This window comes from Lampetra fluviatilis, chromosome 5 (assembly GCF_964198595.1).
Source record: "Lampetra fluviatilis chromosome 5, kcLamFluv1.1, whole genome shotgun sequence".
Lineage (NCBI taxonomy): Eukaryota > Metazoa > Chordata > Hyperoartia > Petromyzontiformes > Petromyzontidae > Lampetra > Lampetra fluviatilis.
Window position 1 is genome coordinate 497,428 of NC_136279.1, and position 143,887 is coordinate 641,314.

General features: G+C 50.4%; 1 protein-coding gene and 3 non-coding genes across 11 annotated transcripts; 1 reads left to right on the forward strand and 3 right to left on the reverse strand.

The window, feature by feature from the left end:
• The first annotated feature begins 11,859 nt into the window (after window positions 1-11,859).
• LOC144932358 (protein phosphatase EYA1-like) lies at window positions 11,860-113,744 on the forward strand. Of its 8 annotated transcripts, XM_078856312.1 has the most exons (17): window positions 11,860-12,232; window positions 34,140-34,257; window positions 46,831-46,958; window positions 59,321-59,387; window positions 62,543-62,685; window positions 65,038-65,190; window positions 70,834-70,919; window positions 72,256-72,436; window positions 72,955-73,091; window positions 73,426-73,509; window positions 82,540-82,629; window positions 97,373-97,431; window positions 97,738-97,901; window positions 99,522-99,636; window positions 100,946-101,067; window positions 102,217-102,317; window positions 109,079-111,957. In XM_078856312.1, exons 3-17 carry the CDS (start codon window positions 46,835-46,837, stop codon window positions 109,157-109,159), a joined length of 1,707 nt encoding a protein of 568 aa, XP_078712438.1. In that variant the 5' UTR covers window positions 11,860-12,232; window positions 34,140-34,257; window positions 46,831-46,834; the 3' UTR covers window positions 109,160-111,957. The 8 variants fall into 8 exon arrangements, with proteins under 8 accessions (XP_078712438.1, XP_078712437.1, XP_078712443.1 ...); XM_078856311.1 differs by lacking the exons at window positions 11,860-12,232; window positions 34,140-34,257; window positions 102,217-102,317 and adding exons at window positions 34,381-34,543; window positions 102,412-102,512 and having other exon boundaries at window positions 109,079-113,744; XM_078856317.1 differs by lacking the exons at window positions 11,860-12,232; window positions 34,140-34,257; window positions 102,217-102,317 and adding exons at window positions 34,381-34,543; window positions 102,412-102,512 and having other exon boundaries at window positions 65,038-65,178; window positions 109,079-113,744.
• A 1,064-nt stretch (window positions 113,745-114,808) lies between these two features.
• TRNAV-AAC (transfer RNA valine (anticodon AAC)) lies at window positions 114,809-114,881 on the reverse strand. The gene has a single exon. It is a non-coding gene; the product is annotated as a tRNA-Val (tRNA).
• A 145-nt stretch (window positions 114,882-115,026) lies between these two features.
• On the reverse strand, window positions 115,027-115,099 carry TRNAV-UAC (transfer RNA valine (anticodon UAC)). The gene has a single exon. It is a non-coding gene; the product is annotated as a tRNA-Val (tRNA).
• Window positions 115,100-115,244: 145 nt separating this feature from the next.
• On the reverse strand, window positions 115,245-115,317 carry TRNAV-CAC (transfer RNA valine (anticodon CAC)). The gene has a single exon. It is a non-coding gene; the product is annotated as a tRNA-Val (tRNA).
• Between the last annotated feature and the right edge of the window lie 28,570 nt (window positions 115,318-143,887).

The window sequence follows — 143,887 nt, forward strand, 5'->3', positions numbered from 1 at the left end:
AGTGTTAGGGTAAGGGTTAGAGGGAGAGTTTTAAATAGGGTCAGTGATAGGGTCAATATTATGGGTAGTGTTGGTTTTAGGCATAGTATTATGGCTAAGTTAAGTGCTAGCATTCGTGTGTTTGGGTTTGGGTTATTGTTTAAGTCCGTGTTAGTGTAAGGGTTAGTGTTCAGATTGAGTTAAGAGTTGAGGTGAGGATTAGTCTTAGGGTAGTAATGAGGCTCAGAATTAGCGTTGTGAATGTATATGGTGATCATGTACTGTATGTTGAACTTCTTTTGCACCGTACGTAGCCAACGTGCTAATGATTTGCATGTAATAATTATTTAGACCGCATTGTAGTCTGCAAGTGCCATTGACTATAATGATTATGACACACACATGCGCTTTGCAAAGGAGCCCATTTACACAAGTTCGTCACACGCTCGCATACTCACTCACACCCTCACTCACTCACATACTCACTCACACACTCACTCACTAACACACACCTCACTCACTCACACACCCTCTCACACACACACTCACTCACACCCTCACACCCTCACTCACTCACACACTCACTCACACACTCACTCACTCACACACAACTCACTCACTCACACACTCAGACACCCTCTCACACTCACACACTCACTCACACCCTCACTCACTCACTCACACACTCACACCCTCACTCACTCACACACTCACACACACACTCACTCACTCACACACACACACCTCATTCACTCACACCTCACACACTCACACCATCACTCACTCACACACTCACTCACTCACACACACCTCACTCACTCACACACTCATACACCCTCTCACACTCACACACACACACACTCATTCACACCCTCACTCACTCACACACTCACACCCTCACTCACTCACACACTCACTCACACACAACTCACTCACTCACACACACACACCTCATTCACTCACACCTCACACACTCACACCATCACTCACTCACACACTCACTCACTCACACACACCTCACTCACTCACACACTCATACACCCTCTCACACTCACACACACACACACTCATTCACACCCTCACTCACTCACACACTCACACCCTCACTCACTCACACACTCACACACACTCACTCACACACTCACTCACTCACACACAACTCACTCACTCACACACTCTCACACTCACTCACACACTCACACACACACACACTCACTCACACACTCACTCACTCACTCACACACACACTCACTCACACCCTCACTAACTCACTCACACACTCACTCACACACTCACTCACACACTCACTCACTCACACACACCTCGCTCACACACTCACTCACTCACACACAACTCACTCACTTACACACTCTCACACTCACTCACACACTCACACACACACTCACTCACACACTCACTCACTCACACACACACTCACTCACACCCTCACTCACTCACACACTCACTCACACACTCACTCACACACACCTCACTCACTCACACACTCACACACACCCTCACTCACTCGCTGACACACACCTCACTCACACCTCACTCACTCACACACACACCTCACTCACACACTCACACACTCTCACACTCACACACTCACTCACACCTCACTCACACCCTCACTCACTCACTCACACACTCACACACACTCACTCACACACTCACTCACACACTCACTCACACACTCACTCACACTCACTCACACACCCTCACTCACACTCACTCACCCACACGGTGTCCGCAGACGCTGCCGACACGCCACTGGGCGCGTGCAGTGACGGGAGGATGGGTAGGAAGCGGACGACTTTCAAGAGCACATTTGTGCGGAGCAAATCTCTGTAATCCAATCGACTTGGCAGAGATAAACCTGCGACTGGAGCATCAAGATGTTAAGCCGGGCCGATTATTTAATGTAAGCGGAGTTCAGGGGGTGACTATGAACCTGATCTCACAAACGGAAAGCCATACAAGATTTTGTTACACACTTCACTTGCCCGGCATTTCATTAGCACGCTTTTTGTTGTCCACACAGCGCTGAATGCATCACTATCACATTGTCAATTGCCCAGACATTTAGCAAACAGTGCGTGTGTGCATCCTGCTGAGTGGCAGCGTGGTCAGAGCATTGGACTCACGGTTGCAAGATTGTGATTTAAAAAACTGGATGGAGATCGACTCAACCCAGCATCCCCCTGGCGTTAACAACACGAGTACCACTTTGTGAGATATCCACGGTGTTTGGCCGATAGATAAACCAGCTCCTGTAATCGGAATGTGCAATTGAATTCCTGGCTCCGGGCTGCCAATATCAATTAACATTGATCCAATGCCTATTTTGACTTGATTGAAAACTAATTTGAATTACCATTTTATTGAATGTCCACATATAAAGCCCAGTTCGCTATTTTGTATTCAAAGTGGTTTCCCGCTCCAATGAGCACCGACGCAGCGCTTATCTACTGTTTTACAGCCCTGAGTCAGTGATGGAAATTCCTCATTCCTATGACAGGGCCGAGTCTACCCTTATAGCTATTTTGTATTATACGCAGCGATATACGAATTCGTACGTGTATTTAATTCTACACATGTGCAAGTGAGGAAGCACTAATGAAATAACCTCGGTATTGCATTCACGTGAGTAAACAAACACCGCATGTGCACAGCCTCTACTCGTGGACGCGATGCGCACGCTCGGCGTGCACACGACGCGAAACGTCGGCTGGACACGGGGAGTATAACGTGTGAGTTTGTGAGTGTAACGTATATTGTAATGTGTGAATGTGTGAGTGTAACGTGTGAATGTAACGTGAAGAGTGTGTGAGTGTAACGTTGAGTGTGTGAGTGTGTGTGTAACGTGGAGTGTATGAGTGTAACGTGTATTGTAACGTAACGTGTGTGAGTGTAACGTGTGAGTGTGTGAGTGTAACGTGTGAATGTAACGTGTATTGTAACGTGGAGTGTGTGAGTGTAACGTGTATTGTAACGTGTGAGTGTGTGAGTGTAACGTGTATTGTAACGTGGAGTGTGCGAGTGTAACGTATGAGTGTGCGAGTGTAACGTGTGAGTGTGTGAGTGTAACGTGTGAGTGTAACGTGTGAGTGTGTGAGTGTGTCAGTGTAACGTGTATTGTAACGTGTGAGTGTATGAGTGTAACGTGGAGTGTGTGAGTGTAACGTGTGAGTGTATGAGTGTAACGTGGAGTGTGTGAGTGTAACGTGTGAGTGTGTGAGTGTAACGTGTATTGTAACGTGTGAGTGTGTGAGTGTAACGTGTGAGTGTGTGAGTGTAACGGCACTTTGTCTTGCACATCGTTGCACCCTCCGCGGTTGCCGGGACGCGAGGAGGAGGAGGCTCACGTCGCTGCGTAAGTGAAGTGCGTGAAACCGCGCGGGAGAACTGCGGGGAGGGGCAGGGGGGAGGGGCAGGGGGGGTGGGGCAGGGGGGGAGGGGCAGGGGGGGAGGGGCAGGGGGGGAGGGGCAGGGGGGGGGCTGCAGACGAAGCGTCTGGGGAGAGAGAGATGGGAGAGAGTGTCTCTGCTGACAGCTCAAGCATCGGTGATGGATGACACATCAGCATGCGCGAGTTTTTCAACCTCTCCTTAGACTTGCACGCACGCACATTGTGTCAACACTGGCGCGCGCGACGGCCTGCCAGAGCAGAGAGGAGGCGAGTTGACCTCGATAATAATAATATTTTGTTTTTCGCGTCGGGGTCGCTCCCTGTCCATAGCCGCCTCTCGCGAGTAAACGGCGCTGACGAGTCTGACGACCCACGCTGATCCCGTATTCGTCATCTGGTTCTGGAGGCACGGTTCTCAATCACCCGCTCGCTCGCTCGCAGGCTGACTGGCAGCCCGTCTTCATGCACTAATCGTGTCTGACCGTCACGCGCCTCGGTTTTAGTCGTTCTATTTCTAATGGACATTAGCGGCTGCCGACGTGCGCTTGTGCGGAAGCGTTGAAGCAAAAGACGACGCGTCAAGTGCGTGCGTGAAGCACCGCACCTGAAGTCGTGAGCCGCGTCTTCAGGCTCCGGCGGGTGTGGGCCAGTGCTCGTGATTGCTGGCAGCCCGCAGCTTACGGGAATTCCACAGTCCAATGTGGAAATTCCACATTCCCATTGTGCGAGACAATATCTCTGCAGGACGCTTGGCTTCTCACAGAGTGGTACTCATTTGATCAACTCCAGGCAGATGATGGGCTGAGTCGACCCCCAAGTAGGATTTGAACTCCCAAAATTATCATTGTGATGCCCTTGTTAATCAATCGGTGCTCGCAGATTTGTTCAGGAGGACTGAACATTCATAGGACAGAATCAACCCCTGCTTACACAGATGCCATTTCCAGAAATTTTCAGCGGAATAATGAATAGCCCTGTCAGTAGAGAATAACAGATATTTGCTCATGGACAATTACCATAGCAAAGTGCCTTTCTAAAAACACGTGAACCCATTGGCCCATTTCACTATTAAAGTACGGTGGAGAGCAGTGGCACAGCGGTTAGCGCATGGCACCACATTGACGGCGACCGGGCTATGATCCCTGGCCATGGGCAGTGTGGCCAGGTGAAAGGTATCTGAACCCGTCTTGGGCATCTAACTCGGTATGTGAACACAACGCGCGGTGCTGCCCACATTGCTGTGTGCCATGCTGCACATGTGCTCGCTCACAGCATCCGCACCTGAGCAGAGTGTCTTTAAGTGCGTGCGTGCGTGCATGCGTGTGTGACCAGGGCTGTGTGAATGTACAATCGTCTGTTTCCAGATGCTATAAATAAAGTGGTGGAAGGACAGGTGTGTTTGCGAACAAGACACACTTACAGTGTGTTACTCCGCGCTTCGTACTTGGGAACGAGCAGTGTTATGACAGCACCAGCACATTACAAACAGGATTTACCCGTATACTCCGACATACTCCTACTTGAAAGAACTGCATGTTTACCCTCAAGACCACCATATATTTCCGGCCCTTCCGTTTTTTTTCAAATAAAGTAGCATTCCCCGCAGGTATAGAGAGCGGCACACGACAGATTCCCAATGCACGCCTGGCCTTTTACAGAGCAGAACGATGAGGGGAGCTGAGAGGCCAGGGAGAGGTCACGGACAATGTCATTTTCTGGGCCGTCAAGAAGCTTGAATGACAGCCTGGGCCTTCGATTGGACAAATCCTCTGCAGCCAGAGGCTGGCTTGACCTCATCCACGCAGTCCGTCCACACGTTGCGCAAGAGCATCCGATACTTGCTCGCAGCCCTGCTTGCCCTGGCAGAAGTATCGGGTTTAACACCTCCGTACACCGCCGTCGCCATCCCCTGCAACACAAGAAACGCCCACCTCCTGGGAGACCAGGCCTCTTTGATTCCTGCGTTGGGAATCCCGCTCGGCTTGCCCATTGGTCGATGCTGTGCCGCCAAGCAGCGATGCGGTGCGATGGGGCTCTCCGTGAAGTGACCGGGGGGCACGGTCACCTCGTGTTGGCAGGCACGCACGCGTCTAGCGCACTCGCCGTGCTTGCGGGCCCTTGAGCCGGAGTGTTGGAGAGCTCCCGAGAAATCGAGTGGGCTACACTCGCACATTACAGCAGCGCCAGGTGACCATGTCATCTCCCAACTTCCAAACAAACACATTTGACTGATTAGCAGGCACCTGTGTAAGAGTTTATCAAGCACTGTGTAAGGGCCAGAGAAGATGCCCGTTTTACTTTCTGAAACAACCATGAAAGTATAACCTACTTGTTCATCTGTAAGATTTGATTTTGGATTTATGGCAGTAGCGCATGTGCAAAGTCACGTGGTTATTTGCCTGCATGGTACTCATATTTCGTTCATAAATTAGATGAGAGCCAGCTATGACGGTGCTGAGCCAGTGGTGGCCAGCGTGCCCAGCTCTTCTGTTGCCACGGTGAGGTGGCCTGGCCTGTTCACGGGCAGGTTGAGAGCTTCTTGAGCCATCTGGACAGGTCGTCGCACTGTGGTCAAAAGGCTCGACTCACACAGAGTTGCAAGTTTAAATCCCAGTTGTGAATTGCCTCAGGCCATCTCCTGCATGGGGTCAATAAACTGTGTCGCTGAAAAAACCACATAGCCCACAGTCACGTGGTTCATACGCAATGACTTAGAGGACCGAACCCTGGAAAGACTTCCAATTAAAATGTGTGGTAATAGTTATCTGAATCCTAATTATTACATTTTTTGTAAATGTCTTTCTTTCACGAGCAACCCTTGCAGCATTTAGTAACGTACCTGTTGTAGGGTTTATACGAGTCTCAGCATGTGCTTAGAATCAAATACGTTGACCCCTGAAAATTTGTCTGAGAAAAAAATATAACGACGCCCTCAACAAACCGACGTAAAACTGTTACAACAATACGGTGTTAATTTGGGGCGACCAATTCAGGAAACCAGTTTTGCGTTAAAGCTGACGATGTGTGCGTGAGAAGAGTGCTCGCGGTTTCGTCTCGGAGAGGAGAAGTGAGTCGGGCTCGTAAACGGAGAAACCCTTCCGTGGCGACGTTGGCAGCGCGCGGCACGTGATGCTAACGCGATGAATTATTATCCACATGCGCAGTTTAGTGCTTTGGCTCAACACGTGCATTGTTTTTTCGAACACAAACGAGCCATTTTTTTTCTGACGGCCAAAGGTTTTGAAAGAATGACTCTGCCTGGGGTCAGTGGACGCAATCCCCCGGCGTCTCAACCCGGTGGGCGGGCGGGCGGTTGTTTGCCTTCAGACACGTTCAGTGCGAACGACGGGGCCCAACATTGACACAACGACGACGGTGGTGCCGATAATGGTGGGCGATGATGGTGATAATGAGCTTCCTTGGGTGAAGAATTTAATGGGGCACAGCCACATTTTTTAAAAGCCCCTCCTCCCCCATCGCACACGGGCCCCACGCTGCCACTGAGCGCGCTGGAGTGGCCGTGTTTGTGTTGTTTTATGCTGCCGTGGGTGGCGGCTGTGGGAGCGTAAGTGGGGTAGTTTTGTGTCCTTATCCCTGAGAGCTTTGGCGTTAGCCGCTGCCAAACACTTCCTCCCGCTAATGACCGTTCCCCAGCCTGCAGATAACATAATGATGGACACTCCCACCCACAGGCAATTAAGATAAGCATCAGCTTCTGACGATGGCTTCCCAGCAGCTTAAACGACACATCTCTCCAACTTATCCACCGCTCTGCATGCAGAACTCCGCCAGCGCCATGTCTCTCAACCCTCTCAACCTTTTCGTGTCCAGGCCATCTACTGCTGCTGTTGCTGCTGCTCCTGCGAAACTGAATTTTTTTTACTCAGAAGGAACTGGTCAACAATCTCAATGTACAATACTTTTGAAAGCACGTAGTTTAAAGATTACTTTTGTATTATTGAGTCGACTTTCATAATCTTCCGCTATTTTATCTCTTAGTGTAGGAAATGTTCATTCTGCTTTCTTATGGCCCATGTCGAGTGACCATGAGAGATTCGGCTGTAAGCGATTGAGCCATTCTTTCACTCTCTCTCTGCGAGTTGGTGCACCCACAGACCAACTTCGCATGTTTACTCAAGTCAGTGCATACTTGAGAGATTAATGTTAATTTTGTATTTCCTTTTGTTTTTGGACATTATTTACTAATGATACGCTCTGTTTGGTCAGAGAGGACCTTTACATATGACCAGGTAAGAGCCCCTTTTAAAGGGAGATTTGGGTTTAAATAAGAACAGTGAAACAGAAATAATTGTTAATAACAAATACAGAAAGCATAATTTTAAATAATTTCTAACATAACTACATTTTAATATTAATTACATTTTTACTTCTGAAAGTTACATTCGTAATTAATTGAAATCAAGACTGTATATATAGGGTGCTCATGAGCACGGCGCTGGGCACCATTGTTGCTGCCCAGCGGGGCGAGGGCCACTGGGCACCTCCCGCTCGCTGCCGGGGGGGGCTGCTGCTGCTGCCGGGGGGCTGCTGCTGCTGCTGCTGCCCTCTCGCTGCCGGGGGGCTGCTGCTGCTGCTGCTGCTGCCCTCTCGCTGCCGGGGGGCTGCTGCTGCTGCTGCTGCCCGTTCGCTCTGCGACGCCGCACCGCGCGCACGGCCGCTCGGGCGAGCGTCGAGTTTCAGGCGCGTCGCCTCCCAGCCGCCCATTAAAGCGCCGGCCGCGGTGGCGAGCATATGGTGTCCCTGGAACATTTTGAAAAACGGGTCCGTGACAGAGGAGATGCTGTGCTCGGCTCGCTGCGGGGCTGTCACGGGGTGGGGGGGGGGGGGCTCTGTGCTTTATTCGGGCCGACGCAAAGTGCAGAGCGGCGCAAGCCAAATTCCGGCCTGGCTCGCGAACGGATTCCCCTTCTCCCCACCTGAGAGAGGCCTCCGTGAAAGCCGCCTTTGTGGCGCTGCATTGTTCAAGGTGTAACCCGAGAGAGGCCGGCCGCTCCCCCTTCGCGTTTCCCTCGGCCGAGACGGGCCCTGCGCAGCACGTGTAGACGTGTAAACGTCACCATGGAGACATTTCGTGAAGGGACAGAAAAAAAGAGGCGGTCGCAGAGAGAAAAAAAACAGCAGCGGTGGGAAGTAAATTGCTGCGGCTGCCGGTCTCCTTACCTGGATGCACATAAGCTGCCCCTTTGTTCCCATTTGTTTTTAAACCTGGGCCCTCCTACATCGGACGCCGAATTGCACCCGCGGCAAAATGGTAAACTCTCGTCATGTCACTCACTCTCTCACGGTGGTGGTGGTGGTGTTGGTGTTTAGCCTCCTCCACAAGTGGACACGAACACCGCACTGGCAGAGAAGAGGAAACGATGATTCTGCCTCGCTGTCACAAAGCGTCACGTTAAACGATAGCGTAGATCGTTACGTTATTTAAGCTCTTAAACGAATGCCACATATTATAATGATCATTATTATGATTGATATGTCTTGGTCACTGTGTTAAACAAAAAGTATTCGATGTGACCAAAAATGCGAAATTATATGATTTAGAATGACCACATAGGCACAGCTGTTAATGTTGCTCATGATGTGACGTCTGTTTGAAAACCTGATGGCTACCGACGTGAGCGATGAGTAAAGCGGGTTTGTCTCGATCGGTGGCTTCTGACCCGTGGCCACTGGTGGTTGGCAGGGCCGTGGGAAGTCGTCCAAATAACTCTCGCAACTTCGATTTGTTTCCGCACCAGGTTTTGACTGCGTGCTACTCCGCAAACAATGTTGACGGTGACAGTGGCGCACGGCTCCAGCGAGGCCTCTCCGCTCAAGCTGCCGCGATCCGTCACGACGTGGCGTGCGTCTACGATGCCGTGCTGGGTGCTCACTCGGACACACGCCGGCTCGAGACAAGGTCCGCAAACAGAAGACGCCGGCACTTAAAATGGTCGAAGAGTGCTTTTTCACTTTTCGGACACAGCTGAATATTTCAAAGTCACGGCGGGAATTTTGGCCAACTTTTTGTTTTATCAGAAGAAGAGAAACAACGTCCGTAAGCAATGCGCACACAGGCAAGAGCCGTCAACCCACGGAACGTCTCGCTCCCAGTTCGTTTCGCTCGGCTGGTGAGAAGCGCCTCAAAGTCGGCACTCTCTCTCCCTTCTCTCTCTCCCTCTCGTTCTTTCTCAAAAAGCCACGTTTCGGAGGATTGAGTTACCCTTTTGCTTTAGCCAGTAAGAATTTTTTTAATGCCTAAAACTCCCCTCCCCCTTTGTTGTGGGTCCTCTCTAGAGTTGCTTTGCTGTTCCTTCTTGTTTGTTTTTTTAAAACTCCTTTAAAAAAAAACCTCTCTCAACATGACTGGTTTACAAAAATGCTGATTTTGTTTAAAGAGAGCACTTCAAAGCTCCGGCTTCTGGTGGCCCCGGCGAGGCCGCTCGCTGCGACGCCCGGGCGCAGAAATCCGCGTTGCTCCGTACAACAAGCCGCTCCGTACAACAAGCCGCTCCGTACAAGCCGCCGTGCCGATTTTGTCGTTGCCTCGCTCCGTCGCTTAATAAACGACACGCGCTTAAATCGGATTGTGGAAGAGCAACATTTCATTATTTTCTGCTGACACGACGACAGAGGAAAGGTGCCGAGAGTCACGGCTTCCAGGAGGAGACGCGGGGCCCCACGTATGCTGAGCCATGTGACCACGAAGCACCGGAGGGGAGAGACGTGGCCTGGGGCAGATCCCTTCACCTGTGTGCCGCTCCTCCACCTTCTGTTGGGGGCCCTGCTGGGGACCTGATGGCCTTCCATTCCACAGAAAATCACGGACTCGTCCACACGAGTTGCTCACAGCTGAAACTCTCAGGGTAACCGGCCCCTGTAAGAGGAAAATGGCTCGCCACCGTAAACGAAGATAATTACCACCCAATGGTTGTGTGAGCAAAGAAACATGTTGGCTTGTTAAAGCCACTTTTGTGAAGATTAAGTGTGGGTCACAGTGTAAGAGGGGAGTGGTGGCGTAAAAGTGTTTAGTGCTGTGCACTATGAACCTGGAAACTTGAGTTTAATTCCTGGCCATGGCTAACATTAGTGGTGAGTAACATCTCAATTCAGTCCTCAGTCTTCCCTTCACCAACCCACACTAACCGGTGTGGTGAAGGAAGGTCAAACAACCCCAAGGACTGTAAGTAGGCCCTCACTCAGCAGTGGCTGTACATTACAGTTCGTGCGTACACACATGCATACGCACATCCACTTATGAAACCACTACAAGCATTCACAAGCTTTCATTTGTGCTGAAGAAGGACTGACCCCCACCATAGGAGGGTGGAATTTACATCACTTGTTCAGGGCCACAAACAGAGGTGGGTACCATGGTGCCACGGTGGCGAGATGTTATATCCATCGCCTGGTGTGCAGGAGGTTGTGGGTTCGATCCCGACCCTGACGCCTGCTGTATATTTGGAGTTTGCATGTTCTCCACGTGGTCGCGTAGATTTTTATCCGGGTCCTCTGGTTTTTCCCTCCACATTTAGAAACGCGCGTTTAGAGTATTTGGCTGCAATACATTTCCACGTGATGATAAGCCACTTCGTTGAGCTATCAATTGTGGCAAAGCCGCTTCTGAAAGAGAGCTATGTAGCTCAGTCGGCCTTACCTGGTAAAATACTTTTTTAATTTCCTTAATATTTCAGTCCAGAATGGAGCCACTGTTGTTATATGAGTGTTAAATAAAATATTTGCCACTGATTATTTTTATATTTGTCTCACTAACATCTGAACATACTATATATCCATGTATTTGGTACATTGTTAGCGATTTGAAGATACTACTGATGGGAATTAAATTGAGGTCCATGGCATATTGTGATGACAACAACAGGAGCCCAAATTCACCATCAGCCCTCAATAGGTTCCAGCATCCTCGCCAATGTCGGGCGTAATGTGGAACATTCTCATCGTTGTTGACAAAACATACAATCTCTTGCAATAAAAAACATATGCTTTATCTGAAAACACAGTTACATTCATAGTTTAACATGTTTTGGGGAAGTAAAAATCCATCAAAGGTAATCCTTAATATAAAGAAGTGCGCAATGCCAACCGCGATTGTCATTTGCAGCATCTGCGGAGAGAGATTATGTTCAGGAACCAGAGGCGCATTTCTATTGTCGCGAGTCCACGGGGCTGTGAGTGAGTGGGGTTTAATGCCCACTCCGTGGCAGCCTCTCTTGTTTTTCCACACAAGTGCAATTTTGCCACCTCGGTGTTTGTCAATGAGGCAATGAGGAGTGCGCCGTCGGTAGCTCCTCCAAGGGTCCTCTTGATAAGCACTGAGTGGCTCCAAGTGCCGCCGCTGCCGCTGCCGTGGACGCTTACGCAGCCACTCGTGACTACGATTGCTCCGGGAGGCTGCTGCTGTTGCATCGCCAGGAGGAATCTTAGAGACGGCGGGGGGGGGAGGGCTGCCCTGTCTTGCAATGCATATTCATGCGCAAACGCCATGTAAGGAAGCCAGTGGGAGGCCCTTCGCCGAGCGATGCCAGGGTCGTCCGCCACACCCTCCTCTCGCCCTCCCGGCCGGCACTTCCAGTGTGGAAAGAATGGCATGAGGCTTGAAGTTCGTGAGAGACGCGTTGTCGCTGCAGAGCATCCGAATACCGCATCTGGCGTGCGCGCGGGCCGACCTGAAATCCGCGGCAGGCTACTCGTGGTGTCGCCGTCTTTGGTGAAGGGTGAAAACCAACGAGTAGGAATACGTGGTGCATCTCGGTGATTTCTGCCACCCGCGGTGAAAAAAGAAGTGGCAAGAAATACCTGCAGTGCGGTGCCGTCGCCCACGTAAGTGAGAGCCCCCTCGGCCGCCTCTGCTTGACGGCTTCGCGTTCTGTCCCTTTGTAGGTGTATGCTCGCTGCCTTGCTGGTGGTGCTGGTGCCAGTCTGGTCATTGGCCAAACTAAATTATTTACGTTCGTGCGCGCGGTCTTGTAACGAATAGCCCACTGGCTTCTGGCCACACGCAGATGAAATTTCATATGGCTAAAAAAAAATGTTCAGAAAACGAGGGCCCCTCTGGTTTGTCTAGAAAGCTCCAGTGTCTGTTGACGCACGAGGCGGCGCTCCGTCTCGCTGGACACCGCTGCAATGGACTGTCTGAGCGTCACTTTGATGGCTCTCGCAGGATCGTCAACGGCCTCGTTTGATATTCTAATGGTTAAAATAGAATGCAAAACACAAGCATCCCAGTCAAAGATGAAAGGCATTATGTATTCGTTGTTACGTCTCTTTTTTTTCATGTTACAACCTGAAATAGAGCTATTTAGCGAACCAGTTTAATACCTTTAATACCGTAGGGTTGTTTTCATTTGTCTAATGCATTTGCGTGCACAATCGATCATTACATAATCTCGTTATGTCTTCACTACATTCAAATGTATATGTTTAATTTAAATGTGTTGCTTACATTTGGATACACATTTTATTTGGAAATGAAAGTGAGGTTTTTCCGTTGTGTTTATTTTAATTTTGGGAATTTCTTTGGCTCCTGCTGTAATCAATCATTTCGTGGCTGTCAATGTTCAGGCCTTTTTGACCTTGCCAAAGGTGCTTGCAACAAACACAGAGAGATGCGAGTTTCCCCTTCAGTGCAGATAATGCAAGACGCGTAGTCACGAGAATTATCAAGGAGTTGAGTCTGCACTATCATTAAACCATTGGATGTTTTCGTTGCTTTTGCTGTAGACAAATTGAAAGACTAAAAAAAGATTTATGTTCCTATAATAATCATGTTTGTTATATTGGTGTTTTAATTCTACGAGTGTAGTTAATATTAGGATTCGTATACAAAAATACAGAGAATATATATATTTTAAATAAGATTTTAAGAAATATAAATGTTTCAATTGAGATTGAAATATTTTCAAGTTCATAAATGTATAGAGGAAAGTGCATTTTGCACGATTACATTTGACATCTCAAAACCAACTTCGTACAAAACCTTCCATACCGATGCAGTTTAGTTTAATTGTGGGGAGACATGGGAATGATTGTACAGTACATCGAATGTTTATTTCTTTTAAATGCCTTTCACTATTTTATACACTGCATTTTATAGGTGTGTGAAATGTTTTTTAATAGTCTTATTTACAATATTATTTTAAAAATATAATTATCTTAGAAAGAAAATTATTATACATCCACACCAACGAGAGAGCGTAGAGAGTATTTCCATCAACTTTTTGGTTCTTTCGGTAAAGTCACATAGAAATAAATTAAATAATAATAGAACACGACGTTTCGATTGCAACACAAGCAACCATCATCAGATACAAATGAATGAGAAAACAAACGTAGTAAACTTTTAAATATAATGCAATACAACACAGAGAGTCGGCCAACACAACAGTCAACACCCCACCTGGTTGATTACGTTCTACCAAAGATTGCTAAATTTGAGAGAGAGACAAAACATAGACACGGAGACACACAGACAGACACACAAGCAGAGAGCGACTCACACATAGACAAACAGAGAGAGACACACATAGGCACACAACTTAGAGATTATTCGTGTTATATATTACAGCAATTAATTTTGTGGAACATTTAAATTTTGCTAAAATAATTAACATTTGTATTCATGTTTCTTTGAAAGGCAATAATCACTCAAATTCTCACCCAATTATTTGCTTGCTCAAACATGTTATTGCATTGAATCTGCAACAGACGCCGTGGTTGTTAACGGAAGAAGCATTGCTTTGGTCTGGCTCTCCTCTGCTCTGCCGCATGCCGCAGCACTTTAGTCAATATTACACCGGAAGAAATTGCCATTCTCTGTGGAGTAACAGAGCATTCATCGACAAATGTAGTTTTGATTATTTACTCCCCGTTTAGTATTTAATACACTCTTTCAGCATCAATCTTTAGCGACTCCAGGGTGCATCTTCGGCATTTCTCTCGCGTTACGTGCTTCCCCCATTGATTGATTTGCGGTAATTATCCACACACCTATTTGCGTGCGTATTTGAGCGCCGACTTATCGGCGTCTTTATTTAGTTGCAATTCGCTTGGGCTCTTTACTCCTCGGCCGCACGCAGTGAATTGGAGCCGGGCCTGCTGGTTTGCCGAGGACATTAGGGGCACGACGGTTGACAGCGGTGTGGCATTGTTGTGGGAGACCTCGGCTAAGTTGGTCCCAGCGGAAGGGAACGCGACTTGTTTATCCATGGCCCCCGAGGCTGCTGAGCGGCGTTAGCGGATTAGGCAGATCGGAAAAGCCAACAGCGGCCAGCGCGGTGGTGGTGGTGGCGGCTAATCGCGTTCCACGTGCACCATCGCCGGGGCTGCCGCAGCGCCGTGCCCCCACGGGCGCAGCGGCGCTCCTCGCGAGACGCGCCGCGTGCATCGCGCGGCTCGGGGCTGCGCGTCGCGCTCCGCTGCGATTCTAGAGCCTCGCGTGTCGCACGAGAGCCAAGTCGGTGGTAGTAGGCGGTGGTCGTAACGCGCACCACTCACACACCGCTCGGACATGGGGGAGTGGGTCGTGCACAGTTTTTTTTTATCAATTTGAGTGTCACACGGTGTGGCAGGAAAATTAATAGTTTACTGATAATGGGGTTGGTTTATTTTTAGCACAAGACATGAAGCAATTACATAAATTAATGCAACTTTGGGTCATACGTTTTGGGGGCTTAAATACATAAAATGTGCGTTGTGTATGTTTCTACTTACAAGCGGTGACGGCACAGTGGTTAACCCTGCAGGCCGAGTTCAATCCCCGGCCATGGCGAACATCGCTGGCGCGTGTTATCGGTGTGGCGTGACACCTCTGGACCGGTCTGCCCCCACTTCCCCTCAACCACTCACACTGACCAGCGTGGTGAAGTATGGTCATAAGTTATCATGGCCGACAGTGGGTTACCTTCATCCAACGGCTGAAAATTCTTATCGCGTCCCAAGATATACGTGACTATAAGTGTGTCAAATTTCAGCTTCCTAGCCCATCTGTACCATTATTCGAGTGTGCATCAGTCTCTCATTAATCATGTTATATCCACTTCTGACTGAAGCCTTCCCCTTGCCATGATCATCCCTCACGGTCCCTCACACTCATCTACACCTGCACGTGGCTAATCTCATCGCTGTTCTCTCTGCGGTGGCCATCCTCTCAGGCACGTGTCTAGTTTGTTGTCCTTCCCCTGCACATTCGATTAGCACGGTTTGCTACGTGCGGTACGAAAGAAGTTCAACATACACACATATAATGAATTCCTCCTTTGTCATTCCATAACCAGCCTTGTCCTTCAGCCATGATGTCTTTGAGCGATGTCTTGCCCAAAGCCCACTGACTTTATCTTGACAGTCAATCTGGTGTCCATGTGAATCCTGATGGTTTACAATCAGCCACAATCGCTCATTATTGCCTATGGACATCAGCTGCAATGTATGTAACGAGATCAACGCTGGTGTGAAGCAACAGACTCGCTGACTGAAGGCTTTTCGCTAAATCTGTCATCTCCTCATTGAATTTTAGGTAAAATGCAACGACTTTTGTGTCCCTCTGTCTGCACACAACAACAAAAACTGCTGCTGCTGCTGCTGGAGCGGTGTGGGGCTGCTTGCACGCAGCGACGCGGGCTGCTGCCGGGTCGGCAGTGCTGCGTCATTCACTCACGAGGATTGTTTACACTTCGCATTGGCTGCACGGCATCGTTATCAGCAGCTATGGTTCAATATTCAAGCAAACGTTGGAGCGGGTTCAACATCCAGCGTCTCATCAGCATAGTCAGCCTTGCTTGGACTCGTGTTGGACTGCCCAATGTTAGTAGGCAAAGACCCTTTCTGTCAAGACTGAATCTGAGTTCTGTTCACTTTACTCTGGCGCCTTGTGCCTCTCTCTCAAACAAAAGCCGTGGCGTGCAGCTGGACTACTATTCACTCAGCCAAGTGAATGCACACAGCGATCAAGTGGAAACCAACGAAATTTGCAGCCTTGAGAAGTGCAGTTGTGCCCTGTCAATTGAAGCAAGGTGCAGGTAGCTGTGGATAGGGATTCGAATTCAGGCGTAATTCTTATCACCTGCCCACCTTTGTTTGCAAGCCTATCGTGCAAATGTAAACACAACACTTCAGGCTCCCAACCATCCACTCATTCCCACAGAAACGTCCCCCCACCTATCCCTCCCATCTCCCAACAAGAGGCAGTCAAAGTGGTTCGAGATTAAGATAAAGTATTTCACCTAAGCACAGCACCATTCGCTGGTTTTAAACCTCGCTATCATTGTTAGCTAGTGAATTATCACATTACATTAACAATGATCACATCTCTCTACTATTAAGAAGGGTCGTTGCTCAAAACGTAACTTATTATATATCGTTCCCTTTTTTGGGCAGTGTTATTGAGCAAAGTGTCGTGTTTTGTTATTCAACATTAGGAGACTTAAAAAAAAACCTCGATATCGCGTTGGTGATGCTTTCTGTCACCCTGTTTTCTAAGCGCACATCATCTTCTGCTTGCCTGCATCTGCCTATCCACCTCCTGAAGAAGGCCAGCCAGCCTCAACACCACGTTTTTATTTTCGGCATGAGAAAAAATATTGTTATTATGACTATTTATGAGGTATTATTTACGTCATATTTTATCATGATTATTGTATACTGAAGAGTATTTGAAACTAGGCATGATGACGAGGAAAACAAGATAAACCGATATATGCAGTATTAATGTACCCTTTTCATATAATACATACACAATGTTGCTCGAGTGTTTCCGTCTGTACAATTACGTGACATTTAAATCTGAATAATTTTTGATAACGTGCAATAATTAAACAATACTACTGCAGTGAGTTTAATACATTGTGCCATTCCCAGTAATGAGTGCGGATTGATTGGCGGCATTGTTTGAGCGAAGAGCCTCTACATTTCACATCCAGTGTCCACTCCAACGACGCGTGGTCTAACACACAGCAGCAGCATGGAGCAGCAGCAGCAGCAGCAGCAGCAGGAGCAGCAGCAGCAGCAGCAGAGCCATGCGCATTCTAGGATATAGGATGTGTCTGCCTGGGAGAGAGCAAGACCCTGATGTCTCAGCTGCCTGGGCTTCTTCAAACATTTGGCAAGCTAATCTTGAAGAAGGCCATTTGGCAAGGGATATAGAAATCTAACCCTACTTTCGTTGAGAGTAAAAACTCTCTTGTTCGTTTTAATTATTGTGATATTGCTTGTATTCGAACACTGAAGTAGCATCTCCATACTTGAGCTTACTCAGGTAATTGCTATTAAAGTAGTGGGTTTTTTCTTTCAAGAATTTATATTTTTCCGTGGACTTTGGCGAGTATTGTGAATAATGCTTCACTGCTGTCAACATAAGCCTCCGTAAAAGGGATTTTTTTTTTGTGGAAGCTAGCCTAGTTATTCACTTCTTTAAATGATTAAGCAAATGTTTTATGTTTCTCTTACATGATTATTTTTGTATTACACGTCACAATATTTGTTTAGTTATTTTCTCTGCCTGCCTATTAATCACATATGACCTTTACTTATAAATAGGTGAGATGACATGAAGACTAAACTCTCTTTTTCAATTGAGGCCTGGGTTAAGATTGCAGCGTATTTGATCAAACACAAAGCACCCAAACAATAATGCAACACAGCAGTGCGAAGAATGAAAACAATCATCATTTTTAAAGGTCAAATATAAAAATGTACAGATAAGTTAAACGTCTGAATATCTGTCTGTCTAAATGTGTGTGCGTATTTACTTACGCATGCAGCATATGTGCAGATCAACAGCCGGAACGTTATTCGGGGAATTATCTGTGCCCGGCACATCCATCTTGCCTTATTTTGTCCTCAAGACACTTTATAAATATATTTTTTTAATATATAAAAACTGTTCATAGGGTTACAGGAATACAGGGGTACAATAATATAGGTATTATGGACAGGCGTTACTTTTCGCCTCCTGGTAGTGCCTTGTGCTGTCAACCCCGACTCTAAGCCAGTCCAAGCAGCGGTCCGGAGAATATCGAGTGAGAGATGAATCCCTGTGTCGATGTCCGCGCACGTGTGCATGTACGTTCACCCATGCTGCACGGCAGCCAACATTGCTTCCTTCTCGGAACAAAAGTCTTCTCTGTGAAGCGACTACAGCGCAGGCTGCAGCTAGCGTACCGCTGTAAGGGAGCCTCGGATGGCTTGGCCGTGGGGAGTTTGATGTGGACACAACGCCGAGGCAGACGCGACGTCTGTGTTGTGCGTCGGCTAGCAAGCACAAAGTGAACATATGCGTCTTCCGTTTCGGTGCTGTACGTGAGATTTGTAAGCGGATGTTCGAAATTAGATTTCCTCTCATATGTTGTCCATTACAGTCCGGGCAGCTCTTGTACACGTGCGATGTAGTGCTGCTGAGAGAATATTCACAGCGCATCATAGACCACCTCATTAAATATATCAAATATACTTTCACATGCCACTGCCGAAGGACCTTAATATATGTCGTGAATATAGAATGTTACGTGTTAATTAAATGTAGTTAGATATTTAATGTATTATGTGCAAACTATTGTTGTATGTTTGTGTTCGACAATTGCCATATATTTTATTTACGTTGTATTTACATTGGTTGATTTAGTCATGATGAACCCTTTATTTAGATGTCCTCGTTTCTCTATGCATGTCATATTTGTGCGACATTTCAGCTTTCAAGCCCATCTGTGACATCATTAGAATTCACATCTGTCACCCAATTAATCATCACCACCATCAACCATGGTCTATCCACGGTTAGATGAAGGCCTCCTCACTATGTATATGCATCTGTTTGTATGAATGTACATCTGTGTGTAAAATAATAATATTTAAAACAACATCAGTACACTACTTTTAACACTGAACAATCTGATTGTGATGGACTGCTATGACTGATGATGGTTTTGTTTCATTACAACAGCAATAAGCACAAACATTATGATTAACAAACCCTAGTGCTGACTGTGGTCGACACTGACGCATTCTTCCTTGTTCCAATGTGAACGCGCCCATCTACGTGGGTTGGTGTGCGCGTTGATTCTCGCGTTGGAAACCAGCGATAGGCCATCACGTCGCGTCTCACATTCTGACTCCAGGCTACGATCAGTCACTGACAGATGACTCAATCTGCGGCCCAGTGGCTTAATGAAAATAATTTTGTGTCTCTTTAAAATTATGACCTTGGAGCCGTGTTTTCTCACTGCTGTTGGGACTTGAGAGGGAAATTCTACGTTGCGTATTTTGTTTTACCCTGAATTGTCCACAAAGAGTTGATAGTAGGAACTCACAGCAGCATGGGGTGTAAAATATCCGTATGCCTAAATAAGTCATGCGTAATAAATAGTATACTTACAACTGTACCGTAATCTAAAAGCAATATTTATTTTATATGGGTTCCCAAAACATGGTACAAAAATAGATTTGTACTCACTCATGCCTCCATCATAGTTAAGCCTTTGCCCTCTGTTGGCTTTGCACGAGTCGAAATTGTGAAAATGACCCACACATCGCGTGCAAGAGTAATATTTGTCCTAACATAACGAGTCAACGAGTGTTGGCCAGATCAGCTGGAACCCCTTCCGAATGAGAGAGGATGTTTTTAGTGGGCTCTGACCTGGCTAAATACAACATGTGATTTGACGAGTTTCTTCGTAGATTGTTTGAGTGACAACTCGGCATAAGATCTGTTTGGGAGTCACCCCGGGAACAACATCCCACAATGCACAGCATGCACAGCGATCTCAGTCTGTGGGTTTCAATGGGGACGGACTCCTCAGGCTTTACGAAGACGGACGGAGCGAGCGTTCTAAATGTGAGGGTACAGAGTCAATACTGGCACGGGTGTTGTTGTTGTTGTTGCTTGCTTTGTTTTCTTGTTTTCCTTCAATGAAGCCATGTTATTATTTACTTATTTACACATTCATTTTGGGGGGAAATTCTTTAAGAGGCAATAGACAAACATTGGCTTTAGGGCGCTGAATAGAAGGTGAGAGAGATTTGTATTATTGCACAGAGAGGGCCTTTCGATTGGCCCATTGTGCATGTGGTTAATAGGAAACAAAGGCCCTAATAGCTGCTCAATGTCCTGACGATGGACAAGGAAGTGCCTTTATTGCTGCCAGTGCTTAATTGATTCAAGCTGTCTTAGGAAAGAGATTTGCGCGAGATACCGGCCAGCGACAGGGAGAGAGGCTGAGAGACGTCGAGAGGAGAGCGGAGCGCAGAAAGAAAGATGGAGAGAGACGGGGGCGCTGATCCTTTTGTTTGCATTTCCACTGCTGAGAAGAGCCTCGAGTGTTGTTGTTTTTTTGCTGGCACGCCGGGTTCCTCCCAGCCCCCCCCCATCTCTCTCTCGATCCCGACAACTGCACCTCTGCAAAGCTGAGGGCTCTGGGAATGAGGCATCGAGTTGCGTGCAGCTGCGTGGATGATCGTTGGCGAAGGGAGCGCCTGCAAGAGCGGCCAAGGAGTTTCTCCGCCGTCCTTTATAGCCCCCCGATCCGCGTCTAAACGACGCCGTCTGTGCCACGCTCAGCCGCAGTGGAGCCGTTAAAAGGGACACAACGAGGGATCGCCTTCCCCGCGGAGAGCTTTCACATCGGATACAACTTTAAAAAATGTGCACGTACCGCGTGGTTTACCACTGTGGGGGAGACAGAAAAACGCAAGCTATTAAATGTGTTGACAGATATTACGAATGGCCAACTGCTCCAATGAGTTATACACATATATAAAAATATAAAAAACTCAGCTTCATTAAAACGTTTGAACAAAGTCATACTTAAATAAAACTCAGTTTTATTTAAGTGTATATGGTATACGTAAAATTATGTGCATTGACTTTCAGTCTAATAAAACACACAAAATATGCGTGATAAATATATGTACTTTAAAACAATTATTCGCATTGCTTGCTGCGCAATATTTCTTCGAAACGGAATATGTGAAGAACACCGCTGGGGGCTGAACGCAAGCGTGTCCATCCTCCTTCTGAGTCCGCCGCTAAAGACGCGAAACTTCATCACGAGGCCAGACTCGGCGCGGATGATCGCGACTCCAGCAACAGCGGACATCGCGCACGAAGCGCCCGCGGCAGCGTGCAACAAATGACCGATGTTTTCACAAACGCTTTGGCTTACCCGATAGAATAAGGAGAGAAAAGACAAAAGCCCTTTCTGGGCACATTGGGTTCTAATGTGTTTGTTTGGGAAACCCAAACATTTGCACCCTGCAGAGAGAGAGAGAGGGAGCGGGCACAGGGAAGGAGGTGAAGCAGGGTGAGAGAGGGAGGGTGGGAGGGAGTGGTGGGTGGGTGGATGGGGGTGGGAGGGAGTGGTGGGTGGGTGGGAGGGAGTGGTGGGTGGGTGGGTGAGGTTGCGAGGCAGCCGAAACATACCGATTGCTTCCTAATTCATCCCGCGTGTCCAGATGCCCCACGCTCTCACGACAGAATCAGATTGTGAAGGCCATAGACGGTCGGGGGTTAATTTTTGCATCCTGCGAGTCTCCGCTCACCCACACCGCGTCGGCCTGCCTCTGCCACGACACAGTCCCGGCAACTCGTGCCGTGCCGCGGGGAGTGGCGGCATCAACCACGCGTCCTCTCCTCTCTCGCTCTCGTCGTGGATGGACGGCTGGAGAGGAATCCCAAGCCAAACGACACCAAATGTCCAAGGTTGCTGTTATAAATCAAGAACAAATGACTTCATGTTCAGCATGAATGAATGTGTACGAACTATGCACAAAGCAGTAATGCCGCATGAGTCAGAGTAGCAGTCTAATGGCTATATCGTAGATATGTTGTATTGTGTGACTGTCACATAGACGTGTTGTTTAAAACGCACTCAACAATAGATCAAGCGTCTTGGATTCTTGTTCTCAAAATAGTTTTACAATCTTTCAAATACAGTCTATCTCTACAGCTGTGGATCTGTGAGAATACACAACAACAACAACATTTCCCGTGAATACTGCTTCATAATGAAAGAGGGGAGCGGTCACATGGTGGGTTGCGTGCTACGCTCTGAATCCGGCAACCTGAGTTTGATTCCCGACACGGTCTCGTTTTGAAAAGCACGCACGGCCACCGCGATGTCCGAGTACAAGCGACGGAATGAAGCCACTCAAAAGTTACCGGGAGCCCAAGGGGCATCACTGAGTCACCTTAAAGAGGTTCAAAAATTAAAACCGAGAGCGTGCGATACCGCGTTAGCCATGGTGCACAAGCAAACATCAGTACAATTAAACACAATAGTCAAGAATACCACCCAAGCAAAAAATGCGTGTAAAGCTGACGTTTCAGGTAGTGGTCCTTCTCCTTTACAGCAGAGAGACAGTCTGTCGGCTATTGAGGATAAGAAGAAGACGGTGGGCCAATGCTCGAAACGTCGCCTATCACATCGCTTTCCTCACAGGGCAGTGTCTTTACAAATGTGTCGAGTTTATAGTACAGAGGCTGATCTCCCTTTGGAGAGAGTCCCGTTGAGTATGGTGGTGATGGTGGTGGTGAAGCTCCCTGTGCCACTGTGAGGAGTGATTCTGGTGAGTGTGGTGGTGGTGAAGCTGCCTGTGCCACTGTGAGGAGTGATTCTGGTGAGTGTGGTGGTGGTGGTGGTGAAGCTGCCTGTGCCACTGTGAGGAGTGATTCTGGTGAGTGTGGTGGTGGTGGTGGTGGTGAAGCTGCCTGTGCCACTGTGAGGAGTGATTCTGGTGAGTGTGGTGGTGGTGGTGGTGAAGCTCCCTGTGCCACTGTGAGGAGTGATTCTGGTGAGTGTGGTGGTGGTGATGAAGCTGCCTGTACAACTGAAACGAAGCCTTGCTGTTAACCCTCTCGCACGAGAGGTCTGAGTAGTAAATAAGAGCCATTCCTCAAAATGTCACCTATTATATATGTTTATATTTAAGGCAATGTTATTGTCGAATGTGTTGAGTTGTTGTTGTTGTTATTCATGCTTAGACATTTTCATTCCGAGGCCGCTCTTCGTCCTCACAGAGCCCATTAGGCCTATTGCACCTTGACGTGCAAATGAGTGTGAGAGATACTCAGGGTAGAGATACTCAGGGGAGAGATACTCAAGCCATCACGAGGCTTCCGATGTCACGAACACGCAGCTCTGACAATTTTCCAAAGGCTCCGCAGCGAACTAAATGAACCAAGCTGAAGAGGCTTCGTTAAAAAATCATGTGGACCCAATGTCAACATTTCCATACCCGGAGAACGAGTAATGTATCCCGAGTGTCGTTTAGATCGCACGTGCTTTCAAGACAATTGTGTTTCTGGTATCTCCCGTGTTATGCGACGTCAACAGTGGTTGTATTGGGGATACATTGACCCCGTCATAGGAATGTGGATTTTTCTGTTTTAGTTCCGGCCCGCAAATGGAGATGAGAGTCACCCACCACTCGCTTGAGAATGCAGACACCGTGGGATTTTACTTTGTTGACGTTACAAAATGAAAATACATTTTGCCATATAACCTCATGCAAATTACAAAAACAATGCAAGTGCTTAACACATTAGCCTTCAGAACCCTTATTGACATCAACTAAGGGCACGACGACTTTCAGAATAATAATCATAATCATAAGGGGAAGATTAACGAGAGCTTCAAGAAAACTCCATTGTGTGAATGTAGCTTGGGTGCACTTAACTGTTTCAGCATTGCGCAGAAATTATAAATGACATTAACTGTGCAATGACCCAGCGACGGCAGTAGGTACACTCATGGCACCGGTGAACAATTCTTGTTTTCTCATTTCACGTAATGATCGCTTGGCTGCCACTCGCTGCATTCCGGGCCGTTGAGCATTTTACAGATTATTACATCGTGCAGAATCGCGAGGCGACTTGGCGGTGAGCTGTACAAGCTGACGGTGCCAAGGCCACTGGGCTGAAAGAACTGGAGGTGGGGTTTTTTTTGTGTGTTTGGTTAAAATAAGTCTTGAACAAGTCAGCTGCTCTGGTGTCGGATGACTGGTGAAGGGACTGTAATTAAGATCGGTCGTGATAATCTTGGGAATGCGAGATGTGTGAAAAGTTCTTCATGCTGTGCTCACACAGGATGGGGAGGGGGTGTGGGGAGGGAGCGTTGGAGATTGGAGGGGGGGGGGGGCCCTCTGCGTGTAAACTTGAATTTCCCCTCTCTTTGGGAATCATCGTGATTGATGTCTTTGATAGATTTGAATTTTCTTGCAGCTAGAATTCGCAAAAGGGTACGAGTCTATGACGATTTAAGTAAAAAAGTAAGGAGTTATTGATTTAAAATTTTAGTTGGAGGTCAACTCAGCCCATCATTGTTGTATGAATGATAAAATAAGCGCCACCTTTGTGAGCTGACACGATGACTATTGTCACTGTGTATAGATATTATTGTAGCAAATTAAAATTGACAGTAGATGTAGATACGCAAGTAATAATACTCATTAATTGATATCTCTTTGTAAATATATTGGCGGGTGGTGGTGGTGCACGCTTGTAATCCAGAACGCGGAGGCAAAGCTTGGTGGATCGCACAAATGTTGCTAACTCCCTGACTCACCACGAAAAGGTGGTCGAGCAAAATGTGGACTAATATATCACATCGCTCTTGTGTGGAATACAGCGTTGCTCTCTCACATGCGTCGGATTTTTCCGTGTGCTCCGATTTCCTTCCACGTGCATGAAGACTTATTAACTATCGGAAAACATCTCAATATATAGAAGAGCTCAGAGCGTGGCCAAATGTTGGCGTTGGATAACTGCCTGGCTGCTGCCCTCAATCTTGCCTATGGTTCTTCAGCGTTTGTGAGATGCTATTTGCATGAACCACAGCGCGATATATCAAGCAATGTTATTCTTGGTGCCGGGTGAAGTCCCCCCTCCACCACGGCGTGTTGGTCAAGGGAGTGATTCTCGCGTACATGAGCACGTTGGTCCGTGCGAGTTGGTAAAGAGAGTGGGGTGCCAGATCAGTTCAGACACCACTCTCTTCTGACGTTAACCATGGTGCAGGCCATTTGGGTTCATGGTACAGTCTGCTAACCACTGTGTTATCCAGCCAGCCCAGGGGCTTTTGTGACTCCGTATATCACAACTGTGTGTGTGTGTGCACGCGCTAGTGGCTGGACAGCGGTATGCTGGGAAGCCCTTTCTTCTTAAGTAATTTAAACAGTGTCAGAATTTTGACGCTGGTAGCCACTTGCTAACATGTGTACAGATTGAATGTAATAAGCCATTGGCTGTAAATCAGATATTATAGAGTATGTGAAAACACATGTAAGAGTCGGCCATCATGCAATGATAAATTAATACTGTCTTTGCTCAGCTCTAGACAGCTAACTTTAAACTGTATAATAATCATATCAAAACTGAAGTTGTAGAGGGCTGCTTACAAATGATAAACACTTCAATACGGTTACGATCTAAAGAAAACAATGCTATTGAGATGTATGATGTAATGTTACATTGCAGAACTCAGAGATGGTGGCGATTTGGGGAGGGTTTCATCCAGCAGTGGATTGGTCAAGGCTGATGATGATGATTTACTTTAATGCTGATGTCAGAATATGTTAATTTCTCCGTGTGTATTTTGTCTGTGCTGTGCCAATATTAAAAAAGGGAAATGAAATCTACGTAACCTTGTAATGAATACATTGATTACATTACATAAATAAAATGTAAACAATTCAGTGAGTCCTAAATATGTTCACGAAAACATTTTTGTTAGTACACTAAATCTATCTCTTACAACAATTTTTATTTTTGAGAATGCTCAGAAAATATGGAAATGCGAAATAAGTTGTACTTATTGAAATGCAAAGTTACAGCAAAAAAACTGGTTCCGAAATATTTCAATGCCTTGTAATTGTATGCAAGGTAGATCACATTTCGCGTCGACTGCGTGTGCACATACTGTATAGACCCAAGGTGGCTGCCTCGGCAGCCAGATCCAGTCCGACTTGCGCACGTAACTTCCCTTGTTGGGAGGAAAGGCAAGACGTGCTAGCACACACAGGGACAGGTTACGAGTAATTGTTTCAGCAGCATGAAACAATTCCAAAAATTAATGTAATCACCAAATCGCCCTCTGCGGGTTTCACCATTAAAAAAATATCCTTTATACGACTGAGCTACTGTGAATTGATGTCATAGCCTAATTTCCACATTTGGAAAGGGCCTGTAACTAAATTGGGGGAAATAATAATAATGTAATAATGAATCTCCCTTACAAAATAGGTAATGGATCTGGGCGGGCTCGCTGCAGGTGAAGTAGAGGACGTTGGCTCATTGATCGTCTGACTCAGTGGCTCCTGGCGGGGCTCGCCTCAGAGGCCGCCGCCCGCTCGCCCGCCCGCTGCGCGCGTCTCGTGCCGCGTCTCGTGCCACGTCTCGTGCCGCGGTTGGGCCGGCGACGGCAGCCCGTCTGGGCTCCGTGAGCTTCTCTCTCCGTCTGCTGTGGATTCCCCTTCCTGGCCTGCCTCCTGGTTTTGTCTCCTAGCCAATCTTCTGTCCAGTCTCCTGACTCATCTTTAATCACACATTTTAGCCTAACTCCTGGAACATCTTCTGACTAGTATTCTGCTTTCTCATCTGTTCCCACTCCTGGCCCTTCTTCTGATTAATCTGAGTCTCATGACCAATCGCTTGATCCATCTCCTGGTCTCTCTCCTGACTTACCTTCTCACCTGTCTCCTGACCCATTTAATGACCAATCTCTTCATGCATCTTCATGCATATTCTGGACAATCTCCTGGATCATCTCTGGTTGTAGTAATGGACCATCTGTGCATCGATCATTCCCTCCTCTTGAAACAAAATAAATTGACTTGAGGCGCACACACTCTCTCCACTTGTCCCTTTGATAAACTGGTTTGGCTAAATATTATTTTGTTCAAATTTCGTAGAGATCTGAGTGGTATTATTTTATTCGATATAATATCAAATAATTTCCATTTGTATTTTTAGGAAAATAATTTATCCTTTATTTAGCATTATTTTGTTTGGCGTCAATTTTAAAACTACTCGGTGGGATGTATAAAATGGATTCGTTTTTATTATTTTAGAACTTCTCTATATATGTTGTATACATGTTTTTATATTTTGTGTCAATGGGTACGGCAAGTGAATTGTTATTTTTGCTCCAATAAAATATAAATTTGCTTAGCGTGCAATTTCGATACAGTATTTGGCGATTTTTGCTCGCGTGACAACAGTTGCCACACAACACTAATTCAATTTAGCGCCAGCACTGCCATCTGTAACATTTCACAAACAAAGAATATAGCTCACGGTCCCTTTGATTCCGAGCATCCTTTGTAGTTTTAATCAGAACGGTAATGTATAGCCACTTGTACAAATCAGTTCAGGTTACAATAGACATCATCAAATATTAAAGAGGCCAATTTCTGTGCGTGGCCCCAGGCCGTAACCTGCAGCAGGTTGCACGCCGGCCCCGCCGCTCTTTCACCGTGCCCCACACTCGGCCGGCCATCTATCAGCCCAGCCCAAGCCAACATGGCCCTGCTGCCTCCTCTTTCTTTCTCGCGCTTTCTCTCTTTCTTTCTTTCTTCCATTTCGTTGCTCCCTGGCTGTGAAATAGGGTGCTCATTGAGCTAGTACGGAGCTGTCGCTTTGATGTGCCTGGGAAAACAGATGACCGGCGTGCGTAGCGTCACCCGCACAGCGCTCGGGGCTCCGCGTGCGTACGCTTTGTTTCTATCTTTCTCTCTCCCCGTGTCGTCGTCTTCTATGCAGAAGAACGTGTGCTTGTGTCGGCGCATGTCTTTGTGCGCGTGAGCGTGTGTGTGTGCGTGCGTGTGACAGTTCCTGGTAGCCACGGGCATTGGGGTACCGTGGTAAAGTCCTCTGCCAGTCACTCACCCTTCACCTAAACAATGCGATGCCTTTTTTTAAAATAGACCATTGTGTGCGCATGTTTCATTATATGGTTTAATGTACGCTATGTGTTGTAACATAACCAGAATTATGACATATTTCGAAATTCTATTCGGTGTTTAGGTATTCTTGGGTTTGTGCAGCGCCTCAACAGAAATACAACCCTTTTCCACAGACAGATTCACATCGAATTTGAAAGTTCTTTTGGAAATTTATTTGATGTGTATCATCATTTACATTGACAGAAAATTTTTACTTTCACTGTAAAATATCTATGCGTTATAATTTGACAGCTATCACTCAGCTCCAAATGAAACTTTAGGTTATTTCTCAAAATATTTAGAAATGTTAAAAACCATTGCCAAGGATGGACCAGCTACAATGATATTACTCGTAGAAACTAACGATACATATCACGGACGTGAAGATACATCCACACCAGGGCAATACCATATAAACTAAAGAGGATATTTGCTAGTATAAATGTCGAAAGGGACAATTATCTCAGATTTGATGAGGGCATGCCCGTGATAACAACCGATGGAAATGAACTACAGAAAGTGATTGAAGAATTGAAAAAGTCTGTAAAGTTGGACTCAAGGTAAATATCAGCAAAACAAAAGTCAAACATAACCAGTTAATAAAACAAATGAGGAAACTTGTTGGAGAGACACAACTGGGAAAACACATCAGGGTATGTGTACCAAATGAAATTACTGAAGGCGGACCATGATGTTGTGTTTTGAGACCTGTCAAGAATGGCGATGACTTGGGGAGGCTTTCATCCAGCAGTGGACAGAGCAGGGCTAATGTTGATGGTCAGTCGTTGAAAACACTGGTAGACAGTTCTCAGCGAGCTTCAATTGATCACAACTCGCATTATGGAATAAATGTTAGAAACTCAAGGGCATGGTTAATAGTCTTCTGCTGTTGCTTCCCATTAATCCCATTCACGACTCAAGTCATTTTAGCATCATGGTAGTGTAATGGCAGTGACACAGAACCGCAGCTTTTGTGAAGGTATATGTTTCGTACAGTTATATAATTTACATATTTCGTAGGTATATGAATATTCTTGCAGATGAGCATTGCAGCCAAAAGCATGATTTAAGGTAACATGCAAGTTGAAATCAACTTTCCTCAATCTCACTACATCGCAATTATCGGTTCATCGTCCACTTTACATTAATTCTGCTCCTGCTACAGCGAGCCTGAGCCTTGTTGCCTGATGCTGATCTGGCACAAACTCAGAATCTATTTAACAGCTGTGGAAAATGGGAAGAGGTGTAGCATTTCACAAAAATGTATACTTTAATTTTTATTCTGCATTGTGAAATGTAACGCAAGCATCTCCTGACCACAGGGTACCTTTACTTGAATGCAGATGCTGGTTGGGGTGCGAGTCGCTGTCGGGTTCCGCCAATCATTCACGCAGGTGTCAAGGTGGTCCCTCAGTGGCGCCGACATCGTCCTATTACAGCGCCAACCTTCCGACATTTTATTTCTTTTGCTGTCTTTCGCGTTGACAACACGGAAACGCAAAATGGCAGAAACTGAGAATGGGCCCGATGCATGGCTTTGTGCAAACTGCTATAACAATCTTTCTTTGGTTGTGGGTAAAATGACTAATTTCTTTGGAAAAATTCTTTCTTTACAAAGTTTGCAGATACCACTTTTATTTGAAGATATTTATTTCTGTTAACTTGTGATTGGGGTGGACTTTACTCAGAGTAGTGAATGCCATAGGACTGCGAGAAAGGTTGTGAAAGTTTCCATGGTGATATTTTTGATATATGTGCTGTGAATGTGACGTTGGCACTTGCTTTCTATAGTTTCCTGTTACAAGGCAGCAGGGTTTCTGAAGAAGGTGGTGGAATTGTTTTGCTTTATATTTCCATAGATGGTATTCTGCGTACTTCACATCGCATCTTATGAACACATACTTGAACGCATTTCCATTGTTGGTGAAATTTTCTGTCTACTCTTTGGTTCTTTCGGTAAAGTCACGTAGAAAATAAAATAATAATCGAATACGTTTCGGTTGCAACAAAAGCAGCCAGGGATTTGCTTAAAGATGGTTAGTCTCACCTCCCAGGTAAACGCAGAGGCTACAGAAGGCCTTGATTGACATTCAGCACTGGATTCATGCATTTTGCAGATCTTTGAACACTTTTACGTAAGCTCGAGTTGTAGACGCAATATATAAGCAGTGGCTGGAGGCCCCAAAGCTGGTTCTAGTTACCGCAGGGAGATACTAGGTTGCAGAGACCACCCTTGGAAGGAGGAATGGTGGAGTTTAACTCACTACTATCAGCATCTTACATGGAACGTTCCGAATGTTTAATCTCGCACCCGGCGGATTCATTTCAGCCGGGTCGGTCTGGGCCCGGAAAATATTTCCACACCCGGCACACCACATCCATGATGCCTGTGGTTGCTAATCCTGTGTCACCTACTCCAGTCTACCAATGATGTGGGAAATATTCAGTGGCTTAGAGTTAAACACTGCAGGTGGTCAGGCTCACCGTCAATGTATTTTAACACAGAATTAATGCGGTACTAATGAAAATACATTGCACCAGTATCATTAGTTTGATATGCAATTACGTCATATTTTGGGCAGAACATATTATGACTGTATATATTAAACTGTGCTGTCAAATCAGATTGTGTAAATGTGTAAAATGGAATGTTTGTACTCATCACTTGTCATATCTCATTTGTATAGATTTGTTTTACCATTCTGCCACTATGGGAGGGCCCAGGACCACTGTGATATTTATATCAAAGGTCAAATTGAAGTGTCTCCCCACTTGACTAAATGTGGAATTGTGGTAATTTTTATTGGTGACTCTGGGCCAATTGTGAATATTCCACACCCTCAACCAGTATATATACAAATACTGTTTCTTGGAATTTCTCTCACTTGATACAGCTATCGTGCTGTGACGGTTCCACCTGAAGACGGAAGCGTGTGTTGCCTCCGAAACGTCGTGATTTTTATTTTATTTTTATTTTACTTTTATTAATTTAAAATTTTTACCTACGTGACTTTACCGAAAACACCTAAGAATATATAATGGTGGGGGCCAGTACATCCATATCACAATCACTGTGCGCTCTTCCTTCAAATGTATATTTATGTAATTTTCCATATCACTGGGGCAGTGCCGCGGCCCAGTAGTGGCGCGCTCGCTGCTTGTTGCGTGTGAGGCTCGTGGTGCCGCGGTGTGTAACAGCGGTTAGCACACCACGTGCCGCCGGCTTCACAGTGGACACTGAAGGTTCCGTGACGTAATTCGCAGGAGTAGACCGTTCTGATAACGTTGTCTAGGCAAAATGGACGTCTTAATTCAAATCCAGATATGATCAAGAGAGCTAAGTGCTATTTGAAGGCGTAGAAACCGATAGGACGAGGTCTTCGAGTGTGCCAACTAAATTTTGACAACATAGTACACCACTGTAGTCTGCGCTCTCCTTCAATGGAGGAATAGCAAAACTGCACGAATCGTCTCCTGAGTAGCAGACCTTGATATTGGTGGTTAGCTCCTGAACATATTGCCATACACAAGAATAGAAGGAAAGGAATAGTCCAAATTTAACAAATTTGAACAATTACTTGCAAATGACCCAACAGAAATATACAGAACAACCGTCGCCCTTGTTTGCGAAAACTTGGCAGGACCCTCCAGAAAGAGTATTGAGACTCACTGAGGCTTTCCTGGGTAAACAATAGTAATAATAATAATACCACGCTGAGTCAAACCCAAACCGGTCTTGAACTCCGGGACCTTCTGCTGGTGAGTCAAACACTCACGCACAGCACTGCCCCAGCAGATATTCTGTGGCGTTAACCCTGCCGCTGTGATGATAGCGCTGCTGCACCTGCCCTGTACCACCACGGCGCTAAGAATACCAATAACCCGGGGCAGTGCTCTGGCAAGCAGCAGCTGGGTGCTTCTGAAGCCGTTTGATCCATTTATTGTGCTCTGTGATCTACCCTCGAATAAACTATAACCGATAAAAAAAAAGAGAGAACACACAACACAGCCTTAGCATGTCATAGCAAAACCAGCCTGAGTAATTGTTACAGCAGTGCTTGAAGTCGGTGGGTGTTTCTCAATTCAGGTCCCTCTGTAAGGCTTTCCGCGATTACCAACTATCAGGTGCATGCAGCGTGTAGACGCTAAGTTTGCATATGAACAGCAAGAGTTTCTCATGGTAGGGTAGAGTTGTTGAAATCGATTTTATTTTCGCATTGTGTTCAACCACATAAAAAACGGGGAAAAACAGAATTACCGGTTTGCCACACATATAGAAAGGCTGCGCAATAAACATATATTGTGTAACAATACTGTCACCATCCTAGAATCTCCCCAGATCCGGAGGAACACTGCAAGCGAGCAGAGTGCAACAACGTGGACGTCCATCATAAACATCTCAGTCGAGACCCAAATAATGATCAACCGCATCAGAACATCAACAGGCCGAGGCCCACATCTCCTTCATAGATGCAAAGTCACAGGAGTGTCGTTGTGGCCATGCAACCCAAACTATGGAACGGAGTAAATCGACCACCGTGGTCTGTACTCCTTCAATGGAGGAGGAACAGCAAACCTCCACCAACTCTCTCCTGAAGCCCTCTCGTGGCGAGCAGACATCTCCATTGGTATTTAGCTCCTGAGCGTATTGTCATACAAATAATACAATTCGTAAAACTCACTGGAAACGGTTACCGGTTAATGACTTTCGCGATGTCTATCGATTTTGAAACAGTTAGGGGCCGTCCATAAAGGACGTCACGCACCTAGGGGGGGGGGTCAGACATTTGTGACGATGTGTGACGAGGGGGGGGGGTGAGAAATGTGTTGTCACATAAAAATGCGCAACTTTAAATAAATATAGACAACACGTTTTACTTCATTAAATATACTTTTTAATAAATGTTTTCTCCTACAACATCAGAGTGCAGCGCCACATTAAATACGCACTACAATGACAATAGTTTAAAGCGATATGAAGCATGTTTTATTTTCAAAATGGAAATATGGTTTTGGGGGGGGGGCAGAGCTTTGTGACGTCATATTTGAGTGGGGGTATGTCTTTTTGTGACGCCGTGTGACGAGGGGGGGTCAAAAATCGTCCAAAATCGCGTGACGTCATTTATGGACGTCCCCTTACCGGTTTAGCGGATACCGATAAAAGAAGACGCCCGATTGTGGCGAGGGGACCATAAAAGCCTGGAGTGGAGGAACCGCGTTCTCTCACCGACTGCCCCTCCAGGTGCCTACGGAAGAGCGACTTCAGACAGCTTACAGAGTGCACCAGCCCCCCCCCCCTCTCACACGCGTGTGGATAAGAGAGTGGACACTGCCGGGGGGGACAGCTATCAAGAGTTGTGAAGAGCCACCACGAACCGAACAACATTCCTATCTTAGAGACAAAGTATCTCGAACTAACACGAAGGCTTTCACGACCAATATCATCATAATAAGGGTGTTTGGGTTAGATTGCGTAACCCCAACACCTTTATTATGGATGGACTCTAAACTGTCCGGCTAGTGGGCTGGAGGAGACGTCCTCACTATGATGGCCGGAGGTCGAGACTCGCTGCGGAGTGGCAGCCAAAGGCGGGAAAGCGTCCTCGAGAACGCCCTCCACGGAGGTCTCGGCATGATATCAGAGCCCGTGTGTAAATGCAAGATCGTTATGCTGCAGGACTGTCATAAATAGCGACCGCTTGTTATAAGGCCTTCATCAAGCAGTGGGCAGATCATCGCCTCGTGGTGGTGATGACGAGCCATTCACCTGCGCGCTGCTGGCGGTGCTTGTGTTGATTGACAGCTTCAAGGCCACGCCTCCTCCTCGCCTGCTCGGCCCGCCCGCCCGCACTGCCCCCGCCCCCACCCCATCCACCCCGCCCCCTCGGCTCAGATGCGACCAATGGGAGACGAGGCCTGAGGTGAGTCACGCCCCCTTCTCCCCGAGTTCCCCCCCCACTCCGCCCCCCCCTCCCCCGCGTGCCGCGCGCGCGCTCTGCTGGGGGTCGCGTGGCGCTCGCCACTCGCTCAGAGCGCGAGCCGCTGCTGCTGCTGCTGCCTCTACCGCTGCCGTTACTGCTGCTGCGGCTACCGCTGCTGCTGCTGCCTCTACCGCTGTCGCTGCCGCTGCTGCTGCTGCTCCACGTGCGGCGCGGTGGGACTCACGGCGGCGGAGGCGCGCGCGCGGTCACAGCTGATCATGGTAAAGTAAGTAACTGTACCGCTCCGCGTGCGGCGCTCCACGTGGGAACCGCGTGCGGTTGACACTCGAGCCCCCTCGCTTCATCATTCGAGGCTCGCCTCTGCCACACGCAGCCGCCGCTAGATTGTTTGAGACGTCGCGTTGGCAATGGCGAGTTAAGAAAGCTACGTTGCGGCTTGGACAGGGTCATCATCGCTCCATGGCTAGACGCGGTTGATGATGGTCGGTGGTCGAGACGAGCAACAGGAGAGAACGCGCACGAGAGGATGTCCGTCGCAGCGACGGAGCGATTGAATGAGATGTTGTGCAGGATACTGCACAGAAGAGACTCACGCATTAGTTGAGAATCGCGCGCGTGTTGGTTTGGTATTGTGGTAGGGTCCGTCTTCATCCTCAGCGGTAGCAGCAGCGGGTCAGATTGGGAGAGTGAGCCCCCGCCCATAGGAATGTGGAATTGACACCGCTGCGCTCAGCGCTGATATAACGGACGTGAGCGCCGCACTTCTGCGCGTGCGAGCAGCGAGTGGCTGGCTGGGGTGGGGGCTGTGCTGCTGCTGATCCGTGCGCGCGCGGTGTTGTCAGCGCGATCAACGCGTGTTCCCTAGATGTGCAAGCCTTTTTAGCCATACTTCACCATGCTGGTCAATGCGGGTTGGTGAATGGGGTGCCCAAAACTGGTTCAGATGTCACCCGCTGCTGATGTTAGCCGTGGCCTGGAACCGAACTCAGATTAACGGGTGAATCGTGTAATGCGTTAACCACTGCGCCACCGCTCCTCCCAATGTATCACTGTCACGGTATGTTTGGAACAATGACGTACAGATGCAGTGTTGACTCATACTGCTAAGTACCAATACTGCATAGTAGACGTCGTATGCCTACCCCTGCAATCTAAAATTAGTAAATTAAAGTGATTTGACACACTTCACCTCGAATTGTTTTGGATGGTGATGTGTCATGAGACATTTCGCTGTTTGAGTCGTGAAGTTTTGAGTGATTTAGTTTTGCACGGGCAGTGTGTGTGCATTATAATTGTTTATTGATTTATTTTCTCAGTTACTCCATGTATCACTGTACTTGTGTTTTTTTTCGAACATACTCTCAACACAAAGATGTAAGTGTGGCGATTGCGTTGTTGAGCAAAGATGTAAATACAGACCATGCTCAGCACATCACAGCGCAGTACTGTCTCTAGCGAGCACACAGAATGCCCAACGCTCACAATCATCTTGATCCTACAATTGCCCAACTCCGATCCGTTTTATTTTCGTGTCATTTACTTGTGGCAAACGTTGCAATTTTCTTCATCAAGTTCTGCAATCATGCCGTGCAATAAATTGCTCTATATAATGACTGCCATCAGCAAAGATTAGGTGGTTAATACACGTCTTTGTTTATGCTATTTCTGCTGTCCAATATTCATAAATACACATTTTCCCTTTGGATTGAGAATAACTTTGGCCAGAGCGATTTCCTTGGGTTAACTCACTTTGTCAATACAATCTCAGTGCAGTTTTCCCATCCTTAGAAAGGTTTTTATGTAGGCCTTGGCATTGCAGAGTTTTGGATGACTTAATGAGTTACCACTGAGTGAAATGCATTATTCTACCACCTCCGTGTATACTCTCCATCAGATAAGAGTATGAAACAAATGGATGTGAAATACCAGACGTATATTACCTGTTGCATGACTATGTACTACACATACCTGTAAACTTGTAAACTGTTCTGTGTTAACTTGACGTTATGAACAGCATTGTGTCAACTTGACGTGAACACAATGCTGTTCATATACACAATATTTTGGAAATACAACAAAATTGTATACTCAGATGTGTACTTCAAAATGTAATTTTCATAGGTTTCATATAGTGCTTTTATCACAGGCTATACTATTGCTATGAATGTAATATTAAAATAGCTAAATCACTCCGTTTGGAATTCTGGTTAGATGACGTGTACCCCAGATACGCTACTCGCGGCTGGGCAGCATAGATACAGAATTGTGAATGTGAGTGTTGTTGTGGAGATCGCATTCGCCCTCTTCTTCAAAACCATCTCTCGGCAGATGCACGTTATGCTCCTGAGACCACGGTTTAGCATCGTCATTAACACATCCATCTACCGCAGTGACCACTCACCCTCCCCTCGTATCGGCTTCCCCTCTTTTGCAAGATCGTGGCGAAGTGCAGTCGCATTTATTAATAGCAACTTGCAAAGCTGGTTTTAAAACTTTTTCCAATTGCTTGTTGCTTTCCCACATGCACCGTGAGTAATGTTACAGGAAGTGTTTCTATGGCAGTAGGTGCGTGAGTTCATGACAAAGTTATGTCCTGAGAGCACAACGCAATTGCTGATGTGAGGTTTACAGAGTTGGGTGACTTTATAATCTCGCATAACCCGCACAATGGACTGATTTTAATCGCGCCTTTATATAATTGGTTTCTTAATTTTTAAAATAACGATTAAACCCCGGAGACTTACCGCCCAGTGGCATGGTGGTACAATGCATGGCTTGCTTTACCAAGCACTTCCGAAAGTACAGTCGTGTAAAATTGCAGTCGGGGTGATTGTTTATTCTGATGAGCGTCATCAGTCCAAAGTTTTTGGAAACTCATCACCGATTGGCTACGATCGGTGGTGAGGAATACATCCGCACAGGAGCAGTGGGCAGAATTTTTTTAGATTTATTTTTTAAAAGGCAAGTCCACCCTTGTTTATACGGTAAAGCATCATCATGGTCATATTGGGCCAAGTCATGCCATGTGAGGAAATTCAGTGAATGTTTTGAAGGTATCGTGGCAATTGAAACAGAGCGATGAGTGTATGTGGCTGCCCTGTGTGTGTGTGGAGACAGGTATATGATGTGTGTGTGTGTGGAGACAGGTATATGATGTGTGTGTGTGTGTGGAGACAGGTATATGATGTGTGTGTGTGTGGAGACAGGTATATGATGTGTGTGTGTGTGTGTGGAGACAGGTATATGATGTGTGTGTGTGTGGAGACAGGTATATGATGTGTGTGTGTGTGGAGACAGGTATATGATGTGTGTGTGTGTGGAGACAGGTATATGATGTGTGTGTGTGTGTGGAGACAGGTATATGATGTGTGTGTGTGTGTGGAGACAGGTATATGATGTGCATTTCAGCAGTCATACGCGGGTGACTTCGACACAGGATTTCACTTCACCTGGCCTTTTAATCCACGGCCCTACAGCCCACATAAAGGGAAGACTTATAATTAATCATCATATGTTTTCTTTTTATCCGTACCCATTTCCGTGAGTTAGACCACGAAGTAATGAAGTAAATGAGCACATCAATGAGTTACACTTCACTTGCACTGAGGATTTAGGTATAGCTCAGGTTTTGGGAGTCACCCAAATATATCTGAAAATACAGATAATTTCCCAAAGTGACTCAGAGGCATAACTGTTCCTCAGAACCGGAGTGTATTGTTAATGCAAGATAACTAACACGACGTGAAGAGACGTCCCTCTGATGAAGTTGAGTCTTAACCACTGTACAGTGTGTTGAAGTATGCCCAAATAACCAACAGGACCCGCACGCAATGGGGAGACCCTCACCCAGCGGTACTTTGACACAAGGGCTGTGCGTGTACAGGCGAGGGAGGGCATTGCTACAATGCAGGCACTATGGTGGTGGTGGTGGTGATGATGTGGTGGATGATTACAAGATGGGTCGGTGCCCGCCACTCACCTGGGGAGAGAGAGCACCTGGCTCACACTTGGGAAGTTGCAAGTTCAACACCCTGCGTTGGATGTGAGGGGTAGTCAACCTCGTCGATCGTTTCTCTAGGGGTCGATTATTTTTGTACCACTTTGTGAGAAGTCAAGGGTGGCCGTCCTATAAATAGACCTGGGCCCCACCCTGAGAATGTGGAATTTCCACCATCATATTAATGCCACCAACGGAGATGAATGCCGTATAATTTCCCATTTTATTAGGCAGACACTCCTTTTAAGTGACGGTGAGCAGTTACCTACAGTTTGTATTATTCAGTCCACCGAGGAAGCACTTGGAAAGTTTCTCCGATTACTTGTCTTTTATCAGTATTAACATTGCTTACTTAACGTAGTCCACTCTGTGAGTACGTGTTTACAAATGCATATTTCCTCTTACAGTATGACAATTCGTCATTTATCTTACACGATATTGAGCGTGAATGTCACGTAACGATGTGGAAGAGAGGGGCCGTGTGCACAGTGCTCTTAGTGTGGTGCGGATTAACAATTACCACCCCACCGCGGTGAGCGTGTTTGTAGAATGCATCAGCCCTCTCTTTCCTGCTTTCTTATTATAGTCATGATTACACAATGGGCAAAGACACCATTGTCTTTTGACCAAATAGAAAACCAGATAGTGTACAATATTTTGTGTGTGTGTGTACATGTCTTAGTCATCTGTTTCAGACACGGTAGAAACAGAACAGTTTTGTACGGAGTTAACTGCAAATGAGTTCATGTTAAATTCACGCAAACCACTTGAAAAAAATATGTCAATGTTCAGATTAGCTCGAGTGATGCTGAGAAATATTCCGTCGTAAGTCTTGCAGTAACAACCTCGTTCCTTCATGATAAGCGTGATATAAATAATTTAAATTATACGGTGCGTTTTTGATCTGTTCAAACATGCAGCAGCAGGAGCAGTTACTGAAAGGATAATGCTTGCAAATTAAATTTGATTCATGTTGTGGGAAAAAAAGGATGTCATTCCAGTACTTCGCACACGTTTAAAGAGACCTGATGAGGCTTGGAATGAAGTGATTAACCCAAATTTTGAACTGCGAGTTTTACGGTTCAGTGCAGCCGTAGAAGGCGGCTCTGTTCGAACCTCTCCTCTCTGCCGCTGAAGCAGCCGCGATAAATCTGCACGGCAGCCGCGAGCGTGCGGGCCGTGGACGCGGTGGCACGCCGGGGGCGCCACCGTCGCTCGTTGCAGAGGTTCGCGGTTCGAATCCAAGAAGCCGCCCTGGTTATTACTGCGGTCTGTGTATATAAACCCTAAAAATACTACGCGCCGTCTGCAACGCGGTGGACGTAAAAAGATCCCGTGACATCGTTGGCAAGAGTAGACCATTGTGTGCCGGTGTTGCGGTCCGAATTTGCAATTTTTGAAAAATATTAACCGGTAAATTTCTGAGTCATCGCTCACTACAAATAGTTGTAGACCCTCCTGAACAAGACTCATGGGACTCGGTGAGGCATTCCTGGGCAAACAATCGGAACAATAACAATAATAATAACAACGTTCCTTACGTTGAGCATCGCAACCTCGATAACCGCACATTCTCTGCTGGCGACTCTGGCACGCACCGCAGCGCTTAAAATATGTGTACCAGCTTCTTCTTGGCGCTCATTAAGCGAGACCCTGTCACGTTGGGGCACGCGTTTTGCGCTGGATCTTATTGCGGTTTTCTTGCCAGCCTTACCCCGCTCGTCACGGCACAGGGCACACGGGGGGGGGGGGGGGGGTGCTCAGAGGCATGGCGCGGTGGTGGTGGTGGTGGATGGCGGTAGCTGGATAATGTTGAAAGCAGAGGGATATGTGCACAGCTGGGAGATGGAGGCTGGCTTGGGATGGTGCGCCGTGGGGAGATGGAAAGAAGCTCGAGGCAAACGACGTCATTCGTAGAGCCCCCCCCCCCCCCAGAGCGAGCGATGTGCGCAGAGGGGCGAGGTGAGTCGGAGCACGACCGTTACCCGAGTCGGCGGCGCTTCTCCACGACAAGCGCTAACAAAACCAGTGGGACCGCGTGGGTCAGGAGAACACGCGCGCGCGTGTGCGCGCGCGTGTGAACGCGTGATTGTGTGCATGTGTGTTAAATTGTGTGCAGTTCCTGTGAGCCGTAGCGTTGTGGGGGTGGAGGGTGAGGCAGGTATTCGTTGTGTCGCGCTTGTCGGCAGGAAGGCAGAGTGTGCCTGTGTGTCTGTGTGTGTGTCTGTGTGTGTGTGTCTCTGTGTGTGTGTGTCTGTGTGTGTGTGTGTGTCTGTGTGTGTGTGTGTCTGTGTGTGTCTGTGTGTGTGTGTGTGTTTGTCTGTGTGTATGTGTGTCTGTGTGTGTCTGTGGGTGTGTGGGTGTCTGTGTGTGTGTGTCTGTGTGTGTGTCTGTGTGTGTCTGTGTGTGTGTGTGTGTCTGTGTGTGTGTGGGTGTCTGTGTGTGTGTCTGTGTTTGTGTCTGTGTGTGTGTCACAGCACTGACCCCGATGCCCCTACAGTGGCGAGCCGTGTGACTTGAGGGGCTCTGTGAGCCCCCCCCACCTCCATCCCTCCCTCTCTCCCCCGCCACCTCCCCCCTCCCTCCACCACGCCACCCCCACACGCGCGCCGCACCAGCGCCGAGATGTGCAGCTGTCGTTTCGTGCAGAAGCTTCAGCGCCCGTGCCGTTCTCGATTGGAGCTGCGCTTTTTTTATTTCCTCGTCCGCGAGTTCGCCGTCGGCTGCGAACATGTTTAGTGGTAAGTCCCCGTTACGTCGCCAAGGGTCCGAATGCTCTCGTGTCCACGTCGGGGGGGGGGGGGGGGGCATCTGCCGTGGGGTTCTGCGGTTGCTGATGAGAGTGTCTTGCCGAAGGCTGCAACCACGGTTGTGTGTCACTTGTGCGGACTTTGTTTCGGGCGATGATTTGTTGCGTCTGGGGGGAAAAGACTTTGTCACGTCCATGTCTGCGATCCTCAGGTGACGGCGCATACACTGGTAATGTGATCGTCCGGAACTTCACGGAATTAGAGAACAGTTTGGTTAAGTTTAAGCGGCCGGCGAGGTAGCCCCATGTCTGGTAAAGTCATCAGCGCCGGCTAATAATACATCACGACGGCATGGCAAGGCTTGTCGTGAGACGTGCTTGTGTTTGCACGTGTTAATCTGTGGGGGCGTGTGTGTGTGTGTGCGGAGAGGGCTGAAGCGTGTCTTAAGGTTGTGGTTTTTCCGACGTGTTTTATTGTTTTATTAACTGCCAGGAACATTTTGATTTGTCGTTCACATTAAAACACCTTCCACGTTGAATAAGAGCCGATTGCGCTGTGTTTGCTGTGTGATCAGAGCTTGCGAGGAAGGCGACAATGCGAGTTCGCTCGCTTAATTTTGGGTAGCGAGTCTTAGTAAAGGTACGATGGGGTGTATTTTTAACATCCTTTCCTTAATTATATTACAGGAGCCCAGAATGCAAAATGAGTTAGGCAGAAGAACCATATGTTCCAGATGTCTAATTCCATTCTCTGAAATTGTGATTTAATTTAAGAACAATAATCCATGGTGACCTAGAGAATGTACAGTTGTGATCAGTGTCTTTGGGGGGGTTTTGGCAGTAAATGGCCCTTCTAAATAAGCGGTTGTTGTGTGTCCTCCAGGCCCTCTGCTTTCTTCCCACTTGCAAAATGTACGGTAATAGCAATGACAGTCTTTGCGTTATACCCAGGACACCCTTGCAAATGACATTTTCATCTCAAGGAAATATCCAGGTAAACTATATCAAGACGTCAGTGAACTTAAAATAGCCTTAATTTACAGAGCATCTAAATGGGGAGTCGTGGTGCAGTGGTTAGCACGCTACATGATGGAACCAGTGATCTGGGTTCGAATCCGGGCCATGGCTAACATGAGTGGTGAGTAATATCTGATCCTGCGCAGGGTCCCGCCACCCTTCATCAACCTGCAATGACCAGTCTGTGATGTATGGTCCGCAAACCCCATGACTGAAATTGCATGAAGAGACTTTATCCAGGAGTGATATTGACAAATGGCTGTGGATTTGTAAAGCAACTATAGCCGTGGCCGATTGTATTGGAGGCATTTATTGCTGAGGATAGTCTTGGGCAAGGGGATTGAGTCGGCAATCTTGGCATGGACACATCGCACCCACAGTGTGCATCGTGTCCAGCCACTGGCGCCTGTAACAGTCTGGATGCTCTCCCAACGAGCGAATCGTGGTGAGTGTGAGTTGGTGTGGAGCGTGGTGAGTGTGAGTTGGTGTGGAGCGTGGTGAGTCTGTGTTGTTGTGATGCGTGGTGAGTGTGAGTTGATGTGGAGCGTGGTGAGTGTGAGTTGGTGTGGAGCGTGGTGAGTGTGAGTTGGTGTGGAGCGTGGTGAGTGTGAGTTGGTGTGAGGCGTGGTGAGTGTGAGTTGGTGTGAGGCGTGGTGAGTGTGAGTTGGTGTGGAGCGTGGTGAGTGTGAGTTGGTGTGAGGCGTGGTGAGTGTGAGTTGATGTGGAGCGTGGTGAGTGTGAGTTGATGTGGAGCGTGGTGAGTGTGAGTTGGTGTGGAGCGTGGTGAGTGTGAGTTGGTGTGGAGCGTGGTGAGTGTGAGTTGGTGTGGAGCGTGGTGAGTGTGAGTTGGTGTGGTGAGTGTGAGTTGGTGTGGAGCGTGGTGAGTGTGAGTTGGTGTGGAGCGTGGTGAGTGTGAGTTGATGTGGAGCGTGGTGAGTGTGAGTTGGTGTGGTGAGTGTGAGTTGGTGTGGAGCGTGGTGAGTGTGAGTTGGTGTGGAGCGTGGTGAGTGTGAGTTGGTGTGGAGCGTGGTGAGTGTGAGTTGATGTGGAGCGTGGTGAGTGTGAGTTGGGGTGGAGCGTGGTGAGTGTGAGTTGGTGTGGAGCGTGGCGAGTGTGAGTTGGTGTGGAGCGTGGTGAGTGTGAGTTGATGTGGAGCGTGGTGAGTCTGAGTTGATGTGGAGCATGGTGAGTGTGAGTTGGGGTGGAGCGTGGTGAGTGTGAGTTGGTGTGGAGTGTGGTGAGTGTGAGTTGATGTGAGGCGTGGTGAGTGTGAGTTGGTGTGGAGCGTGGTGAGTGTGAGTTGATGTGGAGCGTGGTGAGTGTGAGTTGATGTGGAACGTGGTGAGTGTGAGTTGGTGTGGAGCGTGGCGAGTGTGAGTTGGTGTGGAGCGTGGTGAGTGTGAGTTGATGTGGAGCGTGGTGAGTGTGAGTTGACGTGGAGCGTGGTGAGTGTGAGTTGGTGTGGAGCGTGGTGAGTGTGAGTTGACGTGGAGCGTGGTGAGTGTGAGTTGATATGAGGCGAGCTCGATGAAGGTCGCTGTGCACGCAGCGACAGAGCGGAGAGTGTCCGGGCCCTCTGCGAGTGCGAGGAGGGGTGCGACTTCGCACGGCCACCAAGGTTGGCTGGGATCTGGTGCAAACTCTCCAGCGCGGATCGCGGCGGTGACTCACCCAGGGGAGCGTGAGAGAGTTTATGAAGCCGGCCTCGGAGGTGGCTTTCCCCGGCCTGTGATGTGGCCTGCGATGTGGTCTCTGATGTGGTGGTGTGGCTGTTGAGGACAAAACAATAAAATGTGACGCCTCTGCCGTTCAATCGGCGTAAATTTAACGGCGTCTCTATGATGCCTTGCTACAAAAGAAGTGTCCGCATTTTGTGATGTTCCAGATCGGGGAATATCTAGCTTCCATTGTCACAGTGTCAAGTTACTCATACACCTTGGAATGTGTGCGTGACTGAGTTGGAATCTTTTTGATAAGTTCAGAAATAGAGAAAAGAGTGATTTTACAAAGAGTGATTTTACAGCATTGAGGCGGTGCTCCTCTCCTGTTCACAGCCCCGAGCGAGTGGGGGAAATTCCACTTTCGTATGGCAGGGGCGAGTTCACCTGTAGACAACCACCGTCAATAATATGTTAAATTTTTTTAAAGGCATTTTACAATGTTTTTTTTTATTCTTGTCGCACGGTTAGACAAACAGCTTGTTATAATTATTAAAGTGGTTGTGGAAGTGAGGCTACTTAACAAAAAAAAAGTTACACGTCATCTTCCACTGTGTTTAATGGCCATGCCCTTGACTTGTTTCCACTTAGTTTAGCTTGAAGAGATGCACGTTGGGCCGTCCCTCCCCGAGCATGGCAGGGCTGGCGAGGAGGAAATGTTTAAGATGGTGCGCAGCGAACGCCGAGCGCTGGGCTGTCTGGAGTCTAACCGCAGCGCGCCTCCCAGTACCCCCCTCGCCCCCCTCGCCTGCCATGATTTCCTCCGCGAGTCGCTGTTGGGAGCTCTCGGGCAAGGCGCCGGGGCCCCTCAAATCCCCACCGCATTAGCTGCCCATCTGTCACGGCGGTGCCGCGAGGGTTAGCGGTTCAACGAGACTCCCCCGTCCCTTCACCCTTGCTAACCCGTCATTCCAACCCCCCCCCCCCCCCCGTTCGTACGCTCGTACTACGCTCTTACATACGTACATACGCGTGCGTAACCTCGCGCGCGGGGCGTACCGGCGCACGTACAAATGCGCAGGCGCTCCCGCATGCTCCCGCACGCTCCCGCACGCTCCCGCACGCTCCCGCACGCTCCCGCACGCTCCCGCACGCTCCCGCACGCTCCCGCACGCGGCACAAGAGCGTAGTTCTGCTCGCTCGCAAGTGGCACGTACTCTTGGCAAGCACAATGCAAGCATGTGCTCGCTCGTGAGCGTTCGACTTGTGTATCGCTCGCCCGCACGTGCTAGCCTGCCCCCGCTCTTAATCCACAACTACACCGCGGGCTTATTGACACGCGCGGTGCCCGTATAAATTTACCACAAAACCTGGTCATGTGTGGTCATCCCAGAGCCATCCCCTGCATCAGTAAACCACTGTTATTTTTATTGTTTTTTTTTATCAAAACAAGAACATGTTTAAGGCAAACAAGTCTTTCTTGTGAATTTCGACTGCCACATTTTGCCCTGACATATTGCACAAACTCTCCTGCCTAGAAACTCAACTGCCTCTACTCACTGTCTCAATTAAGTTGATCCACCTCTCGTGACACGTTGACACGTCAGTTTGGAGATTGCTTCGGCTGGCCACTCGTCCTCCTGTTTGGGCGCCGTCTGTTTTTGGTTTCGTCGCAGTGGACAATCCCAAGGTGGCCACGTTGAAGTCTCCAGAGAAGCGATCTGGGTGAACCGTGGTAATTCTTCCGTGGACACCATGTTGGGCAAGGCTTTAGTGGGAGGGCTTCACGATGTATGACTTAAGGACGGCAGTGAAGGATAGCAAAAAGAGAACAATGCAGACTTTGCTATCTATATGTGCGCGTACTATAACATGGAGTGAAGTTCCAAAGCAGTCATTGGCCGTGATCTATCCCCTGCTGCATCAGAGCGTCTCCACAGTTGTCGCCGCAGCCCACGGCTTTGTGCTGCCACAAGCCGCCTGGCCACGAGAGCGGATCACGTCGCTCCATCTCCACGGTGGCCGTACTCACAGTCTCGTCCATTGGGCATCGTCGCTGCCAGCGATTTGTGCTGCCCAAGCCCACTGACTTTTTGGGAGAATATCCGTAATGTCTCTCGCATTGTTTACCCCTTGGTGATACTGCTACAGGGAATACGTGGTACGCAATTGATTGGTATCTTTTTGATGGATGCACGTTACGAGTGACATTAGTTTAAGATGTGGCTTTAACTTTATGCTGAACTAAAACTTTTACCTTTAAATAAAAATGCCGCTGCTGAGCACAATCAGAAGCAGAGAGTTCCCGCCCCAGATATTTTCCCAGCGTGATTTTGACTGCCGAGCCGCAGCACGCAGAGGCTGCACGGCCATCGTCGGGGCTTCGTCAGGTCCACAGTCTGTGTGCACGAATGATAACAGTGGTGAGTTATCGAACTGATTGTGTAAGATTACTGCGGTATCGTCTGATTGTGAGTGTCTCATAGGTTTGTTCGCACAAAGGCTCCACTCTAAACAGCGTGCTAATCACAACTTGAAAAGACCATGGAGCGACTTGGCTCTTTGTGAAGCTGAACGAGCAGCCGAATTTGCAGCGCCACGAGAGCCGTGAGCATCGTGAGCACCAGAGCACCGTGAGCACTGCTTGTTAAGTGTGTGTCGCTTGCCTCTTTCCTCTGTCTTCACATCGCACGCATGCACACACATACGCTATTCAAATACGTTCATGTACATGCACGCACCACACAAACAACAAACCAACACACTCACGCACACACGAGTACCAAATAAACATGTCACTGCGCTCACATACAAATGAACACCATACCAACACACGAATGGGCGCACAATCACTATACCATTATGTCCACGCACACGTACATACACACATATATATCATGCCAACACATTCATGCACACACACACTCGCACATCCTGAACACTAATGTGTAAACACACGCGCACATATCATTCCCATTATGTTCATGCGCACACACAATCTCCATACTTACACACATACACGGACACCAAACCATTTTGTACACACACACACATCCTGAATGTACACAAACAAACGCACGCACGCACGCGCCCACGCACGCGCCCACGCACGCGCCACGACGACGACGCAGGTGCATGGAGATGCAGGAGTTGGGAAGCCCGACAGGTGCAGTGACGGGACAGCGAGACTCGCCCGACCGCTCTTCGCTTGACGGCGCGGGGGTCTACCTGGCCGCCTCCACACACGACACCAACGGCGGTGAGTGCGCGCGCGTGCGCGTGCGTGCGCTCCGTGTGTACGTGTGTACGTGCGAGTGCGCCGTGTGTGCGTGCGTCGAGGGGAGCAGCGGCTAGCTCCCGCCCTGCACTGTGAACCTGGCGAATCGAGTTTCATACCGGCTCATGGCCAATAGCGGTGACGATGATCTCAAGCGGTCCTGGGCCCTCCCTCAGATGAATCAGCCTTAAATGGGAACCTGGTGCGGTGTGTGAACATCGGCACTTTTGAGACAAAGGCGGTGAGGCGTGATGCTGGCCACCCCACTCTCTCATGCGCCACGATGGCATTCATGGGTGCATTTCGCCAGCAGCACCTTCCCCACCAGCCTGCTGAAGTCTACACGGGGGATCTTTGTCGTTGTTCACAGTAGGAGCAGGGAAAGTGAGCGAAGGCTCGTTAGGGTCTCAGCCCGTGGCTGACAGAGCGAACCGCGGAGCGTGTATGTCGACAGCGAAGCAACGCACGCAGGTTGACTGCCGCTTCAGCGCTCCGACGTGCTTTCGGGTTTGTACCGTGACGTGTGTTGTCCTTCGAAGAAGCTGAAGCTCATGGAATGCACGGAACTGACAAATACATAAGAGACAGTTTAAACGAGTCGGTTAAAAATTTGATGAGAAAAATATCTCGTTTAATTTCCTTGTGAGCCCGACAAGTCTTCAAATTTCTCTGGGAATGAATGATTCCATTCTTTTTTTATGTTCACGGTAATTTATTATCGTTCATTAAAAAGCACAACTTATGTCACACTGTGTACTGCTCAAGACGCTGGTGAATCCAGGCGCAGGAGGTGTCAATGTTGTAGCTGTGCTGCGTGACTACGGCACACCAGTGATAAAGAATTATCTCACTGCTGCAAAGACCCCATTGATTGAGCTCCGTGTGCCTCTCTCGCCCAGTGTCTGTGTGTGTGGGGAGCGGTGGTGTTGTGGTTAGCGCGCTGCGCTACGAACCTAGAGACCCGGGTTCGATTCCCGCTCACGGCCAACACCAGTGACGATTATATATCTGAACCGGTCCTGGGCCTCCCCTAGGTCGACTTAGCCTCAAATGAGTACCTGCTACGATGTGTAAACATCACCACTAGCGAGACAAAGGCGACCGGGCGTGGTGTTGGCCACCCACCCCCTCGTGTGCCGTGCCGGCCTTAATAGGTGCTCACTAACATCACTTGCCCCAACAGTCTGTTAAGGCTATACAGGGGATCTTTGTCTTTGTGGCCCATCTCAATAGTGACTTGAGAACCATCAAGTATTACTCACCATTACCTACGTTTATGAGTTCAGGATTACATATATCTCCCGCATGTTCATGCTTCACTTTGCAGGAATGTGTTTTAGTATTTTCAACAAAGCTTCCTGTACAAACTCTAACCAACAGGGCAAGGTGAATTCATAATATACGCTTCGTTATGTTGAGGTGCGTTGGTTACGTATTGATAGATACAAATGGATGCTTGCAAATTGTACCAAGAGCATGTCGTACAAAACAGAGTACATACTCTTGGGTCTTTCGGTAAAGTCACGTAGATAGGTTCAAAGAAAATAACAAAAAACGACGACGTTTTGATCGCAACACAAGCGGTCGCCAAAGCGGTCGCCTATCTACGTGAATATGAATTCCTGCAGTCATGAAAGCTTTAAGTCAAGATTTAAAACAGAGTACGTTTAGAACCTTTTCCACCAGTCTTTTTTACACCTCCCGGGTAATGTATGTCTGGTGTTTGTGGAGAGACTGAATGGAATAGTAAACCTTCGGTGCTCTCGCACAGCCTCTCATATGCACAGTGAATGCACGAATGGCACTGCCGGGTGATTGCGTCGTACGAGAGATTTGCCCCCCTGTGGTTGTGGTTTGTGGTTTCCCACATTCACTCTGCACAGATCGTTTACTTGGTGGGCTTCTTCGTAGAGTCACATCTCCGCATCTCCACGGGCATGCCACTCACTTCACTTTGGCTTGGTTGGCTGCCACCACCGCCTCCACCACCTCCATGTCACCACCAACTCCACCACCTCCACCACACCACCACCACATCACCTCCACCACCCCATCACAACCACATCACCTCCACATCACCTCCACCACCACCATATCACCTCCACCACACCACCACCATATCACAACCACATCACCACCATATCACCTCCACAACACCACCACCACATCACAACCATATCACCTCCACATCGCCTCCACCACACCTCCACCACCCCCACATCACCACTGCATCACCACCACCAACACCGCCATATCGCACAGACACTTAGCATTCCCCACGGGCGCTGAACCTCGTTCCTGGAAACAAACATTGGTTCTTGTTCTCCTGCCGGCAGTGTCTTTTGGAACCGTGTTACGTAAGCCTCTGCTGTTGTGATGTTTGGTTGCGATATCCGCGCTCCGTAATTATTTTAGGGATTTCAGCTTTCTATCGATCACTTTCGTCCACCAAGATGCGTAAAGATTTTCTTGTGGGATGAAACTCAATAGGTCAGGACCAGCCACCTGATATGCCTCCATTTTTAAATAAATAATGCCCCTTAAAGATTCCGGGAAAACAGCACAGGGACTGCTAGTTAATGCCTTATTAATTAGACGGAAAGTTGGGAATGGCTGCTTGCCTGAACGCCGCACTGATCCCATTAATAAATCACATTTTACGGGAAGCCACCCTCATCAAATTTCAGCAGAGAATCGTTCAAACTACTTTTTAATTAAGCCTCAAAATCGCCAATGCAGCAAAGCAGCGGATAGTGCATCCACCGCTGCTACATTGTGGGTATCCACGGCTTTCCAAAATACGTGACAAAAGATGTTGGCACACATTGGCGCTACGTGTTCTACAACCAGCACTGTGTGCGTTATACACTAAACTAACATTCACCTGCATGTCATCCTTGCGGTACATTTGTGCATCAAGAACGTTTTGCTCCGTGATATAAGAGTAATTCTGCCTGTAGGTTTAACCTTCTGCAGCTGAATCCGCGACCTCATAGCCAGGTCGAGGTGTAAGGCCCTGTGCTGTGTTGTGGGGGTGCACCACGTGCCGCTGCACGTGCTGGGAGCCTCTTGGGACGCTGAGCGCCGCGCAGACGAGAAATTCAGCTCCTGAAGACGCTCCCAGCGAAACGTCGGACATTGTGCCGAACAGCAACATGCGGCACGACTCCCGGAAACGCGGTCTAGAGATACGCGGCAGTTCGGCCGCGAGGACCGGCGCACTGCGGCGTGAGGTCCGGGCACGTAAGCGCTGGCCTCTGCGCTCTGCTGGTTCGTGTTGATCTGGTTTCACTGGGCCCAGCGACTCGAGGTCATGTTGGTCGTAATCAAGGTCGTGTTGGTCGTAATCAAGGTCGTGTATTTGGGTGACTCGTTGTCATGCCGTTCTTATGCCCCATACACTGTGTGGGCAGTTGTGAATGTTAATTTTGCAGATGTTTGAATGCAAATAACAGCAGTGTTTATTGTACTGAATGATTTGTTTAATTTATTTTTGCAACCACGGGTACTGTATAATGGACAAAACAAAATCGAATGTTGTAAAAACCCTATCCTACAGCCACAGGATTTATCCAGATTATCGTTGTAAAATAGCACACGTCTGTTGTACGGCTTTATCTTTGGAGCAGCACGCCACGCGTGTGGGTGGCCTTCCTTAAACGGAGTAGCCAGGCCACGCATCTTTCATGAGGTGTCACTGAGGCAGGTGTTATTTATACATATACACCACATGTACTACTTCGCTTTGTGTGGGTGTGTGTGTATTTCACTCTATTTATTTATTTTCTGCAAACATCAATAGAACGAACAAAAGTCCCTGATCAATCGTCTTTGTCTGTGTGGCGTTCGTATATATTCTGTGTACAGGTGACAGCCCTTTGTCTATCTACCGCTGTCTTCTGTGCAACCATTGTAAGAGAATGTTTCGTGCTGCTGCGAAGTCTGTTTGTGTGCCCACATGCACACGTGCATACACACTCCTTCATCTATAGAATTGACGTCAATGTGCCAGTCTGGCATGCATTGCAATGTCGATTTCATTGTAAACTTATTTCGAGGAAAAACCTTCATGGATTCCAACAACAAGAACCACACGTGGGCTTAGTGTTTGTCCAGTTATACTTTTTTAATATTAATATTTATACTTGGAACAGTTGCGATGTTTTACTTAACACAAAGTAATAATTCAATATTAACCAAATAAATAATGCCTGATTCCCATATTTGTTTTTTCGCATAGAAAATAACGGTACAAAATGGGACCTTTTGGCCAGTATCAAAGTATGAAAAAAAAAGAATAGGCTTTACCCTTTCTGGCAATGAAACAGGTGTTAAGATGTTCAAACACCAAATAGAAACCTTTTGCACACAAGTAGGTGTGGATCATGCAGACTTGATTCCTTGAAAATGGTTTCTATTTTCTGTTTGCACATCTTAAGACCTGTTTTATTACCAGGAAGGATACATCCTATTCTTATTTTTCTCATACAAAAATAAAGGTGTTTTTACCCAGCTCATCATCCTCTATGCATTTTCTGGGATAAAATGATCCAATGTAGGCGGCCACAGCTCCAGTAGCACGGCAGCGATATCCCTCCAGCGTCGTCCCAGAGTTACAGGGCGCCGGCGTCGTCGTCGTCGTCGCCATCCTGCTACTTCCCATCCTCCTCCTCCGCCACCGCCGCGTCCGTCCACTGGCCGTGAGCGGCGAGCGTGCCGTGTTGGTCTTAGTCGGAGCGATCGCCGGCGGCACACGTCACGTGCCGTGAGCACCTGCTGCCCCGGGGCCACTCGCAGGGCTGGCCGCTTCACGCACGCACGGCGCTTCTGGGAGCTTCGTGCGCGCTGTTCAAGGTCGCGCGGTCGCCGGGAAGGCCCGGGTGGCTCGCCATGCCGCTGACGAGGCGGAACCGGCCTCTGCCGTCCGCGTAGAGAAGGTTCACAGCCCCCGTCGCCTGCATTGCTACTTGCCGCGTCCTGAGACGCCACAGGTTGTGATGCTGCGTTAGCAGTGACGCACGGGCGCAAATAATACAAACTCGACACATTTGTCGATAACGCTGCCCTAAGAGGAAACAATTATGTATGTGAAATATAAGAGGTGCTTCTTACGGTATAGGGGACGTGTTGTGAGCATTGGGGTCGGCTCCCATAGATGAATTAATGCATCGTTTCACGCTTGACTTCTATACCACAAATCTCGGACACACAAAGCCTTCAACCCGAACTAATTAGTTTGGTGAATTATGATCGAACAGCTCCCATGACCGACTTGTTGTAGGGAGGCCATCACCCAGCAGCAGATTCACATTCGCTGTTGAATAGGCTTCAGTAACTTGTGCTGCTGTTGAGCAGCTGTTTAGGCGAGCACACGGTATGTACAGTGTGGTGGTGGTGGCGGCGACCACACCGAGTACTAACTTTGAGCTTCATCAATCTCGACTGGATTCTAGAGTAAGTGCAAGGCAGCTTACACGCCAGTCAGCATCGTGGTGGGCATCGTCCAGGTTCGCTTGGATAATTCCGAAGTGTTGTAAACTACTGCTGCTGCCGAACCTCCACGCATGGTGTGTAAACATTCTGTGCTGGAGTTTTGTGAAATGAAAGGACTTGGCACTACGGTACTAATCGACAGAGTTGTTGCGAGTCCCAGGTCTCTTATCTTTTGTGTGGATTAGAGCCGATTCGAACTTGAGCGGATCGTCCATCGACGCTACTTGCTGCGTATCTGTATATGTGGCGCGTGCGCACCCACAGTGGGCGCGTGTGCTTGCGCGCGTGCCGCGGTTTGATCTGCAGCCACTGGGCCGGTGAAGCCGGCGAAGCGGAGGGAGTTGGGCCTCCGCTTGGTTTTATGTGCGTCCGCGAAAGACTCCAGAATGATTGCGTGCCGTTGCGACGGGACAGATTTACGCTCCTTGTCCCTGCCAGGTCGTGAGAGACCTTCTCTCTCGACCCGAGTGCCGCTCCCCCCTAGCGTCCCCCCCTTTGCTCCGGGGGTCACGGGTTAAGACGGAATGTGAAAACCATCGAGCAGAAACAGCGCGACGGAGAAGAAAAAAAGAAGGCGTCCGTTCCCCTGCTTTCACGGTCGGCACCCCCCCACCTCGCTCGCTCGCTCGCGCCTCGGCGTCGCCGGGGTGCAATGAAAGGACGCGCGTTTCTCTTTTCACTTAAGTGTGTTTATGTTATGTAAGTGTGTATATGTGTATATGTGTATGTATGTTGTGTATGTAAGTATGTATGTGTGTTGTGTATGTAAGTATGTATGTGTGTTGTGTATGTAAGTATGTATGTGTGTTGTGTATGAAGTGTGTATGTATGTTGTGTATGTATGTTGTGTATGTAAGTGTGTATGTATGTTGTGTATGTAAGTGTGTATGTGTGTTGGGTATGTAAGTGTGTATGTAAGTGTGTATGTGTGTTGTGTATGTAAGTATGTATGTGTGTTGTGTATGTAAGTATGTATGTGTGTTGTGTATGTAAGTATGTATGTGTGTTGTGTATGTAAGTATGTATGTGTGTTGTGTATGTAAGTATGTATGTGTGTTGTGTATGAAGTGTGTATGTATGTTGTGTATGTATGTTGTGTATGTAAGTGTGTATGTATGTTGTGTATGTAAGTGTGTATGTGTGTTGGGTATGTAAGTGTGTATGTAAGTGTGTATGTGTGTTGTGTATGTAAGTATGTATGTGTGTTGTGTATGTAAGTATGTATGTGTGTTGTGTATGTAAGTATGTATGTTGTGTATGTAAGTGTGTATGTATGTTGTGTATGTAAGTATGTATGTGTGTTGTGTATGTAAGTATGTATGTTGTGTATGTAAGTGTGTATGTATGTTGTGTATGTAAGTGTGTATATGTGTATGTATGTTGTGTATGTAAGTATGTATGTGTGTTGTGTATGTAAGTATGTATGTGTGTTGTGTATGTAAGTATGTATGTGTGTTGTGTATGTAAGTATGTATGTTGTGTATGTAAGTGTGTATGTATGTTGTGTATGTAAGTATGTATGTGTGTTGTGTATGTAAGTATGTATGTATGTTGTGTATGTAAGTATGTATGTGTGTTGTGTATGTAAGTGTGTATGTGTGTTGTGTATGTAAGTATGTATGTGTGTTGTGTATGTAAGTATGTATGTGTGTTGTGTATGTAAGTATGTATGTTGTGTATGTAAGTGTGTATGTATGTTGTGTATGTAAGTATGTATGTGTGTTGTGTATGTAAGTGTGTATGTGTGTTGTGTATGTAAGTATGTATGTTGTGTATGTAAGTGTGTATGTATGTTGTGTATGTAAGTGTGTATGTGTGTTGTGTATGTAAGTGTGTATGTGTGTTGGGTATGTAAGTGTGTATGTTGTGTATGTAAGTGTGTATGTATGTTGTGTATGTAAGTGTGTATGTATGTTGTGTATGTAAGTGTGTATGTGTGTTGTGTATGTAAGTATGTATGTGTGTTGTGTATGTAAGTGTGTATGTATGTTGTGTATGTAAGTGTGTATGTGTGTTGTGTATGTGAGTGTGTATGTATGTTGTGTATGTAAGTGTGTATGTATGTTGTGTATGTAAGTGTGTATGTATGTTGTGTATGTGAGTGTGTATGTATGTTGTGTATGTAAGTGTGTGTGTATGTTGTGTATGTAAGTGTGTATGTAAGTGTGTATGTAAGTGTGTATGTATGTTGTGTATGTAAGTGTGTATGTATGTTGTGTATGTGAGTGTGTATGTATGTTGTGTATGTAAGTGTGTGTGTATGTTGTGTATGTAAGTGTGTATGTAAGTGTGTGTGTATGTTGTGTATGTGAGTGTGTATGTGTGTTGTGTATGAAGTGTGTATGTATGTTGTGTATGTATGCTGTGTATGTAAGTGTGTATGTGTGTATGTGTGTATGTAAGTGTGTATGTGTGTATGTGAGTGCACTCACTCGTGAGACTGGGAACATTTAAAATTGCCAGGTGCTTGAAGCCGGCTTGTGTTCTGGATAACACACTGACTTTGCTGTTTGCACAGTAATATTTTCTCTTACTGATAAACTGTCTGTGACTCATCCTTCAACGTAAATTGCAAAGTGCGGCAAAAGATGAATGTTATGCTCAAATAAATTAGTAAACAGGTCCGAGCGTTTATTCACGAGATTTTATTTTCCCACCAACAGTTGAATGGCACTCGTTGGTTCCAACTGGCGACGCAATGGATGGTGAAATATGAAAGGGTGACGAACAAAAATACAAGTCCCTCTTTTGTGCCACGGACCATTCATTTACTTCCGATGGGGCCCATCGGCAGACTCCGTGACCGGCTTGTATTCTTGCTCGACCTCGGTTTCACACCCTCCGTGCAGAACGCACTTCACGTCAGCGCCTTTGCGCAATCGCCGTAGCGACGTAAAAATGGCAAGGCCGGCCTGCCACCGTTTTTGAGCGAGCCTCCACCGACGGCCGCGCCGGCGCTCTGCGTTCTCCGCGCTGGCATCGGCGACGCGGACCGCGTCAGCCGCGTCAGTCGCCGGCAACGGGCGATGCTGACGGCACGCTCGGCGACGGAGCACTTAGCGGGCCGCCCGTATCGGGTGAGCCGTGCCGGCAGGGTCACCTGGAGCCAAGTGACGGACGCAAACATTACGTCAGCTCCCTTGCAGTGGTTCCCTCTTTCTTACCCACACACTTTTTGCCGTGACCGTCTTTGCTCCCCGTAAGATGAGCGGATCAAAAATACAAAGAAAAATAAAACAATGCAGTGGGCGCACCTGCAGAGACATTGTACGTCGCCATTGTCTGCCGCTGATCACCGCGGTGCGTCGCGTGGGCCCAAGACGGGGCGTGCGGCGGACGTGGCAGCTCCGCTGGGCCGAGGCGTGTTGGAGCATCCTTACCCTGGAGCTGCTGAGCCAAACCCGCGTGAAACCAGAAGGTCGGCTGGCAGCAGATATATGAATTGAGTCTGCTGGCAGCAGGTCGAGCAGGTGATTTGGGTCCTGAGTCTGGCCACCGTTCTGTCTACACTTGTTGGCTTGAGGCTGCCAGTGCGCTGGATGTCCAAGATGGATTGAGTGTGGCAGCGAGGCAGGATTCTATCATTGGGCGAGGTGATGGTGAACCTTCGCTGCAGGTTCCTATTCTGTAGATAGAAGGCACACACTTGGGTCTTCATTGGGTTGGCTTGTGAATGTTTTTTCTGGTAGTCGAGGTTGTTAGGTTTGTTAAACATGCCGTCAGGGTTATTTTGACGGGGCGAAAGTCCTTGGGTTGGGCTGTCACACAAAAGTGGTTCGCATATATGAAATGTCCGGTCTCCGTATGAATTGACTGATCGTTGGTGTGGATGTGAATGGTCACGGTGCGAGCACACTGCTTTGTGGGAGACGTTTCCCTGTCGTCGCCAGCGACTTCAACTTCCATTCGGTTCTACAAAGAATCGTCGGTTCTCGAGTAACCAGGTCAGGTGACGTGGTTAGTCTAACTTTCTGGATTTTAATTCTGTCTTCCTGGATCTTCTCCTCATGATTTTTGCGTAGTTTTAAGCGAAACGTCGTGTCTCATTACTAAATGTGGTTGTGAGAATTGTCCTTTGGCCTTACCGGTGACGTGCAGCAATGCCAGTCAGTGCGTTAGGTGCTCCAGTAAGTTGGACATTGATCTGTGGTAGCCAAATTCAAGATGAACCCCCACCCCACGATTTGATCAAGTGTCATAATTCAGGGTGGTGATGCAATTCAAGACTATATATTTTTTAAAACATCGTGGCCCATTGTAGCATCTCTAGTGACTGCAGCGGTCACAGGAACTAATTGATTTATAACATATCTACGAATGAAAATTTTTTATTCTTACACGCACGATTTGATCCTTGTTTTAGTGAGCGTAAGAATCATTTCCGCCCCTGGTTTTGACTCGTGTGACCTGAGCAGGTCTCCGAGCGAGGGTGGAGGTGAACGTACGTACGCACGTTTGTTGAAATTCTTTTCGCCACACGTCACGTGGGGGAATCACAAGCCAGGAGCAGTGGAGCTGTGGCAGCTCTCGGCCACTTGTGAGCAGGGCTGCCAGGCTGGGCGATGTTGTCTTTCTGTCTTTTTTAAGTTGTTGTGAAATGTGAGTCACATGAAAAAAAACTACTTTTCCCAAAATGTGTCCTCTAATTTCGGCTCCCCTCTGACACATTTAACAAAAAAAAACTGGCATCCCTCATTGTCAGTGAGCTATGAACAAAGCTATGGCTGGTATTGCAATAGCATGCTCTATAATTTTGGTCTTTTTGGTTTTTTAAAGTATTTATAAGCTGAGTAGGTGTCTCACCACAAAACATGAATACAGGATACAATTAGTGGGACAGTTAAAAGCGCATGTTACATTTAGACAACTTTCAGCCCGCTATGCTAAAAATATAACTTGGGACAATACGATCCACGGTTTAGTGAATTACTTTAAAACGCCTCTGTCCTTCCCAGTATCGGAGCAGCGTGTCTAAGGCTGTCAAAGAAAAACGTGGCGATTTAAGCAGCGGCGTCTAATGGGATATTTTTTCCCGAACGGCGTGGCCGCTAAACCGCGAAAAGATGCGCGAGGCGAGCAGTTAAGTGTGCCGGGACATCTGCCGTTGACGGTAGCCTAAAAGGATTAAGGGGGCTGATCCTTTTCCCCTGAGGGCGCATGTTGGAGTATGTGCCACCGATTACCCCTCCCGAAAGCGGGGGCAATCTCTAACAAGCTGCTCAAAGCTCCGCGTTGAAGGCAGCCCACAGCTTCACGGATGGGAGGGCCCTTCGTGTCTTCCAAACACCCCCTGAAAACATCGGGGTGCACTTCTGTGGATTTTGTAGCTGAAACAGCCAGAGAATCCAACAGAAAAAAAACCCCCCAAACCTTTAGATCTTTAGAATTTTTTCTAGAAGAAAGAAAGACTGGTCTTCTGCCAAAGCCGGTGGATTATTGTGTTATTTCGTCAGGACGCCTGCTCTCACTCCGTAGAAAAATAGAACTTTCTTATTCCCCGATCCGTAGAAGCCTTACGTTGCGGCGTGTTCTCAGCTGCCTCGTGCAATAACAGCGCGCTGCTCGGGCGCAAACGCCATTGGCAATTCCTGAAAATAGTGACGTCAAAAGTGGCTGTCTGGATGGCGCCTGGCCTCTTGTTCTTGGGTTTCGCGGCCACGTTAACACGTAGGGATTACATTGTATTTAAACAGCAGTATTTGCAAGCGGTGTCCTGTTGCATTGTTAAAATTAAAAACCACCTGCAAATATGTGTTTTACCCGAAGCGGAAAACTTTAAGATGCCTCGATGCACGCGACATCTTGTGTGTTTTGTAACAAGATGATGCAGATCAATATTTGGGAGTTTGCTCTGAACAATGTCACAATAATTAGGTATCGGCAATCTTCGTATATTAATAAATATTCGTAATCATGCTTTGTCCGGAATTCAAGTTGTGTAAATTAGTAGGCCAGAGTCGTATATAGTGACAAAGAAAGGATGAGCGAGCTAAACATTCGTTTTTCAGGCCCTCGTTTTCATTCGCCGCCGGTTTAGTCCACGTGCCAACTTTGACGCGGAAGGCGGATCGGTGGTGGTTGTCGTTCCTACCAGTTTGTCCACCAACACACACGCCGTGCAGCCATCTTTAGTCAGTCCACTGCTGGATGAGAACCTGCACACACGGCTTGGGCCACGGTGGCGGGGGTGCTGTGCGTGTGGAGTGGTGGATTTCTCGGCCTGCAACGTCACGAGTGGCAGCCGAGCTGACGAGTCGTTGCTTTTGTCGGCTGCGTGCCATGCGGGGCGATATGAACGATCTCAGCACTGCACTCCTCCTGCCGTAGCCAGGCTCTTCGAGGCACACCGCACAGTGGCTTTGCTCATCACGTGCGTGTACTGCCCTTTGTCAATCCGTTGCTGGATGAAGTAAAAATAAGCAGAATATGATTTTAACGTCACGTTCATTTTACACGCTAAAATCATTTCATTGTTTCGTAATTATTTTTCAATGAAAACTATTTACATGCGTTTGTACTTGGTTTTATCGTTGTTTTATTCCTCTTGTTGAGCTGTTATTCTGTACACGTGGGGCACGGAACAAGTTTGGCAGTGGCAGGCCTCTGCGCTGCGTGCGCTTGTGCCGTGTCTCTCATCACTTCCCCGCGACGTTTAGTTTGCCTCCACACTTGAGGTTTGGTTCAATTCCCCCCCGAAAGGAAAACAAAAAACAATGGCAGTTCAGCTGCTACAACTCAAAAATTGAGGAATTTGAGCGTTTGAAATCTGGTCTAGCTCGAGTTTAGAATTTTAAAATATTTCTGTACGTTTGACGTTTAAAAAAATGAAATATCTTTTTCCTTCTGTCCAGCGATAACCGGTGGAAGTTACAGCCCAGTGGCGTCCCTGCAGTACTCGCCCCAGCTCTACCCCTCCAAGTGAGACACGGGCAAGCTGCCTCAGGCAGCAGATGCCACACACACACTGATAACAATGGCACTACCACTCCGTACTACCACTCCGCTCACAAGACAAGGACAAGATACAGATTCCCCATATAGCCTTGAACAAACTCTTGGGGTAAGTGCTATTATCATCAGAATCTAAATTAGTGAGTACCTATGAAGGCTGGTCTGCACACAAGGGGGTGGTTGGCCAGCACTACGTCCAGCCACCGCTGTCTCCCCAGTGGCGATGTCTACACATCCCACCAGGTGTTCATTTGAGGCTGAGTCAACCGAGGTCAGGACCAGGATGGGTTCAGATAATAGTCACAGGTGTTGGCCTTGAGTGGGAATCGAACTCGGGTTGCCGCGTTCGTAGCGGAGGGCATTAACCGCTGCGCCATCGCTCTCCGCACGAACACCCACACAAAGACGCACACACTCCTCGCATCCTAGTTGGGTAAATTAAAACAAGTGCCTTAACAAAAAAAACACACGCGTGCACGAGCACGCACTACTCCATTGGCGTACAGCGCTCGCGAGCGGATGGCTCGTGACACCGTCGTGCTTAGCAGAGGCACTAACGTGCCGCCAAATGTCACTCCGACTTGCCCGACAAACATTAGCGGCGGCACGTTTTTGTGGGCCACACAAAGCCCTAATGTACCGCGTGTTTATATTGGAGCCACATTTTGACATCGCGTGGTATTTTTGCTTCGCAATTATCCTCGCGAGTTTCCCCTGAAATAATATAAATGGCGCTGTAGCCGGCAGCTGCCTCACTGCGCCGAGGCTGAGCGTTCGTGTGCCACGTTAATGTGCCACGTTAATGTGCCACGTTCATGTGCCACGGGTGCTTGCCGTCGAGATGCCAACTCACGCTCCGTAGCGTCTGTGGGTGTGTTTTTTTTAAAGTTTTGACTGAAAAATAGAAGCTTTAGAATTTGATTGTAAATGGCCTCAGTCGTCTGACGGTAGCGCACCTTAGCTTATCGTGCACTGTCTTGCACGATAAGCATCAACGTTGTCACAGTGGTGATCTAACCGTTTGATCGTTTTCGTCACGTTTTAATAATACGATGCATAATAGTCACTTATTTCGGAAATCATTATTGAGTCTTTTTTTAGGAGAATCATGCAGTTGGAAGTTTGTTTACTCTGTTTCTAAACGACAGAAGCATCCAATATGCCCCTTACCATACTTGTCTCATCACATAAATACACAGCATGTGTGTTGAACACATCCCATCACCTTCACGGCTTCCGGGAGCACATCATCTCACCGGCATTGGTTCAATACATGCAAATTCTGGACCGATTTTGACCGTCATTGTCTCATCAGCAGGGTCAGGTTGACTTAAACTAATGCTGGTGACCTGCTAGATGTCTACGGGCAAGGACCCTCTCTGTCAGCTATGCGCCTTCGTGTGCCTTATTAATGTAAGTGTTAGCTAATTCAATCCTGTGGTGAAGTGCGATCTGTTCCTCACACAACCGACCACTCCCCTCGGTGCACCCACCCAGGAGGCACGGACGCTGCGCGTCGAGCTACTCGCGGTGCCGTGGATTGCTCAACACCCGGCGGTGACGTTCAGTCAGTCGCTTTATGAAATGGAGTTCTAAAGAAGGAATTCAATCGTGAGGTGGAAAAAAACGGAAAACAGTAATCGAATCTAAAGAGATCGTCATCGTTTAAACAGAAGCAAACCACGCTTGCCATTTGTTTAGTTTGTACTTGGACGCTACTGCTGATGCAAGCTCTCAAAGTTGGCAGTCGTGGTACGTGTTTTAATCTGGCTTTGATTTTAACTTCAGTTGTAATGCACTGTGAGAGCGACGGCCTCTTAAGTAGTGTGTAGCGAGGAAGGCAATGGTTTTGCTAGACAAGGGGCTTTGTTGTTGTTGTTGTTTACATACTTCACCCAGCACTGACATCCGCCTCCCTCCCCACACTGGGGCTCACCTGTCACCCCACTCATCAACCTCCAGCAAGCACACGCAGACACGCGGATATGTGCACGCACATGGACATACAACAACAATAACCGCCATTCGCTACTAAGTGGCGGCTACGGCGCTTGTGCCAGGCTACGTTAAGGCCACACGAAGTATCAAACGCCCGCTGGCAGGAGGTCACGGGACATACCCAGGTGCCATGGGTCGACTGACTGAGACGGACATACACGCACACGGACACAGACAGACGTGCACACATGCGGATACGCACACGTAGGGACACATGGACGGACGCACACATGTGGACATACACATGTGGACACGCATGATGAGGCAAGATCCCCTGCTTAGTCTTACAATCTGTAAAGGCAAGTACTGTTAGTGAGGGCCTCTTGAAACCAGTTCGGCAAGTGAGTGAGTTCTGTGACCAGCACCACTCCCAGTGCCACACCACAGTGCCGGTGTTCGTACTCCGCACCGAGTACTCGTTCAAGACCGAGTCAGCCTAGGGGAGGCCCAGGACAGGTTTAAATAGCACCTGTCACTCGTGTTATTCACAGCTGGGATTCGAACCCAGGTGACTTGAAACAAAGCAGAGTGCGCAAAAATCTACTGCACCACCGCTCCCCACACACACGCACACACACACACACACACGCACACACACGCACACACACGCACACACACGCACAACAACAACCGCCATTCGCCACTAAGTGGCGGTGACGTCACCACGACGCTTGTGCCAGGCCATGTGCACCTTGAGGCCACGTGAAGTGTCGAACGCCCGCTGGCAGGAGGTCACGGGGCAGACCCAGGTGCCACGGGTCGACTGACCGAGATGACCGAGATGACTGGCTGATGCACCACCTGTGCCCCCTACTGTGCCAACTTGCTGTGCTTTAGCCACCCGGCGCTCCGCTCGTTGTTGTGAGCGTCGCTCCTCCGCCCTCCGTTGTTGTTGGAGGGCGACTGCCTCCAACTGCCCAGTAGCGTCCTTCACACGCACACACACGCACACACACGCACACACACGCACACACACGCACACACACGGTTAGGGGTTCACTTTGAACACACACACACCGCGGGCGAGTCGCGCAAGCACGTGCAATCCCAAGTACACAAACACAGCGACGGCGACGCAGCAGCAGCAGCCTCTCTCTCTCTGTGCGTGCCCCCCGTGCTTGCAGGTCGTACCCCCACATCCTGTCGGCCCCACCGGCCCAGGCCATGGCGGCGTACCCAGGTGCGGCGCAGTACTCGGCGGGCATGCAGCAAGCGGGCGCCTACGCGGGCTACGCGCAGCCCGCGCACTATGGCGTCTCCGACTACGGTGAGCCTCCGCGCGGCAAGCTTGGCGACACGCAGGGTACCTTCGGCGAGCTGTCAATCAAAATGTGCCCACAGCGTCGTCTTCGTAGTCCGCCATCTTCGTCGCCATCATCGTCGTCGTCGTGAGGCGTGATCTATTCACCGCTGGATGAAGGTCTCCCGACACCGTCCACACCACTCGCGGTTCAGTGATGCCGCCCGTTCATCTCGCTCTTGCACGTGAACTGGTCTCATCTCGCTCCTGCACGCGAACTGGTCTTGTTGATCCGTGTCCGCGGTGATCGTCCGCTTGGACACGTTCTCTCCTTTGGCTGCCACTTTGTCACCAGTCTCATCCGCCGTCCCCTCTTGCCGTGCCGTGTCCTGCCCAAGCTAGTTTACTTCTATTGTCAGTACGATGTGTCTGCTTTGTGTTCCCGGATTCACATGTTCCCTTCTCTTGTCTCTCGGTGCAATCCCGTGCCTGCATCTCTCAGTGCTGCCTTGTGCACGTTTCAGCTTTTGTATCGTTTGCTTTGGCAATGTCTATGTTCCTGATCCAGGCATCTCAGCTGGCTTCATGCACTGATTGAAAACACTGCCATCCACAGCCATGGGATACATGGATTGTTTTGGATATTTAGGCTTGAAAGTTAAAGGTCAAATTATGTCACAGCACCTGGCTGTGTAAGGCTCAGGGCCGCCCGTACTGGAGAGCTGTGAAAAAGAGCTTCATAGCTCATCGGATTTCTCCAGAATAAATAAAGATTCTGATTCAGAGCCAGATGTGGAAATTCCACATTCCTAAGGTCAGTGTGGTGTGCTGAAGCAGGGTGCCAGTGACTGGTTTGGATATCACTCGCCACCCATGTTAGGCGTGGCCCGGAATTGAACTGGGTTGTCACCACGCTCAAATAGCGGTGAGCTAACCACTGCACCACCGCTCCACCCTCCTCCTCTTAGAAGGTGGTATTAGTGACGCAGATGGTGGTGGTATTGTAGTAGTGGGGAGCGGTTGTGTAGCGGTTAGCGCGCTGCGCTACGAACCTGGCTGCCAACACCAGTGACGATTATCTGATGCGGTCCTGGGCCTCCCCTAGGTCGACTCAGCCTCAAACGAGTCGTGTGTAAATATTGCTACTACGGAGACAAATGTGGCTGGGCGTGGTGCAGGCCACCCAACCTCCTCGTGTGCCGTGCCAGACTTCACAGGTGCTCGCAAACAGCACCTGCCCCAACATTCTGTTAAGGCTATATGGGGGATCTTTGTTTTTGGTGGTAGTGGTGGTGATAAAGCTGGTGGAGGTGGTAGTGGTGGTAGGGGTGGAGGTGTAGGTGGTGGTGGTATGCTTCTAGCCCGTAATTTAATTGTGGCTCTGTATTTGCACGCCTTTGATACTGCGTCACATTTGGCCGTGTAAAATGTGCGCGCAACAATTACTTCTGTCCATGGCTATTGTGCAGAAACGGCATGCGGTTTTCCAGCCGTGGAAAAGCTTCACTGCAGACAGAAGGAAGGAAAAAAAAAGTAATGTAGTGGTCCTGCGAGTGAGCGCGTGGCCGGGCCACGCGAATACGCAGGCGGCGGCGATGCTCGCGACAGTAACCAGTACCGCCGGGCAGCCCTTTGTAAGTGCAAAGTGCTTGGCGGTTGGTGGTGCCTAAACTCGGGCGCACAGCACTGCCGCTATCGTAGATCAAACAGCGAAGCCTGGTCCATTAGCCACGTAATGGCTTTTGCCTTTTCCAGAGCAAATGTTCTCAAGCTCCTGATGTGTTGGGAATTGCTTTCAATAGGCCTCTTTGTGCATTTAAACCTCAAATAGAATTTTTATTTAATGTGTTTTGCCGATAAAGCCACATGTCCGATGGGTAATTTTGTTTCGGTGCTGCTTTTCCTCGGTTTAATACAGATTTATAGGCACACAGACAACCGCAGCATACTTGGAAAGCTTTTTGTAGAAGCTTAAGTAGATTTCCCTTTTTTCTGCTGCTAGTATTTTACATCTTGCAACCGCTAAAGCTGGACTGTTTGTTTAAAGTGAAGGTTTTAGTGCGGCAATAAAGCGAGGGGCAGAAGCGCACTGTGAATGAAACACTTGCGCAAACCTGGAGAGAGGCGATATTCCTAAAATCCTGCGTCGAAGCGGCTCTGCGCATAACCACGTACAGCGGAGGCCGTCCACACCGCAGCTGGACCTGCGGTATCGGGGAGACAAGGCCGTCTTGGCCGAGGCGGTGTCGGTCGTTTTGTGGGAATACCAATCGCGCTTCTCGTCTCGCCAGCGACACATCAAGTGCGTGAAGTCTCCGGCGTGAGCGAATCGATGTGGAGGTGACGGAGACGGCGTTGCCCGTGTTTGCCGTGAGGCAGGAGCCCTGCGCTACGGCATCAAGACGGAGAGCGGCCTGAGTCAGGCGCAGTCGCCCGTGCAGACGGGGCACCTCTCCTCGTACGGCTCCAGCTTCGGCACCTCGCAAACGGCACAGTCCGCGTACCCCTACCAGATGCAAGGTGAGGGCCTCGGTATGTTCCGCATGCCGCCGCCACCGGCACGGGCCACCACTGCGCGTCACCTTCTCTCGGCTTGCCCACCCTGGCTGCGGGTCGCGTTGTTTGGGCAACCTTCATGAGATCCCCTAATTGCTTTTGAAATATGATGATGACGATGATGGCAATGATTGTGTCTACACACCTTAACTCAAGCATTTGGCAGCTTCATTGATATTTAATTGAATCTTGTAACGAGTCCATATTTGCAGGTGGTGTGACTCACTCATTGAGGTCCTAGTTAACAAAATATTCATCACCGTGTCTGTGTTGCACGGTGCATGGCACACTGCGCAAGTATACTGTTATGTATACATGCACATCTTGTTGCTGCCATAACGAGTGTTCGTAATAGCTTAGGGTACATGTTACATTAATATACCATATTCTGAATTTGCATTCAACGTATGCGAGTACAGTAGGGAACTATGTGCTGTAAACAAGTGCTGCATGACGTTTGACACCAAGACTAGCCCTTAAACAATGGCATTGTCAAACGTGCAACGCATTCTCATTATTCCAAGCACTCTGCTATTATCTCCAGACTCCATCGAGGTGAATTGTCACCCTTTGTGCGCCGCGTGTGTATTTACCTCTCACTGTTTACTGTTTGTGCTACTGTAGAACATTGTACCTCGAGGAGCTTTCCTGTAAACACGCATCTTTGTGCCTGGCTGAGGCTATAAAACGCCGGCCATGAACACGGTTCTGCGTGTGTGTGTACACAACACGGCATTTGTCTCTGGCAGCTGCAGCCCACTTTACTTGGGAAGTGTTGAGACCATCGTGAGCCAGCGCCGGGGATGTCGTGCCGGGGAGCCGAGTGAAGTCTCTTCAGATGAATCTGGCAGTGAAGCACAGCTGCACCTACGATTTGAGTTGTTTATTCTAAAGCTGTTGCCACCGATTTTAATATTGAGGAAATGTGGAAGGTGGCATTGCCTTATCCATTATTATTTACCTGGATTACAAACTCTACACATTTGTCACCAACAGCTGCCCTAAACATATATAATACGTGACATCCGGGCAATGGCCCTTTAGAAGGCCTATTGCCTGAAACGTCACCTGCAGTATATAACATTATTACAAATTTTGTATTTTTGTTAATTGTGCTTATATACCACTGCCAATGCTGTACCTTACTTTTCTTTTTAATATGTAACTTTATACTGATATGATTGCCTCTTGGAAATTTTAAGAAATATTATTCAAGAAATGCGCACGTTTACATATCATATCAATAGTCCAGAAAACCCTCACCAAATGGCAAGACTGAGAAGGGTCCTGAAATGGAATGCGTTTGCGAAATTCATCTTTGTGTGTTTATTGGGCGCTTAAATGCCTTGGCAACTCATAGCACCTTAAATAAAACAAATCCCCGAAGCTACGTGCAATACCAGGGCCAAATGTCAACAAAATCGGTGGGAAATGCCACACATTAAACATCGTTAGATTCACGGTCAACGAAAAGGATGAACAAAAAGTATGGGAAGGATGAACTCATCATCGGCAGCAGCAGCAGCCATGGTCAATCCGCTGCTGTATTAAGGCCTCCCCAAGATGCCACCCCGTCTCACAGCTGACTGAGCGGGCAGAGAGGCGTGAGCTCAGTGGCTAAGCCAAAGTGGGGACCCACGCTAGGCAGGCACCTGGTGAGAGGTGAGACACGATGTCTTCCCTTTACTAACTTGGTGAAGTATGGTCAAACCGCACCCCCCCCCCTCCCTCGCTCCACCGATCACCCTCTGCTAAACCGATAGCTTGAAATTATCAATAGCATTGTTCAGTAAGTGCTCGTGGCCCTGCCGACACTAGAGGCACCTATAACGCACGCTTTTAAAATATAGCACTGCTTATTTTCGCCTTAGCGCTGTCACTGCTGGATGACCCTGCGGTTCTTCTTTTTTATTTATTTCTGCCAACAGCCATGACAGTCAGGGCAGTAATCTGTCCCTGCTGGGTAATGGCCCTATAATTGAGCCCTCATCGCATTCCCGACAATCACCGTGATGGCCAGATCACCCCGAAGACTCGTTAACTTTAATGTCCGGTCTGTGTCTGCACTTGGATGACCTTTGGCGGTTAATGCACACGTGAACACGTACACGCGTGTACACGTGTATGTGTGCACGTGTTTACGTGCGCGCGGGAGAGCTACGAGCAAGTGGCAGAGAGTGGGGCCGGTGGCGCAGTTGGAGTTTTAGTTTAGTTTAGACTGTTTAAGGTCCGGCTTTAGTTTGTCAAAAAGTAAAATGTATTTGCTGCTCAAAGGAGCAATGTTTATCTCCTGTTTACAGCCCTGAGCCAGTGGTGGAAATTCCTCATTCCTACGGTGGGGGCGAGTCTATCCATAGAACAGCCGCTGTTGACTTCCCCACGAAGCAGGATGTATTTTATCGACCCCGGAGGGTTGATGGGCTGCGTCAACCCCGAACCAGGATGTAGAACTCGCAGCCTTCCCATTGCGAGCCGCCGGTTCTAGCGCCGAGTCACCTGGCAGGATAAGGCGCCTAGTAAGCATCCTGACCCGCTGTTGCCATGTGTGCCTGCACACGCGCTGTAAACTTCTGTGAACGGTCGGTTTATACATCGCACTAAAATAATTTATGCGATCCCATATATGTGAAAATCTGTCGTATCTGTAACGCAGGATGCAGAGTTGCTAAAAAATAGTCGTCATTCGCTCAGAAAGTGGGAATTCCGATTGTAACTTTGTTTTAGCTCACAGCCGTTACCCGTTACGGATCCGGGAACAGAATGCACGGAGCAGCGCCATGTGGAAACACACTTGGTGCTTTGCGGAATGGTGTCACTTCTCATTATAAAATCCCGTTTAATGACCTCCATTTGTTTCCGTCATGCTATATCGCTGCCTGTGCTCCCGAATCCCTGGGATCATTCCTGACACCACATCTTTGCGGTGCATGAGAAATCAAACCTGTGTCTTGACACACCGCAAGGCTGTAATATTCCAGATTTGCCGCGCACCCAGCAAAACATGCCTTTCGCATTATGTGCGCTTATGGCAGCAGAAGTGAATGACAGAACAATCTCCCTGCAATTTGACGAAAAATAGCCAGGCTACTTTGAACAATGATTTTTGTAAAAAAAAAAGTTAAATTGTGGTCGCATTGCCCAGACCAACAAAACCAAAATCCCCAGCATCAAGCAACAAACAGCACTCGTAGGGTTGTAACAGATACGAGTTGACGCATTTCTTGAAGTGGACAAGGAAGTAATGACATGAGAAGAGAGACGATGATGGGAAGAGGGGGATGCTACAGTTGGGCAGTGTGATGGAAGAAGCAGATAGATACATGTTGTGATCTCGAGTGTGGTCAGTGTGTGGGTGAGTGGGTGGGTGAGTGGGTGGGTGAGTGGGTGAGTGGGTGGGTGAGTGGGGGTGTGGGTGAGTGTGTGGGTGGGTGAGTGTGTGGGTGGGTGAGTGTGTGGGTGAGTGAGTGGGTCAGGGAGTGGGTGAGTGTGTGGGTGAGTGAGTGGGTGAGTGTGTGGGTGAGTGCATGCATGTGTGAGTGGGTGGGTGAGTGTGGGTGAGTGGGTGGGTGAGTGGGTAGGTGAGTGGGTGGGTGAGTGGGTGTGTGGGTGAGTGCATGCATGTGTGAGTGGGTGGGTGAGTGGGTGGGTGGGTGAGTGGGTGGGTGGGTGAGTGTGTGGGTGAGTGGGTGGGTGGGTGGGTGAGTGGAGTGGATGGGTGTGTGGGTGAGTTCATGCATGTGTGAGTGGGTGGGTGGGTGAGTGTGTGGGTGAGTGGGTGAGTGTGTGGGTGAGTGGGTGAATGGGTGAGTGGGTGGGTGGGTGAGTGGGTGGGTGGGTGTGTGAGTGGGTAGATGAGTGGGTGGGTGAGTGGGTGTGTGGGTGAGTGCATGCATGTGTGAGTGGGTGGGTGAGTGGGTGAGTGGGTGGGTGAGTGGGTGGGTGAGTGGGTGGGTGAGTAGGTGGGTGAGTAGGTGGGTGGGTGAGTGAGTGGGTGGGTGAGTGTGTGAGTGAGTGTGTGTGTGTGAGTGTTGTGACCTGCAGTGACCCAGTCCTCAACATGAGTGCAGGAATCGCTGAGTGCGGTTCACAGGAACAGAGGCCGCCGCCGCCGTAGCGCCAGCGTCAACACAGAGCCGTAGACAAACTGCAACACGGCTGGCGGCGACTCCAACACCTTTAATGTTAAAACCACAGTGTCATGATGTAATATATTGAAGGTAAATGTATGTATGTATTATTTTTTTTATTGTGGAAAGGTATGTCTCCTTTCCTGTGGCTAAAATATGTTGTGATATATTATTGACCTTCTACTACATGGCATTCACCACATGGATAACGTTGAAAACACCACACACATTTTCAACTTGGTAAAGTTAGTAAAGTTGTAACGTCTCTGTCATCAATCACCAGTCTTTTGTTTTATGCTAACCCTGTTCCTCAGCAGTTGCTCACAAAGAGCCAGGTTAGAGCAGATCGCCTTAACGATTACCAGTCGCCGTTGGGCAAAGTCGACTTCCATGAAGGGGGCGATGTGGTGGACTGACAGATTATATGTAAAGGATACAACATAAGTCTCGACAAAGTCTTTTGTTAGCACGGCTCGCAAATTTAATTTATGATACTTTCTTTTTCCTTACTTGCGATAGAAAGACGTCATCTCTCTCGCCGATGATGAGTTTAGCTCGTGTGTGTGTGCATGTGTGTGTGCATGTGTGTGTGCATGTGTGTGTGCCCGTGCGTGCGTGTGTGTGTGCCCGACGCTTTGTTGCAGAGCCATCTCAATGTGCTGAGAGCATCAAGCCACAGTAGACAAGGGCCCCGCGCTGCAGACACTCGCACGCTCGCTCGCTCGCTCGCTCGCTCTCCCCAGCCAGACAATCGCGGCACAGGCCCCTGTAGCTGCAATCCCCAGAGGACAGCGAAACTCTTCTCATCCGCAGCTCCAGCGTCTATGGCTCTGGGTTCTTGATTCATCCCGGTGTCTGTAATTGGCTCACGTGCTACTACTTGCAAAATCGGCAGTTAACCAAAAACATGGAAACACTGTCCTGCTCTGCGCTTAGGTTATGGACAAGAGGCATAGCTCAATTAATGTATCGTCTACTCCACAAAATTGTGTGTGAGGAGTTTGTATCATGGATTGTCGATGCAAACTCTGCTTATCCGTGTTTTCACTTATTCATGATGGATCCCCCCATTGCAATGTGGGTATATTGTTTCACAGCATTCATGGCTTTTAAAATAATTATTCATCACCAGTTACTATCTTGTCTTCTTCCTGCAAGCTCACAAGATCAGGATGGTTGTTTTATTGATGTGATTGTAGGTAAACTCTGTTTTCTCTGTACGATTTGACCTCATCCACTGTAAACTTGGCGGCAGTATGCTTGACCCCTGTATAACGTCACCATCATCTTCATCATCAGCAGCTGTGGTCATTCCACCGCTGGATGAAGGCCTCCGCAATCTGACGCCACCTCTCAGCATCCCACCGACATCACACACGAGTATAATCTAACATTCGTTACCCATCGCGCACCGCGCGAGACGTCGTGAGGGCGATTGTCCGTGGCGCCGTGTGACCATGGCGGTGGCTGTGCGCCGGTGTTTTGCTGTCAGGCGGTGGCTTCTCGTCGGCCGCGGGAATCTACGCCAGCTCCAACTCGGGGGGCAGCTCGTCAGGCTTCACCAGCGCCTCGCAGCAGGTACCCCGCGGCACGGCCCTCGCTAGCGCCGTGACCCTGCCCCTCACTAGCGCCGTGACCCTCGCTAGCGCCGTGACCCTGCCCCTCGCTAGCACCGTGACCTTGCCCCTCGCTAGCGCCGTGACCCTGCCCCTCGCTAGCGCCGTGACCCTGCCCCTCGCTAGCGCCGTGACCCTGCCCCTCGCTAGCATAGCGCCGTGACCCTGCCCCTCGCTAGCACCGTGACCCTGCCCCTCGCTAGCGCCGTGACCCTGCCCCTCGCTAGCGCCGTGACCCTGCCCCTCGCTAGCGCCGTGACCCTGCCCCTCGCCAGCGCCGTGACTTTGCCCCTGGGGGTTGATGTTTGACATCCGCTCAGTGGTCGTCCTCTTCCCCTGAGAGCATCATCCAATGCAGCTGGTCAGTATGCTTTATTATCGCCGCGAATGGAAGCTCAAATAATTATAATCTGTAAATATTTACCTTTGTCATTTCCTAATCCTAAAATGCAACACTAACCTGACCTTGTGTGTGTTAGAATAATGCCACGCCCTTCAACAAAGGCGTACACTTGATAATTTTCGCACCTCTCCGCCTCTTAGATCTCGCCCGCTCTGTAGCCGCAGGCAGCTTCTAATGCACCCTTTAATTGACACGTGTGTGTGTGTGTGCTTTCACGCACGGTCACGCATTCATGAAAATAACATCGGCAAAGGAAAGCAGGAGGGCTTTGACAGGAGTGCTTGGCAGTGGATGTTTTTCTAATCAAAAGGTCTAACGAACAGGAAACAAGCAGAGGCTCAGGGTGACTGGGGGAGTATTGGGTGATAATTTAACCACGGCGAGTCAGAATGAGCTGCGGCCTCTACTCGAGGGACTGGGTGAGTGAAAGGGGTCATTGGGAGATTTTGTTTGCAAGCCTCACGGAAAAACAAGACCCCCACAGCACTCGACGCCAGAAACACGCGCAGATTGCGGCTCGCTCGCTGAAACTGAACACACGGAACATAATTTTGGAGCCAATCGCAATTTTTCGCATTGCTGGCTATTTGACGTTCTCTTAGCTGCGCGCCGCACATCTGTAACGTTCTGGTTGAGATTAATGAAAAAAACCACGCGGTTTTAATTTTCAGAAGTTTAGAGGGAGAGGAAGAGCGAGCGCGTTGGCGATCGCTGTCCGCAATGACGGGGCTCCTCTTCCAGAAGCACAGCCTCATGCGAGACTTCACGCTTCCCCACCGAGCGCCATCCATTTCGCGGTTGTGCACCTCCTCTGTGAGTTGTTATTCGACTTCTGCGTTGTCCACCTCCTCCGTGAACTGTCCCCTCTCGACGTTGTCCACCCCCGCGCTTGCAGGACTTTTCGGCGTACGCCAGCTTCAACCAGGGCCAGTACGCGGCGTACTACCCGGCGACGGCGGCGTACGGCTCGTACGTGACGGCGGCTAGCGTGTCGGGCTGCTCGTCGCCAACCGCCTCCAGCACCACCTACCAGCTGCAGGAGCCGCCACCGCCACCTCTGCCTGCCACGCAAGCAGGTGCCGGTCACCTCCGCCACCGTCACCGCCACGGCCACTACTACCGCCACCACAATCATCACCACGACGATCACCACCACCGCTACCGCCACCACCCCAACTACATCTACCATCTAGATTTGAAGCTTTCGTGACTGCAAGGATTCATACTCTTAGTTCTTTCGGTAAAGTCACGTAGGTAAAATTAATAAAAATAAAACAATAAAAATCACTTCCATGCTGATGGAAGTGATCACTTCCATGCTGATGGAAGTGATTTTTATTGTTTTATTTTTTATTAATTTTACCTACGTGACTTTACCGAAAGAACTAAGAGTATACATCTACCATCACCACACACCACCAGCTGCTATATAAAAGGGTCATTTCACGAAAATTTATTGGGATATTCCTGTTAAACTCCTACCAACATCTCGGAGGGTGTCTGCAGTCAGCCGCGTGCGCTCGATGCGTGCCACTACGACGTCGCCACGGCGACAGCGCCCACGCTCGCGGTCCGCGTGCGTTGCCCTCCGCAGGGGACTTTGGCGCGGGCACCTGCCCAAGCACGCCCGTCAAGGAGCTGGACGAGCGGGCGCGGCGCGGCTCCGAGACCAAGTCCCGCAGCCGGAACCGCAAGAGCAACCCCTCCCCCCCGCCGGGGAACGACCTGGAGGTACGGCTGCACGCCTCGCCGCGGCAGCGAGCCGCCATGCCGTGACCTCGTCGGGCCTCGTGGGTCCACGCTGGGCTTGTCACGATTCGGGGTCGCCTGATCCTCTCTACTGTTCGCCACCTCACGTCAACCGCATCACTATTTTTACGTCGCTCGTATGGTTTAGTTGCTCCTTCAGTTACTCCTCCAGCTTATGTTGTAACAAAGCAGCGAATGACCCCGTTCACCGAACAATAGCAACTCGTTGTTAGAGTGACACGGGGGCAGTTGTTGAAGATGTGGGGTTGTCTTCCCTCCGACTGAACATCCCTCCCTGTCGTGTTGCCGTCCGCAGCGAGTGTTCGTCTGGGACTTGGACGAGACCATCATCGTGTTCCACTCCTTGCTCACCGGCTCCTACGCCACTCGCTATGGAAAGGTGAGAGCCTTGTCAATCTCTCGCGAGCTTCCATGGGGACCATTGACATTAAATCCGCTCGGAGTCAATTAACCGACATCCAAACAAACTTTCACATTGTTGAGGTTAAGTGTGGTGATTGTCAGTCTGGAGTGTTATGGGAATATTTGTGGCTAGGACTTAAATAATGTAATAGTGATGAAATGCCCCCCCCCCGCAAAATGTACTGAGCTTAGCTCAAGTGCAGGAGCTAACTGCGTTGTTTACATCAAGAGACCGTGAGGAATTGCGACAGCTTCAGGAGACCTTCATCCAGCAACAGAGAGACGGTAGCTCAGATATATATATATATTATATTACACAATCTCTTCCTGTCGGCCTTTAACAAGCCGGCTGTTTTGAAAAGCAGAGGTGACGTGACATCAGCCCTTGTATCGCTGGACGATCGGGCCCTAGAGGGTGCCGGTGTGCGTTGGTGAGTGCCTCTCCCACGAATTCACGCCAAACGCAGCAGGAGACCGTGCGGGACAGTCGTGGCCGTGCCGTTCCCACCGCCGTGTCAAACCCGTCACTTTGGCTCCATCACACCGCGCTCGAGGCCTCTCCCGCACGAGGCTTCTCCCGCACGAGGCCTCTCCCGCTCGAGGCCTCTCGCGCATGCGGGAGGATCAGCCCGCCCGGCGTTCCCCGCGGTCGCAGCTGCATTCACGCAGTAAATTAAAACGTCGCCGACGCGGCGTCGAGAACGATGCGCCGGCCGTCGTGCTCGCGGCCACGCGACTGTCGGTGACTCTGGCGGGATTCTCTCCCACCGCAGGGCTCACGCCGGCGAACGTTAACGCCAAAGCCCAGGCCGGCATCGTCGGCGTGTTCACTTCGAGTCCGTTGGTTTAACTTTCACTTCAGCGTTGGATTCTAGAATGTTACATTAGATACACGGCTGTGCCTTGAGAGGCACTGTTTTGCCTGTTACAAAGACAAGAGAGTGCATGATCGTCTTCATCGTCAGCCATGGTTAATCCACTGCTGGATGAAGGTCTCCCCAAGCTGCTGCCGTCTCCCATGATTTTTGAGAAAAGGCTGCTCAAGTGGAAACGTTCGTTGGAGTGATAGGTGGCTCAGAAATAGTGCATTCATCTGCAGATGTCCAGCTTCAACAACAAGACCACCACCCCCACTCACACTGGTGTTGGCTCACAGCTAGAAATCCACTAAACAATCTTTAACAAGAGCAGGCCAATGTTTGTTAGCGTTTCACCAACTTTACAGAACAAGGATAAAGTTCCCGTTGCATCATTGTAAATAGAATAGAGTTATTGCGGAAAAAAATCATTCGGCAAGTCGCCAACGCAAGCCGGGCGCCTCACCTCGCGTGCAACCACGCGAGGCGAGGCGCTTGCCAAGCCGCCCCACGACGTCTCACCGACGGGGTGAGCGAGACCACGTGGGCATCCACCGCCGTCGCTACGCTTGGGCAGCAGCGTCGAGCGCTCATTAACAAAGTACACTTCTGCCTTGACTTTTACGTAGTGTGCTCAGCGACAAAGTCACTGCCCGGGTTACTGAGTGGCCGGCAGCGTGCAGCACTGTTGCGGTTGCCATAGATACAGAGTCAAATGCGTTTATTGAAATGAGCATGGTTGTTATAGTAACTGGGGAAAAGAGACGATGATGGGTCGAGGGAATTCCGAAGTAGAGCAGTGCGTGAGAAGAAGCGCAACGAGACTTGTTGGGGTCTGCAGTGCGGTGCGTAAGCGAGTGGGTGAGTTAGTGAGTAGGTTAGTGGGTGGGTGAGTCGGAAAGTGAGTGGGAAAGTGAGTGGGTGAGTGAGTGGGTGAGTGGGTGAGTGGGTAGGTGGGTGAGTGCGTGGGTGAGTGGATGGATGAGTAGGTGGGTTGTTCGGACCTGCAGCATGGTGCTTGAGTGGGTGGGTGAGTGGGTAGGTGGGTGGGTGAGTGGGTGAGTGAGTGGGTGGTTGGGTGAGTGGGTGAGTGGGTAGATGGGTGAGTGGGTGGGTGAGTGGGTGAGTGAGTGGGTGGTTAGGTGAGTGGGTGGGTGGGTGAGGTGGGTGGGTGGGTGAATGGGTGGTTGAGTGGATGGGTTGTTGGGACCTGCAGTGTGATGGGTGGACACTGTGGATGAGATGAGACTGTCCGTCTGATAAACGGCATCCTCAGGCGAGGTGGACTGACATGTACGATTGATGTCACGTACATTACGTATATTCACGTTTAGTTTGTTCTTCCCCCGCACCTCCGATGAGCACGGTTTGCTACGTACGGTGCGAAGGAAGTTCAACATACACACATAAATTACGGAAAAATTGTAAGTCCCAAAAAACTCCTCGTGTAAAGTATCTCTCCGCACTGTACAGTGCGCGCAAAACATTTTCACAGCGACGACACGGTGTACGTACGCCCGCGCGCACGTACCCCATGTGTGCGCGCACGCGGACGTGGCTCGAGCCGTTGGGTGGAATGTGCTGGGGAGTGCTGGATATTTTTAGGGGCTCCCATTCTGAACGTAGCCCTCGTTGCATCTGTCACTGCCGCGATGACAGCTGTTGCCGGGCAATGCCCCCAGCCCGGAGAGGTCCTCCCATTAGCTCACTCGTCAAGTGCCAGGGTCCCGCGCGAAAAGTCGCTCTTCTTAAACACGCGGCTATCGACGGCGCGATTGCGGTGCGCCCGCGCTGGAGCAGGCCTCGCTCGGCGCTCACTCGCGTTAGTTCACACGTTGCCCCGTTGCTGGGGTGACCTTCTTAGCCGTTTTGCACTCTCCTCTTTCTCCTCTCACTTCTCTTCTCTTTTCTTTCCTCTGCTTCTCTTTTTGGACTGGGATCACAAGTAATCAAGCCCTGCTGGGAAAACTTGGCAGGATCCTCCTGAAAACGAGTCACATGACTCAGTGAAGCTTTCCTGGGTATACAAGCGTAAATGATAAGTAATGAAATTATTTAGTTACAATTTGAATAATCATTATGGGTAGCACTGTGGTGCTTGATCAGTTGGGTGTTTAGCCGATTGTTTATCTGTGATTGTTAAAAGACGTACCACTTTCGAGAAAAGTAAGATGGTAATGGTTCCTATCAGAGGAATGTGGATTTTTAAAACACTGACTCACCACTCACTTTAATATTTCTTCATCTTATCATGAAGCTGGTATCGCGTTACTGTAATATTGAAATAGATTATTCAGAGCAATCATGCTGATCATCTGCCTTTCTCTATTCACTGCTGGATGTTGACCTCCCTAAGCTGCCACCATCTCATACGGTCCCCGATCGAACATATCACAGCAATAGTTTATAATGTTTTATGAACACATATAGGCCGTATTCCCGTGTAATAATAGCAACTGATTATATGAAGATTGTCGGGGCGAGGGAGGGAGGTCCAATGGTGACTGCCGCTCGGACGTCGCCAGTGTTGTTGAGATACATCACGTTCAAAAACTCTTTTAATCTGACATTTTCTCAATAATGATCCTATGGATATTGCTTTATCGCTTTCCTTATTTAAAAGCGCTTGCATATTCGATCGATGATTGTTTTGTTTTCTACCGTCTTGCTTCATCTTATTCCGAGAGGCTCAGGGCGAGCGGTATAAGTGGCAAGTGAAGTCTGAACCAGTCCTGGGCCTTCCCTCTTTACCAACACGTGCTGAGCAGCACGGTGAAGTATGGTCAAACAATCCTGACAACCACCACACCTTAGGTGACAGAGGGTTGAAACTTTAGAATGTCGTGTTGTAGCAAAGATCCGGTGTGAGAATGTTGAGATGGCCCCCACTAAAGGCGCTCTATAAGAACAATGTTGTTATTACTACTACTACGCCGAGCGAGACCCTGGAAACAACCCACCTGCCACTCCCCTGGGAAGCCATCGGCTGGGCGGTGCCTTCATCTCAACCGTGAACTCACATCCTCCCCCGCCGCACCGCAGGATGCTGAACGGGGCCGGCCACCGAGTGGCCCTTGTTTGCAGCCGTGAGAGGCAGAGCGGCTCATGAATCATTCGCCCCTCGGGTTGGAACTCTTGGTCAGAACCTTCGAAAACGTGTCGAACACTCATCCATACATTATCTTCTCAACTGGTTGCTTGTAGTATCAGTATTTTTGTTTAGTTTCGTCGTCAGCATCATCAGTCGTGTTCCATCCACTGCTAGATGACAGCCTCCTCGAGCTGCCGCCACCTCTCTCGATGCTGCACCTGCACACAAACCGATTTTATCGCTTCATCTCCACGATGCACGTCCGCTTGGACATTGTTTGTTCTTTGGCTAGCACGTCATTATTATTCACGATGATCGATCATCGTCCGTTCGAGTGACACGGCCTGCTTAAATGGGCTGCGTCGATGGAAGGGAAAGCCCCCCCCCCCCCCCCGCTAAGCTTCTGGGCGAGTCTGGCCACTCAGCCGGCTCATCCTCGCCGACGTTCCCCGCTGACTCCGCGACCCCACTCAGCCGGAGGTCGCGGTAGCAGCGCTGCAGGTGTGCCACTCTCCCTCCTCCTCCTTAGGGATTTTGTTCTGAACAGTTTTTCACTTTTACTTCTCACAGCTTACCATATTTTGCATGTTATAAAGAGCGTTCTGTTTGAATTAGTTTCAACGTTTAAGAGGCAACGTAATTGCCAAGAGTTTTGTGTATACGTCTCCAATTTAAAAAGCACAAAAAGTTGAATTATAAATGGCTCCGGTCATGCAATTTAAACATTTCCATAAATTACATTTTTCGGGTGTAAATTCCTTTCACAGCATAAAACCTCACGAATGCAACACAAAGCGGCGAGCCGCTCACACAGAGGCCGAGTGTTCCTTGCACCGTAAAGCGCGGTATGTGCCGCCAATAATAGGCAGCACGTGCTTTCTCACAATGGCCCCTGCAGGGCGTACAGGTGCGGCGGCGATTGCTCAACTCGCTCGCTGTCACTGCTCTTGCAAGTCACACTTGTCGCGGTCATCTCCTGCTACCCACACGAGCATTGAGGTGTTGGTGCTGATCTCACGTTCACAGACCTCAGCCACTGGCGGGAATTCCAAATTGCTGTGGCAGAGAGAGGTATCTCCATAGGACAACCACTCTTGGACTTTGTCGCAAAGTGGCGATCAATTTATCGACCCTTTCGCGATGATGGGCTTATTCAACCCCCAGCATGGATGTGAACTTGCAACCTTCTGATTGCCAACTGCTCGCTCTTCCGCTGAGCTACCTGGACGGTTAAACGGAACTTCCTGAGCGCTTATATCTGGTTTTAATTACCTGCAAACTATAATCATGAGTTTCACTTTAGACCTATGTTTCTGACATTTTCACATTTTTTCTTTCCGAGAAATGACAAGGATTAATATGAATTGTGACATTTACATTTTCCAATTGGAATCCAATTTGAAAATGCAAATACGAAAAGCCATCATAATGTTTTGAATGGATATGAAATATGATAGTAACTGAGGATGCGAGCCAATTGGCTAAAATATTAATTGGTCACGCGTTATTATTGCTCCATTAACTATAATTAATTACTCTCATATCTCTGTTGTGTTCAACGAACACATCCAGTGATAAACAATCAGTGATAAACAATACTTATAGAACTCACGCAATGGAGGACTTAAGTTAATTGGGCATGGCTGATGATGAACAAATGTTAAAACTGCTGTAGCTGGAGAACGTAATTAATGAGAAATTGCACATTGGCTGTGTCGCTCTAACAAATGCAGCATGTCACCCCTTGCGTGACTCGGCGCTGATCACGCGTCTGGGCGATCTGCTCTTTGCGAAGCTGAAGACTCACAGTGGGGAGCGACCGTGCACCCCTCTGGCCACGTGACGCATGGTTCAGCATTATCAGGCACCATGCGAAGCGTTTCTGTTGACCTCAAGTTCCATGGAAAAATCAAACGACACGAATTCCAGCAGAAAACCTCACGCACAGTTTATTCGGTTTGCTCTTGTACAAAGACAGATATCCCCTGTATAGCCTTGAACAGACTGTTGGGGCAAGTGCTGTTAGCGAGCACCTATGAAGGACGGCACAGCGCATGAGGGGGTGGGTGGCGAGCACCATGCCCGGCCGCCTTTGTCTCCCCAGTGGCGATGTTTACACACCGCACCAGGTACTCATTTGAGGCTCAGTCGACCTAGGGGAGACTCAGGTCCAGTTCAGATAATCGACACTGGTGTTGGCTGTGAGTGGGAATCGAACTCGGATCGCCAGGCCCATAGCACAGCGTGCCTACCCCCTTGTTCATGTTTTTGCACCCGAGTCAAGAGTTATTATTCCTCAAACATGAAACTGAAAATGAAACTGAGACACTACTGCTCCCACACAACAACAACCGCCATTCGCCACTAAGTGGCAGTGACATCACCACGACGCTTGTGCCAGGCTATGTGCACGTTGAGGTCACGTGAAGTGTCGAACGCCCGCTGGCAGGAGGTCACGGGGCAGACCCAGGTGCCACGGGTCGACTGACTGAGATGACCGAGATGACTGGCTGATGCACCACCTGTGCACCCTACTGTGCCAACTTGCTGTGCTTTCGCCACCCGGCGCTCCGCTCGTTGTTGTGAGCGTCGCTCCTCTGCCCTCCGTTGTTGTTGAAGGGCGACTGCCTCCAACTGCCCAGTAGCGTTCTTCACGAGCCTCCTCCACAGAGGCTGATCTTGACACCACTGGTACCAGTCATCAGCTAGTCCACTCAGCTCCACATCCTCCTGTACCACATCACTCCATCTCTTTAGCCCGTGGTACGCCCATTTAGCCCCCTCGATCCGGCTGAACAAAAGCTGTTTAGGCATGCGGTGGCTGGGCATGCGGGCTACGTGACCCAGCCAACGCAGCCTTGCCTGCTGGAGGAGCTCACCGATGGGACTTTGTCCAGGTCTTTCACGGATATGTGAGCTCCCACCCACACACAGACAAAGATAACGATCGCCCGTATAGCCTTAACAGACTGTAGGGGCAAGTGCTGTTAGCGAGCACCTATTAAGGCCAGCACGGCACACGAGGGGGTGGGTGGCCAGCACCACGCACATACACACACGCGCGGCCATTTCCTTTCCTGGATGCTTTCACCTTTGTAGAGTTTTCGCACTTCACTGGATTGATTTTAGCCAGCATGTCGTCAGAACAGATTCTGATATTACTTTATACAGATGTTAACCACGGCCAAGAATCAAACCGAGGTTTTTAAGTTTGTAGCAGAGTGCGCCAATCACTGTCCCACACACGTTAATATCCATACATACATATGCACAGGCAAGTGTGCAGCCCACACACTTACATTCTGCTTTCAAGTGAATGTCTTGTGTATCTTTAAAACGTGCGAGCGCATGTGCACAAAGTAAGATGCACGTGATTGGACCGTTACCACGCAAACCACACAAACGTGTGCACCCACACGGTTGCTTTGCCTGTTCCGACACGCGCACACATGGCTGTAAAGTCAGAGCGTGGATATTCGTGTGCGTACGCCACCCGTGCCACCCTGCTAACTTAAGTCCACACAACTCGCGCGTGCTCAGGGTTTGCGTAAGTGCTGTCGCGTGACGCGCCGTTAATGCGCTTGGAATTTTGGCTTCAGGTTATTCGCTGGCGGAAAAAAAACCCCATCACGCTAAAGTAACAGCCAAATCGTCTTTCCTGCTGCGAACGCGTGTCCTCGACGGAGCGGCACGTACACCGCGGCTCGCCGGTTATGATTCACCCTCTGAGTCATGGGGCAAAAATTGTCCGTGGAATGCGCAGAATTTGAACGATACTCAAAACGGCGCGCACGCATGCAAAGCCAAGCAATCCCGCTAAATTCACGTCCGGCATTATTATAAAAACCCGCCAACATTCGTGCAACGAGGCTGTTATTATTTACCGACGACTTTGATGATTCCCTGCGATGTTTGCAAACGCGGACACGGGATATACCGGACGGATGCTTCACGTTTCGCAGGCCGTGTTTGTCAAGCTCTAGAGTTTTATTTGTACTGTCTCGTTCATGTTGTAGCTTACATCGGCTTGGAGCTGTCCTCTTATAGGGATGCAGCTGCAATCCACACCGCAGGTTAGAAACCTGGGGCAAAAGAATACATTGGTTCACGTTGGGTAGAAATGTTTTACACGGTCCTTTGTGCACGCTGCAATGACAAGGTATTGTTAATAATGTTACGCGCTCCTTGACATAACTTAGAGATTTGTTTAAAAAAAAAACAGTTATTAAAAGAGAAGGATTGGTTGCTGCGAGCTAGAGTTGTACATTGACTTATGCACCCCTCACTCTCTCTGTTATTTGGAATGTTGTTGCCTTTAGTTTGGCCCGGCGCTCTTGAAGCAGAACCTCATTTTTGACCCTTAGGGTTGACCGGTGACAGATTTACACTCTCCAACGGCAGGGATGTTTTTTAGGTGTTTTGCATGGGCTGGCCAGAGGCCTCCAACCTGCGGGTTTAATTAGAAATGTCAGCCCTTCCCGTAAATTCCCGCGTGTTTATTTGGTTGTGACCAGCCATGCGATGCTTCCGAGGACACCGTAAATAGGCTCCGCTCTCACCGATTATTTTCCGTTTTTTCCGTTATTCCCCCACCCGGCGTTTGTTAAACTCATTTGGTTTGCATCCGAACGAGCATCTTCCCGCATGGCCACGAGCAAATCGCAAATACTCGTCCTCCTCGCAGACCAATGAGACTAGTGCCCTTGACGAGGACTTGCCGTTTAACCATGCATCAGGCAAAACATGTTTTTTACATTCGTGATGCATTCGCCAAATCGTGTGCACGATTAGTTTAAAAAATATATGCAACGGACACGCTAATGTTAACTTTCGGCTCACGGAGTGAACAAAACTATTACAAAGGAGCCTGAAATAACGAGGGAACATCGAAACGAGATGGCGAAAACGACACAAAATGATACATCGACGATGGCGTCTCCCAGGGTGCCCCCGGGCAGTGGGGCCTCTCGCGTCTCCCGGGGGGCCTGCCCCGTCTGCACTGCGGACGGGAGACAGCCCCCGCCCCGGGTGACTGACGTGCCGCTTGCGTTTGTTCCAGGACCCTGCGACGTCTGTCTCCCTTGGGCTCAGGATGGAGGAGATGATCTTCAACCTGGCGGACACACACTTGTTCTTCAACGACCTTGAGGTCAGTGCCGGTGCTGGAAAGTCGGCGACGGAAAAGTCGGCGACAGAAAGGTTAGTCGAGGCAAAGTCAGTCAAAGGAAAGTCAGTCGAAGAAAAGTCAGTCAAAGGAAAGTCAGGCACGGGAAAGTCCTCCACGAAGGACAATCACGTCACATTGACGTGAGCCCGAGTATCTGGCGAGTGGTTGCAGAGACACCAGTACCCACGTGTGAGACTTAAGTGAGAATGATTGGAGAGCGCAAATTAAATTAAGATGTCACGATGAAAGTTGCAGTACAAGCTTGTGGATATTTACTCAGCGGTTCACAAAACGTGAAGGTTTTCTGGAGAATTAGGAACAGCTGTGTAGTCTGGTGGTAATTTTCTGACAGTTAAGCTGCCGAGTGCAGTTGTTTTCCCTGGATTAGTGGATTAAGAATGATCTTTTAATGAAATTTTTATTTGCCAAAAAAGTTCAAAATAAGCAATGCTACTCTCATAAACTCAATAGCCCTGGGTGAATAAGTGGTAAATATTTTACTGGCCCCGACCAGGATATGATTTTTGCAACCATGAGGTTGTGAGCTGACCACTTTGCCAACTTAACGAAATGCACGTATGAATGCATATATACAACGACGTAATCTGACACAAAGACAAACATCTCTTGTGTAGCCGACACTGGCCGGCACGGTGCACGAGGTGATGGTGTAGCCAGCGCCACGCCCGGCTGCCTTTGTGTCCTCCAGCCCTAATGCTCACACGACAAATCATGCACTCATTTAAGGCTGAGTTGACTTATGGGAGGCCCAGAATCAGTTCAGATATTTCCCACTGATGTTGGCGGCGGGCGAGAATCGAACTTGGGTCGTTGGGTTCGCTGCGCAGAGCGCTGTCCACTACGCTGCTGCACCGCACTCTCTCTCAAGAACGCACGAGCACACGCACGTACGCACGAGCACACACACGCACAGCGGTGTGACGTGGGTTATGAATTTCTCAGCGGAGCAGTCCCTGGAGTTCGTAAAGAATGGGACCCGGGTAAACGGCGAGGCACGCGGCACGGGCAATCCATCTTGGCTCTCTCGCCGGAGAGGCGGTGCGCACTCCGTGGTGTCAGCGGTCCTCATACAGCGCGCACACTCCATGCAACTGCAACATATCATCGGATAATTGCCTCCTGTGGACACAGAAAAAAATTATATTCTTGCGTTGAGTGAACTACAGAAAGAGCATCATTCTTAAGTAAAAACATGGCAAAAGGATATAATAGTTTAATAATTTAATGATTTTTTTTTAAATAGCATGGCAATAAGTTTGAATAGTTGTTGGGCAGAAGAGCGGCGCCAATAATCGTCACGCTGAGTGTTGATCACGACGCTGAGTGTTGATCACGACGCTGAGTGTTGATCACGACGCTGAGTGTTGATCACGACGCTGAGTGTTGATCACGACGCTGAGTGTTGATCACGACGCTGAGTGTTGATCACGACGCTGAGTGTTGATCACGACGCTGAGTGTTGATCACGACGCTGAGTGTTGATCACGACGCTGAGTGTTGATCACGACGCTGAGTGTTGATCACGACGCTGAGTGTTGATCACGACGCTGAGTGTTGATCACGACGCTGGGTGTTGATCACGACGCTGGGTGTTGATCACGACGCTGGGTGTTGATAACGACGCTAGGTGTTGATCACGATGCTGAGTGTTGATCACGACGCTGAGTGTTGATCACGACGCTGAGTGTTGATCACGACGCTGGGTGTTGATCACGACGCTGAGTGTTGATCACGACGCTGAGTGTTGATCACGACGCTGAGTGTTGATCACGACGCTGAGTGTTGATCACGACGTTCAGCTCCTCGTCAACGCCGTGTTGCGGGCGGTCCAGAAGCTGGGCGCCAAACGGTCGACTCGCTCGCTCACGATGATGACGCGTGCTCCAGAGCCGCTCCATAATTTACACGGCTCTCTGCGGGTCGGCGCGCGTGAAGTATTCGCCGGCTCGTTATGATTTATTTAACGCGAGCCGAACGCCACTTTAAGCTGTAAGTGCCCGTGTTGTTTTGGGCACCGGTCCATATTTCTTTGCTCTTCATTACTACTGCGGAGGAAAAACAAACGTGACCCGAGTATAATTCCTGTCCTTGCTCAAAGCACGGATCAGTTCATTCTACGGTTGGGGCCACGTAAGCTGTCACCTGTGTGAAATACGCTGTTTGCCTTTAGTAACCCCATCCGTGCGTAACTTATCAATGGAGATCACACGGAGGGGCGCGCCCGCGCGGTGTCCCGCGAGCGCCCGCCGGTGCCGCCTGTCCGGCGGTGTGCGCGGTCTGAGGTTTCGCAGGCCCCGGTGGGAGAAGCGTAAATTTCCCACCGCTCCTGCTCGCTCTGCTTTCTCGTGAACTCGTTTGTGTGCGCCCCTCAGCCCGCCCCCTCGCTCCACTCCCCCGCTGGGGTTGCCCGGCCTGGCGCGGCTCTCGGAGCTCTTTGTGCTCCGCCCGCGTCGTCGTTTTTCCTTCCCGCGACGAGGTGAACGCCGCGGAGTTCGCGTGCTATAGTTTAGGCCACCGACTCCACGAGAGTTGAAAATGTGGCCGTCCCAAAACTACCGGTGGAAGGGCCTCCACTCGAAGCAGTTCTCGAGGAGCCCCTGCGAGAGTGCATATTGGCCTACTCTTCTACGTTGGCCATACATCTTGGATTGGGCGGTAATACCCGCACTTTACCCCATGGCTCAACCTACTGATTGACTAACCAGCGGTATACCCATCTCCACTGCTCAGTGGACAGCGACGGAGGGGTTGAAAGGATTGCTCCGTCGTGCCATCTGCTGCGCAGCGAGGTAAAGTATAACCGGCGAGCTCTGAGATTGCGCACGCCCGGCATGCCGAGCATCACGACGGCATCGTGGCGGCAGCGCGTGGTCTGTTGCAGCACCGCCACTTGAGCGGGAGGTAGCGCTCTGCAGGGCGTGCAGAGGGGGACGGCGTTGCTGTTGCAGAGGCGAGGGGAAGTCTACATAATGACAGCGGGGGGCTGAGTCAGCAGGACGGAGTGCGAGTGCAGCTGGAGCCAGCGGTGGTCTCTCGGCGTCGAGCCGCGTGGCTCCGAGGAGAGAGGCGGGCACAGCGAGGCACCTCGGATCAGAGGCATCGTCTTACAAATTAACAAAACCCGCGCATTGATAGCAAACCGCAGCGGGCTGCTTGATTCGCATTTAAACTCAATTAGAATCCTTTGTAGCGCAGTCGTTGGCTTTTGACTCGTAATTGAGGGAGACCCTGCACTACTTTAACCAGGGCCATTTTAAATTGCGCCTCAAGCCGGATTACTTAACTGTTCCTTGGCGGCCTCGCCGTGTACCTCGGTGACCTCAATTAAGTTCCAGCGAAGGGCGCTCTCCAATCGGCGTGACAATCTGCTAAGAAGCGAGCCGCTCCTCGGCGCTCACCTTCACCTTCACCTCTTTCACCATCCCCCGAGCGGAGGCGGGACGCGGCTTCTCTCCGGGGAGCCGGAGCCCAGCTCCCCCCCCCGCCACGAGAAGAGGCACCGCTCCGCCCGTGTGCCACGCACCTCGTCGGCGTCGTCGCGGCGTCGTCGTCGTCGCGGCGGCGCTGTGACCGTGTGCGGGGTCGCGGCGAGGTCGCCGCGCGGCTCCGCTGCGGGGGGAGGCGAGGGCGCCCAGGGGGGCCGTGGAAGGGGCCGTGGAGGGGGTCGTGGGCTCGGGGTAAGAATGCTGTGATGCTGTGATGTTTTTAACCCTTGGGGAGAGAGGGACCAGGCCACCCTTGACCCAGGATGTAATGAGCACCAACTAGGGGGAGTCTGGGAATTGTAGCCAGGCTAGAGCACGCAATACGTAAAGAACATTTATGCCGCCGCCTTTTTTAATCGGATGCTTTTTTTTGCGCTGCTTGCGATTTGTTATGGGTTTACTGACAAAGCGCAGACTTAGCCTTGAGAAAACAACCAAGAACGCCGAAGCTCGGAAGAATAATTCATCACGGTGGCCTGCAGCGCTGCTCAATGCGAAAACCGCGCGCGCGTAAATCGGTTCGTCACACTTTCATTTTTCATTATCTCTGCGCTGATTCCTCTGACTTTACAGAATTTTCGAGTTGAGCCAGTCGTGTTTATCGTTGGAGACCTGAGTCGTAAATCTCATCATGTTAAACCTTGAGACATTGCAAACATTTGCCTCTTTGGAACTGGCAGTCATCCCGTCACGTGGAACGGTAATAATCTTGCTTGAGAAAGGTGACTCCACAACATCTGGAAAGTGGCCGCAGCATTTCTCTTCAAATGTCTATGTTCCGTACGGTTTAAAATGTGGGTACGCCCACATCTTCCAATATGTGAAAGAGTAGACCAAATACCCTTAAGAGTTTTCCCGAGTGGAGGTCCTGCTACGAGTGGCGTGAGAAATTGCAGCGCTGCACCTTAGCCTTTTGTCACCTCAATACAAGCTGAACTTGTGACCTCTAATTAAAGTGCGGCGTCCACGACGATGCGGAGTGATATCCCTTTGTTTTCTCATTCTCCAAACATCTCTCTCGTTAAGGGACGACGGGAAGGAGCGGAGTGTTGTGTGCGCTCTAAATATTCCCAGACCCTGAAAGGTGCTGAAAGAGAAACCACGCGTTTCACGCCCCAAACAAACGTCCCAGGCTCGTTACGACCCCCGAGCTCCGCCACGCTGGCACACACGGCGGAGGTGACTGTGCCCGGGTCATTATCCCGCATTGTTGGCTATTACTACAGTTTTTTTTTACAGCATCGCCATGCATTTATGTATTCGTTTCCAAGATATGTTGTTTATTCACTGCGCTGTTGCACACAGCAGTTTCCACGTACTGGCAGAACATGAATAACCACGCGCTGACAATCGGCCAAACGCAAAACTACGCTCTGCCGTTGTAGCCAAAATGGGCAGGGATACATTTTGAGATGGAGGGACTAAAAAAGTTTGAAGGAAGAAAATAATCATACCGATCAATACATTGCAGGTGGCTCTCAGCGGTAGAGCAAGCGGCTCGTAATCAGAAGGTAGCGAGTTCACATCCTGGTTCAGGGTTGACTCGGCCTGTCAACCCTCCGGGAGCACTTTGTGTGTGTGTCCTATGGATAAACTCACCCCTGCCATAGGAATGTGGAATTTTGACCAGAGGTTCAGGGCTGTTAGCAGGAAATGAGCACTGTATCGATGGTCATTTGAATAGGAAATTACTTTCCTTCCTTCGAAAAGGGTTAGTAATTCTCAATGTGATTTCACACAGATAAATAAAAGCCTTCGAGCAGAACGGGTTTCCATTCCCCTTCACCGAGGATGGGGATGGAGCTGCCGCTGTTCCGACATCCCCTTGCCCCGCCACCAGCGCAGCACGCGCTCCGGCCCAAGGCGTCTGCGCTGGCGGGGGAGCCGTCGCTCGCGAAGGGCGCTTGCGCCCCACCACGGGGCTGGCCATCAACCAGCGACTGGAAGCTCGCTGGTCCTTGACGCTTCCCAAACAACTTAAGCCCCGGATGACGGAGCCCTCTTGGTGGAATGCGAGCGTCGCGGACTCGTGCGTCGATGTTTCCACGTCGCCGTTTCTCCGGCGCATGGGTCACGGCGCCGGTCGGCGCTATTTAGACTTGGGATGCTTCTTCGTGCAATGTTGTTATTTTTTATTTGCTCGTGCTTTAAAAGCTTCGTGCGACCGGTGCTTACAGAGAGCATCCACTGAGGGCTTTGTTAAGTGGAGACTATTTATGCTTCAGGGATGGCAGATCTCCCAGGTCAGGAAAGGAATTTTCTTATATCCTCCCCAAACCTCCCTGAATATTTCAGGAGGCAACATTAGAAATGCCTTTTGTTGCAGCTCAGCACCTTGCTCTGAATTTGTGTCACAGTTTCCACTTTCTGGTAGGCCAATGCTGTGTGATGCAGGGTTAACAGCATTGGATACAGTCATCAAGAGGCGAAATTGAGGGTTAGAGAGGCGGTGAGAGCATATTTGCCGCTCCACGGGAGATCCACATTGAGCACGTACAGCAGAGGAAGCATAGCTCCGGGATGTGTAGCGAGCACTCCCGCCGCTCCACTCGATGAAATGCCACTAGTCAGGGTCAGAATTTGATTTAAATTATATTCTATCTAATTTTTGCGTCTTCTTTGCTTTGCTCGTCCCGCATGATCAGTCTCGTTTGTTCCCTCGCGCCCTTTCCATTCACCTGAAACCAACAATTTATAAATATTCGGTGCACGTATTACGAGCGTGAGATTGAGTTTAATTGACAAAATAATTATAGAGGTGTGCTGCTCGCAAACAGCAGGAAGCCACATCATCCTTCCTGCGGTTTGTGAGCAGCACTCCTCCGCGTGTCGTCGTTCCTCCTCCTGCGATGCGAATGGCTCCGCTCGTCGTAGTCGCACGCTCGCCGTGGCGGGAAGTTCGTTCTCTGCGGTTGTGCTGTTGACGGCGGTGTTCGATAACGCGTGCGCTTTATTGCCCACTTAATGCAGTGTCTCAATCCACTGTGTATCGCTTTGGTTCAGCGTTTTAATCATTGCTGGCAATTCTATTGTCGTACTCATGGATTACTCTCTTAATATTCGTATCGGTCATGTTTGCCTCAGAAAGAGATATAAGCGTGAATATCGTGGCTCCAGTTCATGCGGTGCACGTGTGGTGTGTGCCTGTGTTCGATTAAAAGAGTTCACGCATCAAAGATTGTGACGGTTAAGGAAATGAATGTGGCGCGTTTCGTTCATGGTGTAACGTTTACGAATATCGCACAATCTCAGAAATATCTTTTTTTTTAAGTCCGAGGCTTATCTCGATGTCTGTATGAGCAGTGGCTGGGCAGTTGCACAGTACGCAGATACATCAAAAGTGCACAACATGACAAAAGGGCAGAGAATATCCACACTCGGGGCTCTCTTTATAAAAATAACCACTCACCCAGCCAAAAGGGGTTTGGCGCGCTTCGGCATGCGTCGGAATGTCGTTCCATTTCTGTACCACAGGTAGCGGGTTTTTTTTGTCTGAAACAACAAAAACTTTTCATTTGCCGAATTAATGGCCCACATCTTGCGCTGTGCGCAAAAATACAACTCGAGGAGTGGAGCGGCCCCGGGTCAGCGCTGGCGGAGCCACGCGTCATCTCCAGCGGGGTTTGCACCAGAGACCCGAGAGCCCATGGGATGGGGGGGGGCGGTGTTTTCTTCTCATTAAACGCACACGTGGTGCGGTCAATCACAGCGGTGGCGGCGCGGTTCAGGCCGGGCCACTCGCGGCTCGGCTCGCCCACACGGCCCGCGGACCACGAAGGCCACAGGAGGCTTTACGATCGCCTTCAACCCCCCCCCACTGTCACCCCCTTCCACCTCCACCCCCCCCACTGTCACCCCCTCCTACCTCCACCCTCTACCGCCCCCACCACCACCCCCAGCCCCTCCTCAAAATCTGCTCTGCCCTTCAACTTTATGCGCATTCTAGTTTGCAGCGCAGCAATGCAAAGCGTTTGATTTGTATTCTTGTACGGAGTCAAAATTCTAAATGACTCTCGGGGTGCTGGACAGAGCTATTAGGGGCAAGGAATGTGCAGTGCATTCGTAGAGTATGAAAGACACGATCGGATTAAAATGTAAATGAGTTACGTGGAGAAGATACAGGAAAATGAATTATAGAGAAGAAAAGAGGAAACCCTCGTATGAGAAAATTCTAAAAGCAGCAGCAAAGTTGTCATGGGTAGTGAGAGCACGTAGAGTTTAAGGTGCCAGGGAGAACGTGCAGGTGTGTGGCTGAAGGGCTTGAAGGCCAGGCAGGAGCGCTTTGGTGGAGTCCTGAGTTGGGCAGTTTTCTAACATTGACGACAGTGTTGAGTTTTTTAAGAATATTATTTACGCAAGTTTTTAGGCAAGAAATTTGATAACTAATTAATCATGCAGTGAGATTATTTTAATCTGAGAAATTGTTCTCAGTGTATCACCATTGTTGGCATCTTACAACTCCATAGGCGAGATTTGCAAATATCTGAATTTGATTATAAACTGGACCTGGTGGACTCAGCTCATCATCCAATCTATCCATGGTCCGTAAAAAGGCAACCATTTTGTGAGAAGTTAGCAGTGGAAGTTTATGGATATCATTCCTCTGTCATAGCAATTTTAAATTTCCACTGCGAAATTTAGGGATGAGCATTTTTTCTCCATTTGAAAGGAGGTGGCTGTGGCTTGCTATGATGGCGAGATGTTAACTACCTCACCTGGTATACAGGGCGTTGTGGGTTCGATCCCAATCCTGGCACATGTATATGTAGAGTTTGCATGTCTCTCTCCCCGTGGTCACGTAGATTTTTCTCCAGGTCCTCCGGTTTTTCCCTCAACATTTAGAAACATGCGTTTGGAGTATTTGGCTGCTATACAAGTCCACGTGATAAACCACATCGTTGAGCTGTCACTTGTCGCCAGGTCGTGTCTGAAAAAGGGTTGTATAGCTCAGTAGGCCTTACCTGGTAAAATAAAACAAATTTGGTTTAGTTTCAAAAGTTCGTTTTTGAATCTGGGGAATGTGGTGAAGCCGTGAGTGGTTTGTATGGAGACGCGTGAGTCATCCTAAGACAAATGCTGCTGCTGCTGCTGCTGCCGCCGCCGCTGCTACCCGTTTGCAACGATCGTCCTCGGCGGGCCGGGAATATTTAGCGCGGTTCGCTCGCTCCCTGAACTCCGCGCGCCCTCACGGCGCTGTCCAGCCGGCCTCGGGGAGCCGTGTCATTAGCAGCGGCACTGAGTGACGTAAACAGTTTACTGGCGCCCCGTGGGGGCTCAATCGCTTCGACTTACGTGGCACAGCGGTTGAACCTTTATTTTGTTTTTGCCATCGAACTGATAAAGTTAATAGAAGCCTCCTGACGTCAGTGGATCGTCGTCGCAGCCTGCGAGTGTGTGTGCTCGCGTGTTTCTTCGGAGGTCTCGTTAAAGAGATAATTGCCACGGTTATGGATCGTTATTTGATTAGGACGGGTGACTCATTTGAGGCTGGATTTGCTCTGCGAGGACGGGAATTAAACGTTGAGACACAACTGAGGTTAGCGAAGAACCCCGGACTTCAGCATTGCCAACTGAGCAAACCTTGAAGGCAGCTGACTCAAGTGCTGCAGTCAATATAGTGGCACACTTTCACACGCAGTGGCACCAACATCAGAATTCTGTCATTGAGCAGGGGATAGAGAGAGACCGATGATGGCATTACGTGAGTATGACTATAAGTGGAATTACTTTTATTATTTAATTGATGATATATGATATGCTTCTCGAGCATATATTACATAAGCGCACTGTATTACAGTAATCAAATCTGTAAATGTTGAAGAAAGCCTATCGTGACAGCAAAACAGTACAGGCCGGAACAAATACGAATTAATCAGCATTCCCATTACAATGAGGATGGAACAGGTCCAATGTTGTCCATCTCTGCATCACTGCTGCTGCTGTCTTTCAGTCACCAGAGGACCACAATGCAGTTCTTCTCCTCCTGAGCTCTCAAATGTAAATCCACGCTAATATCACTATGTAACACAATTTTTGTTCCTGGGTAGTCAGTTTAATTTCGTAATTGCTTATGCCTAAAAAGTATATAAAATGGCTATTATTCCCCACAAACTTTGCTTTTGTGACCAGGACAGTGATATTTAGAAATGTACCTATTTTCAATGAGAAAATGGGTGATTTTGTGTCTTTTCGTTCACATAAAGTCAGGAAAAAACAACATTTGAATCAAAATTAACATGTATTTATACTAAAGTAATACAAAAATGACTACAAAAGATTTAGAAGTGAGTAGTTTTTCGAGATGTACGATTATACTGTAAATCACTTTCACGAATCAGCCCCCAAATGTAGTTTCCCATCAAGTTCTCGTTTTACTGTCATTGGTAGCGGCGTTCAAAGTCCAGTATACCCTGGTGGAAGCGCTCGCCTTGCTCCTCCGAGTATGCTCCTATGTTCTCCTTGAATTTATCAAGATGAGCATCAAGGATACGGACTTTGAGGGACATCCTACAGCCCATTGTGCCGTAGTTCTTCACCAGTCTCAACCAGCTCCACATAGTTGTCGACCTTGTGTTTGCCCAGGAAGCCACGAACCACTGCGACAAAGCTGTTCCAAGCTGCTTTGTCCTTACTAGTGAACTTCTTGGGGAATTCATTGCACTCCAGGACCTTCTTTATCTGTGGTCCGATGAAGACACCGGCTTTGACCTTTGCTTCAGAGAGCTTAGGGAAGAAGTCTTGAAGGTACTTGAAGGCTGCCGACTCCTTATCTACAGCTCTGACAAATTGTTTCATAAGGCCCAATTTGATGTGCAGTGGTGGCATCAGCACCTTCCGGGGGTCCACCAGTGGCTCCCACTTGACGTTGTTCCTCCCCACAGGAAACTCGGTCCGCTGTGGCCAGTTCTCCTGTGGTAGTGCGCCTTGGTGTCCCTGCTGTCCCAAAGGCAAAGATAACAGGGAAACTTGGTAAAACCGCCTTGGAGACCCATCAGGAATGCCACCATTTTGAAGTCTCCGATGACCTCCCAGCCATACTCATGATACTTCAAGGCGTCCAGCAAGGTCTTGATGCTGTTGTATTCCTCTTTGAGGTGCACCGAGTGAGCCAGAGGAAGAGACGGGTACTTGTTACCATTATGGAGCAGCACGGCTTTGAGGCTCCTGGATAAGCTGTCAATGAAGAGACGCCACTCATTTTGGTTACAGGTGATTCCGATTGCCTCGAACAGACTGGTCACATTGGTGGCAGAAACAGAGCCCATCTTGACGGGTGAAGAAGCTGCAAAAAGGTTGGTGATGCTTCCTCTGATCTGCGACTTGCACACTTTCATACAACAAGTTCCACTGCTTGAGCCTAGTCGTCAAAAGCTTGGCATTAGACTTGGTGAGACCAAGATCTCTGATCAAGTCGTTGAGGTCTTTTTGGTTGGGGTAGTATGGGTTTTTCTCCTCAGCTCCACCTCTGAAATTGTCATTGGATCTACAACGTCTTCCTCGCTCTCTGACTTGCTGCTCTCTTTTAAAGACGGCTGCTCTCTCTCTCCAGAGGAGTAGGTACGGGGAACTCATGGCAGTGTGGCATCGGGGTGATAGCAGGTGCATTCTTGCCAGTCCGACGTTTGGAAGGGTCCACCATGCAGAAGTAGCAGTTGCTTGAGTGGTCAGTGGGTTCCCGCCAAATTCTTGGGATAGCGAACTTCATGGCTCTCTTTTCCCCTCTGTACCATCCTACAAAAATACATTTATTTCAATCATGACTAATGTGCAAGAGATTCTCGCAACATTTTTCATATATGATATATTTTTTCAATTACAGTACATTGAAAATTGTACAACATTAAAAAATTGAAAACTTTTACAATTTTATAAGTTTTAACAAATTTTATAACATAAAATTCCGAGCAACAATTGTCCATCTTTCCTTACAGAGTTTGTTTGTATTGCTCGCAGGTGAAATGAGGTGTCCATGGTTTGTCTTGATCCCCAACAGGCATGCCGAAATATGCCTTGTAGGCCTCACACATCTTAGCAGATGCTTCCACAGAGTACTTTTTCGCTCTTGTCTTGACAAATCGGCCGCACACATAACAAAATGCGTCTGCCGGATGCTTGCAGCCTCTTGATGCCCTCTCAGAAAAATGCAGACGTGTATCCACTTAGGCAGCTGAAACTAAAGTGAACTGGTGGGCTTAAGGCCCTTGTATTTATACTGCTATTTATATTACTGGGAAGTTCTAGAATGTTCTAGAAGTTACTCCAAGTTTACTCAGCACTGTATCTATCTGGAATGTTCTGGAAAATAGGTACATTTCAAAATATCACTGTCCTGGTCACACAAGCAAAGTTTGTGGGGAATAATAGCCATTTTCTGTACTTTTGAGGCATAAGCTATTAGCAAATAACACTTACTACCCAGAAACAAAAAAAAAAGTGTTACACAGTGTATGACCAATGTATTCTGTAATCGTATTTTTAAAATCCTTTTGAACGGCACGAGGCGTACAGCAGTCATTTTACTAATGCAGTAATGTCTCTGCAGCATTACAACATTTTAAACTGTAATTTTTATTTCAAAAGCAACCCAGCTGCGCTTTTTATTGTTTTGCACCAAGAAAAACTCCCAGAGCAGTGAGATTATTTTATTCCTTCATATTTTTAATAAAGTATCTTGGCATGCGGACGCTTGCCTGAGCTGTGCGCGTGTCTCCCCAGTGGCCCTGCCGCTGGACAGAGTTTGGCCGGGGGGCTGCAGGCCCCCCCCCCGCCATCACTGCTTGAGGCACTTTGGGCGATGTTTGTTTCTATTGTTGTGTGCCACCACCATCATCATCACCGTCATCACCCTCTGTGCCATCACCATTCAAACCATCAGTTGCCTCGCAAATCAAGTGCACACAGCATGTTACTGCTGCTGTGTTATAATTTCGCCACCTTCACAAGAGATGCGTACAGAAGTAAAACTTCTGCATTGGTAGTTGCAATAGTGCATTGATTTGGCACTGATGGACAACACAAGCACAAATAAAATAAACCTACCATTGTAACTTCAACTTAAATAAGACGGCGATGTTTCTGGCACTGGCAGACGGCAGGGACATCGCCTAAAATGGACAGACTTAAGCCGCTCTATAGGTCCCCGTTTTCATGCAGGGATAACCACAGGTTCCCGAATTTGTTCACAAAGTATAGTTTTTAAAAACAAAGCGTGGCGGAGAAAACAGAGAAGTAGCGACAAGGGTGGTGCAGGCGGTGAGAGATTTCTTCATGAGCCAGGGAGGCATGACGGGAAAGGGCAAAGGGCAAGCTTTTAAACTGCTGGTGAGAAACAGCTGTGGGCCGGCTGCGGGGCCCCGGGGCCCAGGGAGCGGCGTGGCTCACGCTGCGCCGGCTGTGCTGCCGCACTGTACGCGGCCACCGCGGCCCTCGCGGCCCTCGCTGCTGCGGGGGCCTGCGGTGCCATCGTCGTGATGCAGAGGCTGGTCCCTGCCATCGGAGTGTGGGATATCCATTCGTGGCTCAGGGCCACCACAGGCTTTGGCCTACCTTATGTAATGGCGAACGTCCATTTTTGGATGATTACTTTTTCAACACAAAGTCAAAGTCTCCGCCACCAAAGATGGGTAAATCGGCAAGGTGATTCGTTTCATCCGTTTTATCAACATGTGGATCTGGCGCTGACTGTAATAATGTCCCTATAATTACCCCTCCATGAAACACGATAGGGTGGCAATTTACATCTCGAGCCAGTCGGCTATCGCCAGTAATTCCCGCTGTTAAGTGATCGTGTGTAGAATCTTGGTGACGCCACGCACGGATGTCGAGCGCACGCGCCGTCCGCAAGGAGTTGTGCACGCAGTGACGTGCTGGACGTGGTGGTGGCGGTGGTGGCGGATGTCACGGTGCCGCGTCGTGACTCTGCCATCGTGTCACTGGATACGGCAGCGGTGCTGGGCACAGACCGCCGGGTCGGGCTACTCCTCGGAGCGCGTGCTCGCACTGCCGTCGCACGCACTTGCGGATGTTAAAGATCCGATGACGCGCTTTACGGGAGAATGCCATTGTGTGGTGTACCGTATCCAAACAAACAACCCGCTCGTGAGCTGTAGTATCCATAGCCAATACCACAGCCTAGAATGCAGGGGGTAATTGCAATGGTCGAGCTGAGATGCGGTGTGAGGTGCCGCTGAGATGCGGCGAGGCATTTAAGCGAGCGGCAAATCGCGATCATTTCCTCCGTCGGTCAAAATCACCTGCCGCGACGTGGACCGTTAACGAGAACGATGATGAAGTACACCAGACAGGAGCCGCATGCGATAGTGCACTCGGGCTACGGTGCCCAGGTGAATTAATTAGCGTCGTTCCAGAGAGCGGCAGACAGGATCGATGGGCGCCGACTCGCGATGAGCATCCTCGCCGGTGCGTCGCGAGTCGCGCCGGCAGACCTCCACGTGACCTCTCAGGCCCGCGGGTTCGTGGCGTCCACAGCAGGTGTCTGCTTGCATGGGCATGAGACGCCGCAGGGCATTGGCCACACCCGTTCCCATTGCGAATAAAATATTTGCGGTATTCAATTGTTGAAGTTGTATTATTTATTTATTGCTCGTCAAACTCCTGTCGGAAAACTGCGCAGTAGAACATGTTCTTCCCCACTGCCGCTCATTCGGCACGCACCGGTTCTGGCAGGGCCGTGTCACATTGAGACGTTGAGAAGGTGACAAATGTCTGGAGCGAGAGCGGAGTTTAACCGCAGCCTCTTGTCGACGTGGGAACACGAGGCGCTCGGCCTCACTTGCTGCTGCCCCATGAGCCGTGTGAGCACTGGCAGAGTGAACGCTCGCTCTGCACTGGCGGAGTGAACGCAGCGCTCGCTTCCTCATCATCATCATCATCTCCTGGCATCCCCCACCCCCCTTTATTGTTGATGGTGACGTCTCAAATGATTGTGTAAGCCACGCTTTGTCTTTATTCCTCTTTGAGTTATTTGACGCATCAATCACGAGTGGTTATTGCCTCTCTGGCATTGACGTATGAATGTGAAACTTGGCAATCGTTTTTTTTGTGAAGAATAATAAATGTACACAAACATGTTGCAGTTTACCTCAAGGAGCAGATCCATTGATGAGAGACAGGTGGGAAGGAATTGAGATGGAACATTTCCATGATGGAGAACCGTGAGATGTTTTTGTAATGAGCCTTTATTCGTGTTTATCCTACAGGAATGTGATCAAGTTCACATCGACGACGTTTCCTCGGATGATAACGGACAAGACTTGAGGTGAGAGGCAGTTGTCTTCGAGTAAAAGCCAACGCGTTCGTTAGCTTAGTGCTGTTAATTACGACAAGTGAGTGCCGACGATCGCGTGCACGACGTTGGCATCGCAGAACTAACACGCGAGCGCAAGGGCTGCCACCAGACGTGCCGGGCAACGACTAGCGGAGAACGTCCCCAAGCGCTTTGCACAACGCCGCACGCCGTTGGGCACAAGTCCGACGTTTCGCTTCACAACGTGCGTGGGGCTCCATCACCGCCGCCGAGTCCGTAACCCCCCCCCCCGCTACCCCCCCCCCCCCCGCGGCACAGCACGTACGACTTTGGCACGGACGGGTTCCACGCGGCGGCCGCGTCGAGCACGAACCTGTGCCTGCCCACGGGCGTGCGCGGCGGCGTGGACTGGATGCGCAAGCTCGCCTTCCGCTACCGGCGCGTCAAGGAGATGTACACCAGCTACAAGAACAACGTGGGAGGCGAGTGCAGCCACCCTCCCACCACCGCCCCTCTCCCCCCACCTCCCCCTCCGGCCTCTCAAGGCCGCCCTCGCCCCCCTTCTCTCGCTCGCTCGTCGGCTCAATCACAGCGGAGCCGCTCGCAGTGTTTGGCGCACAGCTGTCTCGTGTCTATGTGTATGGCTGACTGTGTGGTGGTCTGTATATGTCTACGTCTGTGTGTGCGTTGTACTATGGATAGACTTTCCTTGCCATAAGAATGTGGAATTCTGACTACTGGCTCTGAGCTCTCAGCAGGCAATGGGCACAATGTTCATTTGAGGAGGAAATGGCTTTGCTTCAAAAGAAATTACGTGATGCATGTTTTTCATTCCTTGACACACGCATTTCTATCCCTCCTCGCTCGTCCAAGCCCCTCTATTCCCTGGTGTTCCCCATCTCCCCCATCCCCCCCATCCCCCCCATTCTGCAACATTCCACCGTGTGCCTTGACGTTTAAACCCAGAGGCACCCGAATTGTCAACAGTTTCATCCTATCCCAGCGTGGTCCTTGAACGGTCTGCGAGGCGTCGAGCTGGCGCTCTCGTCGAGGTCCCCTGTGTAGAGGTCCCTGTGTAGAGGTCCCCGTGTAGAGGTTCCCTGTGTAGAGGTCCCCTGTGTAGAGGTTCCCTGTGTAGAGGTCCCTGTGTAGAGGTCCCTGTGTAGAGGTTCCCTGTGTAGAGGTCCCCGTGTAGAGGTTCCCTGTGTAGAGGTCCCTGTGTAGAGGTTCCCTGTGTAGAGGTCCCTGTGTAGAGGTCCCCGTGTAGAGGTCCCTGTGTAGAGGTCCCTGTGTAGAGGTTCCCTGTGTAGAGGTCCCTGTGTAGAGGTTCCCTGTGTAGAGGTTCCCTGTGTAGAGGTCCCTGTGTAGAGGTTCCCTGTGTAGAGGTCCCTGTGTAGAGGTTCCCTGTGTAGAGGTCCCTGTGTAGAGGTTCCCTGTGTAGAGGTTCCCTGTGTAGAGGTCCCTGTGTAGAGGTCCCCTGTGTAGAGGTCCTTGTGTAGAGGTCCCCGTGTAGAGGTCCCCCGTGTAGAGGTCCCCTGTGTAGAGGTCCCCTGTGTAGAGGTCCCTGTGTAGAGGTCCCCCGTGTAGAGGTCCCCCGTGTAGAGGTCCCTGTGTAGAGGTCCCCTGTGTAGAGGTCCCCTGTGTAGAGGTCCCCTGTGTAGAGGTCCCTGTGTAGAGGTTCCCCGTGTAGAGGTCCCTGTGTAGAGGTCCCTGTGTAGAGGTCCCCTGTGTAGAGGTCCCTGTGTAGAGGTCCCCTGTGTAGAGGTCCCTGTGTAGAGGTCCCCCGTGTAGAGGTCCCCCGTGTAGAGGTCCCCTGTGTAGAGGTCCCCTGTGTAGAGGTTCCCCGTGTAGAGGTCCCCTGTGTAGAGGTCCCCTGTGTAGAGGTCCCCTGTGTAGAGGTCCCTGTGTAGAGGTCCCCTGTGTAGAGGTCTCCTGTGTAGAGGTCCCCTGTGTAGAGGTCCCCTGTGTAGAGGTCCCTGTGTAGAGGTCCCTGTGTAGAGGTTCCCCTGTGTAGGGGTCGCCCCGATTGTTCCGGTGCTCGTCGTTGTGAATAACGACGTGTTCCTCCGCGCCGTTTCCCTCCGCCGTCGCTCCACGCTCAGGCCTCCTGGGCCCCGCCAAGAGGGAGGCGTGGCTCCAGCTCCGGGCGGAGATCGAGGCCCTCACGGACTCGTGGCTCACCCTGGCTCTCAAGTCGCTCTCCTTGATATACTCGCGGTGAGCCCACACACCGCCGCCTCCGCCCGCCCGCCGGCGCTCGGAGAGAGGAAGGGGGCTCGTTCGGGGATTCTGCCCAGAGGGGGTTGGCGGCACCGGAGGATGGCTGCTGCTGCTGGCGCTCGTGGTCTCAGCGTGGTCTGCCACTTGACTTGAGACCCCACCGCCCGCGTTTGCCACACCCCTCCCTCCGCAATGCAAAACACGTGTCCGCTCCACAAGCCTCCTCGCCACTTTATGACATCGCTCGGTCAATGTCGTCGTTTTGGGATCGGAAAGAATTCTCGTGGGATTTCTAGCGGGATGGCGGAAGCGCGTTTCAAATTCCTGGCAGCACAATTTCCAATTCTGTTTGGAACGAATTCTGTTGTGACTACAGAGCCATGATGGGCAACGCTTCTCATCTTTACTTCGTAATCATAATGTACGTTGTTAGATTTAGCTACACAGAATCGACAACACCAACTTATATTTTTTTTATTTAGTGAGGCGCCAAATACTGAATCCTTGCGCTTTGAGACTTCGCGAATTTCAAAATGACGCAGTCACGCTCTCTCTGCTCCAAAACAAACCAAACGTGGTTTTGTTTTGTTCTAATGTGTCAGAGCGAGATTGACACTCTTTCTGGTGCCAGAATTGTTTATTCTGCACCTATAGCTGTTGGAATCCACTTTGAGCTCCAGCGCCGGCATGGAGACTTTTGGTCGCGAAGCCAACGGGGTGACTGCTGGCGCGGGGCAGGCCAGCGGGGACGAGCGCGTGGCGCTCGGAGACAATTTTACATCTCAATGTTGTTGTTGTTTTATTAAACTCCATTGTGTCGCACGTGTGTGAGTGTTTCCACCGGTTCTGCTGAAGTGAGGCAGATTAGCACGTTTGTTATTCGAGACATTCCTGTCGTGCCACTGTGTAGGAAGGCGCTATGTCTCACAGACATAGCCTGCGCTGGATTTGAAGCAGGGGAAGGTGTCGCTGCTGTGTGACCCCAATCGAGTAATTTGTGGGCAAATGTTCTGATTTTGGCAAATTTGGAGCGTGACGCCAACACACAAATGGCCTGCTCGCTTCAAATGATGTAACGCGATCTTTAACATCCACTTTGAAGCAGACTACGCGTGGTTTTTTATGGTTTATATGAAAAGCGGCCCAATTGGTGTGGAAGAAGAGCATAATTTGGCCATGACTAAAGCCCACAGTCTGTTACTGCCATTGCCCTTTGAAAAGTACACCGTATCAATATACGGCAACATAGTGCACGAGCAGCGTTGCATCACGTCTCCCGTGCGTGCCGTGTCTCCCGCGCCCCCAGGGGGAACTGCGTGAACGTGCTGGTGACGACCACGCAGCTCGTGCCGGCGTTGGCCAAGGTGCTGCTCTACGGCCTTGGCGGCGTCTTCCCCATCGAGAACATCTACAGCGCCACCAAGATCGGTGCGCGCCCCACACCCCCCCACAGCCTTCGCACGCACGCGCAAGCACGCGGAGGGGCATACGGACGCAGTGACGCGGGCGCATGCTTGGACGCAAACGCGGACACACGCAAGCGTAGATCCATACACGTGCAGGCAGACACACAAACACAAAGTTCCCCCGTATAGCCTTAACAGACTGTTGGAGCGAGTGCTGTTAGCAGGCAGCGCCTCTGAATGCTGGCACAGCACACGTGCACAGACGCACACGCGCTTGTGTGATCTCTGGATGTAAGCCAGTGCATCCTTTGCCTTGCTTTTTGGACTGGAGAATGGTCATTGCCTCAAACGATCGGCAGCTTTCTGTGTTTCTGCTATCATGCGGTCATTGTGCACCACTGCGAAACACAGTTTAAATTAATCCATCTCTTTTTTTTCTGAAGATCGAAACGTCACAGTTTTTTGTTATTTTTGGTTATTTTCTTTGAACCTATCCACGTGACTTGACCGAAAGACCCAAGAATATGAATTCCTGCAGTCACGAAAGCTTCAAGTCAAGATTTAATCCATCTCATCGCAGCAGTGTGTATTGTGTGCTGTGAAATAGGGAAGTCAATTAATTGCAGTATAGAGAATTCTGTAAATTCAGAGATTCACTATGATAGATCTACATGACACGGTACTGTGTGATTTCATAGATTCACGACAGAATGGATGAGTTGGGAGCGGGGATCATTATCTGGGGCGATTGCCCCACGTTGCATTCCACAGAAACTCACTTCCTGCTCAAGCATTAAGGCATTGGTGCTCAACTCCTCTTTAAAGCCCTGGGCCAGTGGTGGAAATGTCGCATGCCTATGATGGGAGAGAGACTATCCATAGAGCCACCACTGTTGACTTACCCACAAATTGGTACTCATTTGTATCGATCCCAGAGGATGATGACAATGGACCGTGTCAACCCACACACAGGACGTGAACTCGTAACCTGACGGTCGCGAGCCGACCGCTCGGCCGCCGAGTGGCAAGGGGCTTGATGCGATGCCGGGGGGGCGGGGGGGGGCAGGAGCGGGCCACCACCCGCGTTGTCCTCGCGTGTCAGTGGCCCCGCGAGCATTCCCGGCGCGTGCCGTAACCGTGCGCCGGGGATGCCGCCCGACGTTTCTTCCAGGCAAGGAGAACTGTTTTGAGCAGATCTTGGCGCGCTTCGGCCGCAAGGTCACGTACGTCGTGGTCGGGGACGGGCGCGACGAGGAGCAGGCCGCCACGCAGGTAACACGAGGGGCCGGCGAGCCCCGGGGGGGGGGCGCCCACTCAGCACCCGCTCTCTCTCTCTCTCCCCCTTTTTATCTTCTCTATTTTCCAGGGAAGGAAAGCTCCTTCGAGCGAATAATTGCCAGGTTTGGTAGGAAAGTAGTGTATGTTGTAATTGGCGATGGGGTAGAAGAGGAGCAGTCGGCCTTGAAGGTAAATGCTACCGCGCCGTGACACCACGTGCCCTCTGCCGCACGCGCGCCGCCCTCTCCCCGCTCGCTGTGCTGCTGTGTGCGGCGTGCGACGCGCTGCCAGCGACGCTTGTTTCTCTGCCGCGTGGCGGTGTCGGCGCGCCGTGGGGACGCTGGTGGCTCGCTCTCTGCTGCGATTGGTCGTGGAGTCGGGTGCCCACGCTTTGTATCTACATTCTTTCGGCTGACTCGTTATCGAGATTACTTATGATAAAATAATCATCTCAAGCGGTTATTCTACAGGGATTAATGACGTGAGGGTTTAAAGCCACCGTGCTGTGAAGCACAAGCAAGCTAGGTCTTAAGACTTTACACTTCCTCATCATCATTGGCCATGAGCAATCCACTGCTATATAATGACTGCAACTCCATAAATATTAAAGCATTTAATGTACAATTGTATAATTATTGTAAAGCGCTTCGGACTAAGGGGCTCTATACATCTAGATAAGATAAGATAACTTCAGGGGATATTTCACGGCTCACCGCTGCCGTCTGTGTAGTGCCGTACCGACCGCGGCGGTGCTGAAGTGCGGGCGCTGCCAGCGAGTTCCTCGTGAACCGTCGCACGGGGGCCACCGCGTACAGACAGCGGCCACCGCGTACAGACAGCGGCCACCGCGTACAGACAGCGGCCACCGCGTACAGACAGCGGCCACCGCGTACAGACAGCGGCCACCGCGTACAGACAGCGGCCACCGCGTACAGACAGCGGCCACCGCGTACAGACAGCGGCCACCGCGTACAGACAGCGGCCACCGCGTACAGACAGCGGCCACCGCGTACAGACAGCGGCCACCGCGTACAGACAGCGGCCACCGCGTACAGACAGCGGCCACCGCGTACAGACAGCGGCCACCGCGTACAGACAGCGGCCACCGCGTACAGACAGCGGCCACCGCGTACAGACAGCGGCCACCGCGTACAGACAGCGGCCACCGCGTACAGACAGCGGCCACCGCGTACAGACAGCGGCCACCGCGTACAGACAGCCGCCACCGCGTACAGACAGCCGCCACCGCCCAGCGGCGCCTGCCAGTCGGACCGCAGCCGCACGGCGCTCGGCTCGTCCAGGTCAACGTAGACAGAAAACTCAGAGCAGCGGAGACGGCGCTCGCACGATGCACCGGCTATGAAGCGGACCTTGTAACGTCGCTCTCCTCGGGCACTGCTCGCTGTGCCCGGCGCTACCGCGGTGGTGGCTCCGCATGGCTCTCACTTTGCTTTTGCTGCTGCGCATCAGGGGAGCCCCCGTCTCCCTGATCCGATTGGCTGAGACCGCCGCGGAGCGCCGAGCGTCGGCGGTGCCGGTGGCACCAGCGTCGCCGGCCGCCTCGATGGCCGCTCTCTCGGCTTCCCGAGGCCCCGGGCCCCCCGCAGCGAGCGCTCTCGCAATGCTTCTGTGCTTCTCCCCTCTGCAACACAACATGGAAACGCTTTCTTATGAACAAGTCTACACGGACGCGCCTACGGGTTACATGTAAAATGCCCGCCGCGCGTGTGGGACTTGTGTTTGTGTAAAGTAAAAGGGTTGGCAACATGTCTGCAGAATGTCGTACACTTCATTGTCTTCATCAGCCATGAACAATCCACTGCTGGATGATGAACGCCTCCCCATGGCATCCTAAACTCTCGCAATCCTGTGGTGTAACAATCCGCCCGGCATCTGCTGCACAGGAGCCGATTTCATCTATCCGTCTCCAAAGCATTCCATCCCTAGGCATGACGTTTACTGTGCTCACAATGGATGCACAACTTTGTTAAACGTTTTATAGATATGTAAAAACTAGTCGTAAATAAATTAAGTATAATAATGCGTGGCTCACTTGAAGTCCAACTACTATCCATCGTGTAAAATAACAATGGCTCTAGTATGCAGGCTTGCATTGTTGTAACTTACTTACATCTGTAAAAAGAGCTTCATAGCTCATCGGATTCCTCCTGCGGCGGTTGAGATGCGGCGACGCTGCCCACAATCCAACCCCCTCCGCTCCCTGTTGCCGATGTCAAGGGCCGGATAAGCAAACACGTGATTGCAATGGTTATTAAATTACAGTTTGTTAATGTTAGAGGTTTGATTTAAGAATCGATTCTGTGTCATATTTAAGTAATCTTGTTTGTACTAAATGTTCCGTGTGTTCTGTCATGTTTTGTATTATCCATACTATTACTGCTGAATGCACATTAGCATGCGATTTGCATGACTATAGTTCTGCCGTCAAAAATTTGGCCAAGGGAAGAACTTGTCATGTCAGCACCGGGCATCTATCAGCAAGTTGAACAGGTATCATTGTCGCTCACGCGGGAGCCCGAGGGGTAGGCGGGGTAGGTGGGGTAGGTGGGGTAGGTGGTGTTGGTGGTGTTGATGGTGTTGGTGGTGTAGGTGGGGTAGGTGGTGTAGGAGGGGTAGGTGGGGTGGGTGGTGTTGGTGGGGTGGGTGGGGTTGGTGGTGTTGGTGGGGTAGGTGGGGTAGGTGGTGTTGGTGGGGTGGGTGGGGTAGGTGGTGTAGGAGGGGTAGGTGGTGTTGGTGGTGTTGGTGGGGCTGGTGGGGGTAGGTGGTGTTGGTGGGGCTGGTGGGGGTAGGTGGTGTAGGAGGGGTAGGTGGGGTAGGTGGTGTTGGTGGGGTGGGTGGGGTAGGTGGTGTAGGAGGGGTAGGTGGTGTTGGTGGTGTTGGTGGGGCTGGTGGGGGTAGGTGGTGTTGGTGGGGCTGGTGGGGGTAGGTGGTGTTGGTGGGGTAGGTGGGGTAGGTGGTGTTGGTGGGGTGGGTGGGGTAGGTGGTGTAGGAGGGGTAGGTGGTGTTGGTGGTGTTGGTGGGGCTGGTGGGGGTAGGTGGTGTTGGTGGGGCTGGTGGGGGTAGGTGGTGTAGGAGGGGTAGGTGGGGTAGGTGGTGTTGGTGGGGTGGGTGGGGTTGGTGGTGTTGGTGGGGTAGGTGGGGTAGGCGGTGTTGGTGGGGTGGGTGGGGTAGGTGGTGTAGGAGGGGTAGGTGGGGTAGGTGGTGTTGGTGGGGTGGGTGGGGTTGGTGGTGTTGGTGGGGTAGGTGGGGTAGGTGGTGTTGGTGGGGCTGGTGGGGGTAGGTGGTGTTGGTGGGGTAGGTGGTGTTGGTGGGGCTGGTGGGGGTAGGTGGTGTTGGTGGGGTAGGTGGTGTTGGTGAGCTTGGCGGGGTCGCTGGGCTCATGAGCGGCAGCTGACGCCGCCGTGGGCCTCGCCACACCCCCTCGGTGACGCGGCCTCGGGGCCCGGGCGGTGACGCGGCCTGTCGGTGGTCACAGCAACAACACAAACAAGAGCGCTCGCGGCGATGCCCGGCGTTGGGCGAGCGAGTGTTGCTAAAACATTTTCTGTGTGGAGGGACAAATAGAGATAAAGGTGGGCGGACGATTAGATCCGGAGGCGGTTTCCTGCACCGCTCGCTCGCTCGCTCGCGTGTGAAGAAGGCGCCGGGTGATGAAACCAGCTGCACGCTGCACTCCGGTGTGTGCGACTATCCTGTGCATTCGTTTCGATGCACGTTCAGACGCGCATAAATCAAGGAAATCAAATAGAAATGTCAAATACAACAAACGAGACACCTGACGCAGAACATATTTCGGATTTGCTCGTACAGATGTCCGCTGGCATTTTCTCGAAGTCTCCGAGTGGTGTTTAAGGTTTTACAAAAAGGCTTCTTAAAATGTTCGCCTCATGTTATTGTTATTTTAGGGTAGAGTGCATACAGATGGTAAAGTGGAAAGAGGGGGGGAGGGAGGGTGGGTGGGTGTGAGGAATGCGGCGAGGCCGCTGGGCCTGCCGAGGTGAGCTGCCTCCCCGGGCCGCCTGCAGGCTCGCGCCGGGCTCCGTGAGCCCAGACGGACATCGCCATCCGATTAGCGGTGGAAGTTGCTTCTCCCCTCTGGTGAACACGCCTCCCTTTAACTACAATCGGCAATGGAGTAACCCGAGACCCGCGCAAGCAATCGATGAGAAACCCCACGACGATCCAAGAGGGGAAAGAAGCCTGTTTACTGTGACGTCTCAGCGTGCCGGCAGCTCCGGTTGGGTCAGTGGACATTCGCCAGCAATGACCTTGACGCGCCGATTTGTTATTGTTAGAATAGTGGTGCTGCTCGCGCCGCTGACAGAGCTGCTGGGACTGCGTCGAGGGTCGCGCCGCGAGAGGCTGAGAGAGTGGAGGTCTTGGGGAGCCGTTGTCTGTTCCTCTGTAGGGACTTGCCATTCCGCGGATGTGATGTTAATCGCGTCTCGGTTCAATGCAGACATTGCGAGGGGAAGAAAAGCATGATGACATTTCACCAGCGTTGCTCACGTGAAATCAGGCCACGTGCCGTCGACGCTCACGCAGACCGCGATGTTCAGCTGGGCGCCGTGTCCTGCTCATTGCAAGTGAGGTCCGGGAGAACGTCGACTGTGACACGAGGCTGCCCGAGTGACGATACGGGATAGACGTGCGTGGTTTGTGTATTTAACAGAAATCTGGCGCATATTTTGACAAATTAACTCCGTCCGCTATTTTAGTAATAGGTGAGCAACCCGCGTCCCTCAAGGCGCACGCTGCGACAACCCCAGCGGTGACGTGATTGACTGCACAGGCAGACAAAACAATGGGATTATTTTGGAGTTCTCATTAAATTGGGGGCAGTTATTGGGGTGAGGGAAGCCAAGGCACGAATGTGCACGAGGGGTTCTCCCCTGGGGATCCTAAACCCCGGCTCTCTGTCTGGCCCCGCCGACGCCTGCGACTGTGTTCACAGCTGTCTACGATTCGGCACGGCCCGCGCGCCGATAGCCGATACAGCCTCGCGGCAGACGGGGGCAGCAGCAGCGCCGAGACCGCTCACAGAACCCAACGCCCCCTCGGAGTGCTCAACGACCCCCCCTAACTGATGTATCCATTAATACGGGGCAGACAGAGGCGGGGAGAATTTTAAGAAACTTGCTCAATCGTTTTACCTGCTGAGCTGAGGGATGGGATCGAACTGCCGAGCCCTGGATTGCAAGTCCAGCGTGATCACCACAGTGCCGACGGCAGCGTCCCCCCGTGCTCGAGAGCGACGTGGTTTTCCTATCCACGCCCTGGTGACACTGCACGCCACTCACTCTCTCACCACCCTCGCCCACCGCCCTCACCCATCACCCCGCGCGGTTTTCTTCCCTCCGGGCTCCGCGCCGCATCAGCGCGTACCGAAGGGAGCAGATGCACGCGTCGCCGTGAGGATCTCCCTCCGCGGCGATGGCAGAACTTGACTTGGAAAGGGAAAGCGTTGAGGGTGCCAAGCCGGAGGGGGTTTGGCTGTGGGTCGGCGCGGGGGCGTCAAGGCGGGGTCACCGCGCCGGCCCTCGCCGCGTGTTTACAGCAGAGGGATTTCTTCTGACCAATTGAACAATTAAAAAAACATTCCAGGGTGACGATGTTAATGGCTACAGATAAAGTGCCCTCTCTTTGGAAGAAAAAACAAAGGCGGAGGTCACTTGGCAGGTGTGCCCCCCCCCTTCCTTTGCCGGCGTGGCGTCGAGCATCCCCATGGCTGTCCGCTCGCCGCCGCACGGCGACGATTTGTCCCCTCGTTGCTTTATTCCAAAGTCAAAGTGGTTTCCTGCTCAACTGAGCATCGAGGCAGTGCTCATCTCCTCTCAACAGCCCTGAATCTGTGGTGGGTGCGAGTCTATCCCGAGGGCAGCCACTGTTGCCTTTCCGACAAAGTAGTACTGTACTTATTGACCACAGAGGAATGATGGGCCAAGTAAAATTCCATGCTTTTGGGAAAATGGACGCTCATCAAAATAGTTTTTAAGCACATGCTGTCTTATTCCAAAATTTCCATGACTGGACTGTCTTTATTTTTTGTTTACGTATTTTATAAATTGAATGAAATTTTGAACGAGGTATGTGTGTGGTAAAATTATCTGACATGTGTGGCTCCCTCTGTGCCCTTCTGCATGCGCTGTGAGTACATGCGCTGTGAGTACATGCGCATGGACAGACGCAGCGAGTGGAAAGACTGAATTTAAACACGACGTGCCAATCTACAGCGGGCGGATTGTTCACGTTTTCCATTGTGATTTATCATATTTATAATATTACGGTATTGCATAATGCAATATAAATGTAGGTGTTATACTCAATCGTACTGTCGTATGATAATGTAATGCATTGTAAAACTATATTAAAGTATTTGCAATGTATATATTTAACATATTTAATTATACAGTGGTATAATTCATTGTAAATGTATTGTTATATTGTAATAGATTATAATGAATGTATTACCATATTTAATGTATTGCACGGCATAGTCTGTCAATGTGTTCTGTATTTGTTGTGGTGCTGCGTAGTGTATTCTATTATTGTTCGATGCGTTGTGACGACACGCCGCGTCGCCGTGCGTCGGGAGACGTTGGCGCTCGGTGGGTGGCCGTCGAGACGACTCGCTAACGCCGTGCCCCTGCCGTGCCCCTGCCGTGCCCCTGCCGTGCCCCTGCCGTGCCCCGGCCGTGCCCCGGCCGTGCCCCTGCCGTGCCCCTGGCGTGCAGCACAACATGCCCTTCTGGAGGATCTCGGGCCACTCGGACCTGATGGCCCTGCACCACGCACTGGAGCTCGAGTACCTCTAAGGCCGCCGCCCGGCGGCCCACGCGGGCGCCCGCCACCCCGGCCGGGCCGCGTGGACGACCGCGCGCCAGGGACGCTCCGTCCCTCGGCGACCCCCGGCCTTCCTCGAAACCGCCCAACCCCGGCGCGACCCACGGCTCCGGACTCGACACGAACGCCGCGGCGGTCGGTCCCTCCGCCGCGCGCCCCTCCGTGCGGCGGCGGCAGCCGGAGGCGCCGGCGCGGCGTGCCGGAGCGCGCAAGCTTGCGGCAACGGAGCGGACAACCTGGACGACGATGGTTTTTGCTCGACTGTTTGGTGTTAGCTGTGCAGCACGTGGGCCGTTGGATTTGGAGCGTTGCACTTTGTTGATTTCTTCCATTTTCCGCAGACCGAAAGCAGTCGAAAACGCTTACACCTCCAGAGCGTTGCTTGGAACTTTTTTGCCGATCACCGCACCCCGTATTTTAATTTATTTTAACGACGCTTTCCTCGATGCTCAACCCAATGGACCTGCGACGATGGCGGCACCGTTGTGAGCGAAGTGCCGCCCGTGTTGGAGTGACATCTCTACCGGACTGGGGTGATATATCTACCGGACTGGACTAAGATCTCTACCGGACTGGAGTGAGATCTCTACCGGACTGGGGTGATATATCTACCGGACTGGAGTGAAATCTCTACCGGACTGGGGTGGCATCTATCCCGGACTGGAGTGAGATCTCTACCGGACTGGAGTGAGATCTCTACCAGACTGGAGTGAGATCTCTACCGGACTGGAGTGAGATCTCTACCGGACTGGAGTGAGATCTCTACCGGACTGGAGTGAGATCTCTACCGGACTGGAGTGAGATCTCTACCGGACTGGAGTGAGATCTCTACCGGACTGGAGTGAGATCTCTACCGGACTGGAGTGAGATCTCTACCGGACTGGAGTGAGATCTCTACCGTTCTGGAGCAATAGATTCCGAGTTGCATTGACAATCACATGAAACATTACATCGAGTGGAAGAAAAATAATTACCGTAATTAGGATTGAAATAAAAAAGTGTCCCTATACGATCCACTTTATGATTACTTGTGATGACGTAAGGAGACGCATAAACATTGCATGGTGTTTAATCGACACACTCAAAACGGACATTGTATGGCACGCCTGAAACAGTGTTGCACTGTGCCTTACAGTAATGTGTATACTTTGTTACATAGTGTTCCTGCTTAAACAATACATGGTGATGCAATGTTAAGATTGTTACGAAGTGCGTGTTGTTTGACAAATTTCAGCGTTTCTTTTAACAAAAAAAATCGTAATTTTTCCGAATCATCTCCGCGAAATCTAGGAAAGGTCACGTCTGAAAATTAGCAAGTAACGGGACTTAAATCGTTACAACATTTTGATTTGTCAGTTGTGTTGATTTAGTGTATATTTACTGAGTGTTAGTGTTACTGTAGCATTCAAGTATATAAACTCTCCCCGTCCTTTCCTAAAAAAAAATGCTTTCCAAATACTGTAAGAGTCGATTGCGCCAAATGGATTATTGGTGCGGTCTTTGTGGAGTCTTAAATTGCGTGGAAGCTCCAGAGATGCTTCGTTGGGCTGTACCGAAGGGCAGTGGATTTGAGCGTGCAAGAGGGATGACGCGTGATGGACAGTTGTTGCAGTGCAGCCAAGTCCCCCTGGAGGTTGGCACGACTCGAGGTCGCGTCGACGATGTCAGGGACCACGAGGGTTGTTTGCTGTACATTATTGCTACCGTCTTAAAGCGAATCAACAGGTTGTCCCACCCACCCTCCCCCCCCCTTTCTCAGTGCCTCTGTTTCATTGAGTAACGAGCCACACACAGACAGACACAGACACACACAGACAGACACACAGACACACATAGACAGACACACAGACACACACAGACATATAGACACACACAGACACACACATATAGACACACACAGACACACATACAGACACATATAGACAGACACACATACAAACACACACAGACAGACAGACACACAGACACACAGACAGACACACAGACAGACACACATAGACAGACACATAGACACACAGACACACATACAGACACAGACAAACACAGACAGACAGACAGACACACAGACACACAGACACACATAGACAGACACACATAGACAGACACACAGACAGACACACACAGACATATAGACACACACACAGACACACACATATAGACACACACAGACACACACATACAGACACACATAGACACACAGACAAACACACACAGACAAACAGACACACAGACAGACACAGACAGACACAGACAGACACATAGACACACACACACAGACACACACATACAGACACACACACAGACACACATACAGGCACACAGACACACACACAGACACACATACAGGCACACAGACACACATACAGGCACACAGACACACGCAGACACACACGCAGACACACACAGACACACAGACAGACACACACAGACACACGCACACACAGACAGACACGACGCGCGCGTCTCCGGGAGCTGACAAGCAGCTATCTCCGCGGAGTGAGAGCGGGGAAGCCCAGTCGAGAAACAACCACCACCACCACACGACAATGTGCTGCGCAGTCGTGTTTTGAATGAACGGATGTGATGCCACCTGGTGGAAAATCAATCAACTTGCCCTTGCATCGCTTTCTTTTAACTTTTATTTATTAGACAATCATTTCTTGCAAAGAGTAATAAACCCAACGTCAGATTCTGATGCATTAAGCTCACGGGTTCGTTTTTTATTATTATGGTCGGTTCACTGCACGCGCGCGTGTGTGCGTGTGTGTCTGTCTTTGTGTATATTGTATAAAAGCTCGCATTTCCATGAATGACAATTAGCAACATTTAGTGACACGACACTAGACTCTCGATCGGAAGAGTGCGAATTCAATTCCCGTTGGAGGCTTTGCTCAACCAATCGTGTGTCTCGTAAATTAGGTCACTCGAGTACTATTTTGTGAGAGGTCAGCACTGGTCCTATGGGGGAACTCGCCCCCAGCATAGGAATGTGGAATGTCTGCCGCTGTTGATTAGCATGGCCCTACAGTTGATTAGCATGCCCCTACACAGACTTTTTTGACTTGACTAGGATTCAAATACCGCGCTTAGCTGTCAGGTGAGAAAATCTCCCTTATCAAAGACTGCTGTGGAATTTTAATCTCCGAGGTAGACACAATCCTCACCCCCCTCCCCACTGGCTGGGGTAAATAAATCTCCCCCCGTTTACTCGAAATCTCCCAACTCCACCACGGGGTTCACTGGAGCTGCCGACCCAATGAGAGCCTTTCTGTCAGAGGGCGCCTTTCTCCAAGACGCTTGGCCTGGCAATGTCCCGGCACGCAGACTCCACAGGGCACGGCGCGCCTGGCTCGCGAGGCTTGGCAACGACCCGGAAGCCCCCTCATTGCACACCTGACGAGCAATGCTGTGACCCCGATATTACCCAACTGCCTGTGACAGAGTCGCCAGATAAACAATCTTATTACCGCACACATGTTGACATGTTACAAGATCACAGGGAGGGTGTAACATGTCCTCATTAGCCATGGCCAGTCTCACTGCCGGCTGAAAGCCGACCCAAGCCACCACCACCTCTCTTGTTCCTGCTGTGCAAGAATCCATTTAGAACCTGCACACAAACTGTTTTCATCGCTCCATCTCTCAATTTCTGCCGTCCTCTTGGCTAAGTTCCATTCATTGGCCGTGATTATTCGTGCCCATCGAGTGAGATCTCTGCGGATCAATACCAGAACGTGAGCAACGATTGCAGTGTTGGCATGCAGTGTCATTTGAGTAGAAACGCGATCTGCTGGGAAACTAGCGTTATATCAATTACGATCGGACAGAATGTGGATTTTTTTTGTGTCGTCAGAACAAAACACATGAAACTAATATGGCGTTTCCATATGAAGAAACAACCCCAATAGTTATTCAAGTATAACCTGTAGAGATACATTACCGTTATTGCGCTGAGCTCGGGGGCACATTGCGCAAGAGAAGTGGGCTGTCACGCTGCCCTCTCGACACGAGCGCACAGGAGTCGTGGTGGCCCACCGAGCGTGGTGTGCTGTCACGTCAAACTATCTCGCGCGCAAATGGCACAGATTAAAAAACACGAGCAGGCAACCGGCACATCCGAGTAGCGCGGTTGGCTACATACGGTGCGAAAGAAGTTCAACATACATACAGGAGTCGATTTGTACAACGAATATTTTTAACCTTTGTGCGAATGTCACCTGAAATTATTTTGCTATATTTTAAGTGTGAATCATGGTCAAATATCCTCTTAACAAGGATGACTTGGGAAGGTCTTTAATCGAGGTCTGGGTGTCACTGTGTGTGTGTCCGACCGAGCACCTCGCAGTCGGAAGGTGGCGAGTTCTCAGCTTGGTTGGTGGTTGACTCGGCCGATCATCGCTTCGGGGTCAATAAAATAACTACCACTGTTTTAAATTCAAAAGTGGTTGAACGGTACTATGAATGGACAAGCCGCCGTCATAGGAATGTGGAATTGCAGCGACTGACTTGGCTGTGAATATGAAATGGACACCTCAGTGCGCCCATGAGCAATAAATCACTTTGACGGCTTTTTTGTATCGCTTGCTCAAGAGGATGATTGCATTTTACGAACACCGCCAAATGCATCGAGCTCACCACAACAGCTCAGGCTGTCGCTGCCCGTGGCTGCTATGTTCACGCTGTGTTCACGCGGGACGTCGTTACAGCATAGAGCTCTGGTTCCCACCTTTCTCTCGCTCGCTCTCTCTCTCGCAGGCCGGGTAGGACGCGCGTTTAGTGAAAGAGCTTTAAAGGGAAATTCCTTCCGGATTACCCGCGCCTTTGATTACATTCAGATGTGAAATGGGGAAATTATAGTGAACAGAGGGAATGCATGTACAGTGGTTTTTGAGAAACGTTCATTGTTTTTGACGGGCGTTTGCGGAATAACTAGTTTTTAACATTCGGAGGAAAATGTATTTTCATCGGGACGTAATTTAATTCAATGAGAGTGGAGCCGCGGTAGTTCTATAAGTGAATGGGGAAGAGACGTTTCTACATGGTTACGACATAGGTGCTGACTCAAGAAACATTAATTCACTGTCAAACAGCATCATTTTGTGAAATGATTCAATGCGCAATGTATTTACAAGCTCTATGTTATGTATTTATGAGTATAAATTATCAAGTATATCCATTCTTCATCCAGCATTTTTAGTTCATTATCTCAGTTAAAAAAATCCAATTCGTTGCAGCAGAGAAAATTAGACACTTACATTTTTTCATCTGAAGACTACACAGCAAATGTATATATTTGTATATGTGACTCTAATGCATCAAACACAACGCTGTCAGAGTGGTGTAATAGCTAGAGCATTGCACTCCCAAATCCAGAGGTCCACGGTTCGAGTCCATCTCCTGGCGCCGCAGTTTAAACATTGGGACAGATGTTTTCGCGTGTGAAGCGAACGTGATAACCACTACACTCGGAAACTGCTTGTCCCCCACCCTGTTAAGTTGCAACACACTTCACTGGTATAGACCTATGCCAACAGTGAAGAATGATGAAATCATCACCTTCATGAAGGCACATTTTACGTGCACTTCAAATAAAATACGAATTTTTTTGATTTTACGTAAAATGTTTCCGCCCGGTTTCGAACCGGGGACCTTTCGCGTGTTAGGCGAACGTGATAACCACTACACTACGGAAACTGCTTGGCAAACCTGTGAAGTTGCAACACACTTCACTGGTATTGACCTATGCCAACAATGAAGAATGATGAATTCATCACCTTCATGAGGGAACATTTTACGTGCACTTTCAATAAAACACGAATTTCTTTGGTTATACAGAAAATGTTTCCGCCCGGTTTCGAACCGGGGACCTTTCGCGTGTAAAGCAAACGTGATAACCACTACACTACGGAAACTGCTTGTCTTACTTGCTAAGTTGCAACACTCTTCACTGGTATAGACCTATGCCAACAGTGAAGAATGATGAATTCATCACCTTCATGAGGGCACATTTTACGTGCACTTTAAATAAAACACGAGTTTTTGGGGTTTTACGTAAAATGTTTCCGCCCGGCTTCGAACCGGGGACCTTTCGCGTGTGAGGCGAACGTGATAACCACTACACTACGGAAACTGCTTGTCCACCCTATTAAGTTGCAACACACTTCACTAGTATAGACCTATGCCAACAGTGAAGAATGATGAAATCATCAAGTTCATGAAGGCACATTTTACGTGCAATTCAAATAAAGCACGATTTTTTTTACGTAAAATGTTTCCGCCCGGTTTCGAAGATATACAAATAGCTACTAGGTAGATCAAGGTGGCTGGGCGTGGTGCTACCGATCCCTCTCGCGAGGCGCGCGTGCGCCGATGGTCTTCACGGGGATGTGTGTCGTGCAGTGTGTCGTGTCGACGGGCAAAGTCACTGACTGGCAGTGGCGTCTCGTGACATGCCCACTAGGTGGGGCTGTTGTGAGTGACCTGAAAAGATGGTGTTCTCATGTTCTCGTTAAGAAGAACCTCCTCATGCTATTGGCTTTCCCGTGAAAGTAATATAACTTGTCTTATCTACCAACGGTAGGCATTTATAAACACTCAAATGCTCAAGTAGGTTGATCAAGACACAGATTCTTGACATTCAACTTCTCCTGTACATTTATTCTTTCAAGGTGGATATTTACGAGTGACTCCACAGAGTTCGTTGCTAATTCTTCGTTTGCTGCACACGCTACCATCGGAGCGTGTCGGCCGTGAGCTGCTGCTCGATCTGCACGGTGCAGCCTCGCGTTGTGACTTCTCGTCGCAGCCACGGGCGCCTTCTCCACCGAATGTGTCTCAAGCGGCGTGGCTACAACGCGAGAAGCGAATCGCAACGAAGGGAGGAAATCTTTCACTTCACAGCCACCCCGAGGCACTAACTCAGACTGTGGTGTTGCAGAGGTTTCTAATGTGAACAACTTATAATGTTATCTTCATTAGGCAATTCACTTTTAAAGAATCATTATATAAAAAACACAAAAACTATTTATAGAAAAGTATTTTAATAGAAAAATAATTTCTCATCTCCAGCTGCTTGATGGGGCGGCTTAGGTTTCCAATTCACTTTGTTCAGATCGATCATGTGCGTGGAAAGTAAACAATGGGTAACTATACACATAACGTAAAGCCCATTGTCAGTCCACTGCTGGATGAAGGCCTCCTCACACTTGACCAGACTTTAACACGCTGCTCTGTTGATGGTAGCCGTGGCTGGAAATCAAACTCAGATCGCCGAGTTCATAGCACAGTGCGCTGAGCCAATGTGAATGTACTGACAAAAGAAGATACGGACCATCTTCATGTCACGATTCACGAAGTAACGAAATGCAACCTCATCTCAATTGGGGCAGACATTGATGAGGATCATGTGAAGAAGACGGGTCTAAAAAAATACACATTTATACTCCAAGAGATTAAGTGAGCTGTTGAATTCTGCAGGGCCGAGTTGGGAAGGAAGAGAGATCGATACAGGTGTCGATGAAGCCATTCATAGACAATCAATGACATTCATAGCGAGAGTCGCGCAGGCAGAGGAGACCACCCTGGACCCGGACAGGACGAGGCAATCACTGAGGATGCAGTGAATGCGGGATAAGAATTAAGCTACACGTGACAACATCCATTCAATAATCACAGATGGCTATAATTGGGACGCTACTGAAAACAGCACATAAATCATCACAGCGCATTGACACTAAGTAGGCTGATCAGAGGAGCTTATATATTTTTTTAATACAATTTAAGTTACTCGGCTTACACGAATATAAACCTCACGGCAACTTGAATGAGAATGGGTTGAGGTTTGGCTGTGTCTCCAACTACTTCTGAGTGCAAACGAATCGTTGGTGGCAGGGCCTCTCTTTCGAGGCGTAACTGATAGCGCGAGGAGTGATTCCGAGTCTCGCGGGACGCGAGGGGGTTGAGGGCAGCAGTCGCTGGGAACTTTTGGCGGTTTTCCCCAAAGTTGATGTTTCTAGGCGGGGCGACTTTCATGATTCTGTCTTGGTGTTCCTTTTTCTTACGTTTGATAAACGTGGGATTTCACGACAAAAGCCAGAGATATTCGCTGAAATCCTGGGCATGCCTCCAACTTACAGTGGACGGTGTCTTATTAATTCTCGGCTGGGTTTTTTTTCTTTAATAAAGATTGAAAGCAGAATGTGGGTGCACTCTGGATCGCCTGGCGTTAGAGAGCAGCGTGTACGGTATGAGTACCACACTCACTGGACGCGCGAAGGCGTGAATTGGTGTTTCTCTGCAGCCTGCCGCGTGTCGCCTGCTCGCATCCCTCGCCTCTGTGAGACTTTCCATCGCCGCCTTCATAACCACTCGAATCGCCCCCAAAGTCTTCACTCCTCCGCTGCTGCCGTCGTGACTGCGGCTCTCTCTCTCTCTGGACCCGGCACATTTCCGAATTCACCCAAACCGCGATGATCCCGAGCGCTCCTCCCGAGCTCGAGCGAAGGCTCCACGCCACAGAGACAAATATCACAATTCCCTGTTCTGACCAATTCACGCGACTCTACCACAAGTCGGGGGTGGGGGGGGCTCTTAGACATTGGTGAAGAAAGTAGATAGTGTAGAACCAGCTCGGTGGGTGTCTCGCGAGATCGGGGCTGGGCACACGCCGCGGCTTGCTGCGTGTGGATTCTGCTGCAGGGCTCGGCACGTCGCAACATCGTGCCGATCGCCGTGATGTATCAGTTCATGGCTGCGAGCGAAGGAGGAGACGCTTGCAACGTGCTTTGAACCCTTTTGCCAAGGGTTTTGAAACAGTTACTCCGAACATCAGAGGCCACCGATGCATTGGCCGCTTTCTTCCCTCCGCTACTGCTAATAAATGGCCCACAGGTGTCATGCCTCTGTGTGCTCCAGCCGCCTTCAAAGGCTGCGGCCGCCACGTGAACCACGCGCCACGTAAAGGTGTCACGCGCACACAACAAAGAAAAAGGTCCCCCGCATAGAGGCAGCGGACCGTTGGGGCAAGTGCTGTTAGCGAGCACCCATGAAGGCCGGCACTGTGACACACGAGGGGGTGGGTGGCCAGCACCACGCCCGGCCGCCTTTGTCTCCCCAGTGGCGATGTTTTTTACACACCGCACCAGGTACTCATTTGAGGCTGAGTCGACCTAGGGGAAGCCCAGGACCGATTCAGATAATCGTCACTGGTGTTGGCCATGACCAGGAATCGAACTCGGGTGGCCGTGTTCGTAGCGTCAACACACGCACAACGTGGTGTGTGTGAGCACACACGTGGTGGTGTGTGTGTGCTCACACGCATTGCGAAAAGCGCTTCCCACGTGTAAGATTACCTGCTCAGCAAACCGCGATTCTGTTAGAAACCCTCCACTTGAAATCAAAGGACATTCCGACTTATATTACTTTATGGGTGGAGATTACACCCACCAGCAATGACCGGCGTGGGGAAGTATGGTTAAAAGCAACCCGCACGGACCGCATAGCGTAGTCATTTGACAAAGGGGATGTACTTACTCGTACCTATCTAAAATATCAGTATGTTACAGTGCGCGTTGTTACGCATTTAGTGGCCCGGCGATGGGAATGTGGAAGGTCCAGCACTGGCTCAGGTCGGGCAACAGACGTGAGGGCAGGGAGACGTTTTGACTTCAGAGGAGAAGTCTTCACGGGTGGAGCGGTGGCGCAGTGGTGAGCGCATTTCACGATGAACCCGAGCGACCCGGGTTCGACTCCCACAGAGTCACGGCAAACATCAGTGGCGGGTAATGTCTGAAGCGGCCCTCTGCCTCCTTTCCGTCGCTTCACAAACCTGAACTGACCAGCGTGGTGAAGTATGGTCAAGCAATCCCCATGGCCGACACGGAGAGGCCTTCATCCAGCAGTGGATTGACAAAGCGCTGTGCGTATAGCGGTAGGGGGGTAACGGCTCGGTAGATCCGCGCAGACTGAACCACGTGGCCGTGCTGCCATCTCGTGGCCACACGGAGCCTCTCACACTGAAGGGACCTGAAACAAACCAAACAGCACCCCCCACACCACCTTTCCCTTGTCGTGGCCAGCAGCAGACATTGCCATCGAGCTCCTGAGAGTCTTAAACTAAAACTGCAAACTATTTTGTTTATTTTATTTTAGCAGGTAAGACCCGCTGAGCTAACAGCTCTTTACTCGGAAGCGAAGTTTATAGCAGCCAAATACCACGGGGAGAGAGACGCGCACACTCGGAATATTGAGCAGCAGGCGTCAGGGTCGTGGTCGAACCCACGACCTCCTGTATACCAGGCGAGGTAGTTAACATCGGGTTGCCATTCTGCGCGAGAATAGACAATCCCTTCTTGACGCTTTGTTTACAAGCACACACATGGGTGCGGCTTACAATCCGGTGTTGAGTATTCATTGTACTGCCACTGGGGGGCACGAGTGTGGAGTGCGACTTCCTCTCCGCAGCGTCTTACAGTCCGGGGAGCCGCAGCGCCACCACGTGGTCACCCGCGGTGGCTGCACTCGGGACGGCGCCAGGGGGGCTCCCACACGGACCTCGTCCTCCTCGTCACTCGGCGTCTCATTAGCGTGCTCCACCACCACCACCATCATCACCTCACACCATCACCACCACCACCATCATCACCTCCACCATCACCATCACCACCATCACCTCCATCATCACCATCACCACCATCACCACCACACATGTTGTTGTGTTGACGTGTTGTTGTGTTGACGTGTTGACGTGTTGTTGTGTTGACGTGTTGTTGTGTTGACGTGTTGTTGTGTTGACGTGTTGTTGTCGGGCTCTCTCCCTGCGAGCTGAATCACTGCGCTGTCCGCACTCACGCGAGCGACGCGTCGCCATGCTGCGGAGAGACACAGGAACGTGGCCCCTCTGTGCGCGGGACCTTCAGACATCTGCAGGCAGCTCTCCCCTGTGGAGGACCGGGTTCCTACTCCCCAGCCAGTTGGCCCCAAGGGGCCGTCCATAAATGACGTCACGCGGTTTTGGACGATTTTTGACCCCCCCCCCCTCGTCACACGGCATCACAAAAAGTCAGACCCCCCCCTCAAATATGACGTCACAAAGCTCAGCCCCCCCCCCCCAAAACCACATTTCCATTTTGAAAATAAAACACGCTTCAAATCGCTTTAAACTATTGTTATTGCAGTGCGTATTTAATGTGGCGCTGCACTCTGATGCTGTAGGAGTGTTGTTATAACAATTCTATATTTATTTAAAGTTGCGCATTTTGATGTGACGTCACATTTCTCAACCCCCCCCCCCCCCCAGGTGCGTGACGTCATTTATGGACGGCCCCCAACAATCCGATGCAACCGGCCCACGATGGGGTTTAGGAGTTGCTTGAGGTGCATCCTTACACCTCTGCTGTACTGCTCTGTCCCCCGGCGACTATACCTCCCCCACCTTCACGAACCCCGCATTGACCAGCGTGGTGAAGTATGGTCAAATACCCCCCACTAGCCGTACAGCGTGGGGAGGCCGTCACCCGGTGACGCGTTCACAACCAAGTCTGCTGATCACGTGTCTCAGGGCAGCGCAGCGAGAGCGGAGCGTTCAGTGTGTGGGGGGGGGGGTACCCCCTCGTGTGTGGGGGGGGGGGTAGTACCCCCTTGTGTGTGTGGGGGGGGGGGGGGTTCTCCGGTTTCTTGCTGGGCTCTGGCATGAAGAGCAACTCACGAACTGCAGGCACCTTCATCGAAACATCGCCATGAGACTCGCTGACGATCGTCTGGTTAAAGGGCACGGAGTGTATTTACATTCCGAGTGGCCAGTGTTGAGAACATTCATTCATGTGCCGCTAACAGAGTCATCGATGTGCCGCTAACAGAGTCATTGTTCCAAAGATGAGCGGAGGGGCTCACGTGCAGAGTTCGACTCGGCTCACATCAGCTACGAGTGATATCGCACTGACCAGCTTGGTGAAGTATGGTCAAACAAGTCCCCACGACCAATACAGACGTTGATTGGCACCGGGCGGTGCGCGCGTTGTTTCGAAGCGTTCCCGATTGAAGGTTGCCCTGTGCATACATTGGCACCTGCTTTACAAATGTGGGATTTCCGGGGCCGACAAGAATTGGCAATTAATCAGGAAACTGCACCGAGTCTCAAGACCCCTTTTCAAGAGGGTCCTGCATTGTGATGTTGACGGAGGGAAGTCAGCAGGCGCAGACAGGGTGGGCTCACGGGCCCACGATCCGCCACCCACCTCGAGGCAGCCCAGCGAGCGGAATTGGGAGCCTCACAAATCTCTGTGTGACCCACCAACCCTCCTGGGTGGCTCCGTGTGAAGTGACGGGGCTGAAGTAAACATCGCGGCCTGCGGCGGTAAACACGCGGCCCGCGGTGGCCGCGCCTCTGCCGGCCCCCCCCCCCATCTATGGGCACGCGCGCGCCGGCCGGGGGAGAGGGCGCGCGCGTGCCACCCGTAAATCTGTCGCACGCGGTGTGTGTACACGCTGTGTGTGTGTGTACACTGTGTGTACACGCTGTGTGTGTGTGTACACTGTGTGTACACGCTGTGTGTGTGTGTACACTGTGTGTACACGCTGTGTGTGTGTGTGTCTACACACTGTGTGTGTGTGTACACTGTGTGTACACGCTGTGTGTGTGTGTGTCTACACACTGTGTGTGTGTGTACACTGTGTGTACACGCTGTGTGTGTGTGTCTACACACTGTGTGTGTGTGTACACTGTGTGTACACGCTGTGTGTGTGTGTGTCTACACACTGTGTGTGTGTGTGTCTACACACTGTGTGTGTGTGTGTCTACACACTGTGTGTGTGTGTACACTGTGTGTACACGCTGTGTGTGTGTGTGTCTACACACTGTGTGTGTGTACACTGTGTGTACACGCTGTATGTGTGTGTGTCTACACACTGTGTGTGTGTGTACACTGTGTGTACACACACACACACACTGTGTGTGTGTGTGTACACTGTGTGTACACGCTGTATGTGTGTGTGTCTACACACTGTGTGTGTGTGTACACTGTGTGTACACGCTGTGTGTGTGTACACTGTGTGTACACGCTGTGTGTGTGTGTGTATACGCTGTGTGTGTGCGCACGGTGTGTGTGTGTGTACACACTGTAGACCTGGGTTCTGGGTTGCTCTTCGTGCTTTCGTAGTTCCTGACCCTCTGCTCACGATCATTAAGGACCTTCATGACGGTGAGCGTGCCTGGGTGAAGCGACGTGGCCGGGAGTCAGAGCCATTCCCTGTACACCTTGGGGTGCGACAGGAGTGTCCTCTGGCTCCCACATTATTTAACATCTATTTTGACCACGTGGTTCATGAAGCCTTCAATAGCTGTACCGGGGGAATTTCCATTTGGTACAGATATAATGGGAGGCTGATCGATGCACGGGTGCGATCAAGGGATGGCTCCCTATTGGTCAACCACGTTATGTATGCCGATGATTTGGTAACAGCTGCTCATTCAGAGGAGGAGTTGGAGACGCTGCTGCTGAGACTGGAGCGTGCCACTAAGAGGTGGGGCCTTACCATCAGCCCCACCAAAACTAAGTACCTGCCTGGGTATTTTGTACCATCGGACACTCTACCCACACAACTCCCAATCGGTGATGGGGCAGTTGTGGAGAGAGTGGAGTTTCCCATACCTGGGCAGTGTGCTTATGACCGGCTCCAGTTTAATAGCAGATGTCTCACTCCGAATCAGTCGAGCGGCAATATCTTTTCATCGGTTGCGTAACGCTGTGTGGAAGCTACCTGGTCTGTCGCTCCGCACGAAGCTTCAGGTCTTCTCGGTCACAGTCATTACCTCCCTTCTCTACGCTTGCGAAACGTGTACCCCTCTAATGGAGCATCTTCGTCGGTTAGAAACATTTAGGCTGGCCTACCTACGATCCATCCTGGGTTTAACCAGGCTGGATTGTGTGAGGAGCTCACAAATCCTTGAAAGATCTGGGCAAAGTACCATCGGTGAGTTTCTCCGGCAGGAAAGGCTGCGTTGGCTGGGTCATGTAGCCCGCATGCCCAACCACCGCATGCCTAAACAGCTTTTGTTCGGCCGGATCGAGGGGGCTTAACGGGCGCGGCACGGGCTAGAGAAGAGATGAAGTGATGTGGTACAGGAGGGCGTGGAGCTGAGTGGACTTGCTGATGACTGGTACCAGCGGTGTCAAGATCGGCCTCTGTGGAGGAGGCTCGTGAAGGATGCTACTGGGCAGTTGGAGGCAGTCGCCCTCCAGCAACAACGGAGGGCGGAGGGCACAACAACGAGCGGAGCGCCGGGTGGCTAAACCACAGCAAGTTGGCACAGTAGGGGGCACAGGTGGTGCATCAGCCAGTCATCTCGGTCATCTCAGTCAATCGACCCGTGGCACCTGGGTCTGCCCCGTGACCTCCTGCCAGCGGGCGTTCGACACTTCACGTGGCCTCAAGGTGCACATGGCCTGGCACAAGCGTCGTGGTGACGTCACCGCCACTTAGTGGCGAATGGCGGTTGTTGTTGTACACGCTATGTGTGTGTGTACACGCTGTGGGTATGTGTGCACACTGTGTGTGTATGTGTACACACTGTGTGTGTGTACGCACGGTGTGTGTGTATATGCACGCTGTGTGTGTGTACACGCTGTGTGTGTGTATACGCTGTGTGTGTGTGTGTACACGCTGTGTGTGTACGCACGCTGTGTGTGTGTACGCACATCGTACCAGGTCCTCATTTGAGGCTGAGTCGACCTAGGGGAGGCCCAGGACCGGCTCAGATAACCGTCACTGGTGTTGGCCGTGAACGGCAATCGACCTCGGGTCGCCAGGTTCGTCGTGCAGCGTAGCGCTGACCACTACGCCACCGCTCCTCACACCAAGTGGCAGCCTCCCGGCGTGGGCTGCGCGCAAGGGGCCTCTCTCTGCCCGTCGTCGTCCGAGCCGCGTGGTGGGTGACTCGGCGCTCAGAGCGGGCACGTGCTCGTGGTTACACGCGTTTACTGTGTCACGGAACACGAAGATAAACACCGTTTAGAACCTGTAAAGTGCTGTGACAAACGAGATGCATAAATATTTACAGAGTTTATACAGCGCGACTGCTCGCAATGGAAATATTTAGCGTCTCACTCAGTGGCCGTGTAAGCGACCGGGAAATACCTCCCCCAGCCCCCCCCCCCCCATGGACGTGAGCCCCCCCCCCAGCCCCCCCCCCCCCATGGACGTGAGCCCCCCCCCCGCCCCCAGCCCCCATGGACGTGAGCCCCCCCCCCGCCCCCCGCCCCCATGGACGTGAGCCCCCCCCCCGCCCCCAGCCCCCATGGACGTGAGCCCAGAGCGGGAATGTCGCTCGTTTCCAACGTCTCTGTGGACGATGTCAGCGGCTTCGGCGAGGGTAATATTTGGCCCGCACGGCTTATCGATCAATCCACGCGTGTTCACCATACACGTGAAGTTTCGCCACCTTTTGGTCAACGATGTCTCCTCTGGGCCCCGTGGGCTTGTGGAGCAAGCTTCTCATCAGTGGCGCGGTTCATTGGGCGGGTCCACAAGCGAGACGTGAAGGAATCGACCGAGACGGGGTGATCCATTTGTAGACACCCCGCTGCCTGATACATCGTTAATGATCCGCTCTCTTAACCGCTGATTGTTATTGTTGTTAATTACTCTCAGAGAGAGAGAGAGAGTGTTTGAGGATGCACGGAGTGTATTGAGGTTGATGGAAGACGTCGACAGCCACGGTCAATCCACTGTTGGACGAAGCCTCTCGGTACACACGTAGCAGAGGTTGACGTGAAAGATGTGGGGTGTCTATAAATGGATCACTATAACTACAGATTTGTGCTCATTGTCCACGTATGGCAACACTTCCGATTTAAACTCGCAAATATATAATGCATCGATTTATCGATGAGAATAGATTATTACGCTCACGCGTGCTCATCCACCACTTCCGACGCATGAACATTCCGTGGCAGCGATCGTTCACGCTCCGGGTTATGAAGCGAACACGACCGTGACCAACGAGACAGACGAGAATAACGATACAAACGAGGGGCTATAAACGAGACGACAAAGATAATCGATGTTTGAATAAAATCTGGGACCCGAATCGTGACAAGAGAATTGCTGGGGCAGCACGGACTGAATCATTAAGCGCGCAACTGGCGTAGAACAGAAATGTCGCGTTCCACAACCACGTTGCGTGGTTTTATGAAGCGGAGCAGCGCCGAGCCTGGATCGCGCTCGTGGGGGCGAGGGCCGTGCGTGGTGGCGGCTGTCGGAGGCTGCACTGTCGGCAGAGGAGCGCTGTGCCACGCAGCCCGTTCGTCTCGACTGCCGCGCTCCCACGTCTGGGCTCCACGCTTCCACCAACCCCGGCACCGGGCGGCGTGGCGAGGTGCGGCGCAGTGGCCAAGGGGCCGCTCGTCGCGCGCACTCGGAGCAATGAGCACCTCCCCAGCGTCGCCACTGCCGGTGGTGGTGGTGGTGTTGAGGCCTCCTGCGGACTTGGTCGATGGAGGGGGTAGCGACCCTGAGGCCCCCGACCGGCATCTGCTGCGAGTGGGGGGGGCTCCCTGGGGCTCCCGGCGAGGTGAAGTTCCAGCGAGGAGCTCCCCCACCAAGAGGCGACGAGGGCAGCACACCGAGACGGAGCCGCGAGATGGCGGCTCGCTGTGAACCTCGGAGCGGCTCGTGAGTCGGTCGTGAAAGCTTCAACCAAATAAGGGCGAGGCCACGGCGAATGTGCAACGGTGGGGGGGGGGGTGAGTCGAGGTGCGGCGAGCTGGGGTGGATGAGTGATGGGAGAGTCGAGTTGAGTGAAAGTTTGGGTGGTGCGTGATTGGGTGGTGGTTTAATTCGTCGGGCTGGATGCACGGTTGGGGTGGATGGGTTCTGCCAAGGGGTGCAGAAATGGGTGAGGGTGGGCGAGTCGAAATGGGTGAGTATATGAGTCGGTGTATGAATCGTGGTGAGTCGGGATGGATAACTCATCGATGCGCGCGATTCGCTCAATAGCTCCGTGACAGAGGCTCTGGGCTGTAGAGGCTCTTGGTTATCAGCTCCCTTAGCTCTCAAAGTTCGCTCCCACGTGTCCACCAATGCTGACCTCCCACAATTAGCGGCACGCATTCTCAGAGAATGTGGCATTTCCACCACGTGGCTGCCCACTGCCCGTCTCAGATCACGCCCCGCTGGAGTAGAGCATGGGCAACCACAGTGACCTCCTCACCCTTACGTGCATCGCTGGAGTCAACCCTGCAGTCAGTGGCGTAGCGCGGTCTGTACATGGGACCCAGTCCAACTCTCCCCCCAGCCAACGGAGCAAGACTTCTGAGCCGCGGTGCCGTTGCACCGCGTGTACACTCAACGTCTACGCCACTGTCTTCAGTCTTTCTGAGCTGTGTCCCGGTGTGAGCGTTAACTCCCCGTCTCTGCGGGAGAGGTCCCTGAGTGTGTGCGCGAGTGTTGGAGTCCCCGTCACGTGGCGGACGTGAGCTTGCAGAGCATCGCGCCGCTTCCAACCTCGTGGTACTCGCCCTCGCCCTTGAGTCCTGCAGCGAAGGGCCAGGTCTGCGGACACAAAGACAAAGACCCCCCTGTAGCCTTAACAGACTGTTGGGGCAAGTGCTGTTAGCGAGCACCTATGAAGGCTGGCATGGGATACGAGGGGGTGGGTGGCCAGCACCACGCCCGGTCGGCTTTTGTCTCCAGAGTGGCGATGTTTACACATTTCCCCAAGTGCAGTACTCATTTTAGTCTGAGTCGACCTAAGGAAGACCCAAGGGCCGGTTAAATTAATCGTTACTGGTGTTGGTCGTGAGCGGGAATCAAAACTTGGGTGGCCGGAGTCTTAGCGCAGAGCGTTTACCACGACACCACCACTCTCCAAACACTGTGCGAACACGCGCAGAACCGGGCAGGGGATGAGAACCCGTGCTAGAGATGATGTTTCGGTTGAGTGGCCTTCTTCAGGAATCCAAACATACAAAGTAAAACTGATGACGGACGCTTGTGTTGCGCCCGAAACGTCATGATTTATTTTATTTTATAGCTACGTGACTTTACCGAATGAACCAAAGAGTATAGAAAGTATATCTGTAGTTTTGTAGGTACGATCAGAATACTTCGTAAGCAGCAGCAGCCAAGATCAATCACTCCACTGCTGTATGGAGAGGTCCTGAAACCAGCATGGATGATTTGGGCAATTTCTTCGGGATATTCAGAATAAGAAAATTCCAGCTTAAAACTGTATGAACCCAACACGCTCCGCCCGCTGACTTCACCCAGCACCGCCGCCTTCTCCAGCCGAGGCGACAGGGCCACGCACGCGTCCGTCGGCTGTTGTCGCGTACGGCAGCAGATCCATCGCGTGCGTGCACGAGACTGTGGAGGCTGCCTGTGCTTCCGTCCACAGCCCGTCCACGCGGATTCTTGTAATTACGGTACAGGCAACACTCATTGCTTGGTGACGAGCGTGGAGAGTTGCCTTGTTAATTACGGTAAAGTGAACCTGCGAGAGGCGCGTTCGTGGGTGAGAAAGGTGACGCGAATTCGGCGAGGCGCGGATCTTTGAGCGCGACGCCGTCAGATGACCCGCGGGTGAAATGATCCATGAGCTCGCGGTGACGCCGTGAGCTGGGATCGAGTCGCCGGGAACGAGCCCCTCTCCATCTCGCAAGCTCGCCGGCTATCAGCCTGGACAGCGCTTGGGTAGGCGAGCGCCATGCATAACAGGCGTTATAGGCTCGCTTCTTGCTCAGGGGAGACTACGTAATCATACGTTGATGTATTTGAAGAGAGGAAGACCGAACAGAGAATGGCTCTGCGACGACATCACAAGAGAACGGTGCCAGGAAGACGCTGGACTGCTCGAGCATGTTGGCACAAGGCAGAGGGAAGTGGGAACGACGCATTGACGAAGTGTGCAGGAGACACCGACTGCGGGCTCCCTGCTCGTGCACCGTGGTGATGATGATGTTTGAAGACAATAGACGGCACGCGTTAGTAACAATAGTTGTGTTTGTGTTTGCAGCAACTACATGTCCACGCGAGTGCCCGTAGGGGCTGTTGGGGCCACTGCGGTGAGCGCGCCTCTCTGCGTTGCTGCTGCAGGGCATCACCCACGCGCCGCCGCCTTTGTCTCTCAAGTGCCGATGCTCACATATCACACGGAGTGTTCGGTTTAGGCTGAGTCGATCTAAGCAAGGACGTGGTCAGGTTCAATTGGACCTGGCAATGCACGGCGATCCAAGGCGAATATTTTTGACAGCAACTCCTAATGTTAGTATCGTGCTAAATAACATAATATAAGTTACAATTCATTTTAAATGTATATATTCAACTGAAAAATTAGTACGGTTACCATATACATTCATTTAACTGGGTTTAATTAAAAGTTTTGCGACCTTAATAAACAACTTTAAAACTAAAATAGGGGCTGGTATTCTGTGTTCTTGTGGGGGAGTGACAGCAAGAGATTCGCAACTCTGACGGGTGCGGAGTTAAATCCCCATCAACTCTCGGAGGTCGGTAAAGTAAGTACAACTTTGAGTAGAAGTCATCAAGAGATTATCCTCTGGATTGCCCGGTCTGCGTCATAGCAATGTGGAATGTCCAGCACCGCCTCAATGATGGACACGACGAGACACTCCGTGATCTCGTGTGCTGGCTTGTTTGTATTTTATTCCTTATTATTTATTGACACTTCATCATTCATTTACATTAAAACTCTCCACTCACGTTTTAACAGCTCACGTAACATCAGTCTCTGTCTCTTGTTCGTGTGTCTGTCTCTGTGCAGTATCGCTGTCTCTGTCTGTCTCTGTCGTGTCTCTGTCTCTGTGCTCCGACCGACGTGCCCGTCACTCTGCTGGCGGAGGAGCGTAAAGACGAGGAGTGGGGTGACTACGGGGAGTGGGTGACTACGGGGAGTGGGTGACTACGAGGAGGAGTAGGAGTGACAGGTATTGACGCTGTGGGGGAGCAGGCGTGGGGTGAGGAGGAGGAGGCTGACAGTGAAGAGGGTGGCGTGGTGAGGCGCACGCCGCGCGAGCGGGGTGAGCCCCGTGCTGCTCACCAGGCTCGCGGGGTGGTGAGGCGACTCGGCGCCGCCGCCGCCGCCGTCCCTGGCGTCCGCGTCCAGGAGCCTGCGCAGGTGCGCGATGTAGCTGGAGGCGAGGCGCAGCGTGTCGAGCTTGGAGAGCTTCGTGTCGGGAGGCACCCAAGGCAGCGTGTGCTTGAGGCGCGAGAAGGCGCTGCTCAGCACCCGCATGCGGGCTCGCTCGCGCGCGTTCGCCGCTCCCCGCTGGGGCCGCCGCCTCGAAGAGCCGGAGGAGGCGCCCCTCTCGCCGCTCGCCCGGACGCCGCCTCTCCTCTGCGCGCCACCGCCGGCGCCACCGAGAGGACACTCGTCCTGCGCGTAGGACTCCGAGGCGGCGTCCTCCGCGTAGGACTCCGAGGCGGCGTCCACGTCGGCGCTGCCCGGAGGAGGCTCCGCGCCGACCTCCTCCGTCGCCTCCACGTCCTGCGTCTCGTCCGGGTCGCTACTGGAGCCCGTGGACATGTTTGTGTTGGTGCGCGCGATGGTGTGGTGGCGGTGAGCGTTGATGGGTGTCGCGGTGTTGTGCACGTGTGGTGGCTGTGATGATTGTGGAGGTGTGATGGTCGTGATCGTTGGCGATGGACGTGATGGTGCGATGTTGCGATGGCGTGGTGGCTGTGGTGGCGATTAAGAACGTGTGAAGGTTGTGATGTCTGTGATGTCTGTGAGCAGGACGGGTTCAGCAGGACCCGGGGGGGGTCTCTGTTGAAGTCCTCACGGAGCCACTTTAAGTTGGGGTGGACTCTACCACTCGCGCGGGGCGCGCGGGGGTGACGAGGGGGGCCGTGGGGTTGGTGGTGCAGGCGGAAGGCGCTACGGAGAGGCGATCATTCGCAATCTTATTGGAATAGGTGACTTTATTTGATCAAGATTGTTTCGTTTGTTTAATATAAATGTATATTTGAGATAACGATTATTTTATTAGATTAAATTAATTCGTTCGAATGTGTAAGGTTCATTTAATTTATCCTTTAATAGGGCTGATGCGAATGTCCATCCCAAGAACGCATTCTGCTCGCGAACCGGATCAATGATCGCGCCATTCAGATGGCCAAGTGAACAGGCCCACGACTTATCTTTGCAATCGAAATCAGCCACCGGTGACGGATTCCATACAAACGCAGTTACAATCCACACATGACGGTGGGAATTCACTTCGCGTGACGGATTACGGCCTCAGTAACGAACAGAAACAACCGATAGAGCAAACGCGCACGCCACGTCAGAGATGACCGGCACGGACACGCAACCCCGACTCGGGACACGAGGTGAGCCACTCCACTTCTACGCATCTAAAGACTGGACATTGGTAGCAATACCACTACGTTCCTGAGAATGTAACGCTTGCTCCTCTTGCATCTTAATATAAACATTTTGCACCTTTGTCAAGAACGCTCGACCTTAGATCTACTCGGCCTCAAATGGGTATCTGGTGCGGTGTGGAAGCATCAGCAGAGAGACAAAGGCGGCCGGGTTTGGTGTTGGTCACCTATCCCCCTCCAACGTTGTTCCTGCCTTAGTGTGTGCTCGCTGGCACCACTGGTCCCAACTGCTCAAGGAGCTGTTTGTCTGTGAATGTGTGAGGCATGATGAGCGTGACATGCTACGTAACGGCCATCCTACCTGGGTTCCATTCTCCGTTAGGTGGCTGGATAACATCACGGGCTTCCTGTAGCTCCACTCAGCCTTAAATAAGTACCTGGTGCAGTGCACGACCATCAAATCAGCACTTGAGAGACAAATATGACCGGGCGTGGTGCCGGCCACATTATCCACTCACGCTGTGTGGCAGCCCAAATGGGTGCTCGCTAACAGCACTTTCCACCACGCAAATAACAAGTGTGCATGCTATTCTTTTGGTCTTTCGGTAAAGTCACATAGATGGGTTCAAATTAATAAAAATAAAATAAAAAAAACTACGACGTTTCCATCACAACACTGACGACGACCGCTTGTGTTGCGATCGAAACGTAGTAGTTTTTATTTATGTTATTTTTATTAATTTGAACCAATCTACGTGGCCAAAGAATATGAATTCCTGCAGTCACGAAAGCTTTAAGTCAAAATAGAAGTGTGCATGGCTGTACGTGTGTGAGGAGTGGTAGTGTAGCGGTTAGCGCTACGCTGCGCTACGAACCTGGTGACCCGAGTTCGATTCCCGCTCACGGAAAAACAGTGACAATTATCTGAACCGGTCCTGGACCTTACCTTGGTCCACTCAGCCTCAAATGAGCACCTGGTACGGTGCGTAAACATCGTCACGAGGGAGACAAAGGCGGCAGGGCGTGTTGCTGGCCACCCCCTAGCGTGCCGCTCCGGCCTTCACAGGTGCTCGCACTTGCCCCAACAGTCTGTGTAAGGCTACCCAGGGAAACTTTGTCTTTGTGTGCAGGGTGATCCCCGTGGCGAGAACGTAAACTTCTAAAGACATCCAATTACTTGGACATCAAATTACTTGGACATCAAATTACTTGGACAATGATCTCGTTCCTTTTGCGTACAATTTAAGATGTGATGGCGCTAATTTATCAGCTGTGCTTCAAGAACATTGTATTCACCTGAGCGTATGTTCGTAATCATTTGTGTCCGTCTTCATAGTTGCTCGTTGCATATTAAAATGATAAACGCTATAATAGAAATTGTATAGATATATTATGTGAAAGCCTTGTGAGTTGCAAATCCAACCATGCCTGTTAGGATATTCTCAGCTTCTGGGAAACGTTCAGGAGGCTGCTGCTGCCAGGTTGACGCATTGCAATCCAGTAACTTGCGGTGAATATTTGAAATTTGCCAAATATGGATCATGGATGTTTTGGATAAAGGACACGAATACAATGATCGTTATTGATGATCGTGAGCACATGGAGGGAACTAACGCTATGTAGTAGTGGAGTACTCCGTGTGGTGTGTACGTTTGTTTGTGATCTCATGATGCACTTAAAGGCGTCATCACAGCCAGAGCCAGGCATGACACCACACCTCGCAATCGCTTCCTTCCTTCTGCCAGACCCCACAGCAGTGGCACAGTTCATATCTGACCTCCAATGCTCGCCCTGCTCTTACCGTCTGATGCCACCCAAGGAGCTCTACTCCCCGGGTGTACGTTGGGAGTCTTGCACCCCTCATCCCCACACCGCTGAGTCCCCCTGCGTCTCAGTGGTCCTGTCCTGTCTTCCACTTGCCTCTTCGTCCTCATGGGATGGATTTAATGAGTACCGTCGACTTGCCCCCACCACGGGAATGTGAAATTGTCACCGCTAGTTCGAGCTACACACTGCCCAATGCAGCAATGCATTTTAAACAATCCAGTGATTTGTTGTCATTTCATGACAACCAGACGAAAGTATGTTTCTTCACACAAATATAAACTACATTTAAGTCTATCTGCCTCTGGGCCGTCTGCAACAATGCTTTCCAGCAGAAATTGTGTAAGCAGGAGCCGCATCGGATTTGACTTTCAGAGTCTCATCAGCAGCGTGTGGCCAGCCAAATGACTTCCTACACCTCGTGGCTATCGCTCCGTCTCTTGGTGACGTGTAGGCAGACAGACACACGCGTGGAGGACACATGTACTGCTCTGCCGCGCCTCCTGCTATTGCTGCTACTGCTGTTGCTGCTGCTGTTGCTGCTGTTGCTGCTGCTGTTGCTGCTGTTGCTGCTACTGCTGTTGCTGCTACTGCTGTTGCTGCTGCTGTTGCTGTTGCTGCTGCTGTTGCTGCTGCTGCTATTGCTGCTACTGCTGTTGCTGCTGTTGCTGCTGTTGCTGCTGTTGCTGCTGTTGCTGCTGCTGCTGTTGCTGCTGCTGCTGCTTCAAAGTGCCCATGCCTCGTTGTTATCTTCTCCCTGAGCAGCTGCCTTCCGCAGGTCTCTCCCGGGAGAGACGTCGCGATAGCGATCTGAGTCGGTGTCTGTGCGCTCTGTCTGTCACACCCGACACATCTGTGCGGACGGCGCACTCGTGACCTCTCAGTGTTGTTGTCTCTAATAATGTTGTTGTTGTTGTTGAATAAATGCCATTTACTTAGGAAGCCTCACCGAGACTCATTTCCAGGAGGGTCTTGCACAGGACCGAACAGAGGTTTCTGGAGGCCCCGGCGGAATGTTACGCAGAGCCCTTGATTCGCCAGCGATACAAACACAGGCCAACCATGGAGCCCTCTCTCGGTGAGAGTCCCGGGGTGAATTTACACTTTGCCCACCCCCTCCCGGGGCAGCCCTGGCCCCGCTACATTGGAATGTTTGGCCAATTCTATTAATGAGTTCAACAAGTTTGACAGTCGGTGTATGACATGGTTGATGAAGTTATTGTCACATAGCCATTGATGAGTGTTTGTGTTCGTGTGGCAGGAGACGAGTGGCCGGAGAACGCCCAGAGTGGGGGTGACGCCGGGCAGAGCAGCGAGACGAGTGCATGAGGCCCACTTGCTGTACTGACATCTCCTGGCCACTTTGCAGCTCATTGGGTGTGGGTGTTTCCCGTGCTCCACCAACCCTCGGCTCCACAGTGCTGGGGCACAGGTGCCGTCCCGGTGCTCGCTAACAGCACTTGCCCTGAGAGTCCGTTGAAGGCTACATGGGGGATATTTGTCTTTGTGTTGTCTCGGTATCACGGCGCTGCCGTGGGGAGAGCGCCGCACACGATAAGCCCATCATCCCTCCGGGGTGTATAAAATTTCGACCACTTTGTGGGTAGCCAAAGAGTGATTGTTTTACGGATAAACTAATCCCTGCCGTAGGAATGAGGAATGTCCACCTCTGGCTCAGTGTCGCCAACAAACAATGAGCACCACCGCGTGCACTGTGCAAGTCGCTCATGCTATGGAGGGTTTAATGTAGGCGGCCCCATTGGTTGGCCGAGTTCGTGTTGACCTGACCAGGCACCACTGACGGTGCGTCTGAGGAGTCATCGCCTTCCACCTCGCTCAAAGCAACCTCCTGGGAGCTGCGGTCGCCAACCAATCAGCATTCGCCTTGGCAATGGCATTCAAACGCCGGTGGCTCCCCCAACGCAACACACCCCGTATCACTGAGGCTAGCCGCTAGCCTCTCCTCGCCAACCGCTAAGTAGAGTTACCTTCTTCAACTAATCCTAAACAATCACGGAGCAATCGACTCGAACGATCGCACGGGATCGCGTTGCTTGGACGCGTTCGTGATGATATTCACTTCCCATCCAACTTCCAACAACTTGTCCACATCTCGGTTCAGTCGCGTCTCTCTCAACCACTTTGCTCGTGATCTCGCCACGTTTATATCTCATTCATTTTATTACTTTATCTACTTACAACTGTTTCGACGCTTTTCTCGCGTCCCCCACCGTTAGCTCGCCAAGGGTTCTTGTGTGAGGTGTTGCGAGTTCGTGTGTGGGGTGTTGTGAGTTCGTGTGTGAGGTGTTGTGAGTTCGTGTGTGGGGTGTTGTGAGTTCGTGTGTGAGGTGTTGTGAGTTCGTGTGTCGGGGTGTTGTGACCCAGGGGAGGCACAGTTGGGGGGGGGGGGGGGTACGGAGTGCAGTGAGGGAGAGGCAAAGGAGAGAGATGAGGAGAGTGACGACTCAAGCAGGGAGAGAGAGGGGTGGTGTTGGTAAACTCTGAAACACAGAACGGCGAGCGAACAGCGGTGACACGGGAATGCCGCAGAGTGACCAGTGGGTGACTCACAGCATGAGTGGACCCCCTATCGACCCGGTTGATTTGGCGTGGCGGGCGAGCGTGCAGGCCAAGTGGTGTGGGTGTGTCCAGCACATGGGCGATTGTGACGCTGGCTATGACGTGAGCACTGGTAATCCCCCCCTCCCCCCCACTGTGATGCCACAGATGACATTTTTGGCCACGTGGGGGATTAGAAGCGCACGTGTTTTTGGCCGTGCGTGTATTTTTCCGTGCACCCACGTGCTTCAAGACCACTCGTCTCGATCTCTGTCTCCGCGTGAGAGACGGAGATACAGGGGCACACGTCGCATTACAACAATGTATTGCTGTATCAGATCTGTGTGGAGCTTGGAATGTAACCCTCACGTGCACGGTGGCTTCCTTCCGTGTGCCAAACATTCACGAAGAGAGTTCGCTATGCATCGCATTTCGCGACTGAAAGTCTTGAGGCTTTCGCGAGTAAACGAAGGGGGTCTGCCATTAGGGAAGCAGGGTGGCCACCCAGAGTAGAGGCAGCCGCCGTGGCCCACAGAACGCAACCGGTACCATTTGGGCTGGCAAAGACGTTTGTGGTACCGATTTCTTTTAATGGCCAAAAAAAGTGAATTGATGCGTGACAATGATTATGCCGGTTACATCAAATATCTCCTTTGGTATTGTGAAGAAAAAACCTCCAACAATAACTATTTATGACTGGAGATTCAATTCCTGAAGAAGCTCCCAGCACAAGCAGTGAAACGTCAGACATCATACCGAACAACAACAACACGCGGCACAACCTAAACACCCATCGGAGAGCCACGCAGCACAACCGCGACAACATTGACGGTGTAGTCCTGACTTGGATTCCCCATCCCCCCAAAATAATCCGACAACAAAAAAAACAACAACGACAACAACAACAACATTCGTAAGCAGACTTCTCGAACCGCATCCCGGGGTTGACCTCGTGGGCTGATTCGTAGCGCTGGGTGCTCCGGCCGCTTGTAATTAAATGATTATCCTCACGAATGCCGGGGGTTTGCTCTTTAAAAGTCGACGCGGTGTTTTCGCAGGTAACGTGAGCCGAGGTTTCGCTATCTGCAGCCGCGGTAGAACGCTCTGGGGAACGGGGCTTAGAGACAACCGCTGGCTTGGCTTCGGCGTCTGGACCCCACTGATCCTCAGCGTCGACGAAAAAAAACTAAAACAAAACAAAACGGGAAGGCAGAGAGATCCACGGCGAGACCAATTCGAATGAGGTCCCGTGGAGCAGCGTGCCGACTTAATGTGTTCACGATCATTTATTGATAGCGCTGTGCTGTGTTTTTATAGATGTTTAATACTGAGCTCTAAGGTGTTGAATTTAATTTGATTGTGGAATACTTCATCAAGATTCTAGATTTGATGTTTTCGTGACTGCAATGATCTCTTTAGTTCTTTCGGTAAAGTCACGTAGGTATAAAATAAAATTAGAATTACTAATTTAATTAACATTTTATTGTATACCTACGTGACTTTACCGAAATAACTAAATAGTGTGGAATACCTATCCCTGCATGTAGTTAATTTCGTATTATTATTATTATTACGACCCTTGTTTATCCATGAAGGCCTCACTGATTCTGGTGCCTATTTTCAGGAGGGTCCTGTCAAGTTCTAGCAGTAGGGGGAGGCGCGATGGTTGCCTGTATATTCCAAGTTAGTCATTTGTGGGTCATTTTCTTTTTCAACTTCGGCAAATCTGTATCGTGGCGCCGGTACACAACGGCCGAGTGTGGCGATCTTTAATGTGCACCGTGAAGCAGACGGCGCGTAACAGTCGTGTTAATGTGATCAGCAGTGCACACACCGAAACATTCACTAGGGCGGCCGCTGGATTCGAGGCGTGAACCCTCTGCAACAAGCGGCGAACGAGCCTCCCGCTAGGCCGCGTCACCTCGTGACGAAGTGGGAATTAGAGGGCAGCTCCACACAATCCGTAGCTTCTTCTCTACCCTCTGTGCCCCCAGGTCAAGGCTTGCCCGCCTTCACCAAGCCACGCTGCCCAATGTGGTCAAGTATGGTCAAATAACCCCCATAGTCAAATAATTTCCATGGTCAAATAACCCCCATGGGTGGAGGCCCTCATCCAGCAATGGCTTGATAGAGGGCCGCGCATGTCCACGCCAGGCATGGCGTGGACACATTTACTGGCACGGGTCATTTAATTCGTCCGCGATGCTCACCGCAGGGATCTGGTGCAACGACAACGCACCCTACTGTGACGAGGCCCCCATCTCGAGACGCGTGACACTTCGTGTCAACCACACGGATCCTTCAACTGGCCGCAATGTTTTGGTGACCGTTGCGCTTCTGACATCCTCGTGTGCGCGGTGACGACGAGTCCCTGTTTAGACCCCCGGGGAGAACGCACGCTGGCTGTTAATGAGCACGAGGTAGAGAGGGGGGCCCCCGCGTCCCCTCGGGGAATTCTCCCCCTTGCTGAAGCGAGTGCTGGCGCCACACGGTAACGGATATCCAGGCGGAGTGGGCTCAGGTTGAGGCCGTCAATCAGTCGGCATCGCCTCTCCCGTCCGTGTCGCCTCTGCAACGTGCGCGGTGGCCGAATCAGATTCCACTTCCCAGTGGTCAAACCGCTCCACCGCTCAGCGTGTCGGCGTGGTTTCCTATCGACGCACATTTAATTTTTCCTAAACCCACGTTTGCTTTTAGACGGCCGTAGAATAACACAGCCTTGCATATCTCTCGCGAAAGACTTAGCACTAATACCCATCCTGCAGCCATACCCATAGACGTTGCTGTTAACGCACACATCAATCTTACGCCTGGAACGGTGCATCTTAAATTTCTGGATAAATAAGTGCCGGTGCTATTTAAAAGCAATTACCCGTGGTTTATTGTCATTGCTTCTTGGCGGAAGCGGTTCAACGCTACCGATGGCAATGGATGGGTTTGTTTGAAAGTCGGAATTTTTCCGTAGCAAATGTTAAACGCGTCAGGAACAATTTTGACTTTTTAGAGTCCGTGAGCTTTAGATATGAAAAGTGAAACGGACATCGCTTCGTAGACACCACCGATCATTTCGGATGGAGTTTCGAGGCCTTTGGAGCTGTGCCCTGTGCAGAAACCCAGGGGCGTCTGTAGGCGGCTCGCTCAGAGCCGTCGCCGCTGGTGGCTCCTCTGCTCGCCCCACGTCTCTCGCGCTCCGCGGCGGCGGCCTCTGCAGTCAAGGCCACCTTGACAGCTTCATCGCCTGCATCTGGATGAGATGAAACCGTCAGTTTGGTCGTCCGAGTCCTCAACGTGAAGGTCATGGGCGAAGTCGCGGCGTAGGCTGTATGATAGAGCTGACTTCAACCTGCAGCCATGCACAGCAGTGGCAAGTTTATTCTCAACCTGTCTTGGGCCTCCCCTAGGTCAACTCAGTGTTGAGTGTCTGATGCTGTGTGTGAGCATCAACACTGGGGAGACAAAGGCAGCTGGGTGTGTCCACACCACTCTCTCATGGCTCCTTAATAGGTGCTTTATAAAAGCACGTGTGTCTATGGTTTAAACAGATACTGCATTTGTCTGCTACTGCGCGTGTGTGTGTGCGTGTTTGTGTGTGTAGGTGTTTGTGCACACAAAGGAATTGACAAATTGTGGTGGAGTAATTTCTGTAAATGAAGAAAACACCAATTATATGTATTTGTCTGTCACTCAGACAAATTGTTTAAACTGTTTAAGTTGCAATCAAATATGAATGTGTCTATGTACACATGTTTATTCACACGCGTTTTGAATATTTACAGGACACTGGCAAAAAGACAAGTTGCCTGATATGTCACTTCGCCCATTTGGTAAACCGCAGTGATATTGTAGACAAGGGGAATGATACAAATTGGCAATTTATGCTTTTTGCAAAAAAGACGAGCTGAAGAACATATTCAGAATATTGACCTAAATACAAAACTATTTCATGACTATTTTTTTCATGACTATTTTAATTGGCTTGTCCATCTTGCATGTTTGCTTATATGGTCAATTTAGCCTATTCGGTTTTATGTATACTCTGCAAAACAAATAAAAGTTCAGATTAAATCGCAAAAACATCAATAAATTAAATAGCTTTTTCTCAAGTGAATGTAGAAGAGGGAGACCCTAACTGCATTTTACAATCAAAACGTGATTACCATTTCTATTATAGGTGGTGGTCACGATTTTACTCGTTATAATTGTGAAGTGTGTTGCTCCATATATATATCGCGACCAACGTTTCGGTGAAAACAAGACCGAGGTGCGTGTGACTTCCAAACGTGCCTGAATAAATATGAACCTGAAGCTCCGATCGGAAACCCAAGCTCCGATCTGTTTGCAAGAAGTAAATCCTCAGGAACGGCAGCTTTGGCAGAAATGCGCCCTAATTGGACGGACTCCCCTTTGTTCGCCCGGCTCCCACCATCAGCAGCAGCAGCAGCGGCATCAGCAGCAGCGGCAGCGGCGTGCAACCACAGCCTGTGCGCCATCACTCAGTCCCCTCGACAAAAACACAGCTGCAGCCTCAACCTCTACGCGGCTGGGGCGCGTGAAAGATGGCCACAATTTATGTTCACACGTCGCGTTCACACGCCACGCGCACACCTCGCCCGCCTCCTCCTCCTCGCCGATGCCGCTCGCGTCTCGTGGGTCGGAGGCTGCGCGCTGGCGGTGCCTCGGACGCCTCGCGCGTTGCGTGCACGTGCACGCGCGCGCGCGCTCTCACGGGCTGCGCGCGTGCACGTCGATTTACGCATCGTGCTCAGTGCAGGCTACGAGTCCGCGCGTTCTGTTCACGTTGACGCAAGTGCGCTTAATTTGTTTGACTTATTGAATCTTTTTTATTTTTGTTTTCAAATGTGGTTTTCTCAACATACTTAACAAAAAAATCATAACACATTTGGTCATGGGAGAATGGGTGGAGCGGCTGCACAGCACGCTACGAACCCGCTGACTTGAGTTGGATTCCCGACCAGTGGGGAGTGATAGCGAGTCCTGGCCAGAGCCCCACCCCCTTTTACCAACCCGCACTGACCAGCGTGGTGAAGTATGGTCATCAACTCCCAGGACTGACGTGGATACCATTCAGAAGTATATTGACAGTGGGCAATTATGGATGGGAGTTAGACTTCGGCACGTATGCTCTTAATCGTATTTAACTTTGCGATTCTGCTCCTTGAAAGCTTGGCTGAGTAAGCATTGCGCGTGAGTCCCGGCTGCCCAACTCACAGCCACGGGATCGGCTCCCTGCATGGCCGAGAGCTGAGTGGGGCTCCCAGGGGCATGGGGCGAGTCGGAGGGCACGGGCAGAGTGCACGTCGACTACAGACGCCTCCAGAGAGCTCCTCTAGCAATCACATCTCAAATACCAAATGCGTCCCAAGCTCTCAATGACCGTGGCGTGTTTACTCCACACAACGCACAAGCAGGCATTGATATACTTTTGCCATTTGTACTTCTGTATGTTTTTTTGTGACTTGTTTACCTTTCCTCTACTTTGCACTCATATCGTGTTGTTGTTGTTGTATTGTGTTTGTTGTTGTAACTTTCTGACCCGCCCCTGGAGGACATCCGTGAAAAAAAGCTTCAGAGCTCATCGGATTCCTCCTCCAGTCTAAATAAACATTCTGATTGTGAAACTATCTACTCGATCGCCAATTTCCATCGCAAGTTGTGCTGTTAAGATTTACACCACTTTAGTTTGCAAATGTTGATACATTTATGTTTTTATTTGTTAGTTGAAAATGTTTCCTCCAATTCATAATCACTGCCACGTTTCCATGTTATATTTAAAGTGCATTCTGTCATTTTAAAACGACGAGTCTGATGTCAATTGAAGGTCAGTGGTTTCCCAGTGGTGAAAATTCCACATTCCCATGACTGCTGATTTTATCCACAATACAACCACTGCTGCAAAGTAGCACCATTGTGATCGAGCCTAGTCGGATGACAATCCAGTTGAATCAGACTCCGTGTATCCGTGACCAGATTATCTCGAGGGCTCTCTCTCTACACCAGCGCTCCCCAACCTTTCTGGCACCAGGGAGCGGGTTTCGTGGACGACAATTTTTTCACGGGCCGGGAGGAGGGGGGGGTCATCATCATTGGGTCTTTCTCCCTTTTCAAAGAATCTCTCCCGCGACGTTTGTTTTTTACTCATTCTGGCTGCTAGGGGCTGAAGCTTGTGGGCTTACCAACACTGTGACTGAGACAAGTGCGCGGTGCGGGAAAGAGGCGCGGAAGGGAAGTGGTGAATAATACAACAATGGGGTCGGGGGGCCACGCGGGGACCCACCGCTCGCTCGCCTCCTGCTGCCGTGCGGCCCGGTTCCCCAGCCCTAGAGGACATGCGGCCTACACCCAGACGTTTAGAAGGAAGTTGGAGTAGCCACACTTGACCCCGCTACAAATGACCGATCGACTGTGGCGAACGCGTCCATTCTGCTGGGATCGAACCGGCGACCTCTGCATTGCAAGTCCAGCGTGCGAACCGTTGCAATGATTATCGCGATGTCGGAGTCGGTCGCTCCCAGACCCTTTCACATTTCCCTCGTGGGCCGGGAAGTCCTCACGATGCCACCAGGCGGCGCTCCAAGACGGTGGAACTCGCGAGACGGCCCCGGCCACAGGCTCGCGTCCAGACACGAGACGCTGCACAGATGGGCACAGCGAGGCGGCGACGGACGGCAATTTCCATGATAGCAATCCGCCACACGAAGCGTGCTCTGCGCATGCGCATACTGCAGCACAAACAACGACGACTTGGAGGTGTTCTTGGAGGATGTTTACGATGCCCTTTGTTTCCACCAGGCGGCGCTGTAGGCCGGAATATAAAAAAATTGCCGACAGCAGTTGTCGTAAGGATCGACTAGTCCCCGTCATATGAATGTGGACTTTCCACCACTGAATAATAACTTTATGATGAGCACCCTACTGCAAATGCCCATCTCCCCCCTCTATCTCCCCCCCACCCTCTCCCCATCTCCCCCCCACCCTCTCCCCATCTCCCCCCTCCATCTCCCCCCCACCCTCTCCCCACCTCCCCCCTCTTTCTCCCCCCCACCCTCTCTCCATCTCCCCCCTCTATCTCCCCACCCTCTCCCCACCTCCCCCCTCCATCTCCCCCCACCCTCTCCCCACTTCCCCCCACCCTCTCCCTACCTCCCCCTCCATCTCCCCACCTCCCCCCTCTATCTCCCCCCCACCCTCTCCCCACCTCCCCCCTCTATCTCCCCCATCTATCGCACTGACGCAGGACCCACGGCCCCACGGCAGGGTGGGTGGGTGGGGAAGAGGCGTGACGTCATCACGCACGAACCCGGCTCAACGTTGTGGAATTCGGATGACGTCATCACGCAGATGCGTGTGGCGGCGTCATCTCCGCGTCATGAATTCCAGGCAGGCAGGAATCCAGCCAGAAAACAATCCGATGGTGTATCAATCTCATTCTACATCGCTTTGCGTACAAAGTACACAATCCATCCCACGACCGTGCGTGACACCCTCACCTGCGGTAAACCATCAAGGCGAATGGGTCGGAGTGCGTGAGAGCGGAGGGAGGGCCGTGAGTTGAGGTCATGGTATGGGAATGTGGGGGGTGAAGTCGTTTTTCAAACAAAAACATGAACAACATTCACAAGTGACCTTGCCTGGGAACAGAAAATATACTGCGTGTTCATAAGATGGGTCCAAGTCGTGTGTTTCTGTGTTACGGAGCAGTGTTTTTTGTGTTGGGTGTTGTTGCAACGCTCTTACCCACCCCGACTGGACATCTGCGAAAAATAGCTGGACAGGTCATCGGATTCCTCCAGCAGAAAACATATTCTGATTCTGTGTCAATAACGACGACGGTGAGGTTTGTCTTTCTATAATTTGTGTTCAAGTGTACAACAACAACAACATCATCATCAGCCACGGTCAACCCACTGCTGGACGAAGGCCTCCCCAAGCCGCTGACATCTCTCACGAGCCTTAGACAATCCAGGCCGTTGGCCTTCCTCCGCATCTCCGATCGGCACGGTTGGCTACGTACGATGCGAAAGACGTTCAATGTACACACATCGCACCCCCACGGGTTACGAGACATGTTTGTTCTTGCAGCAGAAGAGATCCCACCAACAAAACTTCAATCGCAAACAAAACGTGGAGAATGCGCCACAGTGTTACACCCAGACAGCTGGACATTCACAATGTCGCTTCTCACGCTAATGTAAGAATTGACTTGGATACGCGTTGGGCCGTTCTTGTGAAAAAAAAAAATCACTAATCCGATTGAATTGCGAGCGGTGTCCCTGGTTAAATCTCCCAACTCAGAAGTAGAAAACGATTTAAACTGGAACCCGTGGTCTGTCGTCGTGGGAACCTCCCTGGCTCCTGCCACGAGAATGGCATCGGCGCCACTGGCTCCGATACATCCGAGGGCGGGGCCCCGCCCGCATTGCCTCGAGCCATGAGTGACGACGTCGCGGCCCCACGTGGGTCCCATGTGTTGAGTAGTTGTTGAGTAGTTGTTGAGTAGTTGTTGAGTAGTTGTTGAGTAGTTGTTGAGTAGTAGACGGAGGTACTCGGAGACGGAGGTGAGTTAGGGGCTTCCGCCAGGGTTTATTAACACATATCACTATCCCTGGTTCCCTCTTCACCCCTTCTACTATCCCCGTTCCTCCAGGGACCCCGCTTACGTCACGGGGTCTCCCTTAAATACCCTAGGAGGGGTGACGTCACGTGCACTGCCCAGCGCGTGCGACCCCACGTCCCGTGATGTCACCGCACCGGACAGCGCACACGACGCCACCACTCTCCTCTACCCCTCTACACATTAATTCTAGATTTGAAGCTTTCGTGACTGCAAGGATTCATATTCTTAGGTTTTTTCGGTAAAGTCACGTAGGTAAAACATCAAAATTAATAAAAATAAAATAAAATAAAAATCACGACGTTTCGGAGGCAACACAAGTCTCCGTCATCAGGTGGGACCGTCA

Bases quoted from the DNA above. Each gene is read 5' to 3' on its own strand.
- LOC144932358 (XM_078856311.1), top strand. The intron at 73,510-82,539 runs GTGAGAGCCTTG...CGTTTGTTCCAG, and splicing joins ACGCCACTCGCTATGGAAAG to GACCCTGCGACGTCTGTCTC. The intron at 82,630-97,372 runs GTCAGTGCCGGT...TTTATCCTACAG, and splicing joins TGTTCTTCAACGACCTTGAG to GAATGTGATCAAGTTCACAT.